Source organism: Elaeis guineensis, chromosome 3, assembly GCF_000442705.2.
Source record: "Elaeis guineensis isolate ETL-2024a chromosome 3, EG11, whole genome shotgun sequence".
NCBI lineage: Eukaryota > Viridiplantae > Streptophyta > Magnoliopsida > Arecales > Arecaceae > Elaeis > Elaeis guineensis.
Window position 1 is genome coordinate 119,603,277 of NC_025995.2, and position 144,179 is coordinate 119,747,455.

The window sequence follows — 144,179 nt, forward strand, 5'->3', positions numbered from 1 at the left end:
GATATCACATCAAATGATTCTAAGAATATGTTATTGATGTATATTTATGATGAGGCCCATACATCATAAAAACTAAAAATAAAAACTGAGATATTAAACATGTGTTCTGTCTTGGTTTCTGTATTTCTGTCAAAAGAAAAAAAAAAAAACCGACAACCGTGCCAAACAAGGCCTAAATTATTCCCTGATATTTAGTACATCACAGAGGTAAGGTAGAGAAACGACATGCAGAAAAAACAGGACACGATCTGCTTGGTGGACCAAGGAGCCTCCTTTCTTCCGCGTGGTCTTCCACTCGCTCTTCCACCACATGACAACTCAGCCATCATTCAAGGAAAAGAAAAGTCTGCACTTGGACAATAATGGTCTTAAAATATGACGCTTAGTTTCTCCACTTACCTTTCAAGGGCGGATGCATCTACTACTTGGACTTGAAGATGCAAGCCAGACGAGCAGGGGAGCCAGGATTGAAGGGAAAATGCCAATGACCGGCAAATTAAGTTTGACCGCACAGAGTCCAACTATGAAATAATAATAGGACAAATAACTTGCTAGAATATAATCCTAGTGGTCATTATCTTCCAACCAGACGACTAGACCAGGTGACTAGTAGCAACGAGTCATACGTCCATGATAAGGCAATTAAAGCTTATTAAGGAGGGTAGTTACAGCCTCGTCCACTTATGAGGCAATTCTATCAGATAGTTATACCTGATTTTGCATAATTGGATCCTTATTGCACGTCCAACGATTATGGCATGGTTGCTCTTTTCAAGCAAGCAATGCCTCTATGCTCACAATCCTGTATACATGGGATGTGGGGGACCTCTAGGTACTTTTATTTCTGTTTGTATTCCACTCTACGTAGCACGCACTTTCAGATTTTCTACTGTTCTATCGTAGCTTCGCTTGATTTAGGTATCAAAGGGTTCTTTATTGGATCAATTCTGGTAACCTTTGGTGTTATTTCTTTTGTTCGCAGGTTGAATTTTCTTTTCCAAATTGACCTCCTAATCCAATCATCCTACGAGCTGGCCAACCACCATTCATCATTTCAACCAACTCATAAATCTCCTCCGGATCAACCCTCGGCAGGTTATCAGGTCGGACTTTGGTGGCAACACCTAGTATAAATAGGAATTGCAATGATCCCTCGGAAGTCTATTTCCTTCCAAGAGGTAATGGATAGTCAAAATTGTAGAGGCTAATTAGTAGAATTTGGGCAATAGTGTTACTTTATACAACCTTTTCCGAAACGCGCAAGCTGATTCGTGCCTGGGCAAATAGAAGGGCCCCATCTCAAGCAAAGCGTAGGGGAGTAGGTCAGTGGGGAATTCTTGGAAAAGTGGGCCTGTTAAGGTTACGATTTTTGTTAAGAATGTTAGTATAATAACAATTATGTTGTGCGGTCACTAAGGTTAATGATGGACAAATCATTTGATCTCTTCTAAAATACGGTCCTCTTAGAGTTTAGATGCTATGCAATGTGTATCACATATCACATATGACATGATGTAAGATTGATGATATGGTGAAGCTCATAACGTGAGCAGTGAGCGTCACAAGAACCGGCAAAGTAGCGAGTAGGGACAGAAGAACACCATCTCTGACATGTACGATTGGGGAAGTCAGCCAAGGTACAGAGTTTTTTTGGGCTTGGAGGGGTGGTATAGCAAGATGCAATATTAGGACTCGCCCATACAAGTTGGGCCTTTGGGCCCCAGATCTTGGATTGGGCCTGCTAAACGAATGGAGAAGAAGCACCTTTTTTTTTTTTTTTCCTGATAAATCAGAAGAATTCATACACAACAGATATGAACACAATCCAAAAAATTAGAAAGAAGAATGTCCCAAAATGACATCGACAAAAGAGATACATCAGTCCATCTATCTTCCAGAGTGATTAGCTTTGTACAAAACTCATGATCGAATCGGTAGTGGAATTTGCCTTCTGATAGACATGCATGATGTCTACGAAGGCGCACCCCACTAACAGGCTCCGGATGTTCCGGACCAATGGATTGGAGGCAGCACATGTTTCAGACTTCGGATAGGGAAGCCAAGTACCCTGCGTGACATGGCTTATCCCGAACATGCTAAGCTTGTAGCATTTAGGTGAAATAGCATCCTGAAGGAATCCAACAAGAGAATCACATCCATATTCTTGGCAAGCAGCGTCCCGAGAACCACTGATCTTCTTTTGAGGAAAGCCACGGACTTCTGGTCAAGCAATCCTGCAACAAGGTACACTCGCTAAACAAGTGCCTTTGTTACTAGATAACTTTTTGAGACCTTAGTCACTAGTATTTTCCATGGTAAGTGGTCACATATACAGGTCGTTTCATGAACTTTTTTTTTTTTTTCCTGATGACATTTCATGAACTATAAGAATGTTGCCCCTTTTTCCTAAAAAAAAAAAAAAAGAAACTTTTATGAATTATTTGTTTGTGAAATTACTTCCACATTTTTTTGTGGCAGAGCCATGCGGACTATGCGGAAAGTTCTAATGAAGGAAAGAACAAACTGAGTAATAGGACATTATCTGCAGCAGGGACCAACAGGCCTCCTCAATCCACTGGCTCTTCCACCGTATTGGAAAGTCAAGCCATTGTTTAAGGAGATATGACCTGCATTTGGATAATAATAGTCGAAGGTTATGACGTTTAGCTTCACCTTACGTCTACTTTTTGTATGAATTATTTCCCTGGAGATGTAGCGAGAGCTTGGGGAGCCAGATTTGAAAAAAAAGATGCCAATGACCAGGAAATTAACTTATTCAAATTCGAGCAAATTGATAAGGGTTAAAAAGTCTACAAAGCATGATACACGTAGGAAGCCTGCATCGATATCATACTGTAACACTTCTCTGATCCAAAGCGTCCTCAACTCAGAATTCAGATCTTCATAGGCAAGGCAGTATGACCTATTTTTTCTCAAGCTTCACTGTGAGGTTTCAAGCGGGTAAGCAGTAATCTATATGCATGCAGACATGCATGATTCTAAAACTTCACAGTGATCGGAATGGATACTTGCACGATGAAAGAACCAATGCAAATCGAAGAGCTTGCGACATATCGATCCAAGAGAAATCTCAGTCTTATGAATCAAGACCATGTTTATCAATGTTTGGTTCACTTGGTTAGATGATGAAATAGCACAGTGTCTCAGACAAAACAATCAAAAATTGAAAGTGGAAAATGCAAATCAGCATGTCATATCCACTTTATAATGGCAATAGCAAGCCAAAACCCTACCATGCCCAACTATAAATTTTTGGGCATTCTCAAATATATTAGGTCGAGATGGAATGCTGAAGAAGAAATACATGGAAAACGTCAGAACAATAATCATCCAGGCACTGGTAAAAGCAGTCAGAGCTGGTCATATCAACAGTAGTTTCTAAACAAAAGAAGTACAATGCATAGCAATCTCACCTCGAGCCAGACAGATTCCCTACACCCCAATTAGTGGTTTAGTATCCTCCACTAACCTGAAGATATGGACATGCAACTCGAGGTGGGGTTGCCAAGTGCAAAGGTAGTCCACCCTGCGGATATTTTGTTTTCATGCTTAGAACATAGACTACCACCCAAGCCTTCCCATCTGGGTCCCAGAGGACCAAGCTCGTTCTTTAGTGGAGAAATGTGCTCCCACGAAGAATTACAAGGTATCTGTATTCAGGTAAATTCAATCAATGATTGGAAGGGAAAAATTTTTGACCATTTATTGCTTATATAAATCAGATATTGGAACATAAAACTATGCAAGAACTTCAGAATGAGAAATTTGGCCTAGGGATGACAATTTTCCTGAAGAATGAAAGATCGAAATCAAATGCATACAATACTTAGAAGTTAAAATCATCAAAGCTTCTTCCTAATGCATAGGCTTCCTGATGCATATGCCACCTTAAATCAGATGCATGGCCCTTTGGAGAGCTGGCTGTGAGCATGTTAAAATATATAGATTTAGTCCAATAATATTCCACAGCATGAAGCTTGTAGTGCCCAGAGTGTTTAGATGCCCTGTTATGGCTCTACAAGGATAGCAGTCCAGAGCACCTACATCGGATGCAGAATTTTTGGTGGCTGAAAGATATATTGGTCTAATTAGATGGAGTCGAACTGCATGATACCATATTAGAAGTGCACATGGTGAACTGGAGATCGATTGAAAAGGAGAGGACTGGTATTGGAATCCTTCGTGTTCCAGAAAATCATCAAATCTTCTTCCATCTGCCTTTTTTTCTCAACTATACCAGAAACTATGGCAGTTAATTTCCAAATGGAAATTTGATGCCCCAATCATTATCATAATGGCACAAAGAAGTACCCAAATTTCTCTTACGTGATACAAAATGTTTTGTTGTACTATATCACCGGCAAGAACTGTAATGAGTGCACTCTATTCTCAGAAAAAGACTAATACATAAATTATCCTCTAATTTTATTGCATAAGACCATAAGAGATATAGATAAAGGAAATATAATACATTGAGTACCTTAGATATTGTTTTTTTACCAAATAGGATGTAACAATACATCAGACATTGAAATACAGTGAAATATTACTGTTGGATCTCATGGTCAGAATGTCCATAGTTTGCAATTTAGGCCAATGACTGTAAAAGTTAATGCATTGAACTCACTAATGTAAATGACTGGCACACGTTGGTTGCTGCCATGTGTAAATAAAATAAGAAAAGTGGGAGTGGAAGGCATAAGCCACCTCCTTTGCTTTTTGTCTTTCTTCTTCTGTCTCAGGTCATTGTCTTGACAACCAGCCCTTGGCGCATATAGCCTTTGAACCAAGCATACCAATTTGAACATCATCGTTTTCAGCCTTGATTTTAATGTGCTCACATGGTTTAAGAGATGATAGATATTTTCCTGCATTTTATGAACAATGACCATCAAAACATGTGAAAAATATGAAACAAACTAGGCACAATCAAAGCTCATATGTATAGTTTTCAATCATATCAAACTAATGTAGGAAGAATACTATTTTCTTTAAAAGAAAATAGCTGCACCAAAAAAAAAAAAAAAAGAAGAAGAAGAAACTTGTTTCTACTCCACGACAATGAGGGAAACTCTTTCACACGAGCTTAGCTGGTGATGCTTACTCAATCCCATGGTCTGAAGCAACTAAGTTATACTTCTTCGGGTGCAGCCACAGGACCATCAAAGACCAAAAGACTGTAAAGATGTTCTTCCGCTAATTTCACAGCCAAATGGCCAGTTATGCGTTTTATGACTTTTTCTCAACATTTTTAATGATTTGGGGCTGATACGACAAACTTGTCCTTCACTCTAGCAGTTCACTACTAGTGGATGTTATAGCAATTTTCATGGAAATTTTATCATTGAAATGATGGAAAGTAGTCCAAGCTATCTACTGTCGATGCATATTGCACTAGAAGGAAGGTCTAAACAAATATTTCTCAAATTTCAGAAGGTTTCACGTGGTCCAGTCTTTAGGTCATTCAGTTTCTCAAAACTTATATGAGCGTTTCTGATTCATGTTTCATGTATGTAAAATTAGGTCAGATAATGAAATAATGATTCTAAATATACTATCTGCAAATGAAAATTTAAGAAGTAAAAACTTCATCTTCTATTGCCTTATATTGATGTTAGTTCGATGCAAATCACTCCAATATCTGCTATCATAACATTGTAAATAAAATTATAAAAAGCACGATACTCCTACAGTTGCATGTTCTAAAATAAAAGCGCCACTCGATCATAGCTTCCAGTATGTCTGATGCATTCGCAAATTATTTGCATCAGCAAGATAACAATGCAAATCAGAAAGCAAGAGCACATTTACTATACATTTTTTAGTTGTTCAATCAAAAGTTGAAAGTGGAAAATGCAAATCAGCATGTATGTATCCACTCTATAATGGCAATAGCAAGCCAAAATCCTACCATGCCGAACTATAAATTTTTGGGCATTCTCAAATATATTAGGTCAAGATGGAATGCTGAAGAAGAAATACATCCAAAATGTCAGAACAGTAATCATCCAGGCACTGACATAAGCAGTCAGAGCTGGTCATATCCCTACACCTCAATTAGTGGTTTAGTATCCTCCACTAACCTGAAGATATGGACATGCAACTCATGAATAGGTCCTACTAGCTCCAATGCACAAGTCCCCATCCTTAACGTGGGGTTGCCAAGTGCAAAGGTAGTCCACCCTGCAGATATTTTGTTTTCATGCTTAGAACATAGACTACCACCCAAGCTTCCCATCTGTGTCCTGGAGGACCAAGTTCGTTCTTCCCTGGAGAAATGTGCCCCCATGAAGAATTACAAAGTATCTGCATTCAGGTAAATTCAATCAATGATTGGAAGGGAAAATTTTTTGGACCAGTTATTGCTTCTATAAATCAGATATAAGAATTACAAAGTATCTGCATTCAGGTAAATTCAATCAATGATTGGAAGGGAAAAATTTTTGGACCAGTTATTGCTTCTATAAATCAGATATTGGAACATAAAACTATGTAAGAACTTCAGAATGAGAAATTTGGCCAAGGGATGACAATTTTCCTGAAGAATGAAGGATCAAAATCAAATGCATACAGTACTTAGAAGTTAAATAATCGAAGCTTCTTCCTAATGCATAGGCTACTTTAAGTCAGATGCATGGCCCTTTGGAGAGCTGGCTGTTAGCATGTTAAAGTATATAAATTTAGTCCAATAATATTCCACGGCGTGAAGCTTGTAGTGCCAAGAGTGTTTAGATGCGCTGTTATGGCTCTACAAGGATAGCAGTCCAGAGTATCTATGACAAATACAGAAGTTTTGGTGGCTGAAAGATGTATTGGTCAAATTAGATGGAGTCTCACTGTGTGCAATATCATATTAGAAGTGCACGTGGTGAACTGGAGATCAATTTAAAAGAGGGACCGATATTAGAATCTTTCATGTTCCAGAAAATCATTATCGTAATGTCAAATTATGGCAGTTAATTTCCAAATGGAAAATTGATGCCCCGGTACATTATCATAATAGCACAAAGAAGTACCCAAATTTCTCTTACGTGATACAAATGTTTTGTTGCACGCTATCGTCAGCATTAACTGTAACACTCTATTCTCAGAAAAAGACTAATGCATAAATTATCTTCTAATTTTATTACAAAAGGTCATAAGAGAAATAGCTAAATTAAATATAATACATTGAGTTCCTTAGATATTGTTCTTTACCAAATAATATGCAACAATATATTATACATTGAAATACAGTGAAATATTACTGTTGGATCTTGTAATCAGAATGTCCATAGTTTGAATTTAGGCCAACAACTGAAAAAGTTAATGCTTCTAACTCACCCGTGTAAATGACTTGTATGCGTTGGTTGTCGCCATGATTAAATAAAATAAGAAAACTAGGAGCTGAATGCATAAGCCACCTCCTTTGCTTTTTGTCCTTCTTCTTCTATCACAGGTCGTCATCTTGACAAGTAGCCCTTGGTGCATTTAGCCTTTGAAGCTTAAACCAAGCATACCGCTTGGGACATTATCATCTTCAGCCTTGATTTTAATGTACTCACATGGTTTAAGAGATGATAGACATATGAATAATAACAATCAAAACACGTGAAGTAAGAACATGAAACAAATTAGGCACAATCAAAGCTCATACACAATTTTCAATCATATAAAACTACTATTTTCTTTAAAATGGAAACTTTTTTTGACGCAAACATGAGCTTAGATGGTAATAGTTACTTGATCCCATGTCTGAAGCAACTAAATTATGCTTCTTCAGGTGTAGTCACAGGACTATCAAGGACTGAAAGACTGTAAAGATGTTCTCCCACTAATTTCACAGTCAAATGTCCAGTTATGCATTTTATGACTTTTTCTCAGCATTTTTGATGATTTAGGGCTAATATGGGAAACTTGTCCCTCTCTCTAGCTAGCAGTTCCTTACTAGTGGATGTTGTAGTAAACCTCGTTAAATGTTGAAATCTCATGAAAATTTTATCATTGAAATAATGAAGAGTAGTCCAAGCTATCTACTGTCGATGCATATTGCACTTGAAGGAAGGGTCTAAAGAAATATTTCTCAAATTTCAGAAGGTTTCACATGGCCCAGTCTTCAGGTCATTCAATTTCTAAAACTTAGAAGGTTTTGATTCATATTTCATGCATGTAAGATTAGGTCAGCTAACGACAATAGTGATTCTAAATGTAATATCCGCTAATGAAAACTTAAGAAATAAAAACTTCATTTTGCATTGCCTTATATTGATGCTAGTTTGATACAAATCACTCCAGTATCCGATGTCATTTTAGATCATTTTATCGATATAACATTGTAAATAAAATTATAAAAAGCACAATACTCCTATAGTTGCATGTTCTAAAATAAAAGCCGCACTCGATCATAGCTTCCAGTATGTCCAATGCATTCACAATTATTTGCATCAGCAAGATAACAATGCAAATCAGAAAGCAAGAGCACATATACCTACATTTTTTTGTTGTTCGATCCTGAAGAGGTTTAAACAAAGGAATACACGTACATAATCAACAACTACTTACTTTTAGCTATATTAGAGTAAGAATCTTTTCTCTGCTCAGTGCATGAACATTATCTGTGAAAAGCTCCTCCAACTCACGTTTAATTTTGGCAAGCTGTGCATGGAAACCATCATCCAAATAATGCTTCACTGGTCCACCTGATTTCTTCTATCCTTCAAAAGCTTGGATTCTTCACAGGTTTTAATGAAAGCTCATCCTCTTTCTCACATGCAGTTTATCAAAGATTAGAACATTGAATGCATATTTCCAGCATATCAAAACAGTAGGAATTCATGTTTCTTCAAAGAGTAGTCTTTCACAAAGTTTGGCCATCCACTGACAGGAATGTGCCTTGGATAGATTTGCTTAATCTGACATGCCAGCTGCTTACATTGAGTCGACCATGAAGATGACTCTGTTCGATGCTTCATTCGATATATGCTTCATAATTTTGGTGGAATTTTCTGTAAATGAAAAATTGAAAGAAAACATTTAGCACGATTTCTTACATCCAGATGATTTACAACTAAGTACTGCATAATTTTTGACCAACAGGTTTACTTTGTTCAGAGCGCTAGCATCAATCAGGCTGGATATCCAGACAAAATCAATGCACTATAGTGCAACGAAAAGAGACCACTAAATGACAAGAATATAAATGCACCTTAAAACTTCTATTCTCAGCATTACAAAGTCTGAAGTATATAGTTGAGCAGGTGTTCCTAAATTCTTTTTTGTAAACAAAAATGATGGTGGGTTATTGCCAATAATTTCAAAAGATAATGTGAGAACCGCCTAAGTCAAACACTTAGAAAACACCTCCCAAGGTTTGAAGAGGTGTCCCTCAGTAAATCACTCAAGAAAATTTTGCAACGTGTCTGCTTAATGAGTTCTTTTCCAAAACAAACTAATATACATACAGGGGATGGGCATGTGCAATGTGAGGGGAATGCAAGCATGTTTATGATCGGGTAAACCATTTACAGCTTTGATCCCTATCTGACAACTATTAGCTGGCTGACATCTATCATCGCTCCCTTGAGCAAGAGCTAAATTCATTGAAAGGTGATTTCATTAAAGAACGAAGTGGAGGCTTAGGGAGCACAGATGAAATCTCAGAGCATTTTGCACTGTAACAGCATGAGCGTTAACGCAAGCGTTGTTCCCATAATTTTGGCCAAAATATATGTTTATTTTCCTATCCTTTCTTCAAGAATGTCTGTCCTTCGAGACAGAATGTCTCTGAGCCCATCAAAATTTTTTGGCATTTACATCATACTACACAAAATAATTTGAAATATGATATTTTTGTTATAAAAATTATATTGGTTGATTTCATAATAAATAAGGCTAAATGTAGATAAAAAATTGGTTATAAAGATCGAATACTTAGTTATGTATAACATGTATATAAAAAATTATCTTCACTAATATAAGAACATATTTTATATGAATAATAATATAATAGTTAGCTAAATAAGTAAATTTCGAGATATTTAATTTATTTTAATACAAACAAATCAAAGTTTATAGAAACTTCTTTGCATTCATTTCTTCAGTGCCCTGTTCCAAGTAATGCGGAAGCAAAGTGGCACAAATATTTCTTTCCCTTCCACGTCCAGACATGACCATCCCAAAATTAGCGAAAGAAAGAAAGAAGAGAAGAAACAAACTTGCCAGCTGCCGAGCGAAGTCTCCCAAGAGGACTACGAAGAAATGAGGTTGTGTCTCTGTCACACCATTCTCCGAAGAACACTCTGAGTCTTACCCCAAGATTTCGTTTCCAATGGAGATTGGAGGCGATCTCGTTGCCGAGCCTTGAGATTAAAACGGCATTAGTTTGCAAGTGAAGAAGAGCTCAAAATGGTGGCAGCAAAGAGACGCCAAGGTTCTGCTTCTGAGATTTCTTCTGTTCTTTTCTGCTGCCGCCGCCGCTCTGCGCCGTCCGTGCGGTCTTTCTTTCCGCGAAAGGTGGCGAAAGCCTGGAGACGGGGGCCAACCGGCTTGCCGAGTAGAAAAGGCCGTGGTTCACGGAAGCAGCACCGTTATGGCAACTAATCGGCATTTGGTGACGCTCCTCAAACGAGGGAAAGAAAACTTTTGTTTTCTTCCATTTTTCACTCCTCTCAATTTGACTTGTCGGCTGTCTCTAGCAAAAAAAAAAAAAAATTCTTAAAATATATCTCCCTGCGACAGCTTGTTTGTAAATCAGCAAAATAAGTATTTAAGTTCAAACAAAAAGAATAAAAAAAAAAAAAAGGCAATACAATATAATCATTTTTATTACTCAATAGTTCATCAATTTGATCTTTCATGCTATTATACAAGAAATTGTTTGCTGAAAGCAATTATAGGAAGAGATAATTACATGCATACAATTTTAAGAAGTGCAAGGAACGAAGAATTAATGCTCAGATTTATAGTGATGGGAAATAGGAAGCATTTTTATTGTCCCACTCTTGATAATATTTAAGCCTCGATTCAGTGGTAACACAATTGTTAGATTAAAGTTATGTCAATATAATATATAAAATATAGTAGTTACCCAAATTTTTTTACACTTCTTTCAAGCTACCTTTCTAATATGTCTTTTTGTAGGTATAACGGGTAGTTTTCAAGTAAAATTCCATTCTTATAGTAATAATTTAGAAAAAAAAATATTTGAAATACAGTAATATGGCAACAATTCAGTAAGTCAAATAGAAATTTAAAATAAAAAATTATCTATTTATCCATCTTTCTTGATAGTTATATAAGCTGTTTTTTAGCTTTTTTTTTTTTTTTTTTGTTCTGTATAAATTTTTAGACATGATACTTCAAGGATCTTTTTGTCCCGTTGCTTAAAACGCATTTGATTTATAAGCCTTCATAAGAGTAAGTGATTAAATTTTCATTAGAAAAGAAAACGAAACAGATGCTTGCCTACGTATTTGTCACTTCAATATCGTAATTTGTTTGGTCTTTTCAATGTGCACCCAGCCTTTATTCGTTCACCCGTCTTACCATTTTATCACCAAAGAAAAACCACTCATCTCACTGTTTTTATCCAATCGGCCGCAGAAAATGCTTATGCGGGCCCAAATCTGCCATCCACATCAATATCCGACAACCACAGTAACTCATGTGATCGGATAAGATACACTTGTGCTAAACGTGGACGGCAGTCGGTGGATCCCGCATAGAGACCTTTATCCGGTCCAGCTTTGGAGAAGCGGTTTCTAGGCCATTTTCTGCGGGTCCCACCGTGGTCGGTTCGGAATTTCCGAAAGGATCTCCCATTAGCTTTGCTGCCAAGGAAGCAAAACGAAGGCACAGAAGAATACGAAGGGGAGAGAGAGAACGAGAGAGAGATGAGGAACCCGTCGTCAAGTTCAGGTCCGGGATCTTCGTCGTCCTTGGCGTCGCCGCCGATGATGAAGCAGCGGCAGAAAGGGGCGCCGACGCCGTGCTGCAGCAAGATGGGGCTGAAGCGGGGGCCGTGGACGCCGGAGGAGGACGAGGTGCTGGCCAACTTCGTCCGGAAGGAAGGGGAGGGGCGGTGGCGGACGCTGCCGAAGCGCGCCGGCCTCCTCCGCTGCGGGAAGAGCTGCCGCCTCCGGTGGATGAACTACCTCCGCCCCTCCATCAAGCGCGGTCCCATCGCCCCCGACGAGGAGGACCTCATCCTCCGCCTCCACCGCCTCCTCGGCAACCGGTTCAAACTCTCTCCTAACGCCTACCCCCTTCTCTCTCTCTCTCTCTCTCTCTCTCTCTCTCTCTCTAACTCTCTCTAACTTTCCATCTAAATCTAGGTTCGGGTGCAGCTTTTTCTAGGGTTCTCTGTGTAGATCTCATCATCTTATGTGCCTAAAAGTTTTGTTTCTTTGTATCTTGGCATGAGAGCAGGTGGTCTTTGATAGCGGGGAGGATCCCCGGGCGAACCGACAACGAGATCAAGAACTACTGGAACACCCACCTCAGCAAGAAGCTCATCAGCCAAGGCATCGATCCCCGTACTCACAAGCCTTTGATCTCCTCTTCCTCGACTACCGGTCCTGATCCCCCCCTACCGCAGGGTCCCAAGATCCAGCCGCCTGCAACAATGCCGTACCTCAACCCCAACCGTGGTGCAAACCCTAGCTTCCCCATGCCTTCCGTTCTCCAGCAAACGAGTGGCGATCAAGGAGCCCTGGCATTCACGACGACCAAGATGGTTTCTTCGGCGGGCTGAGTCTGGAACGAGATGATGGATGGCACACCTCCGAGGGCTTTGCTGCATTGGATTTGCAGGGAAGCCGAGGAGGAGTTGACAGTGGAGAAGATGGAGGCATCGACTGCTGCACCGACGATATCTTCTCCTCGTTCCTCGACTCTCTCATCAATGATGAGATTGTCCTGCAGAACCAGCAACAGAATGTTGATTACAACGACAACGAGAATAACAGCAAGGACGGCCAGATTCAGTCAACCGATCCTGTTACGTCTTCTGAACCAGGCTTTGGCCTTGGAACCTTATGGGAATCTACCTTCACATCTTCAGTTAGTCTGGATGAGGAGATTCATGGACGGTTTGTAGATCATGCAGGCAAGTAGTTCCGAATGATAAACTCTTCTGTTATATGATCATATTTTATCGTATAGGTTGGTGTGCAATTCTACGTATCCTTGTTGTCATGTATTTTATGAACGTCGTGTTTGATTATTTCGTAAGGAAATGGAGTTCTGTCTGTACGAGTACATTTGTTCAGTGGACTTTGTAATGGTTTGATGGGATCTTTATTCTATATTCTTCACAACTATGATTCCATGTCCAAAAAGTTTTGCTCCTGATATTTCTCAGTTAATGCTGTTCATCCGCGCAGGGCAGCGGTTGCCTAGCTTACTTCTCCATCCTGCATGATCATTTGCTGCCCTTTGTTGATATATATTCCAAGGAAAACTTATCATGTAATAATATTTATGTTCTACATTTGTGAGGTAGTCGTTTGTTCTATTTTCAGTTATATCCACTAAACATAGTTTCTGAAAAAAAGAGAATGCCATGGTTTTTGCACCTTCACCACGAACCTATGCTATGTAGAAACACTGGACCTTTTAATGGAGTAATGAGCAAACTGAGTCTTTATAGTTTAGCTTCAACAATCTCATATTATATGGTGGAGAGAATCAGACCACAGAAGTGAGCTAAGATTTATTTCTGCTGAACAAATGTAATGTGAAATATAGAACTTGCAAGTTATCCTATGTGAACTGATGCTGCGTGCTGAATTACAAACTCAAAGCAAGGAACTATATATATTCATGGTTTAATATGCATGTAGGTGTTAGAAATAAAGTATGCCCACTGAAGCAGACAATTATTTAAAGTCTATGCATCAAAGCACTTTGATTCCTCGTCAGAGACTCTAAATCCTATGATGGTTGGGGCAGTGTTTACAAAAAGATCAGCATGTTTATCTATCGGCCAACTTTATAAGCTCAATCTATGGTTTTGCTATCATATAGGAACGGATGATCTGAGAATTAGGAGAACCCGGAGCATATTATGAAGACTATATTCATGAGATGGAGGTGAAAATTTATGATGAAACATATCACCATAGAGAGAGGATAATAAATCAACGACGAACTAGATAAAATTGTTAGAAGGAATATACGAACTAGTACTTGTATGACAGAATTTGATGCAGAGGCATCGTCAGATAGAATGAAAAATATATGATAGACATGTAAGGTTACATTGCATTATTTCTTCCACATGATGGACTCCTTGGATCCACTATTGGTTTCTTCTTTACAAGAGAAGAAAAAAGGCAATGGAGAGTTTTTGATCCAAAAGAGAAGTAGAGGCAGTAACAAGACGTATCTAATTAGTACGCTTATACATTTTTCTGCTAATTATAGCCACCATTATGAAAGCATACGTCTCTAGAGTAACTCAATGATATGCCTGTCATTCAAGACATTTAGTATTTTATAACATGATTAGACACTAAACTCCACTTATCTTGATTCTTCACTAACCATGACTTCATAAACCCTATAAAGCCTTATGATGTATGGCTAAGTCTCTAAGCTGCGTTAACACCATGCAAGACTCAATTGCCACAGACATACACGAGAGGTCATTGATCACTATGTGAGCTGCAAGATATGAAGTAATTGACAATTACCTGGAGCAAGGTTCTTATTTTACCTAATAAACTAATGCTTTTATATCCACAAGTAACTAATTTACTATATCTACTGGTATGTGCATGCGACAACCATTAAATTTTGGATCTACCTATTGACAACTGGTGTCTAATTATTGCACTACCAATATCATATCTAAACATAAGTTACCTTACTGTTAGAATAAATATTCACAGAAGATATATAGCATCCAAGCCGTTCTGGTGTTCTTGGTTCGTAAATGGTAAGAGCCTAAAGACACTTGAACGAATAACATCATGAATAACATAAGTTACCTTACTTGACGTTCTAGTTGTTTCGCAAGAAAAAGATAACGACGACAAGCAATAATATTTCTGTGATTCTTAAGCTAAGTACATTCCTATCTGGTTTTAAATGTCATTTTCCTAAAATAATGAAATTAGTTGTAAAGCGTGCTTCTGATGCAATAATTGGTTGAATATAGAACTAGTAAAAATAAGTTTCTATTTTCAGAGGATTGATATTTATTGGTGATACATAGGCATAATAGGTTATCGCCTTGGTTAATTTTCTGAAGAAATTAGCTAAAGTAACATGGTTTCCTGCTATCTCACCCTCGAGAGAAACTTCTATTTTGGACCAACCCGTTAGTCAATCACCGCAAAGTTTAGGTAATTTGATCGAAAACAAACAACTCCTAGCTCAAAGCAATTAATAAACCTTAATCTTGGTTGCCATCCTTCTCCACTTGAAAGAGGTCCAAAGTTCAAATCTTAGTGCTGATCCTTGCCGAAGGGTCCAACAATTGAAACCCACTTCAATTTAGAAGAGTAACGAGAAGATTCCATTGAGGTATTCTAGGATTTTCAAGTAATTTTGGGTATCGTACTGATGGAATATGATTTTGAATAGTATGTAAGTAGTAGAAAATAGATAATTTAGATTCCTAAGCTACTAGAGCCAAAATGTTTTTGAGTTAGATGTAAACATAGTCAAATGGTAATCAAATTATCTACTTTTTTTTTGAAAAAAAAAAAAAAAAAAGTGAGCTCAACAATCAGATGATAAATCCAATAACATCTTATATGCATAGATCTATTCAATAAGAGTATACTATACTAAGCATGCTACTATCATTATCATATGTGAGCTAGGTAAAAAGAATCACCTATAAAATAATCAAACCAACTAATTGTAAGAAAAATCATGTTCAACTTAGGGGAAAAGAAAACAAAATCAAAATAACTACAAATTGTGGGCCATCCAGTTATGAATTTAATTTGCTCCGCTGAAATTACTGCTTCAGTTAGATAGAGATGTTAAGATATGTTGCAGTCAAAGGTCGGATAGCTAGGTCGATCTCTGCTTCCGCATGCGTGAGGTATTATCCGTTTCGGTTTTGATCGTCTTTAAGCTTCAGTAGATTCTAGCTTTAGTAGACCTTGGCCATTTAGAGCCTCACAGTTTTATCTTTAAAAGATACCCCATGAGAGACAGAAGGTCCTATTCCATAAAAGCCAGAGTTTTTTTTGACTCATAACTGATGTAGATTGAAGGTGCTCTCCTCCACAACAGTAGCCCCCCTAGTCAAAGAGACTATGTATGCATGGGGCAAGCTCTTTTTTTAGTACCATTTTATTATAATTAGGAGTCGGATGGCTGGATCGGTCTCCGCTCCCACATTCGCAACGTATTGTCTCCTTCGGCTCTGGTCATTTTTGAGTTTCAGTGGGCCTCAGTCATTTGGAGCCTCACAATTTTGCCTTTTAAAAGAGATCTTACGAGGAAGAGAAGATCTCATTCTATATAACTCAGAGTTTCTCTTGACTCACAATCGATATAGGTTTAAAGGTGTTCTCCACTTGCAACAGGATGAAAAATTTCAAAAGACACATAGTGTTGGAAGTTAATTTTAGAATTTTCAAGCAAGAATCCATATTTAACTCAATTTCTTTAATAACTTGGCTTGATCATTGTCTAAGTCCAACCCACGTGAGCTTGCATTAATGGTGTTTATGAAGCTATACGCATAGCGTGGATGCTTTTGGGCCTAATTTAGGTTAGAGATTTTGGATGCAATTGCAACATATTGCATTTCCTTTCGGGAGCTAAATGTCAATATACATATAAAAAGAAATGACCCTGGAATACATGTAACACAAAGCCAGATCCTTGTGATCATAGCATGAAGAATATTTTGCTATTTTAGAATGTTCTTAGAGTGTTTTTTGAAGCTAAATGTTCTTAGAGTGTTACTAATTACTCCATGCAATACCTTGGACCAAAATCTATTGGCATCATTCAGGATGACACATCAAGCAAATTAATAAAGCCAGTTTTAGGATGGTGAAATATATATGATGGCCAACTCATTGGTCCTCTCCTCCTGGCGTGGATAGGTCTTATGATATGGAGACCTACCATGAAGACTGGTTGGTGAGACTAATTATTGCTCATTTTTCCTTCAATCATGGCAGGCCATTTTTGTTATGTTGAGAATCAAATTGGCGTGAATTGGGACGGGCTTGATAAAATTGTGATACACCCTAATAATAAGATCTCTTGCATTTTAGGTGTATCTGTTTGTAAAATAAAATATGACTAAAATTAAATAAAAAAGAAGCTGTGTAATTGGAGGGAAATCAGAAGCAAAGAAAGGCAAACAATGATTTGTTACCATTTGGGAGCGTAGAAGTTGCCCAACTTAAGAATATTTTATCCATTAATCGCTTTGTTTGGGGACATCTTTACACTATTCATAGCTCAATTGGTGGTGGGCCGAGTTCGAGACTGTTTGGTTTGGTCTGACCGGACGCTGGGGCATGGACAAAAGTCGTTGATGTGATGGGAAATACTTTTTGAACCAAGAATGGACCTAACCCTTCAGACCTTATAGAGGACAATCTTGAGAAATTACTTTGAAAAAAAACAAATAATAATGTGAGGAAGCAAACAAATAGCAGACCTAACTAAATCGGGCCGCATCGAAGTTTTTTCATGAAGTTGATGAGGCAACTGAACTTATTGCCGCAAGTCATTTTTCACCTACAAATTTGTAGCCCAAAATTACATGGTGTTAGGATTCTCTTCAATCTCGATTTGGAGTAAATATTTATTATCACGTCAAATTTGTAACAAACCAATTAAAATTTGAAAATCGGTGAGTTATATGAAGTATCATCATGAAGATTGGTAATATACACGACAATCGATAAAATGCAAATATTTTTGTTGACTTGTTACAAGTTTGATATGGTATCACCATTACAATCAATATTTACCCATTAATTTGGACCAAAGAGGACTTGTATTCTTATCAAAGTGGTCCAGGATTGGCTCACGCTTAGATGACCCCACTGGTGGCACATGAGACATTGCACTAATTGTGGATAGGTGAGATTGATAGACATGCCCATCATATATCTAATTAATGCCCATTAAGTTTGCAAGGTAGTTAAGTTTAATTAAGAGCACAACATATCTGTAGATTGTTAACGTGGGGCTAACTCAAAATCAAAAAGCTGTTCATTTCTTAAAAATACTTTTTGGTAAACAAAAATGGCGTTGAGATGGAGACATGGCCCATCTACCCATTTCTTGTCCATTTGCTAGCTTGTCGACCGTTGGGTTACAAGCAAAGCGAGCTTATTTATGGTGGTTTATTAGCCAAAACTCGTTTGCTTTATCAGACAATGCCACATGCCATGCAAAACTAACTCTTTTAGATACTTTCTTGGTCCACAAAGAAATAAAGGCGTTTTCTTATGCAAGTTCACATTGGCGGTAGATCATTGGAAGCCCTTTCAAAATCCAAAATTTCCCAACGGCTTAATTTCCACTGGACACAAAAATTACGTAGGAACATGGCTACTTCATCACATGACTTGATGGCCTCAAATTGTTTGGAAATCGTGGTTGGAGAAGTAAACAAAGAACGTTTGTTGTTGACTTGGACAAACAAGTCGTGCAATGCTCGTGTACGCAAGCATGAATAGCATATGCGTAGGTGGTCATTTGAGTGACAAATATTAATAATTTTACAAGAAACTATGACTACTGAACGAGAATAACAATTCTCATAGGTTGTAAATGTCGACCGACCTATCTCTAAGTATGCAACAAATAATGCTATGCAATTTATATTTGGAGAAATTATTGGTTAGACTAGTCCACTTATTAGCTGTGGACCAATCCAACCATGAAGCGACATGTGCATATCTAAAAAAATGAAATGGAGGGGAAGGATACGATATTAGCTTGTAGCTTTATGATTGGATCGGTCTATCGTCGAGTCGATGAAGCTGATCCAACCACTAATCTCGCATGCATTTGTGGTTAGGTTGAAGAAAATTATGACGAGCAAAGCCAACTTGGCTTCCTTTGAATAAATTAAAGCATCCAAAATATGCCCATAGCGGAATTAGAACAAATAGATCTCATGAAATATTTTGTGTTGGCATGTCTAGTTAGAAAATTGTAACTCTAGTGTGAACGTATGCTGTGCTGCTTGCAACGAATTTAATATTCTACATCACCTTTTCGAAAAATATGAAAAAACAAACTCACATTATCTCATTGTGATCATCTGAAATTTAATGTGGCGCATAATTTCAAAGCTATTATCATACCTTTCAATTTTTGCAATGTTTCATTGTGCATTACCACAGATGGCCTGGCTCCAAAATCTCTTCCCATCCCTAATGCTGCGCAATTAATGTCTGGCATGAGCACATATTCAACATACACTTGATCAATTAATGCCGACAAGAAAGTACATACAGAAGAGTAGATGAAGAACAAAAGCAGGCGAAGAACAGAGAGGCGGCAGATTCAGATAAAAATGCTGTCCATGATAGGTTGAGATACCACAAATCACCTTAATTTCTGCTTAGATCCATGAGTTTTGCTGTGCATAATAGCGAATTACAGCTATAACACTGGTACTACCCTCTCGTAGTAATTTCCAAACATGTGATCGGATAATTCGGGGTATAGCCTAAGCTCGAGGCAGCATCAAAATACTTCCTTCAAGTTCTCATCCATGGCATCAAAAAGAACAGGTGCTCTGAATGTCTCAAGGTAACAAGCTGCGTTTATCCTTGTCACCTATTAATTCAGACATGACTTGCGAACAGCACGAACATTGATAGACCTGCAGTAGATTATTTCTTCATCAATGAAGTAAAACTCACAGTTGTTCTTCTATAAACTCTATTTACTCACATCTAATTAAGCTTTGCAGATGCCATCTCAAGAACATGTATGTATAGATAGAGAGAGAGAGATCACACAAACATATATGCATGGTATCGTTAATGACAGTCGTAGCCAATGCATGCAACTCACCCGATAACGCCACCGATTGCTACTCGACGCTTCAACTACCACCATCTCTACTACAACACCCTGGTCTCCTAAAGATGAGGCGAGCTTCTGTTGGTGGAGGGAAACAAGTGAAAGAAAAGAAGGGGGAGGAGGCCATAGATTTGTACGGTGTGATGTGCACGTGAATTGGCATTCTGCACGTGAGAGGAAATTCCTGTGGGATATCAGCTGACCGGGAGGTAAGAAAATTAAATTGGCGAGGGAAGGACGTGTGGCGTCCGTCGTTGCACGGTTGGTTGTTGGCCGTGCGTTTGGACCGGCCGGTAGCTCGAGGAAGCCATTTCACTTGCTGACTTTTGGAAAGGGAGCTCCCATCTGCAAACCAAACATTCCAACCCAAGGTTCCCATGGTGCAGCAAGTAAACCAACCTTTCTTCGGCTATCCTGACCGCATAGGGAAGGCAACCATCGCGCATATGGGTCGAGTAGGCTATTACCCATATTTGCCTTGCATTTGTTTCGGGATAGAATGGGACGGATCAGATGGAGTCAGACAGTACGAGTTGGACGGATGCAGACAAATAAAGCTGCAAAAATCAAATCTTTTTGCATACAAATCAAATCAAATCAAATTTTTTTATCTCAAGGTGTGGTTTGTGAAGAATTATATACATTCAGACCATGTTCAGCATGTGTTTTACAATTACTCTCATCTGCTTTGAATCCGCTGTAGATCAGGATCCGATGGAGCAAATTAAGTATATTGCCCACCCTACGACTCTAGGACCTAGCTTCCATGTGAACTAAGGCCGTGACAAAATCTTAAACTGCGCTAGACTGGTACGGCAATGACTTGGGCTGACCCAATAAACAACTGGGTTGACTTTTTTGTTTGGTTTTCCTTTTTGGAGTCTGCGCTAAAGAATGGATTAACCTTCGAATTCACTAATGGGTCGTGCAAACATCGCTTCGAGACCTATGTTGTCTGATGAATGAGAGAGTTTGGAGTGCTTTGAGAGTTGTCTGGGGCACTAGTGCACTATCCAACGGACGGTTTCATAAAAGAAGATCAATTATTCTTCCGGCGAAAGATGCAATTCAAGCCGTTTCTTACTAAGATTGTGATCTATAAGTGCTTTTTAAAAGGCCCTGGTCCGCCCATTTTAATTATTGGGAACTAGGATCATAATGATTTGAGATGCTTCATCATGTATTATCACACATGACATGATGGTCTCTTCTGAGTTTCCTTTTGATATAACCTCTGATTGTTTTCGTTGTTTTGAGTGTTTTGTTTCGTATATAAATTCTCCCCTATAGTCTTCCATGTACATAGCTAGACTTTTCTTATCTTTAATTAAAATTGCATGTGAGTAACGTGGTTGAAGCTCATTGGTCTCCTATTCTCTCTCTTTCTCTCTTAAATAATAATTAAAAAAAAAAGCTGCAAAATCAATTTTTTTGCACACAAATAATTTTTATTTTATCTCGAGGTGAGGTTTGTGAAGAATTATATATATTCGAATTAGGTTCAGCGCGTGTTTTATAATTATCCTCATCTGTTTTGATTATGTTGCAGATCAAGTATTCGATGGTGTAGAATATATTGCCATCCCTACGACTGCAGGGCTAAAGAATGTTTTTTGTTCACTCATACGACTGGGTTTATTTGATGGAGTTGTACCTTTCGCACGAAAGAATGGTTCACCTTCGAATTCACCGATGACATTTGCTGGTTGATAAATGAGAGAGTTTGGGGTGGTTTTAGGACTGTGTGCGGCACAATATCGAATAGATGACGTCGTGGAAGAAGCCAAAGATTCTTTCATGCAAACGATATAACCCAAAACCTTTCAGTGCCTTCAAAAGGCCCAAGCCCAGGCATTTTAATTGTTGGGAAGTAGGATCATGATGATTTGAGATACATGATCGTGCCTCATCATGTTTTATCACACATGATGGTCTTCTTTCTTCGTGTTTTCGATCATGCTTCTTTTCTTCCCATGTTTTGGATGATAAGCATGTTTTGCTGTCCATTTCGTTTTATCTTATCATGTATAAACTTGCTAATTTTTAATATGCTACGGCTAGTTTTTGAAATTAGGTTCCGAAAAATAAGAGAAGCTACTCTTGATACCAGATATGTGGTTTATTTTATATATAAAAAAATTATATAAATACCTCTTAAACTTTAGCTCAATTTTATTTATATCTCTATGTATTTTAAAAAATATCAAACTAATCCTTTTAGTTATCGATATATTTCAATGCGTTCCAATCGTTTATCTTCATTAATGAAATAATGTCACGTAATCATTACATGATACTGTTATTATATAAAATAATGAAAATATCCTTATATCCACCTCTCCTCTCCTCTCTAGGAGCGGTAATTAGATCAGATCGGATTAGATGTGGATTCAGTCAATGCGGATCGGATCAAAAAATCGTCAATTTGATCCGATCTGTTTATTAGATAGGTCAAAAATTCATATCTGAATCCGTTTGTTTATTAAATAAGTAATCCGACTCGATCCGCTTAATCCATTTATTACATAGATCAAGTTAGGTTAAATAGGTTGAATAGGTTAAATATATTTTTAAAAGGTTAAATGGGTTAAACTTGTTAGATTAAATGGATTAGAAATAGGTTAAACAAGTTAAATAGGTTAATAGATTAAATAGATTAAATGAATTATCTGATTTAACCCAATCTGAATATTAAATAGATTAAATAAGATCAATATCTAAAATTCAAATCCGATTCAAATATTAAACGGATTAAATGATTGATCTATCTATGATCCAAATTCATTTAGTATAAACTCAAACTTGTTTATGGTAGATCGAATACAGATCGAATTGATAGGTCAGATGATATTTTGCTGGCCTTACTCCTCTTCGATTGATCTCCTTATTCTCCATTGCCAGTATTCCTCTTTCTCTCTCCTCCTTCCCTCTCCTCCCCTTTATCCTAACTCATTTCTTTTTCTTCATGGTAGTTCTCTCCACCTCCATCCATCCCTTACCGACGACCCATTTTGGCTTCCTCTTTTTTCTTCTCATCTTCTTCTTCATCTAAACTTGCCCATGAGCCTTTCTCCTCTATGGTGACTTTCTCCACCTCTAATCATTCTTTGTTAGTGATCTATGTGCCCCCTCCTTCCCTTTCCTCCTTTTCCCTCCATCCTTTCCTTCTTATCCACTTCTTCTCCTCATCCTCTTTCTCCTTCAAGCTACCCATGAGTCATCCCCTCTCTTTTTTCCTCTTTCTCCTCATCCTACTCTTCCAAGCCGCCCGCAAGCCATCTCCTCTTCCCTCCGAGCTACCCACGAGCCATCCCTTCTCTCTTCCTCTCCATCCATTTTTTCTTCTCATCATCTTCTTCTTTCAAGCCGTTTGTGAGCCATTCCTTCTCTCCTGATCTTCTCCCTTCCTTCTCATCCTCCTCTTCCAAACTATTCATAAGTCATCTCCTCCGTGGCCTCCTCTCCATCTTTCTCACCCCCTTCTCTTCCTCCTCCAATTCTATGTGAGGCCTTCAATACCGTCCTCTCTTTCCATGTTGATTTCTACGATCCTATCCTCCTCTTTCATGATAGCTCCTTCCATCTTTATCACTTCTTCATGATGATCCCTTTCATTTGAGTGAGAGGTATTTCTATCTATTAACAGAAAAAGCTAATACCATATATCAGTAAATAAATAACTAAATTATATTGAGATATATCGATAGTTAAAAAAAATAATTTAATATTTATTAAAATATAAATAATATAAATAATATTAAAATAAAATTAAAAAGATATTTTTTAAATTTTTTTATTAAATAAACATAGCTGCGATGCAATGAATAACAAACTCATGTGCTACTGCTCTGGACCAAGAGTTTGCGTCAGGATGGAAGCACGTGCACGGCACGGTCTGCATGGCATGATTCGATTGCCATATCCTGTAGTACAGTTTGGATGAGTGGGAATCATGCACGTAAGATATAAGCGCTTGTTGCGTCACTTTGAATGTCATCTAGCCCAATAGCTTAGAACTTTAGATCTACTAGTCATTGTTCTACCTGCAAATGTACCATACCGAACAATGAAAGCTCATAAGTCGTGAGCAATTGCAGCAATAAATTGTGTGACAACGCTGGCAATTATTGGAGATTTATCTCTACCATATGAGACCAAAATAAATTTTCAGCCAAGCGATCTACTTTCCTATATTAGGTTATATGTCACTAAAACACTTTGTTAGTAGGAAATTTGTCAAATTATTTATATCTATTTTTTTCTTTCTTTCTTTTCTTTTCTTTTTTTATTTTGATAGAAATCTATTTATTTCTTTCTGTTTGTTAAATTTGGAGTTGTGATCTAATTTGATCTCATCCAAACATAGGTTAATCGGATTTGGGTCCTACCGTATTTAGTTATTTATTTATTTATTTTGATAGGATAGATTTCAGATTTTTGGATAAACTTTTAATTGGATTTGGGATGGTTCGGATATCCCACCCATTGCCATTTCCTATTCCTTAGATGCTCCCTACTCAATTGACCGGGGCAATGAAATGCTCAATCACAGCCGTCCATCAACTGATCCTTCCTTTTAGAGTTAGATAAGTAAAAAAGTGCATTGTCCAGACCATTAGCTTTAATCACTAACTAGCTTAGAACCTGTATGACGCAAGGCATGTACTTATTTTTTGAAATAATAATTTGAAAATAAATACATAATTATTTCCTCTTAATCATTAATCAATAATACATACATCTACATACCTAGCATACACAATTACATAAACCTTACACATATTTTTTATTTAATAAAAATATTATTTTAAAATATTATTTTTATTTATTATATTTTATTATTATATAATATTTTTATTTATATATATATTAAATTTTGTAATAGTACTTTTTTTATAATATTTTATTATAAAATAAAGTTAAGGTATTACACAATATTATTTTTATATATTATATTTTATTTTAAAAAAATATTTTTTTTTCCTTTCTCCTTTCTTCCCTGCGGCTCCACCGTCTCTCTCTCTGCTTGTAAAATAATTAAAAAAAATCATTATATAATAAATTCTTCATCAAGGGCTAAATCGTAAAACAACCTCAAACCAAATCCAACCAACTCAATGTGGTCTGATCAAATCAATTATTAACAGGCTGATAGATTAATGGATCTGAATTTCTAAAATTTGAAAATTCAAATCCACCCCCTTTTAAAGCAAATCGGTCAACTAAATTTTAGATTTTGGATATGAACCCAAAATCCCAAACCCATTAGACCCTTCTCCTCCTCCATTCTTTCTTTTTCGATCACCACCCAAAATCCTCATGGCTGCCGATCGAAAGTTTATTATATAAAAAAATATATATATATATATATTGAGTTTTATACTTTTTTATAATATTTTATTATAAAATATAGTTAAAGTATTATACAATATTTTTTTATATATTTTATTTTATTTTAATTTTTTTTTCTTTCTTCTTGCTTCCCTGAGGCTCCATCGCCTCCCTCTCTGCTCACAAAATATTAGAAAAAGACATTATATAATAAATTTTTTATTAGGGATTAAATTGTAAAATAATCCCAAACTAAATCAAACAAACTCAATGTGGTCTGATCAAGTCAATTATTAATGGGCGATGGATAATGGATTCAGATTTCTAAAATTTGAAAATCCGAATCCACCCCTTTTAAAGCAAATGGGTCAACTGGATTTTGAAATTCGGATATGAACCTAAAACCCCAAACCCATTAGGCCCTTCTCATCCTTCCTTTTTTCTTTTCTGATCACCACCCAAAACCCCTATGGCCGCTAATCAAACCTCGATTAACCTCCGCCAGTGGGTCATCGGATCTTCCCAACCACCGACGGCCTTTTCTTGATCGTTGGTGTCCCGATGACTGTCGGTCTTAAGGGAGGTCAGTTGAAGAAGACCGTATGAAACATCATTTCGCTCTACCGCATCTCGATCAGTAGCCGTCGAAACACACAATTGGTGGAACACCACCCTCTTACCGAGGCTCTCAACTAATTTTCCAGTGGATATGCTTGCGATCTATCGATCGTTAGGAGATCGATGGAGGAAGGTGTTAAACTGTAGCTCCTTTTTCCAAAAATACGATCCATGGCCGACGGAAAAAGCTTGGATCGACGGACCGGCCATCACTCCGAGGCTCCAGTATATATTTTTCGACGATCAAGAGGGAGGACCACCAGTTTACCTAGATCTGACGGGTTCTTCCTCTCATCTTTTTCATTTTTTATTTTTTTTATTATTTAAGATGGAATGGTTGCCGGTGTGGAAGCTCACTGTCGGAGAGCCTTGGGTGACTGTCGGATGCAGGTTGAGGTCTTCATCCATGAATTCTCCCTCCCATCGATGACGTTCTTGACCTCTATGACCATTTTGTGTCCTTTTCGATCCGAGCCTCCAAATTTTCTTCTCCTCTTAACGTGGTTTTCTGGACACATGGTATCAAAAGGCCTAACCACATGCCTAACCAATGCGGTTTGCTCTGTTTTAATATGTATATATATATTAGCTTAGAATCCCGTGCGATGCACGACATGATCTTGTGATAATTAACCACCTTGATCCCATAAAATTTCTTCATAAATTCATAATTTTTTATTATTTTTATTTCTAATCATTTTTTAAATCTTTCTATCTCTCATTCTCTTTCTCTTTCAATCCTCTCCTCGCACACCCCCCAACTCTTTCAATAGTAAAGTTGACAATATCGACCGTTGGCCACCATTACTATTAATTACTGTAGTATCTTCGAGCTCGAGATGAAGCAAAAATATAGCAATATAATGATAAATGATAGTTTTGTGAGATACCGATCAGAATCTTGATGAGTATACCTCTAATTAATAAGTTGTGAGAGATTTAAATTTTAAAAATTAAAAAAAAATTAATATTAAAATTTTAGAAATCTAAACTATAAAATTATTTTTTAAAAAAAATTAAAATCTAAACTTTAAATTTTGTTTCCATCTCTTCTTTTACTGCTTTAATCCTCTCTCTAAGATTTCTTCTTTTACTGCTTGATCATCTCCCTAAGATTGATGTATCCAATCTACAGAATGCCAGATGATCAATATCTATTCTTTGATTATAGTTTAGATCTCCAAAATTTTAATATTAATTTTTTTTATTTTTAAAATTTAAATCTCTCACAACTCATTAATTGAAGGTGTACTTATCAAGATTCTGATCGGTATCTCACAAAACTATCATTTATCATTATATTGCTATATTTTTGCTCCATCTCGAGCTCGAAGATGCTGCAGCCATTGATGGTAGTGATGACCGACGGTCGATATGCCAATTTTACTATTGAAAGAGTGGAGGGTGTTGAAAAGAAGATTGAAAGAGAAGAGAATGAGAGATAGAAATATTCTTAAAAAAAAAATAACAATAAAGATCCTTTATTATTGTGAACTTTATTGTTGAGGCTTCTTGATTTTTTTTTTTAAATTTAAATTTATCTAGACTTGATAGTTAAATAAGGAATCCAAAAACAATAATTGAGATTTAAAAGATATTATTTAAAAAATATAAGCCAAGAGCCAAAATATACATATATTTGGTAATTCCGTGATCCATTTTGTTTCTATGCAATCCATTGGCTCCTCGTCATTTTCTTTCTCATCAATTTCACTTTCTTTCTGCAAAATTTCCGGCATCAGGGGTGACAACCATAATAATTTAAACAGAAGAAGCTGTTGGAGAACAATGCTTCTTGAATATTGTAAAAGGTAAGAGAGAAGTAAAATAAAATCCTTAAAGCTTCTAGGCATGACAACCATATGAAAATAGGCATTATAGCAACATGAAAACAGTAAACTCAAACTCAACCTGGATATAAATTTAATCTCATAAACAGATCCCCATTTACACCCTTAGCCCCTTTCTAATTTTGGTGGCCCTGGCCATTTTGATCATCGAAGGGGGAAAGCATATTGATCCTTTATAGCCATCATATAACGACAGCAAACAGAGAGGTGAAAGTGGAGAATTGTTACACCAGCCAAAGCTTCAATTTCTTTTGCAGCACAGTCCATCAAATCCACTTTATCAGTCCCAGCATCCGCAGCAACTTCATTAGAAATCTCCTCTACTTCGGCAGATAAATCTTCTTTAGGCATATCCTCCTGCATTTCATCGAACAGTTGGAGCAATTAAATTATCCAAGCTAAGTAGATGATAAAAGTAATTAAACCATCAAAAATAGGAATAACAGTGACAGACTAACAGTAATTTTTTTTTTTAACAACCCAAATGCTATGCGGAAATCAAATTTAGGAAAATCGATCACCAAAATGGAGACTTTGCCTCAAGAAAGCTTGCGGGAGATTGAACAACCGCTTCACAACATATAAAATTCGAATGAACAAAACCTGAAAGTCAAACAGTGGAGAGGAAAAAAAATTACTTGTGGATTGGCAGCTTTCGCCAAGGACTGGCCCAGAGACTTGTCCGAATCGAGAACGATGCTTGGCAGTCTGTTGATGTCCCAACCAAGCACTCTGCACACAGCCCTGGCAAATGCTCAGTGCGCTTCCCTCCTCTTCGTCTTCGAGATCAAGTTTGAGTGCTGGATGAGCCCAACGCAGTCTCCGATCCTCTTCCATTTCTTCTCTCCGATCGCCCGACAAACCAAGCATCTGAAGTCTCCCTTCCCCCAGTTCTTCTCATAATACTCCCTCAACTCCCCATCGCCCTCAGAAAGCTCCAAGAAGAACTTGAAATCTCCCTCCCCGGCCTCTTCTTTCTCGGCCGTGGAGTCCTCATCCTCCTCTTCCCCGTCGTCGGAGTCGTCCTTCTTGGCGAAGAAGTCCTTGCAGGCCTTCAGGACCCTCTGCTGCGCCCGATGCGCCGCGGCCCTCGCCTGCTCCTCGGCGGAGGATGGAGGCCGGGTCTAGGGGCACACGGCTCTCTCCCCTTGCTTCTAAACGCCCACGTGTCAAACGGAGACTTCTCCATCGAGAGACTTCTCCTTGCAGACCATCGAGCGAGAGAGAGGAGTTGAGACAGGAGCAGAGGCGGCGAGGAGAGAAGGATCGAACTGAAACGATGGAATCCTAGCCCTTTTTTTTTTTTTTTTTTTTCACGCGTGGCGGATGGAGGGACATGTATTTTATAGCCAAAGAGGCCCTGTATTACTGCCACGTGGTGGATGGAAGAGGAGAGGTCTCCGTTTTTTTATATATATATTAGATATATTAGATTAGATATTTAACCAACGCGGTTTGCTCAATTTTAATATATATATATATATATATATATAATATATATATATATATATATATGTATATGTATATGATTACTTCGTTTGCAAAACAATCTTGAGGGTAGAAGACCCGGATAAGTTAGCTGACGTCCGACCAAAATCCTTGTTCAGGGAGAGAGCGGGGTGAGTGAGAGATGGGGCGTCCGGTTTTGGAGGCGGGCGCTCCCTCGGGTTCGAAGACGGCAGCCCTAAATTGCATCAGTCTCGCCGATCAGGACATCAAGAAATCCGTTTCTCTTCTCAAACAGGTCTTCTTTCGATCCTCTTTGGTTTTATCTCTCCTTTCCAATGAGAGATATCGAAGGCGAGATTTCTTTCTTTTTTATTTGTTTCGATTTCCAGTGGTTCGTGAGTCAATTTCATGTACCGCGCGCTCCTCTCTTGACTTTTTTATTGATCAAGAAAAAGACTATTTATTTTCCTTTTTCTTTATATTTTTCTGGAGGGGTAAGGTCTGTAAAAATCAATCTTTTGCCGATATTTTTCCTTCGTCATTGATTATTTTTTCCCAGTTCTTCGTTTCTTGGTGGTGATTCCGTGTCTTTTCCCTGCTGGATATTACAAGATGCTTAAAAAATTGGAGATTATTTCTAAAAAGTCTTTTTTTTTAATTTCTTTACAAAGAAACTCCGCATTTCTTCTAGTGGTATTCTAGATTCCTTTTATATTTTTGTTCATAAAAGATTCTTTTTTTAAAGCTTTCATTATCATTTTCTTGAGAGGCAGAGTTGATACCACATCTATGTTCTACTGTTTCTTTCTTGATTATGTATTATTCGTTGATAATTTCCTGTATTTTTTCAAGATTTTCGTTTCTTGACAGTGGTTCTCTAATTTTTTTTTCCCTTCTCAATTATCTGAGGAAACTTACGGAAGTTGGGGATAATTTCTTTAAAAATTATTTTTTTAAAAAACTTAAAAAGATTTTCTTGCTCCAACTTAGAGACCGACAGTTAAGAATCTGTGTTGAGTCAGCTACAAAACTGATGCGATCGTGATGTTGTCGTTAGGACATCATGATTATCAATCAAATTCTGATTTCAATAAAAATTAAAAATACGTAGAAAGTAGTGAGTCGCATCGAATCCACAGAGAAGGCAGGATTTTGATTTGAAATCTTTGATTTTGCAAAAAGAAAATAAAATTTTGAAGAAAGTAATTTAAGTCGGAAAATAAAAATTAAAAGTACGAAAAATAAATCGGTTACTAAGATCTACTAACTAGATTCTAGTATCTATTTGCAATAAAAATAAATAATAAGAATTTAAAAAGTATAAAATAAATCGGATACTAAGATCTACTAATTAGATCCTAGCATTACTTACGAAAAATAAAAGATAGAAATTTAAAGTGTAAGAAAATAAATTTTGTATTAATTGAAATTGAAATTCAAGTACAAAGAATTTAAAAAGAACAATAAAATAAAAAAAATAAAACTGTAACAAAGATCTGAAGTTGATCAGTCCAGCCTCGTCGGGAAGATGGTTGATGACCTCTCCGTCTTCCGTCGTACTCCGTAGAGTGAATTGGCTTCTCTCCTTCTTTTTTTTGGGTCCCTAAATCTATCTATTTTTTTTCTATTTTTTTCTACACTTTTTACTTAATTTTTCTGCTCCTAAAGCTTATTTTCGGACCTCCTATTTATAGATGAATTTTTCATAATTTTTTGGTAGGAAAAGGAGTACTAAAATCCTTAGAAATCATTTTAATCTCCTAGGAATATTCCTGGCCGTCGGATCTGGATTGGACCGCTCAGATCAGCCCAAAAATCAGCCTTTTACTCCTTATCAGGGTCGGATTCGATTCTGACCGTCCGATCTGGGTTCGGATTGGTTCTGGGCCGTCGGATCGTGCCATATATCTTCTCTTATAAACCGGCAACAAACATGAACCGTCGGATCTGGGTCGAGATGGATGTCAGCCGTTGGATCGCGCAAAAGAGGCTTTCACTGCCCGTAGACCGTGCCTGTGGACCGCGTATTATTTTTGGTGGACCACGTCCTGGCTCTGTGAACTGATCGACTGGTCCACCATGCACCGGAGGCTATTTTTAGATTTTTTTAAGGTATTTTGGCTCCGTTTTTGCTCCGATTTTCACCTGAAAAATTGAAAAAAATATGCATTAAATTTTCAAAAATTTTTCTTCATTTTGGTGCTTAAATTGCTCAATTAAATTAACATCTTATTTTTCATAAGTATGCTCTAATTTTATTTTTTTTCAAAATTATTTATTTTTACAAAAAAATTTAATTTATTCATAAAATTAGATTTTTAAGAAGATGTAAGCACCATAAATTATCAAAAATACCTACAATAAATGTAAAAATATATCATTTATCACACCCTCCAACTTGAACTTTGCTCATCCTCGAGTAAAAAAAAAATTTAGAATTAAGTACCGTTTAACTTATAGTTTCAAATTTCACCAAATAATTTTCAAAAAGGGCTATTGATATTCAGTAGAGTGTGAGTGAGGTATGTCATTGGGACATTAATACTAATCAATGTGAGAGTTAAACTAAGAATACTAAACTTTTTTCTGAATTTTTTCAAATTATTTCTACCTTTGTCTCCAAATCATTCACCTTCATATGGACAAGTATATTGTTACTTCTGTTCTTCATTTATTGAATTTTTTTTTTAATATTATACCGCTATTGAATGTCTTAACCCCTTAAGCTTTCTGTTTGACCTATGTAGCGAGTTTTCAATCAATGACTCCCAAATTAGATGGCTTTAAGGCACTAGGTATAGAATACCCCTCGGACCTACTTGCTCGAATCAAACAGGCTACGAGTTAAAACTAGCTTTACAATAAAGCTTCTTTGTCCTTCATATCTTTTGACGTGAAACTCAATGCTTGTTTAGGCAAAGAGGTCCGGTTACTCAGCATGAAGTATTTGAATTTTTTTTTTTTTAATATATGAAGAAACGTATAGTTACTTTACACAAGCCCATAAGAAGTTAACTCTTCTTTGATGTTGGTAGAAAAATTTAGAAATGCTCAAAGAAAACTGTTTAAGTTCTAAACTTAACTCTTTATTGAGTTTTCTTAATACTTGATCCCTCAATATCTTATAAACTCTCTGGTCTGTGCATCAATTTTCTTTTTAAAATGCTTGGTTTAACTTGATTCTTAAGTATAATCGGATGCTTAAATACTAAATACTAACTTGAGAATTTTAAAAATTTAAAAATTTTTATTATTTTTTTCCAACTTAATCGACATTGTCCTCAATGGAGTAGGAAAAATAAAGGGTGCATGCAAAGAGAAAGAAAAGGAGAGATGTCACCTGATCCAGAAATCTTTTCAAAATTGGTTCTCCCCCCAACTTAGTCAAGATTATCTTCAGATCCCTACAAAAGACACTAAGTAAGACTTGATTGACCTAAACAAAATACAAAAGATAGCAAAAAGTACAAAATTGAAAATTGAAAACTGGGTTGCCTTTCAGGAAGCGCTAAGTTTACCGTCTTCAGTCAGACCATGTTGATTCTCTCACCTATCCCGTATCGAATACCGGATTGACAAATTCCAATGATTTTGGATTGCCAATCTCAGAAAAATGGTCTAAAATAAATTTTAATATTTTATTATCAATTTTTAGAAAGTAGTTCACATCTCCGTTCTTAATTTTAGAAAGATAGTTCACAAACTATTCACAGACCCTTGTTTATCGAGAATTTCTCCTATTTGTTCTTCTAAAATGCTCATGAATTGAGTTTTTAGGTTAAGAGTTGAGTTTGAAGTAAGGGGTTCTGAAAGGGTGTCTTTTGATTTTAAACATGTGTTCTCAAGTGTGATCAAAGATAAATTTAATTCTGAAGGAGATGGTGATTCTAAAGTGGAAGAACTGGCTTCTAAGGCTGAAAAAAATGGGACTCTTGATGGATATATCTTGGGTAACTCATCCACTCTCTTCTTTTCTTCACTTAGATCAGCATCAGTACTGGGCTCAGGTTCTTCTATTGGACTAGTCTCAGTACTAATCTTCTCTTCAAAATTTATATTTTGGCTAGCATAAGTACTAACCTCACTCACCTGGATTTGATATGGGTCTTTAAGAATCCTATCACTTTTAAGCTCAAAGATTATTTTGTCATTTTCAAATTGAAGATTCTTAGGTGGGACATTGGATTGTTGACTAGGTCCAGGTGGTTGGTGGATGGTTTGGTTATTTTCAAAATTCGAAATTAATTCGTTTGACAATTGACCTAGTTCTCTCCTCATGGTAGATTCAGTTAATTGATCTATTTGTGCTTCTAGCTTAGCGAGGGATTGCTATTGGGTCATGATCATTTGTTGAAGTTGGCTAAATCTATCGTCGGCTAGATTGGTCTATTGAAGAGGTGGGTATGACGGCTGATTGTAATAGGATAGCTGAGTAGGCTGACCTCTATTATAAGTATAATTTTGGTATTGGGGCCTATTCTGAAAGTTTTGCACAGAAAAAATTTGGGTCTGAGCTGAGTCTGTTGGGGTCTCCAAGAAAAATTAAGATGGTTCCTCCAATCTTGGTTATATGTATTTAAGAATGGGTCATTGACAGGATAGGAATAACCTTGAGTAGTTTGAACTTGTTCTTGGATGAAAGGTGGAAACTGTGCAGCTGTAGGATATTCACTAACATGATGGGCTGGGCTAGCACAGATAGAACAAATCTTCTGATAATTAGAAGGTTATGTATATTGCATAGGAGATTGTAGATCTAAGGCTAGGCATTTATCTATAAGAAGGTCGACTTTATCTAATTTTTGGACTAGCAGGTTCAAATCGACCTCAGGACTAGAGTCAGAATATTTGATCTCATAGAATGATGAGAACATCGATGGATCAGAGGTGGAAGGAATAAAATATTCCTTCATCTGTCTAGGTGGTTCTTAGAATTTTTAGCCATTTGATTTTCATGTTTAGCATTGATCAGTTGTTCAATTTCAGGATTAGGTGTAACTACGTCAGAAAAAATTATACCGTGCATGTATTAGTGCAAATCCTAATATATGTGTTGTTAAATTTTTTTTTTTTTTTAAGAAGGAGGAGAAAAAGAAGAGAAAAGAAAGAAAGAGAAAAGTTCTAAAGGTGAGATCCTTAAGAAAAATCTTAGACCTAAAGACGAAAGATAAGAAGAATTAGTTGTGGTTAAGTGTTAATTGCAATCAAGTTAGCAAGCAATTAAATCTAGACACCTATGGGTTTCTTAGACCTAACAGTTTGATATAGAGTGGCTTAGCCTAAATACAAATTGGGTTTGTTCTCACTTCCTTTAACTAGCCAGATAAGAGGTGGGGTCGTGGGGGTCCCCCCGTTGCTTGCCCTAGACACCAATTGAATTGGTCAGGTAAGCTAACGGAACCAATTAAATAACCACGAATCCACTTAGGCTGAGCCTTTGTAGCCTCTAGCCTTAGACACTAGTTTCAAGGGTGAGTTCGAACTTACTTTGCATTTGACTTCACCACCATACTCAAACTGAACTCAATTGATCCTAAGGGTCAACGTCTACTTGATTTTAGTTAGGTTTGGGTTAATGCGGGATGCTGGTTAGTTATTTTTGGGCTAAGAAAGGGTGATGAGATCCCCACCTTATCTTATTATGGATATTGTCCTTAAATTGATTTGAGATGAATATGCACAATCAATTTCAAACAAGGGGTTCTATGCAACTAAATTAGATGCATGAAACTAATGAAACTTGAAAGCTTATCTTGTCTTCAGTGATCACCAAAAGAAAATCTAAGATGATGAATGCTTCTAACAATTAAGTTTCTACTCTTATCATGCAATTTTTATTAAGTTTATGTGGATGAATTTTAGGTTAATTTAAAAAAAATAGTAATTAATACTAAAAAATAGTTAGGATTAGGGTTAGGATTGATCTCACCCAGCAAAATTTGAAGCTTTCTAGCTTTTTTTTTTTGAATTTTTGATTTTTTTTTGCACAAAGATAAAAAAATAAAAAAAATTAGTAAGTTAAATTGATAAGAAAATCAAAGAAATCAAATATTAAAATTGTTGCCTTCCCCGATAACGGCGCCAAAAATTGATACGATCGCGATGTTGTCGTTAGGACACCGTGATTATCAATCAAATTCCGACTTCAATAAAAATTAAAAACACATAGAAAGTAGTGAGCTGAGTCGAATCCACAGAGAAGGCAGGATTTTGATTTGAAATATTTGATTTTGCAAAAAGAAAATAAAATTTTGGAGAAAGCAATTTAAGTCGGAAAACAAAAATTAAAAGTGCGAAAAATAAATCGGGTATTAAGATCTACTAATTAGATCCTAGCATCTACTTGCAATAAAAATAAATAACAAGAGTTTAAAAAGTATAAAATAAATCGGATACTAAGATCTACTAACTAGATCCTAGCATCTACTTGCGAAAAATAAAAGACAGAAATTTAAAGTGCAAGAAAATAAATTTTGCATTAATTGAAATTGAAATTCAAGTACAAAAAATTTAAAAAGAATCATAAAATAAAAAAAAATAAAACTATAACAAAGATCTGAAGTTGATTAGTCCAGCCTCGTCGGGAAGATGGTTGATGACCTCTCCGTCTTCCGTCGTACTCCGTAGAGCGAACTGGCTTCTCTCCTTCTTTTCCTTAGGTCCCTAAATCTATCTAATTTTTTTTTTATTTTTTTCTATACTTTCTACTCAATTTTTTTGCTCCTAAAGCTTATTCCCGGACTCCCTATTTATAGATAAATTTTTCATAATTTTTTGGTAGGAAAAGGAGTCCTAAAACACTTAGAAATCGTTTTAATCTTCTAGGAATATTCCTGACCATCGGATCTGGATTGGATCTCTCAGGTCAGTCCAAAAATCAGCCTTTTACTCCTTAGCAGGGTCGGATTCGATTCTGACCGTCCGATCTGGGTTCGGATTGGTTATAGGCTGTCGGATCGCGCCATATATCTTTTCTTATAAACCGGCAGCAAACATGGACCGTCGGATTTGGGTCGGGATGGATGTCAGCCGTTGGATCACACAAAAGAGGCTTCCACTGCCCGTAGACCACATCTGTGGATCGCGTATTATTTCTAATGGACCGCGCCCTGGCTCTGTGGACCGACCGACTGGTCCACCATGCACCGGAGGCTATTTTTAGATTTTTTTTAAGTATTTTGGCTTCGTTTTTGCTCCGATTTTCACCTGAAAATTGAAAAAAAAATATATTAAATTTTTCAAAAATTTTTCTTCATTTTGGTGCTTAAATTGCTCAATTAAATTAATATCTTATTTTTCATAAGTATGCTCTAATTTTATTTTTTTTTTCAAAATTATTTATTTTTACAAAAAAAATTAATTTATTCATAAAATTACGTTTTTAAGAAGATGTAAGCACCATAAATTATCAAAAATACCTACAATAAATATAAAAATATATCGTTTATCAAAAATGCAACCGATGTTAGAGTCGCTTAACTTTAAAAAGCAAAGCATAGTCTCATTTTAAAATCGGTTTTCCTATACAGGTTCTCCTTTATTCTTTCTTTGCTTCTTTTTCTCTTTTCTTTCCTATTTCTCATGAGAGCTAGCCAAGTCAAGAATTTTGTTCTCTCCTTTATTTGTTTTAATTTCATGTAATCTGCAATTTCATTCTAAGGTTCTATATGTTATGCCTTCCTCCAGTGCTACTTTACATTCTTTTCTTATTATTGCTTAAAAGAAGTTCTTTTTTTTTTTTAAATTATATTTCTTGTTTGTCTTTTCCTTGAAGACCAGGGTCCACAAAAATTCGATCTTTTACTGTTATTTTTCTTAAATATCTATTAGTTCTTGATTATCATTTTTCCTCTTTTTTCCTTCTTTCTTGCTGAAGATGTTTCTTTATCCCTATCAAAATAATACACCTCTTTTCTTGCCTTATTTCTGTTCAGTACAAGAAATTGACGATAATAGGAGATAATTTCTAAAAACTTCCGATCACTTATAATTTTCTTGGTCTCAACTAGACATGCTAGTTAATTTTGAATCTTTGGAGTCAACGACAAAGAAACATGGTCAACGTTGGAGTCACTTTAATTTCGGGTTGCTTGCGTAAGCTCTTTTTGTTGTTCTATGGTGACTTGCTTCTGATTGTACTGCTCCATAACCAACAAAATTCACCCCAACTGTTGAAGGAGGTTGATTTACTGAATTTTTATTTCTTGTTGATTCTTGGTAAGGGCTTCATTATCTATGATCGCAAGCCTTTCAGATTCTTTCTAAAAATTCACATCTATATTTTGCCGGCCTGGTGCATCTTTTTATTATTATTATTTTTTTCTGTAGATTGATCTTCTTCTTGGATATGATTTATGTTCGTATCATTGAAGTTGCCATCATAAAGAACTAATTCAAAAGTGGGATGTATGAAGCTGCTAAGGCTTAAAACAACTAGAGTTCAAAGGCTTGCTCTCTTTTTTCTAACTTGAAGCTTAAAAGGTAGAAGGATTTTGTTTAATGCGTAGAGGTAGAAAATTTTCAACTTTTGAACCAAGAAACCCCTTCCCTTCTGTTTGAAGACAGTCATAGGTTAACCGTTTCTGATCTGGAATAGACTGAAAGAGATTAACAAAGAATTGTAAGATATTAGAAAAGAAAAAAATCATAAGAATAGAGAAATAGATATTTAGAAGCTCAAAGAATAGGCAGAATTCAGAGAGTGTTGAAATAACATTTGCCAAGAAACACCAAGTACTCGTAAAAGCTAAGCATCTGGAAGCATTTTGGTGCATGTTCAGAAATCAAAAAGAAAAGTTTAAAAATAATCCTAGAAACACTTGCTAGAAAGATCAATTGTAAAAGCAAAAATATCTGGAAGCATCCAAATGAATGGGTTGATTTCAGAAAACATCTCAAGACATTTGCTGAAACATCTTCCAGAACACACGAATCATTCAGAAAAGCTGTCAAAATTTGACAAAAGCATGATATTTCTGTAGTCACTACAGAGCTGAAAAAAAGAAGCTTTTGATGAAAAGATTAACAATAATTGAAGAATATGTTTATACTTCAATGAATTTTGTTACCAGGTTACAGCAATAAGTTTATCTTGTTTTGCTTCTGTTTATACTTCTGCCTTTTTGTTGGCTAGCATCGGTTTGCATTAAAAGATATGGGTGATAATGGACCCTATCTGCCTTATTCATGTGCATATCTTGTGAAATTGATCCTTGCATAGACAGATGATGCATTTGACAAGGTTACCTAGGTTAAAAAAAAATCAGTGTACATATTGATGAAGCTGAAAAGATAGAAATGGGCATAATGCCATCAAAACTAGTCCTCAAACCAAAGTCTGATTCAAGTAGCAAACACCTTTTCCATATGTGATTTAACTTTTGTAGAACAACATTTACTTGGTTAAACATAGAAAGAAACTCGCAGAGAAGTCTCACGCAAGTAGGCCTCAAATCTGATTTGTTGTTACTTGAATTGGTAAAAGATTTTGTACATCAAGCGATCACCAACTGTCCTTTGGACCAAGTTCTGTATTCCATTTAATGTCATTATTTTATTTCTTTCTTTTCCTTCCTTTCAATAAATGGTGGTTGGGATACAGTTTGCTGGTCCTAAACTGCTTGCTTTCTTATGATTTGGCACTTCAGGCGTGCTCCTTAACTGCTTTCTTTCTTATGATTTGGCACTTCAGGCATGCCTAGATAGTGGATTTTTTTATGTGATCGACCATGGAATTAGCCAGGAGTTCATGGATGAAGTATTTGCCCAAAGTAAGAAATTTTTTGATCTACCCATGGATGAGAAAATGAAGCTCCTTCATAATGAGAAATATCGAGGTTATACACCCATTTTTGACGAGACCCTGGATCCAGATAATCAAGTCAAAGGTTGGCTTCTTGAAAGTTTTCTTTTCTGAAGCATTGCTTGTAGCTTTTAGGAGTAAGTCTTGCAAGTTCAGAACTTCAATATTTCTGGTGAATAAATAAATAAAACCATGATGTTGTGCTTTAGTTTCCATTAGCTCTTGATTGACTTTAGTTGTTTAGTAGGGGTTCCAAAGAGCAAGCATCTCAAGATAGTCTTATTAAGTAGTAAAATTTGAACAATTGATATTAAACATATGCACCAAGGTTTTAAATCCCATGGGGCAGGGGTCAGTCTCAAGTCCTGTACTCCCTCCTCTCCCCTCCTATTTCCTCGCCTTTCCTTTCCTTTCCTCTTTTTTCTTTTTTTCTTTTTGTTCTTTCCTTTGTTTTTCCTTACCTTCCTTTCTTTCCTTTTCCATCTTCTTTGTTTTGCTTATCCCTTCCTTTGCTTCTTGCTTTCTTTCCTTTTCCTTCTTCTTTTTCTTTCCTTTCTTCCTTATTTTCTTCCTTTCATTCTTTTTCTTCATCCTTCCTTTCTTTTTACCTCTTGCTTCTTCTTTTCTTTCACTAATCCTTTTCTTCATCTTTCCTTGCTTTCTTTCTTTCCTCTTTTCTTCTTCTTCTTTATCCGCATGGATGAGTTTTGGAGTTTTAATCTTGTCCCTGTCTTGTTTTCTCGTAGCAATGGGACGTGATAGTTAGGATGCCCCCTGTCCCACCAGGACTTGAAGCCTTAATATGCATACCTTTATTTCACGAACTTTTTAATGCAAGCATATTTCCATCATCGATCAATAAGTTCAGATATTAAGTTGTGGTTTTGTGTGTATATAAATTTGTAAAATATGAGAGCATCTTAAAGAACATTTTTAATTTAACTCAGACTGTACATGCTTATGTAACGATAATATTTCCTTTACAAATGTGGTTATAAAAATGCATGGGCTTATATGCAACCAAAATAATGTGGATATAGGTGTTGGTGTGCATTATTTGTTTTCACAGCTGAAATTTGAATTCCTTCTCTAAATCATTTTTCTTTCTTTAGTTGCTACTACTTTTTGTGTTGACATGTCATGAAGCATTGAGTTGCAGCTTACCATGTTTTGCTGTTCAGGAGACTACAAAGAAGGGTACTATATTGGTGTTGAAGTACCTGAAGATGATCCGCAAGCAGAAAAACCATTTTGTGGACCAAATTTGTGGCCTTCTGGTGGTAAATTATTGAAGCTATTTGCATCTTCTAGTCGTATTAACTTAAATTTTCTTTCACTCTTCGGTCTTATTGCATATCAGTAAAACAAACTATGGATGTTGGATTTTTAAGAATGTCACAGGGTAATTAACTCTACGGTCAAGCTTAGAACTTCTAGTGAGGCATTTGCTGGCACTTTTCTTATGTAAGAGCATATGTCAGCCACATTCTTACTTTGGAATGTGATCCTGACTGTTGTTTTACTTCAACTTTTTCACTGATAGTTATGTTGAAGCTTCCTGCTTTTCTTGCATCATCGCGGAAATCATGTTAGGATGTAATGAGGGAGTAATAAATGGTTTGATTAATCGGTTCATCTTCACAGGCAACATGCACTGTCCTGATTTCCTGTGGGTAAATGATGTAGACATGTAGGTTCATCAACATTGTCTATTTGTTCTTCTGAGTCCTACATACCTTTAGCATTTGTGGAGTATTTATGGATCTATATCAGATAAGTATTTTTTTATCTCTACTGGCAGTTTGTTTTCATAAGTATTTTAAACTAATTTTATTTTAGAGTGTTGTAATTGCATTATTAAATTGCATCAATTCTCTTTTTTTAAAAAGAAATAAATTTTACCTTCTGTCTTTTAAGATCTGTTACCTGGATGGAGGGAGACAATGGAGCAGTATCAGAGGGAAGCACTGTAAGTTTATTTTTTTCTTTACACGCAATTCAAAAATTAACATGCTTCTTAGGTGAAGAGCTTTCAAGGAGTTGATTTCTTTCTCTTTAAAACATAATAGCATAATTGTCATGTAAAAGGTACCTTATAGCTTAAGGTTTATATGATAATATCTACGTCCTCTTGAATTAAGATAGACTATAGTATAGTCTATAGTATAGTCTTTACGTGGATGACTTTTTCCCCCTTAAATTATTTTTCTTGTAGTCATTGTAGTATGTTGTCACATGTAGCTGTTGATCTATTGCATATTGTTTTACTTTTCGTTTCCATGTGCAAATTCACATATTGGCATGTCTTGCATGTATGTGGATTACACTGTCATGATGTGCATTGATATGTTACGTGTAGAAAGTTGTAGCCTATTGCAGTTGTATCTATTGTGCTGTTGCATGCTGATAGTGGTTTATTATTTTGCAATTGATTCAAGACTTGCTCTTCAAGTTTAATGTTACCAACACTTTACAATTGTCTACCGAGTTTGCCACAAAGATATGGATCACCTATCATGGGAGATTGGTGTGTAAGTGAAACTCTACCTTTTTGTGTTAGTGTTGAAACAAGAATTTTGTTGCATGTTTATCAGCATATGACAACCTGATCATTTATTGGCCACGAAAAGTTGACACAAAACCAGGACTTCTCCATTTTTCCATATCAGATTCTTGCAAGAGTTCTTAATTTGTTAATTAACCATTAGATATTGCCAATAGTAGCTATTTCACACCCCTCTTCGAACAGTAGCTGTTTCACACCCCTCTTCTTTGTCCTTAAAAAGCCTTGCTGAGTTTCTGGCTGCTTGTCTGTCATTTGGCCACAATTTGGAGTTAGGATAAAGTATATGCCAAGTTTGTAACTCTATTTAAGCTTCTGGTTGTTCTTCAAAGTCCAATTTTTCTTGGATCCAACCAAGGTTTAAGAAACTCGATTCTAGTTGCGCCTAATGAGCTTGAGTTTTGGTAGAGTTCACAGTTTTTGTGGTTTACTTGTAGAAGTTTCTATCGAAAATGATATAAATAATAAATATCAATCTAAACTAGAAAAATCAAAAATAAGAAACACAAGTAAACTAAGACGACAACATATTGAACATCATTTTAGAGTATATTGTCTTGTTTTTGACATCTGAATGGATCAGTGCGACAGTTTTGCATTCAGGCAATCAAATTTTTAAGTAACATTGTTAAAAAACTAAGAGGATAATATATCTTACATTTGATGATAATCTTACATAAGACCATCTAAACACCCTTGAGATATAAATTTTAAAAATTACAGAACATCTCAAAAGCAATATTTTCTTATCGATCTCTTTAGAATAATGAATGCTCCTCGATCTTCTCAAAGCCCGTAAATCTAAGTCTAGTATAGGAAAAATGCTTACAAAATAGAAATAAATGAGGAAATGACAAGCAATTAGCATGCATGGATGCATATATGTGTGTATGTATGCATGTGTGTCCGTCCTCCTGTTAGATGTATGATCTGAAAAGCTAATTGTTGGCTAATACATTGTATTAATTTCAGGATATATTTTTGTACTTGATTTATTGAAATTAATAAAATGGGCAATTATTTTCATTCTAGAGTAATGTGTCCAGAATCATCTAAGGAGTTAATGGTCCATGGCATATATTCTCAAGAATTGAGAATTTGAGACATGTGTCATTATAAATTAACTCCTGAATTGTTCCTGATGTTAAATTATTACGGAGATGGTGATTGATCCGTCAAAATCAGTGCATAGATCATTTCTTTTTCGGATAAATGAGTCTCGAGTCTACAATGTGGGGATATTAAAGCGAGAGTGCAAGTGGTTGTTAAAGAACAACAGTACTGAGCATGATCAAAAACGAGAAGTCACTTGGATGTCTACTCACTCGTCAGTGGCTATCTCGATGCTGTAGTTGTGTGAGTAGTTCTTTGATTTGCGGTGCCTCTGCTGCTCACAGTGGGGTTGCTGTAGTTTGACAACACATAAACATGGTCCCTAGCCATTCGGAGCCTTACGGTGTTCGTTGGCTGTAGTAGGTTCGCTGAGGAATAGGTGTGCACTTATAGGAGATCTATCGACTTTAGTAGTTGAGGAGTAGTCTTATACGACCTAAGAGACTGAGTCCTTAAGTCTGTGGCCACAACAGCGTGATAATGGAAAGGAGTTTTTATGAGATTCATGATTGGACTCAAACTAATTAAGTCTGGTATATGACGGATGCTTGGGGTTTGATGAATTTTCATGACTTGCATCCTGTCGGGACTCTTAATAGAAGAACTCGATCACATGGTAACTACATCTAGGGATTCATCTTTCTGTTCTGCTGGATTGCAACTACATGTTGCTAGACGTCACTGATGGATTGTGAGAACTCATCAGGATCATTTTCGGATCAAAGATCTTTGTTGGGTTGAGTTGGAATCGTTTCAGTCCATTGAAAGGAGTTTCGATGATACTGTGATGGAGATCGTGGTATGTCTCACTACCAGACCGAATAGAATCTGAGAGGTCACACATAAAAGGAGCATGACCTGATCAATAGCTTGGATCATAATCAAATTATCAATCGAATTGATGATTTGGATCAATTGTAAGAGTTACAAATTTAGTAATTGCTAATTATGTAAGGATTACATATTTAGTAACTGTTAATTGTTAGCATAAGGAATTTAATTGCAAGTGTTGCAATGCAATTGGGCCTGATTAAATTATGGATCAAATCTTAATTAATTTAAATCAGATTTAATTTAGTTGGGCTTGACTTAATTTAGGGCTAATTGGGTTTAATTATCCAAGTTGGACTTGGATTTCAATTTAATTAGATTAGGATTGACAGTCTTTTTAAATTTGATTCGAATCAGATTCGAATTCGATTCGAATTAAACCTAATTTGAAATCCAATCAAATTAGGAGCCAAATCCCTTTTTACTGGGCTTCTCTCTCCTAATTCATGTCAGAAAGAGGGCTTCACATGCCCCCTTTTCTCCCTTGCATGCATCAAGGGTGAAGATTGGCACCCCTCCTCTCTGGGTCTCTCTCTTCGTTTTTGGACTCTACTTTTTTTTTGAATTTGATTCAAATAAGAAAGAGAATCCTATCTTTATCTGGAAGTTGTGTTGGAGGTTATTTTGTGCGACAAAAATAAAAGAAGGCGTGAAGATGTGCATGAATTATTAGTGGGGCGTTCTTTGCTACATAACTTCTTCACGCCCCCTTCTCCCTTCCCTTCTTCCATCTCCATGCCCTACTTCTCCTTAGATCAAATCTAGAGAGAGAGATGAGAGAGCGAGAAAGAGAAAGAAAAAGGTGTTTCTCTTCTTCTTGTCATCCTGTTCAGATCCCGATAGATTAGCACAAAGGGTTCGTGCAACAGGATTCTTCTTCAAGTTCTAGAAGAAGTCCAGATCTAAGTCAAGGAGTGAGGCCTGCAAGGTGCTAGCACTCTGGTGGCCTTGGTGCTTCGATCAGGATGTCTCCGTGTGGATACCAGCAGAGGCCGAGCGCTTGCGCGGCTCCGATAAAAACCCCGAGCATCCGTCAGATCCGATCCGAGTAAGAAGAAAAGATAGCGATTAAGGTAATCGTTCTTCCTTATCTGATTTTATTTTCAGATCTAAAATATTTATTTCATAGCATGTTTAAAATGATTTATAGGTGATTTTAGGATTAGATCCAAGCATGCTTTAGATTAAAATAGTTTTAATCTTACTTTTCCGCTGCGTAGTTTCATGAGATGAAAAAAATCTACATGCTAATCACCTAGAACTCCAACAGTGGTATCAGAGCCATGGCTTTTTAACATGTATGAGATAAATTCAGATCTGATTTGTCTTTAGATCTAAAAGTTAGTTTCAGATTTAGATTATTTATGATTGATTTGCTGACTTAAATCTGACCAGAAACCTGATTTCATATATGTGATACATAGATCTGATTTTTTACTTGCATATGTGATATGTTAGTATAGATTAATGACCTAGTAGTCTAATACTCTTCAAGATCCATGGTAAAAGCCGTCCTGCCATAGAGGACTATGGTGGAAGGGGTGCCTGCATGAATCAAGAGGAAGAACTACGAAAAATTTATCGATTTTGGAAACTGTTTACAAAACAAGTTAACCAAAATATTAGATCTGAAATTAAGATGTTGAATGGGTTTTTGAAAAGTGTTTTCAAATAATTTTAATCATCTTTTTAGATCTAATTTTGCATATATGAGATATGTGCCATGTTAGTTTTAGATCTCAAAGTTATATATATATTTTATAGTTTTTAGATCTAAAACAATCATATATGTGATGTATGACATTAGGTTTAGATCTAAAATTATTTCGAGATCATAAGCCATTAATTCATGTACTTAAACATAATCTAAAAATTATTTTTAGAATTTGAGTTTTAAGTTACGCATGAGGGTATGGGTTGAAAATTAGATTTAGTGATTGAACTACAATTAAGATCTTTGATTAGATCATATTAGAACCCTTGTCGATTTGAGCAGTTGATCGAATCTAATCAATTTTTGATTAGGATTAGGTCAAAGGGGCTTAATATCGATTAGTTGGTTGTATCGATTTATATTTTGATGTGAATTGATTGACTCAAGATCTAATTTGGCTCAGTGGATCGAACCCGTGTAGCTAGGCTGACCTATTCAATTCTAATTGACCAATTGGTGTCTAAGGCAAGTCTCGACCGGTGGTTTTTAATTGGGAGCATGTTTATCTGATCATTTTGATGGTGTCTAAGGCAAGTATCGGCGGATCTTCCCATCGATCTTACTTATCTGGCCAACTTGATTGATTAAGTTTTGAATAAGGTTGCTTAGTCATTCGTGTTCACCCATGCTGACCAGGATTGTCAGACATGAGATTGTGCTGATTTGAACCTGATCAGTCAGACATGAGATGTGCTGATCTGAACCAGATCAATCATTTACATGAGATGTATGTGACTATGTTAAAAAGACCTAAATCAAAATCTCCCTACAAATATCAAGTCCTAGCTCTTCAATCGTTGTAGGAATGTGGGCGTCCTATTGATGTTGATTGTTCTCGACTGGTTACAATGGTTCAGGTGCACTAGAAAGACGCAACCACCCTATTAACATGAGATGTTGCTAGTTAATGATGGGGTTGGGCCCAATAATCGAGCACGGTGAGGGATCCAATGATGGCTTTGCTTATGCATTGAACGGTGGATCTGACTTAACTAAGGATTAAGCCAATAAATGGGCACGTTGAGGCTTCATGACTTAGAGATCAATCGCTGCAACATGCTTGAGAAGCATTGGACAATAGTTGTCCACTCATCGGTATAGCGTGGTCCCATAATCAGGCGCAGTGAGGTGCACGCATATTGATGGGACCGCAGTACCCATTACGAATCCTAGTCGCGTGGGGGTTTCTGCATTTCCACGGGGGAGTGAGATCCATGAGAACAGTGGGAGTCTAATTTATTTCTTAAAGTTTCTAGAATAAATAGTGATTAAGTACAAACATCTAATTAGAATCTTCTTTTTCTTCAGTTCATAACTCAGCTTCAAACTCTTTAGCCCAAATTGTAGGGTTTAACCGATTGATCGAGATGAACTACAAAAGATTGGCTTAGAAACTTCAGAATAGTTTTGAACTCACCAAAAGATTAGGGTCTGTTCTAGATCAGGATTCTCCTGTGTTACCAAACCGTCCAATCGTTGAAATATTCAGCGCTTGATAAATAGATGGATGACGGCAATTAGATTAGGTGCTATATCTTGGCCTCAAGGCCCAGCAGGAGGACATTAAGACTTTAGAGCTATGATAACTCACCCGCAAGAGTTGTATGGTGAGCAGAGCCAGATTGCGCTTGGGCAGTCCGTCCATGATCATTGTTTGTCAATGATTAAGGACTTAAAAGAGCTTGAGAAGTTCGAGATTACCATGCATAAGGAGCTGCATATGCATTTGATGCAGCAGGCCCTTAGTAGTTCATTTGGTCAGTTTATTATAAACTACCATATGAACAAGATTGATAGCACATTACAGAAATTGTTGAACTGTTGGTGATCGCTTAGGGGATCTTGAAAAGATCAAAGGGCTATGCTATAGAATGGTATCTGGTTTCAAGAGAGTCTGTTGGAACAAGAGGTCTACGGGAGAATGAGCCAAAGAAGGATTTTCTCAAGAGGAAGGCGCCAGGCAAGGAAAAGTGTTTCACTGTAGTGCTGATGGCCACTTGGAGAGGAATTGTCCTTTTATTTGGATAGCCTAAAGAACAAGGATGACACATCTTGTGATGGTATGTCAGATCTGTTTGTTTGCATACTGATATATTCGAGCAAATAATGAGTGTCGTAGGATCTGAGAGATCTAGATATGAGATAAACTATAAATATAGGTGGTACCTAAAGTTAGGTCATTTTGGAGAAGACAGGCAAGGAAAAGTATTTCCACTGCAGTGCTGACGGCCACTCGGAGAGAAATTGTCCTTCTACCTGGATAGCCTAAAGAAAAAGGATGACACACCTTGTGAAGGTATGTTAGATCTTTTTGTTTGCATACTAATATATTCGAGCAAATAGTGAGTGTCGTAAGATCTGAGAGATCTAGATATAAGATAAATCATAAGTATAGGTGGTACTTAAGATTAGGTCATTTTGGAGAGGATAGGATATGCAAACTGAAAAATGGATTGTCTCCTAGGCTCAGTGAATTTTGAGTCATATCCAGTTTGTGGATTCTGTCTTCAAGAAAAATTGACCAAATTATCCTTTGTGGGACATGGGGAGAGGACCACTGACATACTTGCTCTGGAATACACTGATGTGTGTGGTTCATTTGATATGCAGATCGGGGATGGTAATTTTTACTCCATTACTTTTACTGATGATTATTCACGGTATGGGATACAAGTCTGAAGCATTTGAAAAGTTCAAAAAATTTAGATATGAAGTAGAAAATAAACTCAAAAATCTTTTAAGGTTTTTCGATTGGATTGAGGAGGTGAATATCTTAGTGAAAATTTCAAAATTATCTCATGCAAATGGCATAGTCACACATTGGACTCCTTCAGGTACTAATTGGGTATGGGTATAGGAGGAATTGGATCCTATTAGATATGGTCTGTTCCATGATGAGGTTCACTCACTAATCCTTATTTTTTTAAGACATACTTTAATCTATTGAATGGGGTTGTCAGTCCATGTCGAAAGACAACAGGCAAACAAGTTAGAGGCTAGGTCTATAAAGGCTCGCTTTATAAGATATCCTAAAGAGTTGTTAGGGTATTAATTATACTTCTCAGCGGATCACAATGTGATTGTGATCCATCATACCACGTTCTTGGAAAATAGTTTATTCAAGATGGTGATAGTGAGAGAATTAAGCTTGAAGAGAGTCTCTGAAAAGCAACGAGCTGAAGATCTGACTGAATCCATTCAATCTGAGCCAGTTAGTGTAGGATCTTTTCGATCTCATAGATCGAGTAGGATTTTCTATCCGCTTGAAAGATACTTAGGGTATTTTGACAAAGGAAGTAGAGAAAATGTTCTTCGTGGAAAATAAGGAATATGGAGATGATCTCAAAACCTATAATGAGGTGATGTTAGACATTGATTTTGAGAAATGAATGAAAACAATAAAGTCAAAGGTTAACTTGATGTATTCCAGCCAAGTCTGACTTTAGTAGATCCACCAAAAGGTATGGTACTTATTGGATGCTTAAGGATCTACAAAAGGAAGATAGGTTTGGATGGATAGGTAGAGACCTATAAGCGAGGCTTATGGTAAAAAATTATAGTCAACATGAAAGCATTGACTATTAAGAGATTTTTTTGCCTGTAGCCATGCTAAATCCATCCGAACACTGCTTGATTTTGCAGCATACTATGATTATAAATCTGGTAATGGATGTGAAAACTCTCTCAGAATTGATATCTTAAGAAAGATATCTATATGGGGCAGCCTTTTGGATTTCACATCCAGTGATGGAGATCACAAGATAAGCAAGCAGTAATAGACTGAAACAAGTATCTCGAAGTTGGAATATTCGATGTGATCAAATTATTTGATTTCATCAAGAACGAAAAGAGCCATGTGTTTATAAGAGGATCAATAGGAGGATGAAATTCTCCTGATTGGGAAAGATGTTTCCATAATAACTTCCAATTAAAATACGGTTGTCTAAAGAATTCTCCATGAAAAATCTTGGAAAGTATCCTATATGATCTGAAAGGATGCTAGGCTTTTTACATAAAAAGTATATAAAGAAGGTGCCGAAGAGGTTCAACTTGAAAACTTTAAAAAGAAATTTTTACCCCTTTGTCAAGGCATGTATCTCTCCAAGAAGATGTGTCCAAATACATCTGAGGAGATTTAGCTTATGAGCTGGATCCCTTATGTTTTGGCTATAGGGAGCCTCATGAATGCCATGCTATGTACTCGACTTGATATAATTCTGCTGTGAGTGTCACGAGCAGATATTAGTCGAATCAAGGTGTACGACACTTGATAGCTATGAAGAATATTTTTAAGTACTCGAGAAGCACTAAGGATTTATTTTTGATTTTTTGGAGGGTTTGAGTTGCGGGGTTTAAGGATATACAAACTCAGATTTTACGTCTGACACTGATGGTAGAGAGCCTACATCAGGATGTGTACAATGTGAGAATTGATAGATTGGAAGAGTTTTGAATAACCAATCATTGCAGGTCCTATGGAAGCTGAGTTAGTCACCATTTTCAAAGGTGCTAGGTAAGATCTTCTGATCCAAGTAACCATGTTGCAATTTGATGTTATGAGATATCATTGCGACAATATCGGCATCATAGTCCTTAGCTAATGGAGTCTAGGTCTCATCAGAATACCAAGCACATGGAAAGGTGACTTCAGATAATATGCGACTATCTCAATATGAAAGATGTCAAGGTGAAGAGAGTAGACCCTACGGATAATGTGGTGGACCCACTGACTAAGCCATTTAGCCAGCAAAAGTTTGAAGTCCATCTTGAGAAGATGGGACTTGGATACATAGTCAATTGGCTTTAGGTCAAGTGAGAAATTGTTAGATGTATAATTTGGAAAGTCAATTGTTGGCTGACATATTGTATTAATTTTGGAATATATTTTTGTACTTGATTTGTTGAAATTAATATAATGGACAATTATTTTCATTCTAGAGTAATGTGTTCTAGAATCATCCAAAGAGTTAATGGTTAAGGGTATATATTTTCAAGAGTTGAGAATTTGAGACATATGTCATTATAGATTAATTTTTGAATTATTTCTGATCGTTGAATCATCATGGGGGCGGTGATTGATCCGTCAAAATCGATGCATGGATCGCTTTCCTTTCAGATAGACGAATCTCAAGTCTACAGTGTGGGGGCACTGGAGTGAGAGTACAAATTATTGTTAGAGAATAACGGTACTGAGCGTGATGAAGAATGAGAAGTCATTTGGATGTCTACTCACTTGTCAGTGACTATCTCGATGCTGTAGTTGTGTGAGTAGTTTTTTGATCTGCGGTGCCTTGACTGCTCACAGTAGGATTGCTATAGTTTGACAATACATAAACATAATCCTTAGCCATTCGGGATTTTGCGGTGTTTGTTGGCTGTAGTAGGTTCCTTGTAGGAGTAGGTGCGCACTTATAAGAGATCTATCGGTCTTAGTAGTTGAGTAATCCTATGCAATCTAAAAGACTGAGTCCTTAAGTTTGTGGCCACAGTAGCGTGATAATGGAAAGAAGTTTCTATGGGATTTATGATTGGACTCAAGCTAATTAAGTTTTACATATGACGGATGTTTAAGGTTTGACGAGTTTCCATGATCTGCATCCTGTCGGAACTTTCGATAGAAGAACTCGATCACACGGTAACTACACCTAAGGATTTATCTTTTTGTTCTACTGGATTGTCACTACATACTGTTAGACGTCACTGGTGGATTGTGAGAACTCATTAAGATCGTTTTCGGATCAACGATCCTTGTTGAGTTGAGTTGGAATCGTTCCAGCCCATCGAAAGGAGTTTCGATGATACTATGATGCAGATTATGGTCTGTCTCATGATCAGACAGAATAGAACATGAGGGGTCACATACAAAAGGAGCACGACCTGATCAATAGTTTAGATCATAATCAAATCATCAATCGGATTGATGATTTGGATCAATTTATAAGAGTTACAAATTTAGTAATTGCTAATTATGTAAGGGTTACATATTTAGTAACTACTAATTGTTAGCATAAGGGATTTAATTGCAAGTATTGCAATGTAATTGGGCCTGATTAAATTATGGATCAAGATCTAATTAATTTAAATCAGATTTAATTTAATTGAATTTGACTTAATTTAAGGCTAATTGGGTTTAATTATCCAAGTTGGACTTGGATTTCAATCCTAATTAAATGAGGATTGACAGTCTTTTCGAATTTGATTCGAATCAGGTTCGAATTTGATTTGAATTAAATCCAATTTGAAATCCAATCAAACTAGGAAGTCAAACCCATTTTTACTGGGCTTCTCTCTCCTAATTCACACCAAAAAGAGGAGGGGGGCACGTGAAGATGAGCCCCCTTTTCTCCCTTGCGTGCGTCAAGGGTGAAGGGGCGCCAACTATATTGGCGCCCCGTCTCTCTGGGTCTTTCTCTCCCTTTTTGGACTTTACTTTTTTTTTTTTGAATTTGATTCAAATAAGAAAGAGAATCCTATCTTTATCTGGAAGGTGTGTTGGAGGTTATTTTGTGCGACAAAAATAAAAGAAGGCGTGAAGATGTGCATGAATTATTAGTGGGGCGTTCTTTGCCGCATAACTTCTTCACGCCCCCTTCTTTCTTCCCTTCTTTCATCTCCATGCCCTACTTCTTCTTAGATCAGATCTAGAGAGAGAGATGAGAGAGCGAGAAAGAGAAGAAAAAGGTGTTTCTCTTCTTCTTGGCATCCTGTTCAGATCCCGATAGATCAGCACAAAGGGTTCGTGCAACAGGATTCTTCTTCGAGTTCTAGAAGAAGAAGTCCAGATCTAAGTCAAGGAGCGAGGCCTGCAAGGTGCTAGTACTCCGGTAGCCTTGGTGCTTCGATCAGGATGTCTCCGTGTGGATACTAGCAGAGGCCGAGCGCTTGCGCGGCTCCGATAAAAACCCCGAGCATCCGTCAGATCCGATCCGAGTAAGAAGAAAGGATAGCGATTAAGGTAATCGTTCTTCCTTATCTGATTTTATTTTCAGATCTAAAATATTTATTTCATAGCATGTTTAAAATGATTTATAGGTGATTTTAGGATTAGATCCAAGCATGCTTTAGATTAAAATAGTTTTAATCTTACCTGTCCGTTGTGTAGTTTCATGAGATGAAAAAAATCTGCATGCTAATCACCTAGAATTCCAACAGTTAGCAAAATGCTTACAAAATGGAAAGAAATGAGAAAATGACAAGCAATTAGCATGCATGGATGCATATATGTGTGTATGTATGCATGTGTGTCCGTCCTCCATCCATCCATCCACTCGGCCGCCCATCTGTACTTACACGTAAGTGTCAACCAAAACTCTGAAATCTGATATGATTGAATTTTTGTTAGTTTTGGCTATGTATGTTGAATTTGGTCTTAAAGTTTATGTCGGTCAAAACTGTGAAACCAGTGGCCAAAACTAAGAAACATGGTCCCAGTTTTGTATCAGTGGCAAGGCAAAATCAAAAGAGTTTCGGTTGATATTTTGATCATGGATCCCAGCCAAAATCTGCCACTAGAGCCTCCCTCCCCAACATGGGAAAAAATAGGTTGAGGTAAGACAAACACACACTCAAACATATTTTATTTTTCACACCCAATTCATGGAACTGAAACTTTGAGTTTCCATTTTGGTGTTTTGGGTGAAACTTCAAATCATGGATCCCGGCCAAAATCTGCCACTATGTGAACATGCTGCCATCCCCCAAAGCAAAGAAGGGAGAAACGCACACACAAAAATGCATTTTGATTTTTTCCACCAACTCCCACCTTCTATAGGGCTTTGACAAGAACTTGTATTTGTTTATATATTACATATTTTTAATATCAGCCTGACTTGAATATATTGGAAGATCTCTAACCTCCCTCATTTTGGACTTACTAAATTCTTGTTGCCTTTCAAGTTATTTATGTGTGCATTTTTAGGTCCTTCCAAGTCTTCATTTCTGATACTCATTTGATTGCTGTTAACTGCCATGCTTGCACCCTTATTATGGTGTCTCTCTTGTCTTCCTTGTCTAATCTCTGTGAATTGATATATGGTGCAGTATGTTATGCTTTACTCCAGTCTTATCAAACATGACCTCTGGACCACTTTATGGCTCTTTTCTAGTAATGCTACTCCCAAACTTTAGGATGGTCGGCTTCATCTTCATCCCATCCTCATTTAAACTTCTGAGTTGTCCCAAATTGGTTCTTGTTCATTTATTCAATAGTCTTACAGAGGCATCCTTTTCAGCTGCATTTTTTGATACTCTGGACAGCCTGAAGGATATTGTTTCATTTCTCTTAATTATAGTCTTCTCAAGTTAGTTTGAAGGCATTTGCCTCGTGATTGTTAGTCTGCTCAGCAATTTGAGCATGATTTGAGAGCATTATACTTTGATGTCTGATTACCACTGCAAGCTCAGGATATGGCCCTTTTTATTAGGTATAATACTAGTGCCATTACTCTGAATTTGGTTTACTTTACAGGACAACTCTTTTGCTGAGTGTGTTCTACCTCATTTTTTGTTTGCCATTCGCTAGCTCTTATATAGGATATTAGTTTTGGACCATACTATTTTTTGGGAGCAGCCTCTAAAAGTAAACTATTTTTTCATGTTAGAGCTATACTATGATATTCAAGCAGCCACAGAGTAGATTATATGACTTTGCCACCTTTTATTTGGACACAGTTAACTAGTCCCTCTCGCTCTGTCTTCCAAATCAAAGTGTAACTGAAATTGTTCAAAACTGACTTCTACTGACAACAAACACTTTCAAGGTGGCAGCTGTGCCTGTTGCCCTTCATGACATTTTATTTTCTGATTTTGTGGGATACATGCTAGATTTGTATGATAATCCCATTTTCCAACCCCCTCTCCCCCTCCCCCTCCCCCCCCACAACAACCCCAACCAAAACCACCACCACCAAAAAAAAAAAAAAAAGGTGACCATCTGTCCATTTATGACACTTTTCAAGATCTTTTTTTGCAACTCCTGAGCCTAATCAGTTTGCTACAAAGAAGTTATTCCCAGCTAGATATTTTGAGGCACCAGTTTCTTGATGTTTCTTGTGCTCAACATTATGGGATGTAAAGGGTTTTGCATATTTCTTTGATTGCACATGTAAATGCTTTGTAATTTATCATAAATCTTCTTAGCAAATTTGCAGAAATTCCAAATGTTTATTATGTAGCTTATCTGAATTATTTGGTGTTGGTTGGGTGGCTTGAGGGAAAAAAAAAGCATGTATATTATTTCTCATCTTATCTTCACCTGTTCTTTCAAGCTTTCAGGAGGGTGAGCAAAGCAGTGGCTAGGATCATAGCTCTTGCACTTGACCTAGATGCTGACTTCTTTGATAAGCGAGAAATGCTTGGAGAGCCCATTGCAACTTTGAGGCTTTTATATTATGAAGGTGCAAGACTAGTTACAAACCATGCTTTTCAGTAGTATGTCAATAACTTTTTTTGGTTATGCTTGCTGTTATGGATGCCTTTTCGAAACACCAGGTAATATTTCAACTCCGGCAAAGGGAATATATGGAGCTGGAGCCCATTCTGATTATGGCCTGCTTACACTATTGGCAACAGATGATGTAGCAGGCCTGCAAGTAAGAAGTTGAAATTTACATCTGATTTCCAGTAGAATTGCCTTGCTGGCTCTTACATTCCACTCATTAAAGTAAATGTGCATTTTTTCAACTTTTTACAGATATGCAAAGACAAAGATGCTCAACCGCAAATATGGGAATTTGTAGCACCATTAAGAGGGTTGGTTTTATAGCAAGCTGTTCGCTCCATTACCCTTCTGTAACACTAATCCGTGATTGTTCCCATTTTATATGTGTTTGCCGTGCTTGTTCCCATTTTATATGTGTTCGCCGTGCTTGTTACTTTGATTCAAACATCTGAAAAAAATGAATGAATTATTTTTTGTCTCCATTTGATAATTAAATCTAGGGATTTGATGTTAAGTAATATTAATACTTAGTGTCACATGTTATATGTTTTTGGTATCACCCCACCTAGCAACAAGAATCAGCCAGGTATATTAGCATTTGTCTAGTACAGTTGTTTTGAGCCTGACAGCCTATTGTGCAATGCTCTTCATTGCTTTTGTATAAATTATTCTAATTAGAATTGTGCTTTTAATTCTTAGTGGAAACTGGCTTACTAGTTCTTTTTTATGTTCTAATTATTGATATTAAAGTACAGCATAATAACCTGAGAGGATTCTTCAGCCAAGGGAGTGCTAGAAAAGAATATGAAGATTAATTGAAAGAAAGAGAGAGAGGACGTAGGAAGAGCATAGGATAATAAAGGGGAGAAGAGGCCGCTAGTTATACCAGTACATGTGGCTCAGTTATTTAATTTGGGTGGTTGCTAATTGGAAACAAAGGATATAATCCCCTTATTAACTGGCTACCTTTCCTTGTCTACATGGATAAATGTGGTATTGGGCTTTTATTCACAGCCCATATATGTTACATGTTTAAAACACATCATATTACGACAAATTTGGAACCATGACTGCTGTATTGTGCACTAGAATCTCAAGATTTTCTCCATACGCTAGTGCATATAGGTCTCCTATACTCAGCCTGGAATAGATGGATTGATGTTCCGACTGCGCAAGAAGCTTGCTGTTGATGCCTGCTATTTTATTGTCTATGTTCACTTTAAATACAGCTATTTGGTATAATCCTACCTCTATGATAAAGTTGTAATCCAGCTATATATGCTTAGTTTTAGTTGTGGAACCTATGATTGCTTGTTATGAGAACTGCTGGTTATTTCAAAACATATTTACTCATGCACTGGTAGAGCACATTTCTGCAAAAAAACACTTTCAACCTTATCCACTTGAACATGATCTCAACCATGCTCAGCATCTTAAGCATATCATGCAACAACCCATGGTTTCTTTCTTATCCACATAATTTTGTTTAAAATGGTATAAGGTGTAATACATAGCAGTTGACCTCTTACTTAAACTTAAAACCAGGTCAGTAAGGATGAATTCTTTATGTTTAACCATCCTTTGTGCTTGTAATTAGAACTCCTTAACAATAAGTGGGGTTTTACAATAACATAGACCACAAAATGCTGCATCCTGAGGACTTGGGCCGGTGACTGGAGATTGTCTAAAAAGGCTAATTATATTCGCAACTAAGGTACCATCTAGTTAGGTGATATTTAATAGCTTGCTAGTCTTCAGAAATTTTTGAATCAAGTAAGTTCCCTTGATCCAGAAAAGTTTAGTATTTGATCAATATGAGTGTCCACAGCTATATCTTGCATATTTTCTTCTCTTTAATGTTGGATGGCAAATTCTCTTTTTGGCAAACTAATCTTTTTGTCTTATCTTGCTACATCAGTTCCATGGAAGTGGCCCAACAGATCCAAGTTCTTTGTTTATATATGTTTCTGGAAGACACTTTTCAAATTTCCCATCCCTATACACTGCCTTTAGGAAGTAAAAATAGTGTCATCAGCATAGATTGGATCCATAATTTTGAACCCTCTACACCACCTGTAAGAAATATTGCATGGTACACATGACTTACCTTTGAGCTGTGGGCCATGAAAAACCAAGATGAGATACTCTTTCATGCTCCAGGGTGCAACCTTTGGTCTGCATATTTTGCATTCTGCCCCAGCAACAAAAGGCTGTGCCTCGATATATGTTTCTTGTAAAGCAACAAGGACATGGATATTTTTTAACCAGCAACTTCCACAATGGCCCGGCTCTCGTTGACATTTAAGATGATGGTTACTATTAGAGAATTAAGCTTTGCAACTGTAGAAAGTATTTTTGAAGTAATTGCTCTAAAATAGCTTTGTAATTCAAGAGTTTGTGAAAACCAATGATGATGCATACTTCCAGGAGAGAAATGTCTGACATTTAATGGAAAACATTTTTCTTTAAGCTTTCCACCCAATTTTTAGTGTCCAAATATACTTGATGCATTTGATAACAAAAGTGTACCAAGATCAGAAGCAAAATTACCTGAAAAAGGGAATAAATATAATCCAGTCTTGTATGGTAGGGTTTAAATCTCAGCATTTGATCAAATGCTAGAAGTTCTGAACTTTGACAGGAGACAACTGAAAATGGTTTACTGTATCGCTAATATGTCATTTATGCTTGAGATAATTGAACAGATCTATTTTTTATTTTCTTACAAATATTAAATTTTGAAGGTATTTAAAATATTATTTATCCTTGTAACTTTGAATTAAGAAAGGCTATTCTCTATTTTGACAACGTCTGAGTTTTTTTTGTTGGCTTTACTTTCCAGAGCATTCATAGTCAATCTTGGTGACATGCTTGAACGCTGGAGTAATTGCATTTTCAGGTATTCTTCTGCATTAGCAATATGTGATATCAAGACATTAAATTGCCTTCAATATTCCATCGACACTCTGGTAGAGATACATCGGTAATTGTGACAGTGGAGTGTCAAATTTCATCTTAAGTTTCATTTGTTTTACAAGAATATATTAAGATATTTTTCATTCATGACCTTCACAGAATTAAAGTTTCAATGCAGTGAGCTGTATTGTTGTTCTCAAAATTGGATATCCAACACGGTCAATTTGTTTTGAGCTAATTATATTCTGCTTATTTGAAGAGAGGTTTTGAGTGCTACTTGACTATAAGCTTTTCAGTGGTAATTATATTCTGCTTATTCTGGTTTGAAATTTTTCATAGATTTTTTAGAGTTGATTCAAATATTATTTTCACTAGTGATTGTTTATCTGCTAATTACTGGGGTGAAACCTTCAGTAGATGAAAGCATATACTTGTTAGATTGTTGTACAAAGTATGGTGTCATAGGTTACATTGCATGCATGCTAATTATGTTACTTGCATTCTTCCATTATCATGTTTTGGTCTGTGCATGTAGTGTATTATGATTTGTACGTGGATTTTACACATGAACCATGTAGCAGGTTCTCCTACCCATGGGTCACTATGCCTGCCAATTGGCCTTCAAGGTATCATTGCGGGCCCCTCTCTTGTCCAATACTGCAAACTCTGCTTTGGAGTTAATGTGAGGTTGAGGATATATCATAATATGTTTACAAACATTGGTGGTTTATGCTTTGATCTAGAGCCAGGCACATGTAGATGAAACATAAGGTTTTTTGATTGGTTGGTGAACCTGTGAAATATATGTATGTAAATATTGGCACTCCGAAACAAATGCACTTTTTGTTGTTTTTTCCCAGTTCAATCAGCAATGACCAATGAGGCCCTGTAGAATATTTGAGACAGAAGGTAACTGAAACAAGAGGGTGAGGCTTGGTGCAATGGCAAGGTTGCTCCATTGCGATTTGAAGGTTATGGGTCAAGATATAGAAACAGCCTCTCCACATGCGGGATTATGGCTGTGCATATTTGACCTTCTTAGATCCTGTAATGGTGGGAGCCTCATGCAATGTGTTGCCTTTTTTTAGGTAACTGAAACAAGATTTCCATTTTCATATCAGGGACTTGGCTATTATCAGTTATTGCCAATCCATTGGTCTTGTCCTAACATTTGCAAGCTAGGGTTATTCTTTGGCATTTCTTGCACTTACATGAACACAATTAAACACTTATATGTTTGGTATGTTTATATGCTTAATTCCTTTAGTTGTTGTAACTAGTATATAATGATATCCTTTTTCCATCTTATTTGCTCAGTCCTTCACAACTTAAAAAACTATGTTCAATAGCCAATGATATTGTGATGGAAAGACGCCTTGATGGTGTGGAAAATCAAACTACTGCTTGATGACTAATTTTTCTATGAATTATTTGATATTAGAATTATGCTTATTTAATAAGTTCTTATATAGTAAGGACATATTTAGTATATCTCTAAACTTAGTATATCTCTAAACATGGTGGGTACTTCTTTCTTTATGTACTTGTTTCTCATCTATTTAAAGAGATAGGATCTCATTAATGAATAGAATTCTTTTTGAGCTTTTCTTTTCAACATGGGATCGAAGCCATGTTGCTACACCCTCTCCACAACCCTAGCCCTTTGCCGCTTCTCCTTCCACAATAGGCCGCAGAAGCCCTAGCTGCAATAGCTCTTCTATAGCAGTCCTCGCCGCAGCAGCCCACGTCACAGCTCCTCGTCAGCAACCTTCAAAGCCCTAGCTGCACCAAGGTTCCAACTCTCTTCTCAAAAATCCTATCCATCTCCTCTTTTCATAGCATATTAAACCGTCGCTACTGCTACTTTCTGTCTCTTTGTCAACGTTCTTCATCGTCCTTTTCCTCCATTGTTAGAGATTTCTGATGATGGTTGCCTCTGGTTCATGCTGGAACCCTAGCTGCTGCTAAGGATTTAGGATTCTTGTCCTTGTTGGATTCTTACTGCAATCTTGAAATCAATCTGTTCATGTTATAGCAGTCCATCCTTTGCCATCTTGGAGGTCTGATTAATACTTCTACTTGCTGTTTGCTGAAATCTGCTTGTGATTCTACAAAATTGGCTGAGGGACCTTCAGTACATCCTGAGGAGCAATTTGTTCTTGGACAAATCAACGTAGGTTTCTTTTCTATGCCATGCAAAAAGTCTTTTGGCTGTTTTTTTGGCTATCTACTAATCATGGAAGCAGTACACTATCCATGATTTCTCTGATTGTCGTGTAAAGGTATCCTTCCTTCCCTTTTATATGTTTAGCTGTCTGATTATTTTTGTTCTCCTCTCTGGCTGCTATGGCATCCTTAAATCACGACAACAAACAACTCTCGACACCTCTAACTCCCAATTTTGATGCTGCGACAGGGAATCTAACGATGACTACGATAGAGGTCAAAGGCACTAACTACCTTTTGGGACTCAATCATTCAAACTGTTTATTGGTGCCCAACGAAAGATGTGACACTTGGCCGAAGATCCTCTAAATTTCAAAGATCTTATCGATGACGATTGGCTGGCTAGTGACTGTTGTGTTATGTCATGGTTGTTGAATAGCATGGAAAAAAAGGTTAGTGCTAGTGTCATGTTCCTGAAGATGGCTAAACAAATCTGGAACACCCTCAAAGAGATGATGTGATGAACAAGACCATCATAACACCATTCACTTCATCATTTGAGCAGTTAGCTGATATTTTGACTAAGTCTCTGTTTTTTGGTATTTTCAACTCTATGTGTAACAAGCTGGCATGTTTGATATATATGCTCCAGTTTGAGGGAGAGTATTAGAATTATGCTTATTTAATAAGTCCTTATATAGGAAGGACATATTTAGTATGTCTCTAAACTTAGTATATCTCTTAACATGGTATGTACTTTTTTCCTTATATACTTGCTTCTCATCTATTCAAAGAGATGGGATCTCATTAATGAATAGAATTCCTTTTGAGCTTTTCCTTTCAACATTTGACATCTCCATATTTCACAAATAAGTTCTTAATAATTCAAAACTCTTTTTGGAAAGAAATGGAGATCCATAACTAGAGTCACATGCAGTTTCTGTTTCCTTGCACTTTATCAAATACCAGTAGTAGTCCTAGTTTGCAAGTCCAAGGTGGAAGCTGTGCTGTGCCTGGAAGAAAATGAAAATGTTATGGCCTTGAGCAAAGCAAAGCATATTTATTGTAATTGTTCGGTGCATCAGAAAGTCAAATGTGTTGGAAAAATTGGCATAGGTCTTTGTTTTAATTAAATTAAAATAGCACTTTTATTTAATTGTGAAGGAGAGAACCATAAGCCAGTTTCACATGGAAGGATTCAAATTTAAGAAGATGACATCAGACATTCAATTCTCATCACTCTTCATAAATCGTGATTTGGGGGGCATATGAAAGGAAATTGAATCAGCATGAAATCCAAGTGAACTGATGCTAGGGATCACTAGTAATCACATCAAATGGAAATTACGGGGACCAGTATGACATTTTAATTGAACAATTTCATAGTCTCTTGGAATGTAATGGTACATACTTTATGGGTGCTACTTCCATGCAGGGAAGTTCAATCTTGTCACATTATGCATCATTGCCAAGGTTTTGAGCTTTTATTGTCCAGATCATCGTGAGCTTATTACCTATCTAATTCTGTTGGTTCCATCTGTTAGATGTATGTCCTAGAAGTCAATATGGCTAACACATTGTAATAAAGCTATGACATAATTTTGTACTTAATATATTGATTTGATTAATAAAAGAGTAAGTTTATTTTTCATTCAAGTATGATGTGTCCTTGAATCGTCCATGGAATTAACATTTCGATACATATTCTTAAAGTATTGAGAATTAGAGACATTTAATTCCTAAATGCTTTTGATCATAGTATCATCATGAGGATGGTGATCGATCCGGATGGACCGACGCACAGATCGCTTCCTTGGAGTAGATGAGTCTCTGGTCTATAGTATAGAGATATTGAGCGACGAGTGCGGGTAGTTGTTAGAGAATAACTAGTACTGAGCGTGACCATATGAGAGATCATTTGGATTTCTACTCGATCGTCAGTGATTGTCTTGATGTTGTAGTTGTGTAAATGGTCCTTTGACCTGCGATAGTATGACTGTTCGCAGTGAGGCTGTTGAAGTTTGACTGATACATAAACATGATCTCAATGAGTCTTTGTAGTGGATGTTGGCGACAGTTGGTCTACTGTAGTAGGGTGCGCATCAAGATGGGATCTATCGACTTTGATAGAAAGTAGTCCTATGTGATTTGAGAGGATAAGTCCGAGAGTCTGTAGTCACAGCAGTATGATTGATGGAAAAGAGTTTTCATAAGGATCATAATTGGACTTGAGCTGATCGAATTTATCATATGACTGATGATAAGGATTGATGATTTATCCATGATCTGCTATCTAGTCGGAACTCACGATAGAGGGACCGAATTACACATTAACTACACCTTGAGATTCGTTTTTTATTCTATTGGGTTGCCACTACATACTGCTAGGTGTCACTGGTGGATTGTGAGAGCTCACTTGGATTACTCAGGATCGACAATTTTTAATGAGTTAGAGTGAAATTGTTTCGACCCTTTGAAAAGAGTTTCAACGATACAATAATAGAGATCAATATATATCTCACTATCAGATAGAATTGAACCTATGGGGTCACACAACAAAGGAATTAGATTTGGAATAAACAATTAGACTTATAGAGTCTCAATTGGGTTTGGAAAAATCTTCTTGGGTTCAGGATAACCTTGCTAGCACATGGATGGATCCAATTTTTTTTTTACGTTTGAATTTCTTATTTGATAAGATTAATTCAAATGAAATTTTCTGCTAACAATCTAAATGAATTAGATTCATTGGGCTCCAATTGTTGGGTGTCTAAGATTTTGGATCAAATGAATTAAGGGTTCAAGTCTTTAATTAATTTTCTTGATAGTTTTCATGGGGCGTCACTTGATTTGATCAAGTTGGGCATGCCCACCTATTAGATTGCGTGTGGATCCAGTATGGGGCGTCCCATGGGTGCAAAGTGGAGTATATTTTTGTGGGTGCAAAGGCTCCAGTAGTTGGTGCTTAATGGATTTCCTAAAAGAAGTCAAATAAATAAAGGTATAAGAAAACCTAATGCAAGTAGGACTTGTATTAAGTAATTGTTTGGTTTTGAATATGATTCAAACCTTATGTCTATTTAAAGGGGCCTCTTCTAAGGTTCCTAGACACTTCAACCAGCAGCCCCACGCCCTCTTAAGAGAGCCCCACACCCCCTTTTTTCTTCTCTCTCTCTTCTCCCTTGGAGATCCAACGCCCACACCTAGGGCGTCCTTCATCTTCCACGCCCAAAAGAGTTTGGGTGTCCCTCTTATTTGCTGGTTTCTACTCCCTAGTTGCTTCACAATCTAGCGAAGAAAAGCAAGAGAAGAGAAAAAGATCAAGGAAAGGATTAAAGAGTTGATCACAATCCAGGCTTCGTTCAGATTCGTAGGCTGATTTTTTGAAGAAGAAAAATCAATATTAAGAGGGCTATTCCAGACTGATCCTGAGTGGATACCCATAGAGGTCGGACACTTGTACGGCTAAGAGAGAGCTCTTCTCTTCCAGATCCAGATTTGAAGAAAGAAATTATGAAACAGGTATATGATTCGATCACGTATTCAATTTCAGCATATGTTCAATTTCAGCATATGAAGTAGATCCTTGTGATTTGTGTTTTATGCATGAATGATATAGATTAAAAGGAGTTTTATCTTCTATTTCGCTGTCATGTTTAGAAAAAAAAATTGAAACATACATGCATGTCCTGACATAGAAATTTCAACTGTGGTATCAGAGCCATGGGTTTCATATGCATGAAATTGACATACATGTTTTGAAAAGAGTTTCAAAATTTGATTTTTTCTTGATATATGTGATGTATAGATGAATATTTTGAATCTGAAATTTATTTTAGGTTTAATTATAAAACATATAGTTGATATGTGAAAGCATGCATAGATCTGAATTTTGTTCTAGAACGGTTTCTAGTTCATAATTATGTGATATGTAGATGCATGTATAAATCTGAAATTTTATTTGACCTAATTCATGATTCATATATGAGATATATGATTGCATATTTAGATCACAAAATTATTTTTAATTTGATTCATGATTTGTATATGAGATATAAGATATCATGTATTGATCTAAATTTTTGCTTAGATCTTAATTTTACATACATATATGAGATATATGTTTGTGTTAGATGTGTGCTCTAAATGTCAGATTGGCTGACACATTCCTGTACAAATCTAAGGGCAAATTTGTAATTTTGATTACAAATCAATAAATGGGTTATCCTTCTATCACATTGTGTACATTGTGTCTGTGATACATCCTTTGAGTTAGTAGGAATGTCAATTCATATTTTCAAGAGTTGAAAATTTAAGGCATGAATTTACATAACTAACTCATAAACAGTTCCTGACCATAGGATCATCACGAGGATGGTGATCGATCTGGAAGGTTGGTGTACGATCGCTTTCTTAGGGTAGATGTGTCTTGAGTCTACGGTGTGGAGACACCGAAGTGAGAGTACAATATTCGTTGAGAACGAGAGTACTGAGCGTGACCATATCAAGCAGTCATAAGGAAGTCTACCTTCTCGTCAATGACTAGCTCGATGCTGTAGTTGTGTCTAGTTCTTTGACTTGAGGTGCATCGACAGTTCACCTTGAGTGTGTTATAGTTTGACTACACCATAACTCGGTCTCCTAGCCATTCGGAACCCTGAGGTGTATGTTGGCTGTAGCATATTCATTGTAGGAACTAGATCGCCCAAGATGGGATCTATCAATCTCGGTAGATGAGAGTAATCTTATGATGATCGAAAGATCGAGTCTTTAAGCCCATGGCCATGGCAGAGTGAAATAATGGAAAAAAAATTTTCATTGGGGTTTCACATCGGATTCGGATCGATCGATTAATTCATATGACTGATGTTGGATTTGACGAGTTCACCTTAACCCTAATTCAGTCGAGACTCATGATAGAGGAACTCAATCACACAGGTAGCTGCACCGAGAGGTTCGTCTTCAGTTCTGATGGGTTGCCATAATATACTGCTAGGTGTCGCTGATGGATTTTGAGAGCAATTAGAATGATCTTGATGATCGATCATTCTAATTGTATGAATCAGAAGAGTTCTGGTCCATCGAAAGGAGTTTCGATGATGTCGATGATGAGATCACGATATGTCTTATTACCATACAGAATTGAACCTAACTGGGTCACACTAACAAGGGTTAGGACTGGATGTCATCAATTGGGTTAGCCCAATTGATTTGGATTAGATCCAATTAGGTTCAAGGAAATCATGCTAGCACTCGATTGAGCCTTTCTCGTGTAATCTTTTCTATCTCGACTGAGCCAAATGTGAGAAGATTTTCTTAGTCTAAATGAAGCTTGTCCAGCTCAAAGAAGTTGTCTTAATTCATGAGATAAATTTAAGACAACACCTACTAATTCCTATCACCTGCCATTTTATTTTAGGACATCTGTCAAATATTGACATATGGGTCTTAAACTGAAGGTCACTTGACAAGAGCTCATTGGAGGATTTTTGTGGAGTGTCCACATGCCAAATCCACATTAAATTGGGCGCCATAATCAGATTATGGCGTGAGCCCAATTGGATTAAGTGGGTGCCCCAAGTGGATAAGGATGGAGTCTTGATCAATATGGACTCTTGGGCGCCACCTCCCTTGTGCTTATCCAAAGATGGTGCCAACATAGGAGAGAGAGTGGGGGTTCTTATCTGATGTGATCAGATGACATCACTCCAATCAGAATTTTTCTGGATTTATCGAAATTTTCTGATTGGTCGAATGATGTGGCACTGCGCAGCGTAGCAGGGTCTATATAAACCCTGTTTGCGCTTAGGATTTTAAGATTCTGCTCCCTACACAGCAAAAGCCAGCCACCCCTCTTCTCCACGTCCTCCCTGGTGTTCTCTCTCCCTCTTCACGTCCAAGGAGTTGGACGTTCATCTGGTGAAGGATCAAGGCGTGGTGATGCCTTGAACAGGAAGGCTACAGGACTTCTTCGACAGGCTGCTGCTCCAACTTCAGGAAGATTTTGAAGATCTTCCTAATCAGATTTAGTTCTGATTTTTGGAGCAGAGATTCGCGAGGAGAAGACGATCCAGATCCTGCCCGAGTGGATACTGGTAGATGCCAGGCGATTGCGTGGCTAAATCAGAACCTCAGGTTTGCTGCGATCATCTACAGGGTAATCAGATTACCCTTGAGGTATTTCATGTTTTTCATGTTTTTAGATTTATTTTAGAATTAATATCAGATAATAAAATTAGATCTAGAGATTTAGATCTGAAATAAATGTAGGATAATTTTTTTTAAAATTTTCCGCCCTAGATTTGATGAAATGTGGAAGATCCTACAAGAAAAAAGATGGTTTTCCCTTCAATTGGTATCAGAGCTAGGTTCATGGCTCAGTTTCAGATCTAATTTAGATCTGATTTTAATTTTAATCTATCTGATATTAAAGGATTTCAGATGTCACATCAGATGTGATAGGATCTGAAATCAAAATATTTAAAATTAAATCTAAGAAGATCTAACATGCATGAGATGCATGACTAGACTAGGAATAGTTTGATCTATGAATAGTTTGTAAGTTTATGTTTTAATGAGATTAAAATATAATTTAGATCTAATTTATTCTCTGATTTTGATGATATAAATATTATATATTCAGATTAAAAATCGAAAATAAAAATTTGGATAATACATAAGATTGATCTGTTGCATGTCTAGATTAGTTATAGAATTGTTCTAGTAACTGTCTAGAATAAATTTTATGTTGAATAGTTCAATTTAAATTTTATTTTTCAGATGTTACATGTGATGTATTAAATCTGAAAGCATGTTAATTAGATCAATTTTTGATACATGAGATGTATGCAAAGTATGTAATAGTTAGATTTTAAATTGTATATGTGATATGTAAATTTAGATCTAACTAGTTTTGTAGTTAAATTTATATTTCTGATTAAGATGTTCCTCATGGCCGTCCGGTCATAAGAACAAAGTAGGGTTTAAAGGCCCTCTCCTCCCATTCAATGGGTGTTCTTATGACGTGTAGGGGTGCTGCATGTTCATCCTTAATCAGAAATCAAACTTACTTTTCTGCAAAACTCTAGATTCTGAAACCTAGGATTTATTTTACATGTTTTGTTTATGAACCCAAGACTTAATTAATGAATTAAGCTTATGAAATTAAATTAGGTCTAAAATTGAGAATTTCAGATCTAAGTCATTTTCATAAAATTGGGTTTCGGGCTTGGGTAGCTCAATTAGGTCTAGCGGTTGATCAAATCGAATCAACAGTTGGTTAGATGGGATCATGAAAGCTAATAATTGACCAGCCTAATAGGATTATGTCTGGGTCAAGGTCGAATCACATTTAGATGTGACTCGATCAAGTTAAGACCTAATTTGGCTCAATGGTTAGAGCCTGGATTGTAGGCTAATCCAATTAGTTATGGTTCGATAATTTGGTGTCTAAGGTAAGTTGGGCAGATGCGACCGACTGATTTTTAAATGAGAGCTACTCGAATCGAATGCGTTCTTGTCGAGTTAATGGCATATCCCTCCCACCAGTCTCACTTGGCCATATGTGTCGACTCAGTTCTGATTTGAGGTGGCTAACAATTTGAGCTAACCCATGCCACTAGGTTAGTCATAATTGTTATGACTATGTCAAGTCAAGTTTAATGAGACCTAAATCAAATCTCCTAAGAAAATATTAAGTCTAGATCTTCCACCATTGTGGATGTGCGGGCCCTTCCCAGGGTTGATTGTTCTCGGCTGGATACAGTGGCTCAGTTGCACCGGGAAGATGCAATCATGTCCATTAGGCATTGGATACTACAAATTAGAGGGGGTTGGGCTCAATATTCCGGATACGGTGAGGGACCCAATCAGGAATCTAGTTCGTGCAAATGGTGGGTCTGATGTAACTAAGATTGGAGCAATATCCCGGGCACGGTGAGCTTCATGAATTAGAGACCAAGTTTTGGGTGCACCATGATTAGAGAATCATTGGACAAGAGTTGTCCACTCATCGGTTGACCCATCACCAATAACTGTTAGGTGAGGTGGTGAGCCAATGGTGAGACTGCACCACCCACTAGAAATCACTGATCACGAAGATTTTCACATCTCTATCAAGGGAGTGTAGGGATCTGAGAAAATAGTGGGAGCCTAATTTGTTTAAAAAATGAAACCTCTAAACAAATTGGTTAAGTCTAATTACAAAAACTAACTAGAAACTGTTGACTCTCTACAAGAAACATGTCTGCCTCAAACCCTTTAACCAAAATACTAGACACCCACAGATTGACTGGACCCAATTGTAAGGACTGGTTGAGGAACTACAGAATTGTTCTGGGTTCGAAAAATTGACTCATGTCTTGGACCAGGACCCACCTGCCATGCCAGCACGTCCGACTGCTGAACAGAGAGCGTCTTTGGAAATGTGGACGGATGATGATAACAAAGCAAGGTACTACATGTTGGGTGCAATGTCTGATGACTTGCAGCGCCAACATGAGAACATTTTGACTACCCGCCAAATGTTGGCTCACCTACAAGAGTTGTTTGATGAACAAAGTCGCGCAGCCAAGTATCAAGTCTGTCAAAGACTTTTTAAGGCTAAAATGCATGATGGGCAGTCAGTCCAAGATCATTGTTTGACAATAATCAAGGACCTTGAGGAACTTGAGAAGCTGGTATCATCTTAGACAAGGATTTTCAGATTGATGTGATCCTTCAGTCCTTGTTCGATGCATATGGTCAGTTCATCATGAACTTCCATATACATAAGATGCAGTGTACTTTGGCCGAGTTAATGAATATGCTGGTTACGGCTGAGCTTTCTATGAAGGGTTCAAAAGGTTCAGTTCTTACTGTGGAGCGGACTTCTTCCAAGAGAGTCTTTTGGAAAAAAAAAGAAGTCTGCGAAGAAGCAGAAAGTGGATGGGAAGAAAAAGAAGACAGAACCGAAGAAGAAGGCTGCTGAAAAGGGAAAATGTTTCCACTGCCAATCAGACGGCCATTGGAAGCAGAACTGTCCTCAGTACCTGGCCACCCTGAAGAACAAGAAGGATGGTCTTTTTGGAGGTATGCTCATTTTAGAATCTAATCTTACGGTTTCTTCTGCATCCAGTTGGGTGCTTGACTCTGGTTCTAGTGCTCATTTGTGCACTTCTATGCAGGGTTTTGAGGAGAGCAGGAAGTTGAGGGATGGGGAGATGATCCTACGCATCGGAAACGGAGCAAGAGTTACTGTTGTAGCCGTGGGAACCTACCCTCTGCGATTACCGTTAGGATTAGATTTATTTCTTAGAGACTGTTATTATGTACCTGCAGCAACAGGAATTTGATTTCTGTTTCATGTTTAGCACAAGAAGGCTATGTGATTAGCTTTCATAAGGATCATTGTAACATATTTTATGAAAATAATAAAGTTGCAGATGGTTTTCTTATTAATGGTCTCTATCAGCTACATATTGATATATCTGTATTTAATATCGAGCAAAATGTGAATGCCATTGGAATTAAAAGGCCTAGAGATAGTCTAAATGATAGGTATTTGTGGTACCTAAGACTAGGTCATATAGCGGAAGATAGGATTTACAAATTGGAGAAATCCGGGCTATTGAGTCTGTTGACTTTCGAGTCATATCCAGTTTGTGAATCATGCCTTCAAGCAAAATGACCAAGCTCCCTTTTGTAGGACATGGGGAAAGGGCCACAGACCTACTTGCTTTAGTACATACGGATGTGTGCAGCCATTTGATGTGCCGGCTAGAGGCAACTATGTCTACTTCATTACCTTTACCGATGATATGTCTAGTACGGGTATGTGTTTCTAATGAAACACAAGTCTGAAGCTTTTGAAAAATTCAAAAAATTCAGGCATGAGGTAGAAAAACAAACAGGAAAGCCCATTAAGGTTCTTCGATCAGATCGAGGAGATGAATACCTTAGTCGGGAGTTTCTAGACTATCTTAAGGACAATAGCATAGTCTCTCAATGGACTCCATCTGGAACACCACAACTCAACGGGGTTTCAGAACGGAGAAATTGGACCTTATTAGATATGGTCCGTTTCATGATGAGCTTCACAGACCTCTCTGAGTTTCTTTGGGGATATTGTCTCATGACAGCAATATATGTATTGAATAGGGTTCCATCTAAAACCGTTCCTACCACACCATATGAGATATGGTATGGTAAGAAGCCAAGTCTGAATCATCTCAGAATTTGGGGTTGTCCGGCTCATGTCAAGAGACAACAGGCGGACAAGTTAGAGTTCAGGTCTTTTAGAGCTCGATTCATAGGATATCCTAAAGAGTCATTAGGATACTATTTCTATATTCCGGAAGACCACAATGTGATTGTGAGTCGAAATGCTATTTTTTTTGAAAAAGTTTATTCAAGATGGTGGCATCGGAAGAATAATCAAGTTCAAGGAGAATGTCTCCCAAGAGCAACGAGCTAAAGAACCTGAGGAACCAAATCAATCAGAACCAGTCCTAACACAACCTCTTCCACCTCGTAGATCGACTAGGGTTTCCCATCCTCCTGAAAGGTATTTAGGTACCATACAAGAGGATATAGAGAAAATGTTCCTCACGAAAAATGGGGCTCATGGTGATGATCCAAGACCTATGACGAGGTGATATCAGATATCGACTTTGAGAAATGGTTAGAGACAATGAGATCAAAAATTGACTCGATGCACTCAAACCAAGTCTAGACCTTGGTAGATCCATCTGAAGGTATTGTACCTATTGGGTGTAAATGGATCTTCAAGATAAAGATAGGTGCAGATGGGAATGTAGAGACATTCAAGGCTAGGCTCGTAGCGAAAGGTTATAGTCAGCGCGAAGGCATTGACTATCAGGATACCTTCTCGTCCGTAGCCATGCTAAAATCCATCCGCATATTGCTTGCTGTTGCAGCCTATTTCGATTATGAAATATGGCAGATGGATGTGAAAACAGCGTTCTTAAATGAACATCTTGAGGAAGATATCTATATGGAACAGCCGCTTGGTTTCACATCCAGTGATGATGATCATAAGATCTGCAAGCTGCAAAAATTTATATATGGAATTAAGCAAGCATCTCGGAGCTGGAATATTCGTTTCAATGATGTCATCAAAACGTTTGGTTTCATCAAGAACGAGGAGGAACCATGTGTGTTCAAAAAGGTCAGTGAGAGCGCAGTTGTCTTCCTTGTATTGTACGTAGATGACATCCTCCTAATTGGGAATGACATTTTCATGTTGACCTCAGTCAAAGTATGGTTGTCTAAGGAGTTTTCTATGAAAGATCTAGGAGAGGCATCCTTTATATTGGGTATCAAGGTCTATAGAAATAGACCAAATAGGATGCTGGGACTTTCACAGAAGATGTACATAGAGGTGTTAAAAAGGTTTAGCATGGAAAACTCCAAAAGAGGTTTAGTACCTTTTAGACATGGCATTCATCTCTCTAAGAAGATGTGCCCTAGCACACCTGAGGAGATTGAACGTATGAGCAAGATCCCTTATGCTTCTGTAATAGGGAGTCTCATGTATGCCATGCTACGTACACGACCTGATATAGCCCATGCTGTGAGTGTCACAAGCAGATATCAGTCGAATCCAAGCGAAGAGCACTGGACTTCTGTGAAATGTATTCTTAAGTACTTGAGAAGGACTAAGGATATGTTTCTAGTCTTTGGGAATGGAGAACTCCAGATTCAGGGATATACAGACTCAGACTTTATGTCTGATATAGATGATCGAAAGTCGACATCTGGAAGTCTGTTCATTTGCAATGGTGGTGCAGTTAGCTGGAAGAGTTCCAAGCAGACGGTGATTGCTGATTCCACCATGGAGGTAGAGTATATTGCTGCATCGGAAGCTGCAAAGGAGGCGTTCTGGTACAAGAAGTTTGCCGCGGAGCTTGGAATGATGTCATCGGATGCCATCCCTCTTTACTGCGACAATAATGGCGCCATAGCCCTAGCTAAGGAGCCAAGGTCTCACCAGAAGTCCAAGCACATCGAGCGGTGATTCCATCTGATCCGTGATTACCTCGAAAAAGATTATGTCGAGGTTAAGAGAGTCGACTCCACAGACAATATGGCAGACCCGCTGACAAAGCCATTAGGCCAGCAAAAAATCGAAGCCCACCTTGAGAAGATGTGACTTAGATATGTAGTCAATTGGCATTAGGTCAAGTGGGAGTTTGTTAGATATGTGCCCTAGATGCCAGATTGGCTGACATATTCCTGTACAAATTTAAGGGCAAATTTGTAATTTTGACTATAAATCAATAAATGGGTTATTCTTCTATCACATTGTGTACATTGTGTCTGTGATACATCCTTTGAGTTAGTAAGAATGTCAATTCATATTTTCAAGAGTTGAAAATTTAAGGCATGAATTTACATAACTAACTCATAAACAGCTCCTGACCATAGGATCATCACGAGGATGGTGATCGATCTGGAAGGTTGGTGTACGATCGCTTTCTTAGGATAGATGTGTCTTGAGTCTACGGTATGGAGACACCGAAGCGAGAGTACAGGTATTCGTTGAGAACGAGAGTACTGAGCGTGATCATATCAAGCAGTCATAAGAAAGTCTACCTTCTCGTCAATGACTAGCTCGATGCTACAGTTGTGTGCCTAGTTCTTTGATATGAGGTGCATCGACAGTTCACCTTGAGTGTGTTATAGTTTGACTACACCATAACTCGGTCTCCTAGCCATTTGAAACCCTGAGGTATATATTGGCTATAGCATATTCATTGTAGGAACTAGGTCGCACCAAGATGGGATCTATCAACCTCGGTAGATGAGAGTAGTCCTATGATGATCGAAAGATCGAGTCCTTAAGCCCATGGCCATGGCACAGTGAAATAATGGAAAAGAATTTTCATTGGGGTTTCACATCGGACTCGGATCGATCGATTAATTCATATGACTGATGTTGGGTTTGACGAGTTCACCTTAATCCTAATTCAGTCGGGACTCATGATAGAGGAACTCAATCACACAGGTAGCTGCACCGAGAGGTTCGTCTTCAGTTCTGATGGGTTGCCACCATATACTGCTAGGTGTCATTGATGGATTTTGAGAGCAATTAGAATGATCTTGATGATCGATCATTCTAATTGTATGAATCAGAAGAGTTCTGGTCCATCGAAAGGAGTTTTGATGATGTCGATGATGAGATCATGAAATATCTCATTACCATACAGAATTGAACCTAACTGGATCACACTAACAAGGGTTAGGATCTGGATGTCATCAATTGGGTTAGCCCAATTGATTTGGATTAGATCCAATTAGGTTCAAGAAATCGTGCTAGCACTCGATTGAGCCTAACTTTCTCCTCGTGTAATCTTTTCTATCTCGACTGAGCTAAATGTGATTTGACTCACCCAGAGAACCTTGAGAAGGTTTCTCTCAGTCTAAATGAAGCTTGTCTAGCTCAGAGAAGTTTGTCTTAATTCATGAGATGAATTTAAGACAACACCTGCTAATTTCTGTCACCTGCCATTTTCATTTAGGACATCTGTCAAATGTTGACATATGGGTCTTAAACTGAAGGCCACTTGACAAGAGCTCATTGGAGGATTTGTGGAGTGCCCACATGCCAAATCCACATTAAATTGGGTGCCATAATCAGATTATGGCGTGAGCCCAATTGGATTAGGTGGGCACCCCAAGTGGATAAGGATGGAGAGTCTTGATCAACATGGACTCTTGGGCGCCACCTCTCTTGTGCTTATCCAAAGATGGCGCCAACATAGGAGAGAGAGTGGGAGTTTTTATCTGATGTGATCAGATGACATCACTCCAATCAAAATTTTTTGGATTTATTGAAATTTTTGATTGGTCGAATGATGTGGCACTGCGCAGCGCAGAGGGTCTATATAAACCCTGTCTGCGCCTAGGGTTTTAAGATTCTGCTCCCTATCCAGCAAAAGCCAGCCACCCCTACTCTTCTCCACATCCTCCCTGGTGCTCTCTCTCTCCTCTTCACGTCCAAGGAGTTGGATGTCCATCTGGTGAAGGATCAAGGCGTGGTGACGCCTTGAACAGGAAGGCTGCAGGACTTCTTCGACAGACTGCTGCTCCAACTTCAGGAAGACTTTTGAAGATCTTCCTAATAGATTTAGTTCTGATTTTTGGAGCAGAGATTTGCGAGAAGACGATCCAGATCCTGCCCGAGTGGATACTGGTAGAGGCCAGGCGATTGCGTGACTAAATCAGAACCTCAGGTTTGCTGCGATCATCTACAGGGTAATCAGATTACCCTTGAGGTATTTTATGTTTCCTCATGTTTTTAGATTTATTTTAGAATTAATATCAGATAATAAAATTAGATCTAGAGATTTAGATCTGAAATAAATGTAGGATAATTTTTTTAAAATTATTCCGTCCCAGATTTGATGAAATCTGGAAGATCCTATAAGGAAAAAGACGGTTTTTCCTTCAGTTTGTATGTTAAATCTGAAAATTATTTTTATGATTTAAAATTTATCTTTTATACAAAGAATTTAAATCTGAAATTTAGTTTTGAAATCTAAAATTTGTGTTTATGCATGAGAGTTTTGGTTATGAAAATAAAAAATTAAGTCATGTAATTAGATTACATTTAGGATTTTTGATTTGAACATTATGGGTTTAATTCGATTAAGTAATTGATCATACAATTAAGTAATATGTTCATACAATTATTGTTGATCAAATCGATTGAATCTCATATATAGAATCGATTAATCTAAAGACCTAATTTGGCTCAATAGCTTGAGTCTGATTCACTTGAGTTAACTTATTTGGACTAATTGACTTATTGATGTCTGAGGTAAGTAATTGAGAGGTGGTTATTTAATTGGTTCCGTTAGCTGATCTGGTCAATTTATTGATATCTAAGGAAAGCAACAGGGGGATCCCCATCGATCTTGTCTTACCTGGTCAATTTGAAAGATTAAGTCTTAAATAAGATTGCTTGGCATTTTGGTTTAGCCCATGCGAATAAGATGTCATATGATGACTGATTAGATGAGACCGAAACCTAAACCTCTCCACAAATATTTAGTCCATAGGTCTTCCACCATTGTAGATATGCGGGCGTGTTATTGGTGTTGATTGTTCTCAGCTGGTTACTATGGTTCAATTGCACCGAAAACACGCAACCACTCTATTAGTAAAAAGTTGCTCCAGGGTAAGGATGGGGTTGGGCCCAATAATTGTTAGGTGAGAGATCCAATGACGGCCTTACACCTGCTTGTGAACGGTGGGTTGGGCTTAACTAAGGAGTGTGGTCAATAACTGTTAGGTGAGCCCACATGACTTAGAGACTAAGTTGCTGCAATCTGCTTAGAGAAGCATCTGGGCAAAGAGTTGTCCACGTATCGGTGTGCATGTATCAATAACTGTTAGGTGAGGTACATGGCATCGATGGGACCGCAGCACCCATTAGAAATTTTTTATCGCGTTAGGGTTTTCGTTTTCCACCCGGGGGAGTGAGGGATACGAAAAATTAGTGGGAGTCATTGTTTGCGTCTTAAAGTTCTTAGAAGCAAATATAACTTTAAAGTACAAAAGTCTAATTTGAATCTCTACTCTCACAGTTAAACAATGTCAGCCTCAAACTCTCTAGTCCGTATTCTTGAGTCCAATCGTTTGATTGGAACAAATTATAAAGACTGATTAAGAAACTTCAAGATTGTTCTGACCTCAGAAAAATTAGATCATGTACTCGATCAGGAACCCATAGTGTTACCAAACCGTCCTACTGCTTAGCAAAGAGCTACTTATGAAAAGTGGACGGATGAAGACAGTTGGATCAAGTGTTATGTACTGGCATCTATGTCAAATGAGTTGCAGAGCCAGTATGAGCATATGCCCACTGCCAGGGCTACGATCACTCACCTACAAGAATTGTATGGTGAGCAGAGCCATACAGTGCACTTTGAAGTATTCAAGAGACTCTTCAATTTGAAGATGCATGGAGGGCAGTCAGTTCATGAGCACTGTATGACAGTGATTAAGGACATTGAGGAGCTTGGAAAGTTCAGGCTTGATATGCAAAAGAAATTGCAGATGGATTTGATCCTTCAATCCCTTACGAATTCGTATAGTCAATTTATTGTAAATTTTATATGAACAAACTCGATTGCACTATATCCGAACTGGTCAACATGTTGGTCATTACAGAAGGAATCTTGAAGAGTTCAAGGGATACTGTTTTCGCTGTGGAGCGGATTTCTTCCAAGAGAAAGTCTAGTTGGAAGAAGACTAAATCGCTAAGAAGCAGAAGAAAGAGAGCAGGCCAAAGAATGACGTTCCAAAGAAGGCTGAAGCAAAGGAAAAGTATTTTCACTATGATGCTGAAGGCCACTGAAAAAGGAACTGTCCACTCTATCTGGAGAGCCTAAGGATCAAGAAGGATGATAAACCTTCAGAAGGTATGCTTATAATTGAATCTAACCTTACGATTTCTTCTACTTCTAGTTGGGTATTAGACTTTGGTTCGAGTGCTCATATATGTATCTCAATGCAGGGTCTAATAGAAAGTAAAAGGTTGAGGAAAGATGACATGATCTTTCGGATCGGCAATAGAGTAAAAGTTACTACAGAAGTCGTTGGCACTTATCCTTTCGATTACTGTCGGATTTTAGATTAGATTTAAAAGACTGTTATTTTGTTTCTGTAGCTAGTCGGAATTTGATTTTCGTGTCTGTGCTAGCAAAGGAAGGTTTTGAATTTAATTTCAATAAAGACTTTTATTTTATTTATTTACGAAATAAATTGGCTACACAAGGTCTTTTAATTAACAGTCTATATCACTTGCATGTTGATGCGAATGTGAATTTGAACGAGCAAATAGTGAGTGCCATAGGTCAAAAGAGATCCAGAGATAAAATTAACCAGAAATACTTGTGGCATCATAGACTAGATCATATTGGAGAGGACAAGATAAACAAACTGGAAAAGGATAGGATCCTTGGCTCTCTTCATCCAGAGTCGTATCCAGCTTGTGAATCCTGTCTTCGAGAAAAAATGATCAAGTTACCCTTTGTAGGATATGGAGAAAGGATCATTAAGTTGTCCTGATACACATCGATGTGTGTGGGCCATTTGATATACAGGTCAGGGGTGGTTATAACTACTTCATTATCTTTATCGATGATCTGTCTAGGTATGGGTATGTGTATTTGATGAAATACAAGTCTGAAGCTTTTGAAAAGTTTAAAGAATTCAGAAATAAAGTAGAAAAACAAACAGGCAAGTCCATTAAGGTTCTTCGATCTGATCGAGGAAGTGAATACCTTAGTCGAAAATTTTTAGGATATCTCAAAGACAACGGCATAGTCTCTCAATGGACTCCTCCCGGAACATCTCAGCTCAATGAGATATTCGAAAGGATGAATAGGACCCTATTAGATATGGTCAGGTCCATGATGAGCTTTACTGATCTACCTTTATATCTTTGGGGACATGCCTTATTAACTATCATTCACTTGTTGAATAGGGTTCTATCAAAATCTGTTCCTATCACACCGTATGAGATATGGTATGATAAGAAGTCGAGTCTAGGTTATCTTAAGACTTGGAGATGTTCGGCCTATGTCAAGAGACAATAGCTGATAAATTGAAGGATAGATCTGTAATAGCTCGTTTTATAGGGTATCCAAAAGAATCAATGGGATACTATTACTTTCTATAAGATACAATGTGATTGTGAGTCGGAACGTCATGTTCTTAGAAAAATAATTTATTCAGGATGGTGACAGTGGGAGGTCAGTTGAGCTCGAAGAGAAGGTCTCTGAAGAGCAAAGAGCTATAGATTCTCAGGAATCCATTATTCATGAGCTAGTAGTTGACGTTCCTCCACCACCTCATAGATCTAGTAGGATCTTCCGATCTCCTGAAAGGTACATGGGTATGCTTACAGAGGAAGTAAAAAAATATTCCTTATGGGAGATAAGGGTCATGGTGATGATCCTAATATCTTTGACGAGGCGATGTCTGACATCGATTTCGAAAAATGATTAGATGCAATGAAGTCAGAAATTGACTCGATGCACTCGAATCAAGTATGGATCTTAGTAGATCCACCTGAGGGTATAGTATTCATTGGGTATAAATAGATCTACAAAAAAAAAAAGGTGCCGATGGTAAGGTAGAGACCTATAAAGTTAGGTTTATGGTAAAAAGTTATTGTCATCACGAGGGTATTGACTATCAAGAAATCTTCTCGCTATAGCCATGCTGAAATTCATCCGCACTCTGCTTGCTATTGCAGCTTATTATGATTATGAAATCTAGCAGATGGATGTGAAAACTGCTTTCCTGAATGGATATCTTGAGGAAGATCTATATGAAGCAGCTTTTGGATTTCACATTTGATGATGGTGATCACAGAGTCTGCAAGCTGCAAAGGTCCATATACGAATTAAAGCAAGCTTCTCAAGTTGGAATCATCGTTTTGATGATGCGATCAAATCATTTGATTTCATTAAGAATGAAGAAAAACTGTGTATATAAAAGAGTGAGTGGGAGCGCAATAACATTCTTCGTATTATACGTGGATGATTCTCATTGAAATGATATTTCTATGTTGACCACGGTCAAAAGATGGTTGTCCAAGAAATTCTCCATGAAAGATCTAAGGGAAGCATTCTATATTTTTGAAATAAAGGTCTATAGGGATAGATCTAAAAGGATGCTGGCTTGTCACAAAAGCTGTACATAGAGAAAGTGTTGAAGAGGTTCAGCATGGAAAATTCTAAAAGAGGACTTTTATCTCTTAGGCATGGTATTAATCTTTTCAAAATGATGTCTCTGACCACATCTGAGGAAGTTCAGCGTATGAGTAGGATTCCTTATACCTCAGCCATAGGGAGCCTCATGTATGCCATGCTGTGTACTCGAATGATATTGCTCTTGCTGTGAGTGTCACGAGCAGATATCAGTCGAATTCAGATGAAGAGCACTGGATAGCTGTGAAGAACATCCTTAAGTACTTAAGAAGAACTAAGAATTTGTTATTGATCTTTGGAGGAGGTTCTGAGTTGCGAGTTGAGGGGTATACTGATTCAGACTTCATATTTGATCCTGATGATAGAAAGTCTACGTCAGGATGTGTTCGTTTGCAATGGTGGCGCAGCCAGCTGAAAGAGTTTCAAGCAATCCATCATAGCGGATTCGATCACAGAAGCTGAATATGTCGCTGCTTTGGATGCTGCAAAGGAAGGCTTCTGGTTCAAAAAATTTATCACAGAACTTGGGGTTATGACATCGAATGCCATGCCACTTTACTGCGACAACAATGGAGCCATAGCACTTGCTAAGGAGCCGAGATCTTATCAGAAATGAAAGCACATCGAACGGCGGTATCATATCATACACGACTATCTCGAAAAGAAATATATTGAGATGCGAAGAGTAGATTCCACGGACAACGTGGTAGACTCGCTGACAGAGCAATTGAGCCAGTCAAAAATGAAAGTCCACCTTGAGAGGATGGAACTTAGATTAGTGGTCAATTGGCTTTAGTGCAAGTAGGAGATTGTTAGATGTATGTCCTAGAAGTCAATTTGGCTGACGCATTGTAATAAAGCTAGGATACAATTTTGTACTTAATATATTAATTTGATCAATTAAAGGGCAAATTCATTTTTTATTCAAGTGTGATGTATCCTTGAATCATCTATGGAATTAACATTTCGATATATATTCTCAAAGTGTTGAGAATTATAGATATGTATTTAATTCCTAAATGCTCCCGATCATAGTATCATCATGAGGACGATGATCGATCCGGATGGACTGGTGCACAGATCGCTTCCTTCAGGATAGATGAGTCTTTGGTCTACAGTGTAGAGACACTGAGCGATGAATGAGGGTAGTTGTTAGAGAACTAGTACTGAGCGTGACTATATGAGAGATCACTTGAATTTCTACTCGATCGTCAGTGATTGTCTCGATGCTGTAGTCGTGTGAATGATCCTTTGACTTGCGATGGTATGATTGCTCACAGTGAGGCTGTTGGAGTTTGACTGACATATAAACATAGTCTCAATGAGCCTTTGTAGTAGATGTTGACGACAGTTGGTCCACTGTAAGAGTAAGATGCGCATCAAGATGGGATCTATCGATCTTGATAGAAAAGAGCAGTCTTATATGATTTGAGAGGTAAGTCCGAGAGTCTGTAGCCACAGCAGTGTGATTGATGGAAAAGAGTTTCTATAAGAATCACAATTGGACTTAAGCTGATCGAATTTATCATATGACTGATGATGAGGTTTGATGATTTATCCATGACTTGCTATCTAGTCGGAACTCACGATAGAGGGACCGAATTACACGTTAACTACACCTTGAGGTTCGTTTTCAGTTCTACTGAATTGTCACTACATACTGCTAGGTGTCACTGGTGGATTGTGAGAGCTCACTAGGATTGCTCAGGATCGACAATCCTTGATGAGTTAGAGTGAAATTGTTTCGACCCATTGAAAAGAGTTTCAATGATATAATGATAGAGATGATTATATATCTCACTACCAGATGGAATTGAATCTATGGGGTCACACAACAAAGGGATTAGATCTGGAATAAGCAATTGGACTTATGAAGTCTCAATTAGATTTGGAGAAATCCTATTAGGTTCAGAATAATCTTGCTAGCACATGGATGGATCCAATTTTCTCTTTACGTTTGAATTTCTTATTTGATAAGATTAATTCAAACTAAATTATCTGCTAATAAGCTAAATGAATTAGATTCATTGGGCTTCAATTGTTGGGTGTCTAAGTTTTTGGATCAAATGAATTAAAGGTTCAAGTCCTTAATTAATTTTCTTGATAGTTTTCATTGGGCGCCACTTGATTTGAATAAGTTGGGCATGTCCACCCACCCAAAAGTTCTAATAGTTGGCACCTAGTAGATTTTCTAAAGGAACTCAAATAACTAAAGGTATAAAGAAACCTAATACAAGTAGGACTTGTATTAAGTGGTTGTTTGGCTTTGAATAGAATTCAAATCTTATGCCTATTTAAAGGGGCCTCCCCTATGGTCCCTGGATACTTTAACCAGCAACCCCACACCCCCTTAGGAGAGCCCCACGCCCCTTTTTCTCTTCTCCCTCTCTTCTCCCTTAGAGATCCAATGCCCACACCTTGGGCGTCCTTCATCTTCCACGCCCAAAAGAGTTTGGGCGTCCCTCTTGTTTGCTAGTTTCTACTCCCTGGTTGCTTCATAATCTAGGGAAGAAAAGTAAGAGAAGAAGAGAAGAAGAAAGATCAAGGAAATGATCAAAGAGTTGATCGTGATCTAGGCTTCGTTCAAATTCGCAGGCTGATTTTTCTTGGAGAAGAAAAATCAATATTAAGAGGGCTGTTCAAGGCTGATCCTGAGTGGATACCCATAGAGGCCGGGCACTTGCGCGGCTAAGAGAGCTTTTTTCTTTCAAATCCAAATTTGAAGAAAGGAATTGCGAAACAGGTATGTGATTCGATCACATATTCAATTTCAGTATATGTTCAATTTTAGCATATGAAGTAGGTCCTTGTGGTTTGTGTTTTATGCATGCATGATATAGATTAAAAGGAGTTTTAATCTTCTATTCTGCTGTCATGTTTAGAAAAAAAATTTTGAAACATACATGCATGCCCTAATATAGAAATTCCAACACCATCATGGGGTCAAAAGTAATGCTTTCCTGCTAAAGTTCCTCAATCCAGAAAGGTATTTTACATTGGGCGCAGATTTTTTTTTTTTTTAAAGAAACAACAATCCACAAGTGTCCCAGTACACTGAATTTTCAGACATCCAACTTGTTAACTTGTGATACTGTGTCATTAATTACACAAATGCTTCCCTTTTTTTTTTTTTCCCTTTTAGCATGATGCTTATTTTGTATAGTTTTATATTAGGTTTATGTGCTGCATAGGGCTGTGTATAATTTAGTCAATTTGAATTAGGATTTTCAAATTTCGATTTCACTAAAATCTCCAAAATACTTCTCTTATGTACAAAATCTTTTTATTAATCTTTTGACTAAGATACAAGTATTGGTGACCATGCCCTATACTTTTAAAGATCATCTAGTTGGTATGCTTGGACAAATTCTTGCCAATAGCTGATTACTGTCTTTTACCTGTATCCTTTAAAGGTAACCTGTAAACCATCTCCTACAATAACATGTGCATCTTATGGTCAAAACTTTCTGTGCTCTAGTTTTTTCAGGAGTTCTGTAAAGAGGAGGTTATCTGTCAATAAAAGTGTCAATTTTTTGTATTCTACCATGTCTAAACATGACCTGAAGTGAGAAAAGTCTTACCGAATATTAATGAAGCACTTTAAACAAATAAAGTAAAAATGATAAAAATTGTCCCAGAATGGCTACATGCCTTTGCACGGTAGAAGCTTCCAAAACATCCCTGCCTCAGTGCAGTTTCCTTGTAGTGATTGAATTATTGAAGCTCTGAGCCTCTGATATGATGTCTAAATTAAAAAACTATATACAGCAATTTTAAGAGGAATTAACAATACTAGTTGTCAGTTGTGAAATGGATGCTATGGCTGATGGCTACTAGTTTGCTATGCATTCTCTGGAATATTTTATCTGTTTGACAAAATAATGCTCGTAGTTTTATCTTTGAAATTTTAATATCAAGCTTTAATGTTCATTGCAAATAAACGATCTATGAAAATGCATCCTGCATGCATGAACCAAAATAAGTGCATGCATTTATGCATGTATGCATCGATGCATATATTTGTGGTACATACTGATTTCTGGTCACAAATAACACCCCCCTCCCTCCCAAAAAAAAAAAAGGAAATTGAAAAGTCATGGGAATCTTTTGTTTTCATGCCAGGTCCACATTGCACAGAGTCATGCTGAACGGACAAGATCGCTATTCTGTAAGGCTTATTGTCTCACTTAACCAAATTCTGTAACATTGATGTTAATTTTAATATTTCAATCTTTCATCTTCAGTGCCACATCACTCCAGCCAAGTAGATCATCAAATCTCACTTTCTGCAGAGTTGCCTCTACAATATTTATTTGTCCCATGTATACATCTGGAATGCCTGATTAATAATATGATGCATTACAATCAGGTCATAAATTTGCCAAATCATACAATACAAAGTAAAGTCAAACTAGATAGCATAATCCTCCTGAAATTTTCCATTATGACACTGCTTATCAAATCCTGTAATTCATTTTAGATTTTGGATATGGTTTTTGTGTATTTATGGAGCAATGTATTATGTACTGGGAACTTTCATGAAAGGCTGCAATTCCATTTTAAATTGAGCTAATAATGTTTTAAGGAGATTTTTGCTTGCTATTTTTCATTATTGTCCAGACTGGAGCTGTATTTTGTGGAAATCTTAGGGCCTGTTTGGTATTGCACTTGTTTTCTATTTTTGCTTTCAGAAACCCACGAAGAAAAATGGACTATATTGCACAACATGTGCGATTAAACTTTTTTATTTTTTCAAAAGTTTGTAAATCTTTAGATTTTGTAGAAGCAAAGATTTATTGCTTTCAAAGTTCTGTGCATTGCTATCTTCAACATCAATCTCCTTACAAGATTTCACTAATTTGTATAGAAACAAAAACAGCAACAAGGCCAAACGGGACCATAGCTTGCTATTTAACCTGTCATCACAGAGCTCTCTTGAATCTCTACATAAACATAAACTATTTTGTTGGTTACAACTTATGTCCTGTCCAAACAGAGAGGAACTTCATTAATGATTTCCTGATGCCTGCCAGTACTTGAATACATTTTACATATGAGCACTATGCAATCGATAATGCATTCAAGTACCATATAACACAGAGCATGCTTAGCTATCAAATTAGCACTAAGAAATAAGCTTAGCTGCCACCTATGCACATGGAATTTGGTTCGCACCGGTTTCATGGTTTCACTACTTCTGAATTTGATTTATCAAGATTGAGGATGCACGATTGTGCCCTTGTTGGAGCAGGTTGCCTATTTTGTGGAGCCAAATCCTGAATGTCTGGTGGAGTGCCTGCCGTCCTGCCATTCTGAAGCAAACCCTCCCAAGTAAGTTTCACCATACCAACTACACCATTGAAGAATTTTAGTAGCTGACTGGTAAGATCCTGAATTTGATGTTATACGGTATCTTTTGACCGGTAAAACAACCGACAGTAAGTCAATTTTCGTTGAATGTAAAAGATGTTCTCTGATTACTTGTGGATGCTTTTATATTTTGTTTTTTTCTTATTAGAAACAGGAAAGCAGTTTATGGAGTTATAAATTTATTTTATGCCTGTATTATTGGTTAATGATGTTTTCTTTTTATGATCAGGTTCCCTCCGGTAACCTGTGGTGCATACATGGTTAAACGATACAAGGAGACACATGCTGATCTGAGCACATACAAGGAGCACGAAACCTCAAAGCAGACGGATGGGTTTGTTTGCAATAGTCCATAGTACCTCAATGAGCGCTTGTATGCTTCTTCGATCAACTCCTCACAAGGCATAGTCATGTAGTTGGTGTATGGTATAAAAAACAGTAAGTTATTGCGAATAATATTTGAGGGATATATAGGAGTGGTGTACGATTGTGTTTCTAGTGGAGCATACGAGTCTTATTTGTGGGAGTGGCTGGGACATACATGTAAGAAACTAGAATAGTGTGTTGTAGCAACTCCGTTCAAGTAGGTTATCACAGAACGTAATGCAGATGATATTTGGAGACATTGGGTGGAGTCATAAGGTGCCTTATTTGGAGAAGATGATATTTATTGTAATTTTGGTTTGAACAACTATCCTGGAGCTCTTTCTCCCTTCCCCCTTTTTGCCTTTGGGAGGGTTATACCTACAGGTGTCACATATTGACTTGATTTGATAACGTAAGCCAATCATATTTGGGTTAGGTTCAGGTCAAGGATTTCTATAAATAGGGTTGTGTATAGGTCAAATTTTCTAATTTGAACTTTAAATGGGTCAGGTATGGTCTGAGTTTCGACCCGCCTAGGTAACGAGAATAGGATTTTAGTCGGGGGGTGGGGGGAGGATAATCTAGGTCAATTCTACTAAAACAAAAAAAAGTCTAGCTCAAGTTGTCATGATTTAGAGTTGATGGTTTTCTATTTTTATTTATTTATTTATTATTATTATTATTATTATTGGGGTGGGGGGGGGGGGATGGAGGGGGAGGCCATGTTTACCTAACATAAATAATGACTTTTTTACTTATTATAAAAATTAGCTCGTAATTATTATAAAAATTAGATGGATTTTGTTATGGTATTTTTTTATAATATTTTATTATACAGGACATTATAGGTATTATATATTATGATTTTATATATTTTATTTTTTAAAAATAATATTTTATTATTTTTTTAATTTCTTCATTGCTTCTTCACCGGTTCTTCTTTCTTTGCTTCTTCGCGCCCACCTCTATTTTTTGGCACCATTGCAGCTACTCCGAATGATCCTCCATCTGTTGGCTCCTTTCCAGCCCCTTGTCCACGGCTCTATCTCTCTCCATCGGCGATTTTTTCGCATCTTGTGCCCATTCGCGGCTCGATCGTCCCCATTTCCACTCGTAGTCCCCTTCCCTCTGCCCACAGCGCCTGTTGGCCCATCGAGCACCCTCCCACAGCCTTTGGTGTCCCCCCGTCTCCATCCCCTTTAATGCATGCCCATGTTCCCCCATCCCATCTTTCCTTCGGCACCCATGAGTCGTCCGCCCTCTGCGTGCCCATGGGTCCTTCGCCCACGATCAAGCCCCCCACCTGGTGCCTGCGGCTTGTTTGCGCCACCACCTCCTGCAAGTCGCCTGCCCTCCCACCTATTTGTGGTCATCCCTCGCAGCCATCTGTGTTGTCAACCCTCCCACCCACCTAGGGTCACCCCTGTGCCCCCCTCTCCTTGTGGCCACCCCCTATCAACCCCCTCCTTATAGGCACCTGCGGGTCGTTTGCACCCTTGCTCGCCCCCCATTCCCACCCACAGGTCGCCTGCACCACACCCCATCCCACCCGACTAGCTCCCCTACCCCTTGTGGGTCATCCACCACCACGCCCCCCCACCCCCCCCCCCCCAACCGCTTGCCTACGGTTACCCCCTGTAGCCACCCACGGGTCATTTGCCCCCTCGTCGGTCATCCACCTTGTCATCCATCACCACCCGCGGCTCTTCTGCCCTCTTGCATGCTCACAGGTCCCCCCACGGTTGTCCCTCTGCTGGTGCCCGCCTACAGTCAACCCCTGCACCCTCAGTCGATGTCGCCCCCGCTATGTGGCTCTTCCATCCTCTCGCATGCCCACGGGTTCTTCGCCCGCTGTCACCCTTTTGCTGGTCGGAGAAGACCTTTTGGGGGAAAAAAGTTTAATTTAATTATAAGAGCTGCTGTCATCAATTTAATATTAAAATATTTTTAATCTTTGAAATATTTATCGTACCAGTCATGCACAGGAGCACTTTAGTTGGTTAAAATCTGAGTGGTCCATGTTTAATCTAATGGTCAGAAATACATAAGAACTGAAATATCTTTTAGAGCTCTACGATATTTATTTGTCCCATGTATACATGTGGAATGTATGATTAATAATATGATGCATTACAATCAGGTCATAAATTTGCCAAATCATACAATACAAAGTAATGTCAAAATAGATCGCACAATTCACCTGAAATTATCTATTATGACACTGCTTGTCAATCCAATGATTCATTTTAGATTTTGGATATGGTTTTTGCCTATTTATGGAGCATTGTATTATGCGGAAGCTTTCATGAAAGGCTCCAATTACATTTTAAATTGAGATAATTACGTTTTAAGGAGATTTTTGCTTGCTATTTTTCATCATTGCCCAGACTGGAGCTGTATTTTGTGGAAATCTTAGGGTCTGTTTTGTTTTCGAAAATCCAAGAAGAAAAATGGACTATATTGCACAACATGTGCGATGAAACTTTTTTATTATTTCAAAAGTTCATAAAATTTTTAGATTCCATAGAAACAAAGATTTATTGTTTTCAAAGTTCCACGCAAATGCTATCTTCAACGTCAATCTCCATACGATATTTCAGTAATTTGCATAGAAACAAAAACAGCAACAGGCCAAAGCAGACGTTAGCTTGCTATTTATCCTTTCATCACAGAGCTCTGTTGAATCTTTGTAAACTATATCGTTGGTTACAACTTATGTCCTGTCAAAACAAAAAAGAAGCATCATTAAATGTCAGCTGTCTGCCTCATGCCTTCCAATACTTGAATGCGTTTTAACATATGAGCACCACACAATGGATGATGCATTCAAGTACCATATAACATGAAGAGTCATGCTTAGCTATCAAATTAGCACTAAGAAATAAGCTTAGCTGTCACCCATGCTCATGGACTTTGGTTCACACCGGTTTCAAGGTATCACTACTTTGTAACAAGATGGAGGATGCAGGACTTTGTCCTTGTTGGAGCAGATTGCCTATTTTGTGGGGCCAAGTCATAAATGTCTGGGGGAGTGCCTGCCATCCTGCCATTCTGAAGCAAACCCTCCTAAGTAAGTTTCACCGTACCAACTATACCATTGGAGAATTTTAGTTGCTGAATGACAAGATCCTGACCGGTAAAACAAACACACACCAAGTCAACTTGTGTTGAATATAAGAGGGGTTCTCTGATTAACTGTGGATGTTTTTTTTATTTTTGTTTTTTTTTTAATTAGAAACAAGAAAGCAGTTTTCAGAGTTATATAAATTTATTTTATGCGTGTATTATTGGTTACTGTTGTTTTTTAATCAGGTTCCCTCCGATAACTTATAGTACGTACTTGCTTAAACTATTAGATGATACGCATGCTAATTTAAGCACATACAAGAAGCATGAAACCTGAAAACAGACGGCTGGATTTGTTTGCAAGAGTCTATAGTACTTCAATGAGCGCTTGCATGCTTTTTTCCATCAACGCCTCACAAGGCATCATCATGTAAGTTTGGTGTGTATGGTATACAAAACAGAAGTTATTGCAGATAATATTTGAGGGGTATATCTATACAGGAGTGGTGTACAACTGTGTTTCTGGAGGAACTTAAGTCTTATTGGTAAAGTAGCTGGGACATACATGTAAGCCACTTGAATGGTGTGTTGTAATAACTCGGTTAAGTTATAACGTAATGCAGATGATATTGGAGACAGGTTGGAGTCATAAGCTGCCAGACTGCATATATGTAAGCAATAATTCTGATTATTTATTGTAAGTTTGGTTGGAACAAATACCCTAGAGCCCTCTCTCTTCCACCTTTTTTCTTTGGGGAGGGTTATGCCTAGAGGTGGCAAATATTGACTTGATTTGACAAGCTGAGCCAATTTTATTTGGGTCAGGTTTGGGTTAAGGATACCTGTAGTTAGAGTTCGGTGTAGGTCATATTTTCTGACTTGAACTTTAAATGGGTCAGGTATGGTCTAATTTTCGTCCCGCTTGGGTCATAACAAGTGTTTTATTTGGGTTGAAATAATCTAGGTAAGTTGTTATAATCTTGAATAAAGGTTTTTGTGGTGGGTGTTTTACTTAATAGTCAATAGTGATGATTGTTTTAATTATTTTGGAAGTTACATCGTAATTATTATAAAAATTAGATTTAATAGGATAGCTTAGGCCTATTAGGAATTTAGTTTTCCAAAATGGATTAAGGCAAAATGGAATATATATATATATATATATATAAGCGTGAGTTGATTTCGTGCATGTCAACATGTAAGTTCTCGAGAAATTTGTTATGCACTACGGATGGTGTAGAAAATCCGACGTGAAGCGTACTACTTTACGTGATTGGTCCTCGTAGCCACTACTTTTCAATACATATTTAATACCTGCAATTTTATTTTTTCGTTTCAAAATTTTGAATGGCGAAAATATCCCTATTTTTTTTTAAAAATTATGATATCTTATATCCATATTATGACATCCGTGCAAAAAGTCATAATTTTGACGCATGCTACAAGATGTCATAATTTTTTTCAAAGGACAGGAGTATTTTTTCGATATTCAAAATTTTCAAACAAAAAAAATGAAACTGCAGGTATTAAATGTGCATTGAAAAATGATTGGACAAAAATATCCCTTCTATATTAGGATATCCTGGGCATATGATGACATCATAGGCTATATTATGACATTCTATATGCAGAAAGTTATAATTTGACATAGAATGTCATAATATACCACGGGATATCATAATTTCCTAAGCCATATTATGACATTCTGCATGTAGTAAGCCATATTATGTTATAGGATGTTATAATTTTTTTTTCAAAAGACAGATATTTTCATCATATAAAATTTAGAAGGTTATAATTTTTTTTTCGAAAGATAGATATTTTCATAATATAAAATTTTGAAACGAAAAAGTAAAACTAAAGACATTAAATATGTACTGAAAAGTAATGGCTACATGCGCTCCACATCTTGTTTTCTACGTCGCCCGCGGTGTACAAAAAAAATTCTTTGTAGGTTCCCTGTCTAGGAGAGTGCGGCAATGTCGTCACAATGTCGTCAGGTTCCCTGCTGTGCAGCCCAAAATCCCTGAATTGCTGTCAGGTTCGCTTCTGCCCAAAATCCCTGAATTGCCATCAGGTTCGCATCTGCCCTGATAATTCTATTAGCTAAACCCTCTGAAACAACCGATACACTCTCCTACTCTTATGTATTTCATTACATCTGAATCAGATGGATGCCATGTTTTTCCCAGGTAAAACGTTCAATATTCTAAAGCAAAGGAAGTTGGACCCTTTGGTGAAGCTCTGAGCAGAAGTATCTGTGTCTGCTTCCTATATGCTGCTTCCTAAGCGTATAATATCAAGACAGCTCCTGTGCACTTGATATCATGCCTGTTAGAATGCATAGGACCATCATTATATTGGTCACTACCTATTCAGTCAAACTGGTGAGATTTTGGCTTTATGGACAATAAGGATAAAAAGCCATCAGTATGATGGCAAGAGGCATTTCCATGTGTTCAAAACCAGCAGTACAACATTATTAACCATAGCCCAATGATCAAGGGGCTCAAACATTAGAAACAACAACAGCTACAGTGACATCCAAGTATAACCTAAAAATATGACTGTCACAAAATTGATGGATGTTAGCCTCTGCCAATTCATCGGTAACTGCGGTAGTTGGGGCTGTACATGCAGCTTTCTGCATATTTCACCAGGTTTTCTGGGCGAGGGAGATGACTAGCCAAACCTACAAATGAGAGGTGTTATATATTAAAAAAAAGGCTAAGCTTAGTATAATTCCCATGCAATACCAGCTAGAATAAAGAACTTACCAAGTTCATAGGCTTTAGCAGCTACATTGGCAGCAATTTTAGCTGATATCTTTCTTATATTTGTGAAGGGAGGATAGATCAGTCCTTTATCAAAATTTTCCTGAGTCACCTGTTGGGCTAAAGCTTCGGCTGTTCCAAAAGACGCCAGAACTTAGAAAACGAAAAACTAAACTGATTTCTTACATTAATTTGATATGAGTTTCCCAACTTTAATCCTTCATCTGCCACGGTGTTTAGATGATTTACTGAGATCTATTAATTTGATATGAGTTTCCCAATGCTTTCAAGCTAAGCTAATAGACACAGTTTTGAAGACCTAAGGATACATACAGGAGCTATAATTTCTTTTTTACTTACAGGCTGCAAGAAGCATGTCATCATGCACACGAATGGCTCCAGAGATCACCAAACCAAGGCCAAATCCTGGAAATATGTATGCGTTGTTTGCCTGGAAGAATGTAAACATATATGTCAGTTTTCAGTCACTACTATGTCAACTCAGGCCCTAACAGTCACCTCAAAAGGTAAAACTGGGTTCAAACCTGGCCAGGCACAAAAATTTTCCCCGCATATTCGACAGGATCAAATGGACTTCCACTAGCAAATATTGCACGACCCTGCAAATTTAAGAAAAGTTTTGAGAAGGCCTTTTTTTTCCCAAACAAATCACACAGAAATGCTGGACATGGTGGCATTTTGATTGATGAAGTGAACTAACAATATGACTTTCACCTTACTCCAAGTGTATGCTTCCTCAGCAGTGCATTCCGATTGTGATGTTGGATTTGACAGGGCAAGAATGATAGGTCTCTGCACATTGTAAAGACACATGATTAGTTTCATCCTTGTAATCTGATGATTAGGAGAATCTGATGTAAAAGTTTAATATGCATTATAACTACCGCAACACACCTCATTGAAGGAAGACATAGCTTCAACTACATCTTTTGTGAAAGTTCTACCCACTCCAGATGTTCCTATCAGAACAGTTGGCTTGATGGCCTATGAGTACAGAAAATGAATTAGGGAAATCGCAATGAAAGGACTGATAACATAAAAAGAATGGATATTTTATTAGGATTTAGAAAATATTGATGAAAACCAAAAAAATCTTGAGGAGAAAAGGTTTTAACCTTGATGATAAGCATACAGCATATGTTAGCATCCCGAATTATCACATATTTATATGGATAAAGTAGAGGAAGACACTCAAAAGTCAGTAGGCCACAGGAAACATTATGCTACCATTATGGAAGTTCGCATAATTATGGTCTGTTCAACACTATCAGAAATTGCAACATTATGATGATTAAAAGATAAGGTTCAACCAGTACTTTAATGAGCATTATAGCAGCACAACTGGGATCCTAATAGGTAGAAACAAACATTACGAAACAGCACAAAGTAGAGCAGTGATGATTCAGCTTCATGTTTAGAAGGCTTCAGACCTGGACAGCACCTAGGAGATTGCTAATGGGTTCATGCTCATGTGCCCAGGGTTTCTTAAAGTGTTGAAGAGATGTCTTCCGGGAGCTAACTATCAATCCCTGCAACACATAAAATACAATTACATAATAATTTGTTGTAATGAAATCAATGGAAGAATCAACACATGAGCCAGAGAACTTTAAGTGAAAAATTCTCTTTGTTTAGTTCTCCACCTTAGAGTCCACAAGCCAAATCTTCTTACGACACTCTTCAATTGGAGCATTGGTCTGAAATGGTGATAGGAAATACAATCAATTCACAGTCTAATTGAATCACAAAAAGAAACAAGGAAACAATCTATAAAGATCTGTTGGAAGCTTGTCAGATTTAAGTTCACTACCTGTCTTGACATCTCAAGAGCAATGAGCTCCGCAATACCAGTACCAGCCTGCAAAAAAGCAGAATTAACATCCTTTCGAAGAAAGGCATTACTAGTGGAGGAAGAACAGGTGAATTCTTCCCTGATATCGGCTGAAAATTGATAAAATAGATTATCGTCCCACAAGAACCATTTAAGATTGTCTTGGTTTCTATTTTGACTGCCATGGTTGGTCTGTATATAACATTTATAGTATTATTTGTTTTTCTCTTTAAAAATCAGACTTGTTTTGGGTAATCACTTTAAATATCAGGTATTGGGATTTGATAATATAACCAAAATTGAATTGTTTTCCTTGAGTGTCTAGACCTCATTTTTCCTGCACCATGCTTATTGGAAAGCTAACCATAAAACAGCTAAAATGTATAGTTTTCAAAATTTGAATCTCTGTGCTGCACAGAGTTGATAGCTAAAGAATGCAGTTTCTCTTTTTGTTGACTATGCAAGTACAGATGCACATGCATGCACACACACACTCATTGTACATTGCACTTTGCATACAGTCTTTTCCGAACATAGGAAAGTAAGCATGGCCAACATAACCTACAAACAGAGGCATAATCTTTCATCTCATGCACCATAAACAATGCAAATGCAGTGTATAACATGTCAAAAGTTTAACAGCTGTAGATATTATATTAGTTACAGGAATGATTTGTAAACTATCAATAAAACAATAAGAGAAAGATATAAAAGGGAAGAGCAAATTATAATCTAAATCGATGGGCATGTACAAGAATATTTAAAATAAATCATCACCATCAAGCATCATTGGCGCACGTGAGAGCATACAATCATTAAAAGAGGTTATAAAACAATACAAAGCGAAAGGCATACCTAGACAATCATTTCATCTCTACTCAGTACTAATCTAAAGTAGATGTACATGTATCAGATAGTGGAACAGGAGTTGACATTAGCTGATGATGCAGATACACAACACTCAAACCATAAGTTTTATCTACATATGCTGCTGACTGAGTTTCTTTGTGGAAATGGGGCTATATTTATAAAGGAGAAAAGGATTATATGGGTTTCTAGCATTCTGGGAAAAACTAATAATAATCATAGATAAGAAATTACTAGGGATCCTTAATGAGGTCAACTCGGAAAATCAAATGCAGCTAACACTCAGGCATGAGTGCAGAGTTGGACTGCCAGACACTGTATGTGTGTGCATGCAAGCAAAGACATGCATGCATGAATGAGAAAAATGATTGAGTTCAGCACCAACAATTTCTTTACAATGTTGCCCTGAAATGCATGCCGCAATAAACAACTACATTGATGCCTAAAAATTATCAAGAAACTTATCAGTACTTATTAAATTTATTGATTTAAATATTAGTTTTTCCACATGGTTATTGATTTATGAATATCTAGGAATAAGGAAATGGAGTCATGGAAAATCTTGACATAATGTCTAGCATTGTATCTCCTGACATATTAGTTCAAAAGGATTGTAGGACAGTCAATAGGAAGAAGAAAAAATGCAGCTGCAAGGCTTAGGATCAACTAACTGGCCTTTTTCTTCAGACTCAGGAAAAAAAAAATTTTCTGTACTCCTCTGAAATCTCTGTTGAACCTTTTAAGCTCTGTAAGATATTTTCATTTCTCTACAAATCAACGCACATGTACTTTATATTCATAAAGATGAGGCCAAAATAGATTTCTTTCTTTCTTTTTTTTTTTTCGGGGCGGGGGGGGGGGGGGGGGGGGGGTTGGGGTGGTGGAGGGTGGATGGGGGTGTTAACTATCTTCATGAATCATGCCAAGCATGACGATGTCACCTTGCTTTCCTTCTGCTGCACACGCCACCGCCACACCCCCCCCCCCCCACACCAAACAGTCAACAACATAAACAAGTAATTTAATAAATAAATAAATAAATAAACTAGCCTGAGGTGAACACTAACATCCAGATAGGTTCAAACATTCATTATTTAAGCCTTCTGCTTTATCCCCACTGCAAGATCTCCTGTTAAAATTATTGTACTCAAAATCACAAATGCTTTGTTTTAACCAGTTATGGTGCCTGCTCTTGGAAGAAATCCAATCAAATTGCAAAAATATTGATTATCCACTAAAATTCAGCATTTCATACTAGTAGTGAGTCAAAAGGAGATGTAAAACCCACTAAAGCAAGGAAGGGGTAATTCACCTCTCCAGCACCAAGGAACAAATAAGTATGCTCTGCCAAAGTTCCACCAACCAAATTCAATGCTGCAACAAGTCCAGCAAGGACGACAGAAGCTGTTCCCTGCAGTGGTCATAAAGTGCTTAAGCCGGGGATAGCAGTCTGCTGCAGCCTGATGCTAATAAATAATGGATTCCACAAAGAAAAACAACAAATCATCGCATATGCTGTAATGAAGAAAGCTCCAAACTTTTGACCTGGATGTCATCATTAAATACAAGATGGGTCTTGCTGTACTTCGCGAGCAAGTCAAATGCATTATGATTTGCAAAGTCTTCAAACTGCCAAAAGAAAAGTAAAATAAATTCCACAATTAAATGTAGAATATAGCAGATAGACCTCACTCATATATGACAGCTCAAGGCATTCAGTATCATTTCTTCTCTCTGTGATTTACCTGAATAAGGACTTTCTCCCCATAGTTCTGCTTGACTGCACACATGAATTCATGTAGAAGGTCGGCATATTCCTAATTCATCACATACATCCCATAGTTTGCGCATAAGATATTTAGTTTAGCTACACCATGTCAGCGAGTGTATTCTCAGGGAGGGGAGGAAGGGGGGAGGTTTTACTTGGCCATTAGCTCGCCTTTGCCTTAGCCCAATGTAGAACTCATCTTTCAGCAACTGCTCATTGTTTGTCCCCACATCGATCGTGATTGGTAAGCACTGCAAATTGAATGTAAATCATTGAACATCCAACTCTTTGAAAAGAAAGAAAGTGACACAATATAAACCCCAGTTTACTGCTTATATCATCTTCTATGAAATACGAGCGGCTGAAATAAGACAACAGAATTTGTAACTGGAAAATGGCAAGTGAAATGAAATACTTACAGCAGATGGACGAAGTCCTCCGAGGGCGGTATATAAAGAAAGCTTTCCTACAGGGATTCCCATGCCCTGTGAAAATTTAGAAGAGTAGTTCGCAGTTACATCAGTAAAGAATCAACAAAGAGATGCATGGAAATCACTAGGCATGGCAAAAATTTCACCTGACAGCCAAGGTCCCCAAGCCCCAAAATGCGCTCGCCATCAGTGACCACAATAACCTGAATGTTCCTCTCAGGCCAGTTCCTCAGCACCTCAAGAATTTTTCCCCTGCAACATCCAATAACTCCTCAGTCCAAACCACGAAAGATTATTCTAGTTTTAAAACAATGCAACAAATCATAGAACATACTTTTCTTTCAAGCTGATATATAAACCCTGTGGACGCCTGAAAATGCTCCCATACTTCTGGCAAGCCTCGCCAACTGTCGGTGTATAGACAACGGGAAGCAGCTCCTCAACATTGTCAATCAGAAGCTTATAGAAAAGCCTTTCGTTTCTCTCCTGAAAAACAAATAAATCAAGACTCAAATACTGACATGGTACCTGCTGCCTCTAAAATTATATTGCTTACACAACAGATCAAATGAAACAAATCCTTAAACTGAAGGAAAGGTCATTGAAAAATTGTTGCAGAACCAATTACCTGAAGATCCATCATTGCCATGTAACGTTGCAGAGGTACCTTGTACTGACGAAGATTGTGCATCAGCTTCTTTTCCTGGCGAAGGACGACAAGCGAAATAGATAAACACACAGGACTCTTTCACAAAATTGACGCAGAGCAACTAGAAAGCAGAGGAACAGACCAACCTGAAGCTCTTGAGACACAACCACTGGAGGCAAGAGGCCTCGCAAATAGTGGGAATCCCTCTCCTTTCCAGTGAAAGCGAGCCCTTTGTTGTGGCGTGGATCCCTCAGCAAGGAATAACCACTAAGAAACAAGAAAAAAGAAATCAAATCAATCGAACAAGAAGAAAGAATATGTCGGGTATAAGGAAAGAATCCATCACTAATTTTGAAAATTCCAAGTTCTATCAAAGATTATGCAGTGATCGTTGAGGAATATGGTAATGGAAAAGAGAACTCTTAACATAAATCAAATCATTGTTGGAAATACTAGATAATTTTTATATGTTCCATGAATGTTGATGGACAACGGACATGGTGCTTCATTTTGCAAGAAATGCTACCAGGAATTAATTTTTTGATAGGAACTTCAAAATATTGACAGAATAATTATAAAATCATTTGCCGAGCTGTAAAATAGATGAAATATAAAACAGAGCGGAACTTGGAGGAACAGGGAACGAGAAAGCAATACCCACCCCACCAAATTATTTTCATACGTAGAAAACTCTTGATGGGATGTCTGCCGAACGATATTGAACTTTACGAGCAAGAAATCAAGAAAGGCCGCGCGAAGAAAATTACAATATAAATTAAAAAAAGAAAAGAAAAAGAAAGCAGATCGGTCGTCAATTCTATTACAGTATATAATATAAAAAATATACAATAACGAGACAGGACTGGAGTTTAAAAGCTAGTTAAAACGGCCAACCCATAGAACCATCCTGGATCTCCACATGTCGACGTATTATATCATTTTAAAAAAAAAAAATAAAAGACGGCTCCTTACATAAACTGGGAGCATCAGGAGAGGAAAGAACTTTAGAAAGAAAAGAAAAGGTAGAACCAAGAAATGATCAAAATCCAAGTATCAATCCAGCAAAGCAAAAAAATCCATCGATGCGCGAAATCAAATAACAGCATTCCTCGGATCGCATCAGCTAATGCCCAGAGATGCAAAAGAGATTCTAATTTGGGGAAGAGAAATGAACAATTATATCAAGATTTGTTCAAGGAAAGGCAAAAAAAAAATTCATCCAATGGAATACAAGAAGACCGAGACGATGGAATCAAGAAGACGGGAGAGGAAAAATCGGATCTAAAACCTGGCGACGGAGACGGTCCAGGGGGTGACAAGCTGGTCCTCGGAGGCTCGATCCTCGCCGTAGGTGTCCTCGACCCCGCCACCGACGGTGCTCTTGGGGTCCATCAGCACCTCCACCTCCTCGTGCGCGCTCTCCATCGCCATCCCTCTTCCGTTCCCCTCTCCTATTCTCCTGCTACCACACCGCACCACCACCGGCCTCCCCGCCGCCGCTCCTCTCCACTGCGAAGCACGCGACCTGGTGCCGTCCCCTCGGCACTTCTGCTCTCCAAAGAGAGGAAATGACGAAGGACGAGAGAAGAGAACACAAGGAGAAAGCTCAACACAAACGCACCCCACCAGAGAGAGTCTCATATATATATATATACACACACACACATAATTACGAATTGAGTTGCTAATATTTGTATAAGGAGTTATAACAGCAACGCGGAAGGAAAGAAAAATCTTTTCTTCGTTCTCTTTTTACTTCTCTCCCAGCGTCGAAGCCGGTAAAGACCAACAAACGAAATGCGTACACTAGGAAATCGAAAGAGAAAAATAAGGGAACTGGGTGTGAAACAATGAAAAAGATCCGGATCCTTTGAACGACCCGTTGAGATTTCGTCTGATTTAATTGAATTTTAATGTCATCATTCATTTATATATTTTTTTATTAGTATCTGTGCATTATATTACCAGAAAGCAGCATCTGTTGAGCGAGAGCATGGCGGGGAGAACGGGGAGCTGGAGCTCGGAATTTAGAACATGAGAAGAGAGAGAGAGAGAAGGGAGGGGTGGGCGGGGGAGAGAGACTTTTGGGACGAGGGAGTTCGTTTTTAGAGAGAGAGGGAGGCGGATAAAACAAGGGAGAAGGCGATTTGAAGCAGCATACCGGAAACGTGCGGGATCATCATCACCGGGAAGAATGACTAGTGGCACCGATTTTTTAAACACCCAATCGTACCCGTTCGCTGAGATGTGGGCTCCGCCCCGGCGGACGGCCAAGGTTGTTGTTCTTTACGTAAAGTAAGTTCTTTGGTGTTATTATTACGCGCGGAGAAACATAAGCTTTTATATGTTAGACGTCAGATCTAATCACAACCGTCGGATACACCTGCCCTCTCTGTATCACGTTTGGGACCGCACCGTCTGGTCCTCCTCCTTGCACGCGAGGAGCGTGCTGGAACCACGAGTGCCTCTGGTTTTGGACTTCGACAGCCGCGTGCACGCGGCGATCGGTAGTGGCAATGGCATTTTGCAATGTAATAATAAAGTAATACCGAAAGCACCTCATTCCCAAAGAGTAGCGTTGTGGGGGAGCACCTGCCCAACTACCCTTCGAGTTGGAGAGCAGGGTGTCGCGGTGGGTGTTTGAAAACGGTGGCAATCAAGAGCCGTCCAGTATGGAAGGGAAGGACCTATGCTGGTGGCCCCAGTTACCAGTACCGCATGAATGCTGAACCCAGAGGACCACCTGTCGCTATCTCATTGCATCTCCGTGTTTAATGTTTTGATCTGATTAATTAACTGTGATTATTGCTGGGTGGTGGAAATTAATGTTTTCTTTTTTGTTTTCAAAAACTAATTTTTCTTGCTCGATTCTATCACGTTGACGGTCTAAAATTACTGCAGTACTCAAAGATAAATTTAAATGATAAAGTAGTATTTTGATAGCCAAATTAAACTAGCTCTTTTCTGGCATCACATGGCTGACAATTCACACACCGCACGTGGCCCGCTAGTCCAGTGGGAGATCTTTATGGTAATAAATAGTTTTAATTGACAAGAAAGAAAACTAATCACGTTTTTAGTCAATCTTTTCTTGTCGTGAGTGATGACCGACTAACAAGAGTCTGGAAGCAACCTGGAAGCACCTAACACTGGTGGCGTGTAAAGGTTTGTGCGATCCTTGGGCGGAGTCCCGGGTTCGGTCGCACCCACCCAACGGAAAGGAAACGTCAAAAGGCGCGTCATGAGTGCAATGTATGAATAGTCGGACGCTGGTTTTCAAATTAGGGCACGCCGGTTGTTGTGCTCGGTCCAATAGGCGAGAGGCGGTGATCGTACCGTAGATTTGCTTTTTAGATTTTGTCTCCCTTGAAACAACGCGGCGTTTCAGACTCGGGGGAAGGAATCATGTTAGGTGTGGGTGGATCCGAGGCTCATGCCTGTCTTGCCACCAACCCACAAAAAAATAGTCTGACCGCCCCGTAGATGAGAACCTCTGGTTTGGTTCAACCATGGAAGTATTCCAGCTATCATAAAAAAAATGGGGAAGTGTTCCAGCATTATTTTTCTGGATTAATGGAATTGTAGGAACTCCATTTCGTTGAGTACTAAATCTGTTGAGATTGGTTGTTTGTGGATTAAAAGTTCTTATGTATGGTATGTAAAGATAAGAGCTTTTGTTACTTCAAATTATTCAGTTAAATATTCAAGGAAATTTGACGCTAGTATGTGACATGATTAGGGTCGACAAATATATTTTTCTGCTTCACTTGGGCTAGTTAATGTTAAAATTGGTGTAAATGTATGAAAAAATGTGTGATGAAATATGCAATAATTTCACGAAGATCTTTTTCTTTTGGTACAAGATCTAGTGGGTCATGTCTAGTTCTCATTGGATTGAAGATATGGTTGCGGACCCACACTGCCTTCGCTTGGTAATTTTGCAGGTTCACGGATTAAGGTGCCAATAAACTTCTAAGTACTGCAATTATGGAAGGCGTGGGATGCTTTGGATTAATGTTGGACGTATCATAAGCTGAGAATATATACCTTCATCAAAAATTGATTTATAAATCTCCAGATAAATCTTGGTGATGGTTCAACATATACGGTAATGAAATAGACTTGAAGAGACGTCGCTAGGCCACATCTATCTTTCAATTGAGGCCATTTAGTTCTTCCTGTCAGGGTTTTGTGTAAAGAAAAAATAGGAACCGTTTCAATTGTCTAACACCAGCAAGAGAAGATGGACCATCTCAGATTCTCGTTGAAAAAGGTAAAAACTTTAAGCCTATCAGCCATTTATTTGTGTCTTATCCGGTGACTTCTCACCCGTTCATAAAAATATAATTCTATCAGCAGGAGAATAGAATAACTATCTTTTAATATGTGTGTTAATATGGTAATTTTGGAGGATATATGAAAATCAAATTTAATTAATTTAATCCCATGCACATACTGATTTAATTAGAAATTAAAATTATCAAATTATTTTTTTTTTTTTTGTAAGTAAGTGCTGGACATTAATACAGAGTAAAGGTCTGATATATAAAGCATTGTACAACAAAAAAAAAAAGCCTGTACCCGAGGAACAAATATGGTACAAGCAGAAAGTAAAAAGATACAAAAAGCTGGTATTGTAACAAATAAGTTCCATTTTGTTCCATCGCATGGTAGGGTAGAAAATGTAGAAAAGTAAATGTAGTTGAAAACTACACAAGTCTGAACACGGAGCACGCTTGTCTTTTGAATGAGATATTGGATAAGAGGGGCAGCCTTGCAGATGCACCCAACCTGTTTTGAACCAGAGTAATGAAGATGAAAATTGTCACCCAATACCAAGGAGTCTGTATTGCACCCACCCATGTGAATTGGATTAACCTAGACAAGATAAAATGGCAAGCATATAAACATAGCATCATTAGGCTACCCAGCTGAAGTTGCTGCGAAAACATGTCTAGCCAGCCAAGGTATAAAAACTGCATAGATGGGAGAAGCATAGCAGCATGATAAATCCCGGTAAGAGTGGTAGATTGAATTTGAGTAGCAATACTGGGCAGAGGATTTCGGACTCATATGGACGGATCCATCTCCATCCCAACAAGAGGTATTGTTTGTTTTGACGCTCAAACATACCGCAGTTTATACATCAGGCCCTTGAACCCAGCTGGTATGTCTTCGATTGTCGAGCATCACAGCTTTATCCCTAGGCTTGAGGCCCAAATATGGTTTTATCCCTGAACTTAGGGCTAAAAGACGTCTCGTGAGGTTCTAAATGATCAAGATCCATTGGAGCCTAAAGGTCCACTGAAACCTAAAAATGATTATGAGTCAAAACGGATAATACCTCACGTATGTAGAGGCAACCGGCATAAGCCAAATATCTGAGCCCATTCGACCCTTTGACCCATAACCACAACAAGTATCAACAACATGTAGAGAATGCTAAATGAAATCACCACCAAAAACATTATCAGCCAAATGGTCCGCAACATTTTTTATTTTATGATAGACGTGGGAGACCTTAAAATATTGAGAATTCAGCAGCCAATATCTCAAATCTTGGAGCAAGAGAATGTGGGAATTCTTGGGATTATTAGTATTATGCAACCATGAATTACTTAATCACTTTCAGTCCAAACCTTGGTAGCATGAAAATCATGTACAATTGCATAGACACCCAATCAGACGGCAATGAGCTTAACAAAGGGAACTAAAACTGTGCAAAAGTTTACCACCAGCTCTCCCTAGTTACGCAAGCTGCAGTTGCTTTATATGATAAAACAGATGCATCAAAATTAATCTTAAGTGTGCTAGAAGGAGGAGATAGCTATGTTTTCAGGTTATTAGGAAGAGGAGTAGAAGAACAAGAGCTACCGCAGTACCTAGACAGCACACTTGAATTAGAGCTAGCAAAAATAATAGCTGAAATAGTGAGAATATAAGCTCTGTGAACATCAATGTGGACAGTGAGGCAAACCAAATTGCCTTTTATACAGGCCCCTACTTGGATGGATGGCCGTCTAGTCAAGTGTACTTTAAAATAAATAAATAAATATATTGCTAAAGACAAATCTCATTTTGCTCTATTTAAAATGTTTTTGAGAAAGAATTTCTTCATATCTTTCTGTCGTTCTTTTCCAAGTTGAAAAAGAAAAAAGAAAAACACTGAGTATCATTTCTACTTTTTTTTGAAAAAAAAAAGAACCAAAAAGTAATCTCTATTTTATCTCCAATTTTTTTGTAATAAAAAATATTTATTTTTTTAAATAACAAAACCATCGTACCTAAGATAGTGAGAGGCTAGATTACGAGCTTGAGATATGAGAAGCCAAGCCACGATGGAAGACAAAGCATAAAATCGAGCAAACACCAAGAGGGTAGCCACCACTCTTGAGGGAATGAATGAAAGGATCTACACTAAGGTCGAATGGACGAACAATAGACAGAGACGAACACCAGGAATAAATAAATGCATGTTGAGAACAAATGAATGGACCAACGATGGTGGAAGATGGATATTGTTGGGGAATATCCACCGACCGACCGACCGATGGTCAGAGCGACCGACCGACCGACTTACGGCCGGAGGGACCGACCGACCGATTGACAGTCGGACCGACCGACTGACGCCATCACCGGCCAATCATCGGCTTACGACCAACTGAGGATATGTCGGGCGCACCCTTTCCGACCGACTGAACCGGGAGGTCTGTTGGCCGACTCACATAAAACTCGCCGACCAACGGAGGAGCCCGACGCCACTCAGCTGGCTACCGACCTAGGGTCGGTCGACTCCTCTGATCGTCGTGCAACCGCCAGACCTCGTCAGTTCTGACAGCGGCATGCGGCGCTGCCACCTAGGGGCATTGTCCCGCCTAGGACTTTGTCAACCATAGTGATTTGACAGCCACACGGCGACATGACACTTTCACAGCGACTCTGACAACCTACAGTGAGTTGACAGTTTCTCACTTGTTTGCGCCATTAATGACGGCGCCATACCGTGCTCCACTATATAAATCGGGGAAGGCAACAGTGCAAGGGATCCGCTCCCCCCACTTCTCGACTCCCAAAACCACAGGCTCGCTCCTCTCCTCCTCTCTCCCTCTCTCTCGATCGAGCTCTCTGTCTTCATTTCACTATTGCCCAGTCACCTCTCTGACTTGACCGTCGGAGGGTCCCCGCCGGAGCCGCCTTCGGTCAGTGTGGACTTCTCGTTTTTGCAGGTGCACGTTCCCCGGCGATCGGACGACGAGACGATTGGCCGCAACAGATTGGCGCGCCAGGTAGGGGACAAATGACAAAGACAAGAGCCCAACGATCGAGGATTATCGGATCGGCAAGGCGCTCTTCCCGTCGGGAAGAGGCCTCCCTGCCACCGCCGGCGGCGGAGCCCAGCTCTCCACACCCCGCGGCGACCACGGAGGCGCAGATCGCGGCCATTGTACGGCAGATGACCGTACTGACGGACGCAGTCAAGAGCCTCCAGCAACAACCAGCGGCCCGTCGATGCCCTCCAGGAGCAGCCGCCGACGACCGCGCCGATCCCTGTTGCCTCCGCGCGAGCGCCCTCAACAGCGCTCCCGCGGAGAAGAGGAGGAGCGGCCCTGGCGTGATGACCGGCGGTCCCAGCAACCCTCTCTTTCCCCGCTGGAACGGGCAAGGAAGGAGAAACGACCGCGCACGCCATCGGCCTCCCTTTCGGAATCTTCCAGAGACTCCACTCCCGGGGTCTCCCAGCATCGACGAGCGAACGACTACGAGCGCCGGTTCGAGGAAATCGACCGCCGCTCGCGTAGTTGCAAATGGACGGCCAGAAGTCTTCGAACGACGTCGACTTCCAGACCGCCCAACCTCTCTCCCGACTGGTCCTCGACGAACCGATTCCCAATCGGTTCAAGATGCCGCATGTGGAGCCTTACGACGGCTCCACCGACCCGATCGACCACCTTGAGAGCTACAAAGCTCTCATGACGATCCAAGGGGCAACCGACGCTCTTTTTTGCATCGGCTTTCCCACTACTCTCCGCAAGGCTGCCAGGGCCTGGTACTCTGATCTCCGATCAGGAAGTATCCACTCCTTCGGGCAGCTCGAGCACTCGTTTGTGGCCCATTTCAGCACCAGCCGGAAGCCGCCGCGAACGTCGGACAGCCTTTTCTCCCTCAAGCAGGGGGAAAACGAGATGCTCCGACACTTCGTGGCAGATTCAACGCGGCCACGCTTGAGGTCCGGGACCTCAACGAAGACATGGCTATCTCAGCCATGAAGCGGGGCCTGAGGGCGTCCCGATTCACCTACTCTCTGGACAAGACCCTCCCCCGGACATATGCCGAGCTACTGGAGCGCGCATACAAGTATATGCGCGCAGACGAAGGAGCATCCGACCGACGTTTGGCCGAGCCTAGAGGCCCAAAGGAGAAGCGGAGGAAGGGTCGGGAACCCGTCGAACCAAGCAGGCCCCCGACCGATAGTCAGGTCTCGCCACCCCGACGAATCCAAAAGTCACCCCGGCAACAGACTCCGAGGCCGGCACGCCCCAGGTATGACTCCTACACTCCTCTCTCCGCTCCTCGTGCACAGATTTTAATGGAGATCGAGGGGGAAGAATACCTACGACGGCCTCCGCCTTTGAAGGCAAAAGGCCTCGACCGTCGGAAGTACTGCCGATTTCACCGAGGCCACGGCCACAACACCGAGCAGTGCATCCAGCTAAAGGATGAGATCGAAGCTCTCATCCGTCGGGGGTATCTCGGTAAATTTCGGAAGGGTCCGCCGACCCAACCAGTTGCCGATCGACGACCCCAGCCGACTGAAGAAGCGGCGACCAATCAGCCGACGGCCGGAGTCATCAACATGATCTCCAAGCGGCTGGGCCCGGAGACGTCTACGGGGGGGAGCCGACGAAAAAGCCACACCCGGACGACGTAATCACCTTTACGGAGGACGACGTTCGGGGCATCCAAACTCCCCACGACGATGCTGTTGTTGTGTCGGCAACAATAGCAAATTATGATGTAAAATAATTTTTGTTGATAATGGAAGTTCAACGAATGTTTTGTTTTACTCGACCTTCTCCCGGATGCAACTGTCGATCGACCGACTTAAGAAGATCTCCATGCCCCTGATCGGCTTTGCCGGAGACGCTGTCACGACAGAGGGAGAAATTATCCTGCCCGTGACGGCCGGCACTGAACCACGGCAAAGCACGGTCCACTTAACTTTCGCGGTCGTCCAAGTTCCTTCGGCCTACAACGCTATCCTTGGACGACCCGAACTGAACGCCCTCAGAGCGATCGTCTCGACGTACCATCTCTTCGTTCGGTTCCCAACCAAAAACGGGGTCGGGGAGATGCACGGGGATCAACAGCTCGCACGACGATGCTTCCAAATCTCCGCTCAAAACGACGAGTCGAAGGGCTCCCTGACAATCGACAAGCTGGACCAACGGGAGGAGGAAGAACGAGGTTCACCGGCCGAGCAGCTCGAGGCGATACCGATAGGAGAAAATCCTGACAGGAAGGTTTGGGTCGGGTCTCAACTGCCCGATCCAGAACGACGCCGACTGACGGAGCTGCTGACGGCTAATGCCGACATATTTGCTTGGTCGACAGCAGATATGTCGGGCATCCCCCCGGAAACCATAACCCACCGACTCAACATCGACCCAACGATGAGGCCGGTGAGGCAGAAGAAAAGGTCCTTCGCTCCAGAGAGGCAGAGGACCATCGACGAAGAAGTGGACAAGCTACTCGAAGCGGGCTTCATCCGAGAATCCACGTATCCCGATTGGCTCGCCGATGTTGTCATGGTCAAAAAAGCCAACGGAAAGTGGAGGATCTGCATCGACTACACCGACCTCAACCGAGCCTGACCAAAAGATAGCTTCCCACTTCCCAAGATCGACCAGCTAGTGGACGCGACGTCCAGATTTCGACTGCTCAGCTTCATGGATGCCTTCGTCGGATACAACCAGATCCGGATGGCGCCTGAAGACGAGGAGCATACCGCGTTCGTGACCCCCAAGGGCCTCTACTGTTATCGGGTGATGCCCTTCGGACTGAAGAACGCCGGCGCCACCTACCAGCGACTTGTCAATAAGGTCTTCAAAGACCAGATCGGGCGCAACATGAAGGTGTACGTGGACGACATGCTGGTGAAGAGCGCGCAGATCCCGGACCATGTTCAGGATCTCGAGGAAACCTTCCGCACCCTTCGACGACACCGAATGAAGCTCAACCCGACCAAGTGCGCTTTTGGGGTGACCTCAGGGAAGTTCCTCGGATTTCTCGTTTCTCAGAGAGGGATTGAGCCAACCCTGAGAAAATAAAGGCAATCCTCGACATGCGTCATCCGAACACCAAGAAGGAGGTCCAACAGCTGAACGAAAAAATCGTCGCTCTTAGCCGATTCATTTCTCGATCAGCTGAAAGGTGCCTCCCGTTTTTCAAAACTTTGCGCCACGCAAATAATTTTTCTTGATCAGATGAGTGCCAACAGGCCTTCGAAGACCTGAAGAAGTACTTGACTTCCCCGCCGCTGCTCGTAAAGCCGCAGGTCGGGAAACCTTGTATCTCTACTTGGCCACATCTTTTGAGGCGATCGGTTCGGTGCTCGTCCGAGAGAACGAGTGCCGAACCCATCAGCCTATCTACTACACCAGCAAGGTGCTCCACGACGCCGAGGCCAGATATTCGGAGACGAAAAGATGATTTTCGCCCTGACCGTCTCGGCGCAACGACTCCGTCCATACTTCCAGGCCCACGCCATAGTGGTGCTCACCAACCAGCCCCTGAGGGCGATATTGCGCCGACCCGATACATCTGGACGACTCGCGAAGTGGGCGATGAAGCTCAGCGAGTTCGACATTCAGTACCGACCAAGGCCTGCCCTGAAAGCTCAGGTCTTGGCCGACTTCATCGCCGAATGCCCGACAACCAACCAAGGGTCGGGAGCTGAAGACCCGGGATGAGATGCGGTCTCTGAGCCAGACCCGATCTCCACCTGGGTACTCCACATCGACGGAGCCTCAAACGCTCAGGGAAGCGGGGCCGGGCTCCTGCTCACGAATTCGGATGGGGTGGTCACCGAGTATGCCCTCCGGTTCGACTTCAAGGCCTCCAACAACCAAGCCGAATACGAGGCACTCCTCGCTGGCTTAAGGATGGCGAAAGAGCTGGGCGTCAACAGCCTCCGAGCGTTCTCCGACTCTCAGCTGATCGTGGGGCAGGTCAAAGGCGAATTCGAGGCGCGAGATCCGACCATGGTCAAATACGTTCAGAAAGTGAAGGACCTCGTGGCACGCCTCAGGTATTTTGAAATTTCCCACATCCCTAGACGGAGAACGCCCGTGCCGACGCACTTTCCAGACTGGCAACTTCGGCTTACGACTCCTTGGGTCGGACGTTCGTGGAGAACCTCGAGCAGCCGAGCATCGATCGGGTCGAAGAAGTACAGCAGCTAACCGCCGAACCAAGTTGGATGGACCCGATCGTTCGGTATCTGACCGACGGGATCGGTCCCGAGGACCCCGCGGAGGCCAAGCGACTTCGATGGTCGGCCTCTCAATATGTAATCATGGATGACCGACTCTACAAGAGGTCGTTCTCCCTTCCCCTGCTTAGGTGCTTGGGACCGACCGACGCCGACTACGCTCTCCGAGAGGTTCACGAAGGAATTTGCGGGAATCACTTGGGGGGCAAGTCCCTGGCCTACAAAGTCCTGCGACAAGGTTATTACTGGCCTACCATGAAGAAGGACGCGGTCGAGTTGGTCCGGAGGTGCGAGCCATGTCAAAAGTACGCCAACATTCAACACCAACCGGCCAGCCAAATTGCTCCCATTGTCGCTCCATGGCCCTTCGCCCAGTGGGGGGTCGATATTCTCGGTCCTTTTCCTCCGGCATCGGGTCAGAGGAAGTTCATCGTCGTCGCCATCGACTACTTCACAAATGGGTGGAGGCTGAGCCCCTGGCGCAGATTACCGAGCGGAAGATGGAGGACTTTATCCAGAAATCCGTCATCTTCAGGTTCGGATTGCCGCACACCATCATCACCGACAACGGACGATAATTCGACAACCAGGACTTCAGAGACTTCTGCGCCAGGTTCCATATCAAGCACCGACTGACTTCAGTCGGGCACCCACAGTCCAACGGTGAGGTCGAGGTGACCAACCGAACCTTGCTCCACGGACTCAAGGCCCGACTAAACGAAGCCAAAGGCCTCTGGGTCGACGAGCTAGGCTCCGTTCTGTGGGCTTACCGAACGACCCCCCGTGTCCCAACCGAGGAGTCGCCTTTCAGCCTGGCCTACGGGACGGAGGCAATGATCCCGCTCGAGATTGGACTGCCATCTTCAAGGGTCGAGCAGTATCAAGAGCCGGGCAACTCCGAATGTCGGAGGGCCGACCTAGATCTCCTTCTCGAACTGCGGGATGAGGCTCAAATTCGCATGGCTTCGTACCGATAGAGGGTCGCTCGGTATTACAACGCCAAGGTCAGACCGAAGCTCTTCAGGCCTGGCGACTTGATCTTGAGGAAGGCAGAAGTGTCGAAGCCCCTGGACCAAGGGAAGTTGGCTCCAAACTGGGAAGAACCCTACAAGGTAACAGACACTTATGGTCCGAGAGCCTACCGACTGGAGACCCTTGAGGGAAAACCCATTCCCCGAACTTGGAACGCCGACAACTTGAAGTTGTACTATCCATGAACTTTGTAATTCGATAGCCGGAATATAAATTCAGTTTGAAATCTCGGAGTTTTAACTCTTCGACTAATGATCGGCGCTCACCAGGGCCAAGCCCCGACATACCAACGCGGACTTAGTATCCACCTGGAGCCAACGACCTTATCGACGGTAACGCATCGGACCCTTACAAGGACCGATGCACCCTTATGAACGGGAGTTAACGCTCCTTCTACGGTCGGACTTTCGGGCCAAACCATCGGCTAGCAAGCCGATCGGGCCCCGACCAAAGAGAGGCAAAATGCCTATGAGACTGACGTCGCGACTCCCGACCAGGCTACGGCCGGTCGAAGGATATTCGGCTTACCACCGTCTATCGTACAACGCGACCTTAGTCGCATCTATTACCTACCGACCGAGCCACGGTCGGACGGACGATATTCGGCTTACCACCATATATCGAAAGACACAGCATGAATACCCGACGCCAGAGCATCGGGATCCGACTTGTTGTCGTTCCCCCGACAATGCGCCGGACGACATTCGACTGAACGCGTCAGCGGAGGCCCGACTACCGAACCTTTGCCAGGTTCGGTCGGCTCCCGACTCAACAGACGCGCCCGACTGACAACTCTGACTATCAGAAGCCGATCCAAAGTCGGGACTTACCCCACCTTGGTAGCGGCACGAGTTGCCGAACGTCCTACCGACTTATGTGAGTTAGCGACTTACACAAGCTAGTGACTCACTAAGGCATTCAACCATACATTTGAAAGAAGTAGACAAAGGGAAAGCGGAAGAAGTTTTCATTCAAAGTTTTCATTCAAAGAAAGTGTACAAAGTCGGGTCGAAGCCCGATTACAAGTATTTCAAAAGCAGAAAAAGCAAAAGAAAGTCGGTAAGGCCCGATCACCCATCTGAGTCGATCTCCTCGACCGACGGAAGATCGGGATGACTGGTGTGTCGGCCACGATCGGAGCTGGGTCGACGGCTGAAGCTGGTCCTTCGGTCGGCGGGGGACTGGCAGTCGGCGCCGCTTCCTGTGGGACGGCTTCCTCCGCAGCAACGATGCCTCTCGATGGCTGGTCGGCCATCTCCTCAGTGGCTTCCTCCTCGGCCCCCGGTGGGACGATGCTGCTGAGGCCCAGTTCTGGGTACAAGGCCCGGACCGCATCCCGACCGTCCTCGTACCCCACCCGGTACGAGGCGAAGCCCGACTCGAGCATCTCCTCCCGATACTGGTCGGAGGCCCGGAAGTCTTCAACCGCCCGGTCGGCCAACTCCTTCGCCGACCTTGCCTCTTCTTCCGCCCGGCCGAGCGACTCCTTCGCCGACTCCGCCTCCGCCTTTGCTATGTCGGTGTCGGCTTGGGCGATCGAAAGCTCCTCCTCAGCCTTGGCAAGCTTCTCCAGGCTGACCCGAAGCTGCTCGCACTCGCCTTGGAGTTCGGCGGCGACGCCGTCCCGCTCGTGCCGCAGATGACGCACGGCCCGGCCCTTGTGTCTGGCCTCCTTCTTGGCCGACCTTAGCTCGGACCCGAGCTGGGAGACCTCGTCTACCAACTTGGCCTCCCGGTCGGCCGACTGCTGTAGATGGTCGACCAACATTGCCTTCTCGACCGCTTCCGCCGCCGACCTCTCCTTCCAAGCAGCCCGGACGTTACCGAACCTCCGGTATCCGGCCTCGAGCTCCGACATTGTGTAGATTAGCTGCCGTTGCAAGTGCTTCGTCAGGATCGCATAATGAGAAAAATCTCTAAGGAAATAGAAGGTGATGCAAAGCTTACCTCGACCATGGTTGGATAGAACTTGGACAGCATCTCAGTCACTTGCCGAGACCTCAGCGACTCCACGTCGGTCGGGAGGAGGATCCCCTGGCACAACCTCCTCGCCAGGTTGTGGTCGGCCAACGCCGAGCCCCTTCGGGGAACTGTGCGCTGGGCGGCACAGAGCGGCTCCCCGACCTCGTTTCGTCTGCGGGGTCCATCGGGGCTTTCCCTCGATCGGCTACCCCGACCGACGGAACCGACAGCGAGGGGATGCTTGAAGTGGAACCAGCACCCCCCGCTGCGGCCACAGACGCCGCCGGATGATGTTCGGTTTTCCGAAGACATCCGGCTCCACCACCTCCGGTGATGCCACCGACGTTCCTTCGGCCGCTTCCTCCACCGACCTCTCCTCCGAACGCGCTGCCTGAGCCGCGAGCGCAATGACGGGCTTCGATTGGTCGGTCACCGATGCTTCGACGATCGGCGTCGCTGGGACAGGCCTCTTCGGAGGACGCGAAGGACCGGCCCCCGACGCTGGCCTCTTCCTTGTCGCGAATTGCCGAATCTCAGCATCTATCGGCCGCATTCTCGGAGGTGTCCCTGCGATACCGACAAAGGTGTTAATTAAAGAACCGGACTAAGGGTCGGATGAAAAGGAGACCGGGAGATCGGGCGATACCTAGTCGGGGGACCAAGCTCAAGCCGGCGTCATAGAGAGCTTGTTCGGTAACAAGCTCCCTCTGCTTCGGGACCGACATATCTTTTAGTCGGTGGAAGTCCTCCCGGTCGTCCGCCTCCACCCGGCTGTTGTCATTGGCTTCAGTTCGGGGCACGCCCCAGTGAGAGGGAAAGCCCCAAGAGGATGGAGAAGAAACAAAGAAAAACTGATTCTTCCACCCATGGATGGACGATGGAAGACCAGTGATAAAGGAAAGGCCCTTTCGGGGGTTGAAGAGCCACCACCCTCGGGCTTTAGGGTGGGGTCGGAGCACAAAGAAGGCCCGGAAGAGAGAAATGCGAGGGTTGGTCGGCAAGAGCTGACACAACAGCGCAAAACTGATTATGAGACGGATGGAGTTCGGCGCTAGTTGCGCCGGACAGAGTCCGTAATAGTTCAAAAGATTCCGGACGAACTCCGAATCGGGAGCCGAAGACCCGTGCGAAGGTCCTCGACGTACAGCACCAACTGGCCAGGCGGAGGGCTGTTAACCCGACCGCCGGCCCCTGGGGTGGATAGTTGAAACTGCTCCGAGATGCAATAATGCTCCTGAAGCCGATCAACATTCGGCCCCGAAAGCGAGGAAACCTCAACTTTCGGAGTCGACCGGGAGTCGTCAGTCGGATTTCCCGACCGAGCTCCCCGAGTCGGATTCCCGGCCATTATGCCGGAACCGAACAAAGAAGAAGGAGAAGCGAAGAGAAGAAGGAGAAGCGAAGAGAAGAGGAAGAGGAGGACGAAGGAGAGACCACGAACCGAAGGAACTCTTCTGGAAGCAAGAAAGCTCTGCCCGCGACGACTAAGAAATCGCCCGGACAGAGTTTCGGCAGCAAAATGGCAATAGTGAGGTTTTGGGTCCGGATGGCCCTATATATATAGGGCCGTCCGACGGTCGAGATGACTCCGTGCCGACCGAGGCTCCATGGATGTGCGACACGTGGCGGTCTCCGGGTGGCCTGAGGATTCGACGCGCCCCATCCCGGGACGGCCGCACCGCCCATATTAAATGCGGGGGGCACCGGCCAACCACCTTCGACACGCGGCACGTGGGGACGCGGTTCCGCATTTATGCGCCCGCACCGATTCGCGTTCTCGATGGGAGCCTGACAGTGCCCCATGCTCCCACGATCGGCGTCGGATATCCGATCGTCTGACATCGTATCGTCCGGTGCCCGATCTCCTGACACCGACGTAACGTCTGACGACACAAGACGCGACTCTGACACCTGACGCCGATGTGACATCTGACACTGACTAGACGTCCAAATCGCTTGGCATTTATGAGACGCTTGACATCGGATCAACCCGCGGTACGGTCGGAATCTGGCATGCAACGAATCCACTCCTGTTCGCCCAGGGTTGCTGCCAAATAAAAGCATCGGCCAGCTCACCGTCCGACTCAGGAGTGGAGGGGGCAACTGTTGGGGAATACCCACCGACCGACCGACCGATGGCTGGAGGGACCGACCGACCGACTTACGGCCGGAGGGACCGACCGACCGATTGACAGTCGGACCGACCGACTGACACCATCATCGGCCAATCATCGGCTTACGACCAACTGAGGATATGTCAGGCGCACCCTTCCCGACTGACTGAACCGGGAGGTCTGTTGGCCGACTCACATAAAACTCGCCGACCAACGGAGGAGCCCGACGCCACTCAGCTGGCTACGACCTAGGGTCGGTCGACTCCTCTGATCGCCGTGCAACCGCCAGACCTCGTCAGTTTTGACAGCGGCATGCGGCGCTGCCACCTAGGGGCATTGTCCCGCCTAGACTTTGTCAACCCTAGTGATTTGACAGCCACACGACGACATGACACTTTCACAGTGACTCTGACAACCTACAGTGAGTTGACAGTTCCTCACTTGTCTGCGCCATTAATGACGGCGCCATACCGTGCTCCACTATATAAATCGGGGAAGGCAACAGTGCAAGGGATCCGCTCCCCCCACTTCTCGACTCCCAAAACCACAGGCTCGCTCCTCTCCCCCTCTCTCCCTCTCTCTCGATCGAGCTCTCTATCTTCATTTCACTGTTGTCCAGTCACCTCTCTGACTTGACCGTCGGAGGGTCCCCGCGGAGCCGCCTCCGGTCAGTGTGGACTTCTCGTTTTTGCAGGTGCACGTTCCCCGACAATCGGACGATGAGGCGATTGGCCGCAACAGATATCAAGAATAAATAAACAAATAAATGGACGCTGAATTGCTCGCAGAAAGGCGCTCTATCTTTGCCATTCTCCACCTGCCAGATTGAAACCTCCACCAGCATCACACCAAGCAATAGAGGTTTGGCCCCACATCTGACTCCACATGTCAAAGCTTCGGCATTCTCTATCGATGCTCAATCTTCTTCGACATATGTAGATCTCTAGACATGGGTAGAGAAGGAAGAGGTGGTGGGACCGAAAAAAAATGATAGTGAGATAGTGAAGGAAGTCATCAAAGACATGAGTGGTGAGTGGAAGGAGAAAGTCATCAAAATCATCAATCAGGGCCACTCGAAGTAACACATTTCCGATTAAGAGATTTATGTTTATTTTTTATATATGGATGTTTGCGTACCGATTTTATTAACAAGATAAAAAAATCATAAATTAGAGGAAAAAAAAAGAGAAAGCAAGGTTTACAGCAAAATACCATTTTTTTTTTTTAATGCGATACATCAAAGTACCTTCAAAATCAAAGAAGATAAAGAGGAAAACATCTATTCTATTATTATTATTATTAGTAAGTACTGTTTATTTTAATTTAAGGTTTCGTCCAATGTTTTTTTTATTTTTTTATTTATTTGGAGAATTTTTTAAAAACAACAAGCCACCTGGGTCATCAAACTAGTAAGTTTGGTGAGTTTAAGCAGGTGGAACCATAGTCTATGCCCTGTTTGATCCAACTAGGTGAACTGAATCCCAGTCCAAGCTACCAGGTTTTTTGTTCAATTGGCCAATTAGGTTCAGTACTAGCAACTATGCTTAGATATTAGTAACATCAAATTCCTAAATCCTTTATATATAGATTTGACACCATGGTGATTAATACCAATGGTTGCAGCCAAAAAAAAGATTATAATAGATAGAGACTTTTTTTTGTCTTTTGAGATTGATGTTTATTTACTCAAACAATGAGAGTTACTTTTGAACTTGCCACTCAAAGCTCAATCTACAAAATTATTCTATTTAGAGGACTATTGAAAGCACAAATAATGGCATTCCCGTGCACGCATAAACGAAATTTATAAGACCGTGACTGATGGCCACCATAGTCATCATTTTTAGCCAGAGATTGGTTAGATTTTAGAGCTCTTTCACAACCGTCCGATCATGTTTTGCGATGTGCATTTTATGCATGGCCGATTACGTATCGGAAAGACGTACGGAACAAAAGCCACGATGATATTTACCCTCCACCTAGCCCTAGGCTTGGCTCGAGGACCAATTACACTAACGACAAGAGGGGGCTTACAATGTTCCAGCTGTAAAGAAATTGTTCCCACGGTACCTTCTTCAAGAGTTAACTCATTTACACATTGTAATATTTTTTTTATCTGCTTCCTATATAATAATTATTAGAAAAAGCTATGACTATTTTCCTATCTATTATCATAATTGTTATAACACCTCATACTTTCATAACAAAGAAAAATTCGATATTGGTTTCAAATCTGGTCGAGAAAGGCACAGACGCCAGGCTGATGTTTTGTTAAGCCAGCAAGTAATATCATGTTGGAATTGATTGAGGAAAGAGTAAAAGGAGGAGATAATTTATAATAAATTATTAACATGCTCCAAGGAAAACGATCATAATAAAATATGTGGCAATACAAGGGTACATAAAGCTGACTTGATAGTTACCCCCAATATTAAAAAAGAAAAAAAAAATTGATAGGCTTGAGTCAGAAATGATTTCACAAGTCCTTTTTGACAGGGTCAAGTCAAGTCACATGGCACATCAGTGAAGGAAGGATTGATGAATGGATGGGATTCTCCCACATGGATTCAAGGTCCAGTCCGGACCACGTTACCTGAAATATTTTGGACCGCGAATCGCCAGATCTAAACTCTTGGCGGAAAACCCAAGGCAAAGGCCTTTACATATTGACCGAAGCCTCACGCGACCAATTGTAGCCCAAACTGCGTAGTGGTTGTCGGTGTAGGCTGTGACTCAGGGCGAGAACACGATCCCCGTGCTGGAGTCTCTGGTAATTTAATCGTAATCCTGAAAGGAAAAGTCCGCGACCTGCTTTATTTTATTCATGGCGTCAAATTAGCTGAAGATTGGAATGGTTCAATTAATTTGTAATTGACTAACTCTATTCGATTCATATTGGAATCTCCAGAAAAGCGGTCATATTGTTCAAACTGCTGAAATCTTTCATTGTCTCTATGGCTTGACCTTCTTGTCTAAATGTGGTGTCCTTTTTTTTCTATTTCGGCGCAAAAAATTAAATTATAATTAAAAGTTTGACAAAATCTTTGAGGCATACCAAGTTTATTATAGTCTTTTTCTTAAAAAAAAAAAATCTCTGAATTTCTTCCCAACCAAATTTGCCGACATAAAGCAAGAGCTACCTGGTCCCCAGCTCTATGAAAAGATGAAAGAATTTTCTTCAGATGCCAAGAAATCCACGATGCTCGAATTGAGGTTGGTCATCTGGTCCAATTGAGGCACCTTTTCATACATGGCCATCCTTTAGCGAGTGGGCAATTACGAAATAGGAGATGAGCCTTTTCCTAAGGGTCTCCGCATAAAGAACAGCCAAGGCTCGTAGACCATATTTTTCCAGCTAAGAAACATGAGTGCGGATCCTTTATTTCAGGGCAAGCGACGTGAACAATTTTACTTTCCCCAAAATATTTGCCTTCCGTAAAATTCTGTAACAAGGGCAAAGGAGTCCTCCATTAGGAGTAGAATAACCTAACATGGAATTCTCTCGAGGTCGAGAATTGCCACACCAGTAGTATATTTGCAATTTTAGAAAGCTTTCCTAATTCGTTGTTTTCCTTCTTTGTCAAATGCCTTGCTAATTTAATCTTCCAAACTTTTTTTTCCCTCCAACCCCATTTAGAAGCCATGGAGAAGTTCTTTTTCACGTCCCTTTCTTCAACCTTGTAAAAGAGAGTAAAAATTAGAGGTGGTAATTGGATCAGATCAGATTGAATACGATTTATTTATTAAACAGATCAAATTAGGTTAAACTGGTTAAACAGATTAAACAAGCTAAATAGATCGGATTAAACAAACTAAATAGATCGGATTAAATAGATCAGAAATAAGTTAAGTAGATTTTAAATAGGTTAAATAGATATAGTTAAATGGGTTAGAAAAATGTTAAGTTTTAAATAGATTAAACATGTTCAATAGATTAAATAGATTATCTGACATTTGATATGAATATTAAATAGGTTAAGCGAGTCAAATAAATTAAATATCTAAAATTTAAATTCAATTTAAATATTAAATATATTAAACAGGTTGACCTGTTTATAACCAAAGCCTATTTAGTCTAAATCTAAACCTATTTATGAAGGATCAAATATGGATCGACTTGGTAGGTCGGATCATATTTTACCAGTTCTAGTAAAAATATATCTTACCAAGCCATGGTTCTTCTGGGTTTTGTCCAACTTGTATATTGTATGAATCTAAAATGGACGAAGATCCTTTGTATTGTCACACCAAAAGGGAGGCATCTTATGAATTGAGCATCTCACATCCCCTCTATTTTCTTTTGTAATGTGCTAACTGGATCAAGTCTTTTCATTGTAGCTATTGATCCGATCTTAGTCATTTTAATGACCATTTAGTCAATGGTAAGCTAGGGGTGTTTGTTTTACAATCGGAATCAAAATCGAAATGAAAATCAAAATAGATCAGAATCGAAATCATAATCAGAATAACCAAATCCCTCACAACATTTGGTTTGTGAGTTGTAACCAAAATTGAAATAAAAATTTAAATTGTTATGGGTAAAGATTAAGTTGCATGTACATTGGGCCATTCTAATATTTTCATTTTACATCAAAATTAGAATCGGCATGAAACTCCTCTTAACTATATTGTTAGAATGGAAGTCATCTATTCTCATTTCAATTTCATACCCTAACTCCTCTCAACCAAATGCCTCATAAATTCCTTGATCCCCAACCCTCCTCTTTTTTCATCCTTACACGCATTCGATTGATTGACTACTAGACAATTAAATCCATTAACCTTGTCACCCCTTTTCCACAAAGACACCCTGGGCGATATATCTATTCTTTTCTTCCTCCATGCAGGTAAGTGATAAACCAACAATATATTCTCTTTCCTTCATCATTGCAAATAAGAAACTCTAATTAATCCTGTCAAATATTTATTCGAAATCAAATTTGCATAACACTCATTGCGATCCTATTTCGTGACAATAAGCAAATACTTTCCGCATCATAAAAAAGCTCTCAATTATCAATCTTCCATTCACAAATGCATATGGACTCCACTCAGCAATTAGTCCACACAAAAATTTTGATAATCTGCTGGAGAAGACTTTCATGATAATTTTATAAAGGCTATTAAGTAAACTTATTAGCCTCAGATCACTTTGGGGTAGCGTACCTTCTTTCTTGAGGATTAAGGAGATGGGGAAAGTTGAGTTTTGGGATTTCCAGAGTGTCTTTGTGAAATTCCTCAAACAGCGCCAGCAAATCGTCCTTTAAAAGATCTTAGTACCTTTGGAAGAAAATGAGACAGAAACCAACTCAACTCAAATCAAAATTTATCCAACTAAACATCAATCATATCAAACCAAGCTCATTGGTTGAGGCATGTGGCATGCCTAAAGCATAACCACATACACAAGAAAGACTAACCCATTGTAGACCTAAATTTAAGTTAATCTACGCCTAACCCATCCATGGCACACATCATATTCAGTATAATTTTTATTTTTCACAAAGTTCTCGAGTCCCAATCTGAATATCCACATTTTTTTTCCCTTCATTTTTGCTACTCTTTTCCTTCTACTTTTCTTTTCCTATGTTTTTCTCATCCGATCGAATCTGGATAACTAAGTTGAGCGCATGTTCATAAATGATCAGATCATATTCAAATTCCTCCTTTAATATTTATTAATTTCAATTTGTTTAAAATTATGTATGCATGCATGCTCGTTCATTTGTTTGATCCACTATTCATCAAATCTCAGTCCTGCACACACGCATACAAAAAAAAGGAGGAGGAGGAGGAGGAGGAGGAGGAGGAGGAAGAAAAGAAAAGAAAAAGAAAAAGAAAAAAAAAAAAAAGAAAAAGAAAAATACTATTAGTGAGAGCACAGGCCGGAAAGGGAACGATACAACTTTGGTGCTTATAGCGCGCGGCGAGTGATATCAGGCCTTGTCGTGGTTACGGTAATCAGTCTTTCTTGGAGGCATACCATTCGTGGTTTCCCATTTCTCGTAGAGGATCAGAGGCCTCCTCTCCCCAAGTTACCAACCACGTTTCGATGTTACGTGGGAGACGTGGAGGAAGACCATGATCAAGCTGGGATCGGCGCTCAACACAAAAAAAAATTTCTAAGAGGCTGGTCAACGAGATAGGGCTGTCAAAATAAATTTAATCCACGGAATCGATTCGATCCAACTCTGTAAATAAGATGGACTGGGCTATCATATGAATAGTTCAAATAATAACTGGGCCTGTTTGGTCTATCCCATATCAGTCCAAAGGCTAATATAGGTTGGATCGAACTAGTCCGGATGAGCCATAAGATTTTTTTTAAAAAAAAATTTAAAAAAATCTTATTCATTTTTAATCTTTTACTTTTGAGCTCCGCTGCTCTACATCGTCGGCTGCTGCCGCAGACCAGCAAGATGACCGTCTTTGCCAGTTCCTTTTCCTTTGCCTCCCAGCTCTATAGATCTTCCCTCCTCCTCCTCCTCCTCATCACCAGTGCCGCCGCCTCCGATATCCGAGTCCGATCACGAATTAAGATACACCGGTCCTCTCCTCCTTTCTGTTGACAGTCGTCTCTCCATCCAACTTTCAGACGATCCCCTTCTTTTCCTTCGGGTCTCTCTTCTCTTTCGTCGATGGACATCCCTCCATCCAACTTCCGGACGAACCCCCTCATTCTCCTCCTCCTCCTCGTCGGCGCTGCCACCTCCAAGTCAAATCCGACCGTAGCTCCTTTTCTTCCTCGGACTCTCTCGGTCTCTCCACTCTTTGAATTAGATCCGCGCTGCCTCTCTTCGGGCTCTCTTGGTCTCTCTCCACTCTCTAGGCTCGATCGCTTGAGGTGCCGCCTCTTCCAAATCAAATCCGATCGCGGCTTCTTCTCCTCGGGCTCTCTCGATCTCTCCACTCTCTGAGTCAGATCTGCATCACCTTCGGCCTCTCTTCAAGCTCTTTTGGTCTCTCTCCACTTTTTAGGCTCGCTCGCTCGAGGCTCTTTCTATTTCGGACTCTCTGTCTCTCTTTTTTTCACTTTTCACTCTTTAGTCATTTGAAGTTCAAGATCCATGGACTGATCCGATCCGATCCATGGCCTTTAAAAGGCTGGGTTGGGCCAGCTATATTATGTCCTATTTTTTAGTTGGATCTAATGCAGTCCATCAAATTTTAGATCTTTATGGATTGAGTCGGACCAATTTGACAGTATTAGAACGAGATGAGGGCCCTCGGTTGATACTGAATCTGCTCATGAAAAGCACCGATGAATGCTAACCCACACTGAGATGATCTTGGATGGAGCTATGCTAACCCCTCAATCAGGCTACTGCCATCGTGTGTCCTCCGTGGAAGTCGGATGGCAAATAAACTACTGGCAAAAAACATGTAGTGGTTCACGTAACTTTTTTTTTTTCCTCCTATATAAAAGCCATGACAAATCTAAAATTAACAGATGCATGGTACAAAAATAGCCGCATATTGGGAAATATTTAAATATTTAAAAAAATATATCATATTTGTTTTTTTTGGAAAATCAGCTTATTTTAAAGCAGTATAAAGATAATTATGCCCAACGAACTAAAATGAAGGGGTTTTGGTAACGTGCCCCCTAAAAATATTTTATTATAAAATATATTTAAAAAATTACTATATCATCAGTTTTATATTATTATTATTATTATTATTTAAATAATATTTCATTATTTTTAAATTTTTTTCATATTTTTTACTAGCTATCTACCTCTTTGCCACTGGCTTCCCTGTCGCTGTACGCATCTCTCCTTGCTTCTCCTCCACTCATCTCTTCGTCACATGGATCTGTTGCTCATCTCCCTACCACCGCACACTACCCTCCTTCCTCCTTCATCTATCTCTTCTTAGCTTGCCTCCTTGACGCCTCCTTCTCCCTCTTGTTAGGATTTGACGCCTCGAGATTCAGCCCACATTGAGCCCATAGTGAGGTTCGCGGTGAAAAATAGAGTCCAACGAGACCAAGATCACCTGAAACGGAGCTCGGATGGAGGAGATACGAACTTTTGAAGTTGGCACGAGATTCGAGGCAGCAGAGGACCGCCGACGATCGGCGGCGGGCGGCAGCGGCGCGCGGGATGCGCGACCCAGGCCCGCGCGGGACGCACGACCCACGCGGGCGGGCGACCCAGGCGGGTGCGCGGGCCCGCGCGTGGGCGGCCCAGGCGGGCGCGCGGGCCCGCGCGCGGGAGCGAGCCGGCCTAGGCCCAGCGGCCTGATGGTCCTTTGCCCTGGTCCACCGTGGACCGGACAGTCGATGGCTAGGCCTGTAGACCGCGCGGGCATTTCCCACGCGTTTTGCGCGGTCCACGGCACTATTCAGTGGATCGGTTGCGATCGGAGGGCGTGGGTTGATCTGTTTTTTGATCCGACGGTTCAGAACTTGATTTGGGATGATTAAGGACTCTTAAACCTAATCTAATTAGGTTTTAACCCTTTAAAAAGGCCTGTGGACGAACAGTAAAGCAGAGGTTCGGGTTTTCTCGCCGTACAGAGCCGTACGAACCCGATTGAAAAGAGAGAGAGGTGGAAGCGCTGAGAGAGAAGGAGAAGGAGGCTCCTGGACAGCGGTCGTCAGGTACTTCAGGAGTTCAGGGGGTCTTCCAATAGAGAGAGAGCTTTTGTGAGGGGAACTTCTAGTGAGAAAGAATTGGGTGTACAAGAGTTGAGGGTGAGTCTCCTCTTGTAATTTTTTTTTTCATAGTGAAGTTTGCATGCCCCGTGGAGGCGAGTCCTTTTGTGGCTGATCCACGTATTTTGATTGTTTTTCTTTTTATTTTGTTTCTTCTTTCTTTCTGCTGCATCGCGTGGTACTGAAAGGATCTTGAAAGGTGATGTCCTGACCAGACATCCACCTAACACCTCTTTTGCCCATCTCTCTATTACTGTATCCTACCTCTTTTTTCTTCTTCTTCTTTCATCTATCTCTCTATTGCTCAAGCTTGCTGTTATATTTATCTCCTTTTTTCATCCTCCTCTGTCGACCATTGATAGCAATGGAGGCAGAAAAGGAGTGGTATTCTATTAGGAATAGAGGGTGGGGGCGCAACTTCCAAAATGTTCTTGAACTTTTAATTATTTACAACATTGCCCTTTTTTTTTTTCTTTCGGGATGGTATATATAATTTGAATTATTTATCATACCAACCGACTAGTTAAAATTAGTTGCTGATAGGTAAATCGGTGCCATCCATCTCGAAACAGACGGTCAGAGGAAATGACTAAAAAGAACTTTAGAATGCTATAGTAAAAACCCTAAATGAAGTTGTATATATTATCTCATGCACGTGCGTGCGTATCCATAAAAAGAAATTAAAAAAAGAAACAGCTAATGCATATGTAAAAATGCTTACAGTCGTGAAGATAAGGCCATCCACGTAACATGTTTCAACAATATCCCGGTTGGATAGTTTCTAAATAAAGAAATAATTGCAGCATGCCTTCGCAACAAATATGAAAACGAAGTGCTTTTTTACTTTTGGTGAAAATTCTCATTCGATTTTGTTGGGTAATCGATCAAGTACTGCGATGTAGTGTATTTTATTATATGCACCCCATCCAAGGTTAGATATCTTTCCCCAAGCAGGCCAACCCAGGAAATCAGTGTTACAACTGGGCTGGGCCCGACTTGCAATATGCCTGCTTTACCAAATGGGCCCTGGATGATTAAACTCTAAGCAAGGCCTGATCAGTCTATCAAGCCACGTCCAGTGACAGGGGTTGCATCTTTCATGCAAAAGAAAGATTCCCTTGCTTCGCGAAATTCGACCGTTGGATCGGCCAATGGTAGCTTCGCAATCTGTGCAGGTGACAAATGACTAGTTCCGAATGCTTTGAGCGTTGCGCAATAAACGATCTGACGGTCTACGTCGCGAAAGAAGATTAATCGTTTCTCCTCCTAAAAGATGCAACCCGAACCCCACGTCCAGTCGGGCGGGCGATCAACAGCCCGGTCAATCAGAGCCATCACGCATTATACGGACGGCCTTGATCGAGAGACCGAACCACGCGAGTCCCACCTGATACGCACCCATATAAGCGCCGCTTGACATTCTGGGGTGAGGGTTTTTATGCAAGTGGCGGGGTTGTTGTTCTCTCTCTCTTTTCCTTGGCGTCTGCTTGCTATCCCTCCTCCAGGAGGGAGGGAGAGTGTGAGAGAGAGAGAGAGAGAGAATGGCGGATTCGAAAGCGGTCACGATCAGAACCAGGAAATTTATGACCAATAGGCTTCTCTCCAGGAAGCAATTCGTAAGTTCATGAATCCCAGTTATTTTTTTTGATTTTTTTCTCAATCTGTTCGAGTAAAACAAAATATATATCTTTCGCTTTTAGGTCATTGATGTCCTTCACCCGGGGAGGGCGAACGTTTGTAAGGTATTAAAGATTCTATTTATCTCTTCTTTTTCTTAGATTTTTTTTTTTTTAAAATTTAGATGCGTTAATTTGTTTGTCATCATCTTGTTTAGAGGCTTTTTTTTTTTTTTGTTTGTTTTATTGGTCTTGTTGGAATTGGTGTATGAAGGCGGAATTGAAGGAGAAACTGGCTAGTCTGTACGAGGTGAAGGATCCGAACGCGATCTTTGTGTTCAAGTTCCGGACGCACTTCGGAGGAGGCAAATCTACTGGCTTCGGCCTCATCTATGACAACGTCGAGGCTGCCAAGAAGTACGAGCCCAAGTACCGGCTTATCAGGGTATGCCACCATCTCCTGCCCTCCCAGCGTACTTTGGATTTCTTGATTTCTTAGTTTGGTTATTTTTTTTTAAATTAATTTTTTAGGATACCTAGGATCTGAACTGAGTCATTTTTGATCTAGCTTTGACTGTTATTATTTATTTATTTATTTGCTGTGATAATTTTTTCTTTGTCTAATGTGGCAGGAGTTCTAATTTTTGTATTATTCTTTATCATGACAATATTTCCCTCATAGTTTTATATACTCTTTTTGAATCTACTAATCTGTACCTTGAGAAAATAGGTTATACAAAGTGATCAGCTTTGAGAGGATCTCTTGTCCATTAATTAGAGTTTTTCTATATGTTTCTCTTTAATAGCCGTGACTTCTTGTTGTCACCTTCATTGGCTGGTCGCCTTATGGGTCTGTTCTTTTGAGGGTAAGAGATTTACCTAGAAATCTATATTTTTTTGGATAAATATATTTTAGGTAACATTTAGATAGAAAAATAATTTATTCACTATCTTTTATGTATTGAAAAATAGCTTGAAAATCTGTTATTCATATTATTTTGTATTATTATTTTTCTGGATAAGTTGCTAAGATTTATTCATATTTTTCATAATACCCTTTATTATATAAATATTATTATATATAATAGTATAATACAATATAATATATTATAATATAATTATTATAATATATTATATAAATATTATATTATATTATATTATATTATATTATTATAAGGTTAAGGGTATATTAGGAATGAATTAAAGAGGTTATTTTTTCGATTGATGGAAAAATGATTAAGATACCCCCTAGGTGGGTAAATTTTTTTTCCATTTTATGGATAAATACTGCCCATAGAAAAGTAATTTACCCATCTTGAAAAATATAATAATATGGGTAAGTTGGTCGATGGGAAAGATGACCAACTTTCCCATGATATTTGCCTACAAAAGAACAGGCCCTATATTGGAACGTAGATCGATAGGGCAAAATGTGAAGCTTTGATCTGAATTTGCATATGTTTCCTTTGATTTTCCAAAATCTAAATATTAATCATTCTTTGGTGAATTGCTCGACTTCTAATACACCTAATCTAACATCCTGTGTAATCTTTATTGGATAACGTCCTTGAGCTTTTAGATATGTACTGGGCCCTAGCCTATGATGGAGTGGACAAGAATGGCGAACAAGGGTTCCCACTAGGATTTCCCTTTTCTCTGATTGCAGCAAATACTCAAACAGCTTTCGCCTTCCTCAGTGCTTTGCCAAGGTGCCGGCATGTGATTGGTGCATGAGCTCCATCACTCCATCACCTGATAGACACCTCAACTAAATTCCCGATAAGCCTCTTTTAAACAGCTTACCACCACTAGATACGAACTTCTTAAATAAAAAATATCGGCATGTGTTAGTCCTTGACTGTTAATCTTTAATTTCCTTACCATCTCGCTGCACTTTCTTCATCATCCTTCTGTGTGTGACATCTGATATCATAAATTTGTTGTGTCCTATTATCATGAAATCATAGGTTAGGGATGTTGTAAACATCTAAGTTTTCTTGTTAGTTTGAAATATGAGTATTTTTTTTTCCCTTATTATCACATAGTTGTTTAGTGAATCAGGGGGTTCTATCAATAGAACTTTAAGAAAGATCTCTAGGACACATACTTCCTGAAATCTCTAAGTTTCCTTTGACCTTTTCTGTTCATTTCTCAGATTCTAGGTTTTACTTAAAGATTGCCATGTGATAATGCTGCCCATTCATCAGTTTCTGGCCATCCCATTTTACTGTCCCATTTCAAGTTCTGGTACTGACATCTCATCACCTCAAGGCTATACCGAATTTATGTCAGGGGTGCTAATTTTTGATTTAAAACTGTTGAGATCCTGCTCAGTTTTGACTGTCATGCTCTCAGCTGGATGTTGGTTGAGTGGGGCATGGTTCAAGGGTTCTAACCTGTTGCACTGTACACTTTTAAATATATTATTTTCATATATGTGCATGCATGTGTGTGTCTGTGTATATTAGCTGATCTCATCCCTTCTGATCTAGCTGAGCAGCCCCAAATCTCCCGTTCTTTCTCCTCTTTCTTCATCTCTTCTTTTCTATTTTTCCTTCTTGATTTGGATCCATAGTTTGTTGTATATCTCTTGAAGAATTGGTCCATTGCCTATTTCTATATTTGCCAGTTTTATGGGCTTCATTGCTTGTTGTGCTGCTGCCTTCTGCACCCCTTTCCTCATCTTCTCTTCCTTCTTTTCTTCCAGTCTCTCAAGTTAGGGTTGGCTTGATCCAGTCAGCCTACTAGTGGCTTTAGGTCAGAGAAGTCTGACTTGCAAGCACGATAGGCTGCATTAGTTACAACTTGACTTGTACCTGATATGACCCATTGTCATCAGAGGTTTCTTTTGTATGACAGAGAATAATAGTAGTCCTAGTTTGTCAAAGAGCCATCTTAAAACCAGATATTAAATATGAATGTAGCTAAATACACCAAAACTGAATATTAGTAGGTTCCATCATTTCGAATCACCATGAACCTTATTTCTCAATGTTTACTTGCATGATTGACTCTTGCTTCTATGAGCCTGCAAACATTAAAACTGGTCAAGTTCGTTCCTTACAACATGCACAAAGTCTGCTCAATGTTGGATTATCACATCAGTTTGTACAAAATGCAAACTTCTAATTCCTTGTCATCAGATTTTTCTCAGTATAGTTTGGTCAACTTCACTCCTAGCTTTAGTAATTTTGAACTTTGTACTTTGGTTAATAGTGCTACTTTCCCATTTTACTTAAAAAAACTGCTTTTCTGTTTTGCTTGGAGTCTTCACAGATGTTTGTCTGGAAAATAGAACTGCTAGCATGCCTTAAAAAGTTGAAGTCATTTCCCCGTTGCAGGAAGCTTGTTTAAGCAACCAGAGATATAGGAAAGTTTAGCAATCTGTTTAGCAATATCAGCTAGCAGAATATGTTATTTGTAATAAAATTTAAATCTTGGTGAAAAGTTCATAAATGAAATGTTGATCATTGACATGAACATCCTTCTACTGTAATGTTGGCTTTCTTTATATCTTGATAAATGACATTAGCAAAGTGCAACTCTTTGAACATTATTTTGGAATATCAAAATCTTTACCTCAACCTTAGAGAACTTTGAAAATCTGCTGTTAGACCCACTACAAAATGGTTTATTCAATTGATTGATTGCACGGCTAGCAGATGTGCCTAAAACCAGTTAGGAAGAAACAACGAACTGTGAAATTAAATTATCTGATATTGGTTTAGCTGGACCATTTTCACCTTCCCATGTTCTTTACAGTTAATTTGAGCCTACTCACATTCTTTAACCATGGGTGGGTTTTTGCCTGTTTTCTCAAGTAAAATAATCATCATAATATGCTTATATGCTGATATCACACAAGTTTGATTCTTGTTTAGGGTCACATCAGTCTCTTGGTATTGATATGGATCATTGTTTTTTACAGAATGGGCTTGCCACAAAGGTTGAAAAGTCAAGGAAGCAGATGAAGGAAAGGAAGAATAGGGCAAAAAAGATTCGTGGCGTGAAGAAGGTATTTAAATCAATTCTTTTTGTTTTTTCCTGAAAAACATAGTTTAATTTTTGCTTTCTAAGGTAAACCAATATTGGCGGCAAATTGTTTTTGCATCCCCAATGGACATTCCAAGTGGGCTTCCATTCAGAATTTTGATATCTTGTCAATTTTTTCTTTTTCTTTTTTTTTTTTTTGACTTTTAGAAAAAAAAACTCTGTTGCTTCACCAATCTTTGCAACAAAGTAATGGGTGAATCACTTTGATCAAACATGGAGGAAATTCCTCCCATTGAATCTGGAACCTCCTCCAGATGCATAAAGTTGATCCGCTGGTCTATATGACAGTTTTCTTTATATTTCACCAGTTCTTCCCTGCTAACCCGACCAAATTATTCTGTGTATGTCCAGACAAAGGCTGGGGACGCTGCCAAGGCTGGGAAGAAAAGATGAATCAAGGCAACACATTTTTCTATCTTTATACATATATATTTTTTCAATTTTGGCATAGGCTGGGTTATTGGACATAGAGATTCATCTTTGCTTTATTTTGTTTCATATCGGTAGGATGACTTTGTATTGCTGGTTTTGAATTTTACTAAAGAGATTTTCGGATATCCGCTACTCCCATAGACATTATCCGTATCCTATGAATGTTGTTATCCTACTCTGCAATTTCACTTCTTTTAGGTCCTTGTCTGCTTTTCATATATTATGCCGCATTCTGGTATGGTAGGAAAATGTTCGGGGTGGTTTTCTTTCTTTCTTTCTTTTTTTTATTTTTTATTTTTTCCTTTTTGTTTGGTGTTGGTTGTTTGTTGGGGGTGGGGGAGGGGGGGGTTGTCTATGATATTTTAAAATTACCCACTTGTTGAGGTGATAGTTTGGAAAAAATTTGAACCAAACTGCTAAAAGCATTAGACGGATTTTTTAAAAAAAAACCATTAGGTGTAATAAGTTTGGTTTTATCATCTGTCACAAAGTAGCTCAATTTAAATATTAAGATTTGTTGAAAAATAAAGTATGCTCTTTGCACTTGATGGGTTTGTAAATGTGCGTTCTATAGTTTGTTTCTTGAGCAAATTAGTTGCTTGGCTTGATATTTTGAGTGATAACTTGCCTGGCTTGTTGTCCAAGCCAGTTTGTGATGAGGGGAAATCAGATCATCATGGAGATTGTAGAAGATAATCATAATGGTTATGAAAGTAGATAGCAGTTGGGACTTAGCAGGGGTTAAGACGCAAGGTGTAGGGTGGTTGAATGCAAATTCCAAGTTATGAGGGTTGTGGAAGTTGTATCATGTAATATTTCCCATGCATTGAGTGTTGTGCTACCGAAGAAATAAGGAAAGGCCGTACTATTTGGAAACGAAGGCACCAGACTATGGAGACACCGAACAAGGCCCTGGCTGGGTGCTTAGGTCTTAGTAAAAGATTTTTTTTGTTTTTTGCCTTTTCTTTTCTTTTCTTTTTGGTGCGTGTGTGTAAATGTTAATGGCATTTTGTTTTATGGATATCAATATGGATGGCCGGGGGTTGCAACATGGCTTCCTCGTTTCATTCTTAATTCATTGCTTAGAGTGATTTATCCGTTTGATTGTTCGGAAAAACTACAATTTTTATTATAATACAATTTGCCTCAAATAAAGGTCGATAAGCTATCCTTCCTTCGATGCGTTGAGCATTTCTCATGCAAAAGTGCGACAATCTTGTGAGTTAGTTTTACGCCGTGAAGTGTCCTAGGGGTTTTATGGTGGTAAAGGAAATAATCGTTACTCCTCAATCTTGTAAGACTTTAATCAAATATTTTTTTTTTTGTAGTCCTTGAATCAAACAAGGATTACAACTGTCTGTTCGATATCTTTATTATTATTGTTGATGCAGAATTCTATCGAAGTCGGAGAAGTTGGAGCTGGGATGATCGCGGCCGCCGTCGGGATCTGCAAAGAAAGTCTAAATTGGAGTTGGGGGTGTTCCGACAAGATCCTCCGACGCTCAAGTCAGTATTTTGCTTCAACAGAAATGGAGTGCTCGAGCGAAAATTTTGGCAGAGTTTCGAGATAGAGTTACCAACTTGAGAAGAACGTGTCTGGGGATTCCTTATTTATAGACGGAGGGTGTAACTAACTGACAGTGACGTCTATAACCATCTGGTAGTGGACCGCTCAGAGCTGCGTGGAGTTTGTTACGGAGAGTAGTGGCGTCAGGAGTCGTTCCGGGCCACGTGGAGCTCGTTGCGGAGAGTGGAGTGGTGTCCGTTGTCGGGACTTGCCAGAGAGTGGTGGAGCTGCATGAAATCCGTTGCAGGGAGTGGAGCAGGAAGGTGGCTCTTGTCACGACTCGTCAGAGAGTGGTGGAGCTGCATGGAATCCGTTGCAGAGAGTGGAGCAGGAGGACGGCTCTTGTCGCAACTCGTCAGAGAGTGGTGGAGCTGCATGGAATCCGTTGCAGGGAGTGGAGCAGGAGGGCGGCTCTTGTCGTGACTTGTCAGAGAGCTCTAATCCATCGGCTGGAGCTCGGCTGGGACATCTGATGGAGCGGAATGGCTCTCTATTGTTGGTCTGGGAGAAGCTCGGATGTCCCCGAAGCTGCTGACGAGTCTATTATTGTCGGGTGGCTTAGGCGCTGATACTACGGGTGGGAGTCACCTGCTGCAGAAGCTCGGATAGAAACTTTTCGTTGGTGAAGCCCGGTAGAAATTTGATTGTTGGAGAAGTCCGTTTGGGATTCGCCCGATGTGGAAACTCGCCTAAAGATGATCCGTTGGGGAAGTTCGGTTTTATGAAGGATCTGGTGGAGGGTCGGCCGGTGATGGACTTCGGATGGCGTTGGAGAGGTTCGGCAGACATCGGAGGTGATCGATCGTTGTAGGAATCCAGCTGCCGGAGCCCGATCGTCGTAGAAGCTCATTCAATATCCAACTGCTATAGAAGTTCGGTCGAAGTCTGGTACTTGTAGAAGGCTGAAAGGAGACCGCTTATTGTGGAAGCTCGGTCGAAGGTCAGTTGTCGTGGGATCCGACTACGAAGAAGCTCGGCTGAAGTCTACTTGTAATGAAAGTTCGGAAGGAATATGTTTATAGCGAAGGCTCGGATGGGATTTGCTTACAGTAGGGATCCGAGTTAGGCCGTCCGCTGTAAGGGTTCGGAGTAGACTGCTCGCAGCAGGAGTTCGGGGCAGACCACTCGTAGTGGAAGTTCGGAGTAGGCCGCTCGCGGTAAAAGTTCGGCTATCGCAGGAGCTCGGCTGGAATCCTAAAGGAGATCGACCGCCGTAGAAACGTGGAAAGAGCCTGGTTACTGTAGAAATCTCGTTGTTGGGGAAGCTCGGATGCTGACGAAGCCCAGAAGAAGTTCGGGGGTAGTCGATTGCTGTAGAAGGACGGCTAACAGCGAAGCTCAGAGGGCCTTTGGGGTGGCCCGATGGGTGAACACTAAGGCCCATCGTCGAAGAAGTCCGAACGGTCGAGGGAGTTCGGAGAGGCATCACGTACAAGGTCGGGAGTCGGAGGAGCCCCGAAGGATCAGTCTTCTACAGACTTCGGTCGGGGGGCACTTCATACCCAACACCAGTCCCCCTACTTTCGAGTTCGGATTTCGAACAAAGGAAGTACAGAGAATTTCTCACGGCCGAAGCTGCTCTCCTTGATTTCCGTACTCAGCGATCGTCAGATATTTTGACGCTCGGTACGCTGGTACTGGAGCCTTTTCGGAAAAGGTTACTTTTTTTTGGGATTTTCGCTGGGGCGTGGCTCTAGGTACGACGCAATAATTATTTTGTCAGCTACCAACCATTTTCAACAGCCTGTCAAAGTGAGTGGGACACGCGGCAGGTACAGGCCGGTCAGAGGAGATCCGTGATCATAACTGCTCCAGGTCTTGTTGCCTATTTAAACACGTCTTCCCCCTAGGGGTTTCACCCTACCTGAGAGAGTCCTTCGGTCCCTTTTTCTTCTTCGAGAGCTCCAGCCTCCTCTAGCGTCCTTCTCGACCTTAGGCATCCTTCGGGTCTCCCATCATCCTTGCTGTCCTCCTGCACTCCCCAGGCCAACCTAGGTTAGTCCTGGAACTTCTCGCTGTTTTTCTGTTTTTTTTTGTGCCCTGTTCGTTTAACTTCCTCAAGGGCCTGTTCGCTATTTTTCTGATTTTTTCGAGATTTTGTAGCTTTCGTTCGATCCAAAATATCTTTCGATATCTCCTCTTCTAGTAGTTCTAGGAGTTCGTCAGCTCCAGTTCCCTATAGTACTGGTACCGTAGACGAATCCGTAGCTAGGACTGAACCTTGTTCGGCCTTTGCGCCAGAGACCATCCTTGGCTTTTTGACTCCGGATGAACTTTCACTGATAAGGATTCAGTATGGAGTTCCTCCGGAGTACGAGCTGGAGCTTCCCGGGCTATCTGACCGGGCTAGCGCCCCTCCTCCCGGTTGCTTCTGTCTGTACCAGGAGGCCTTCCGTGTCGGACTTCGGCTCCCGCTGTCGTCCTTTGTTGTTGCTCTCTTTCGTTTTCTGAACATTTCTCTAGCTTCCATTGTGCCGAACTCTTTTAGATTTTTGATAGAATTTCTTTCCCTTTGTAGTTTAGTCGAAGTTCGACCGACTATTTCTTTGTTTAGGAGCTTCTACACCTTCAAACGCCATCTCTCGACAAGGGATTGGTGGTACTTCTCCCTCCAGTTCGGTAGAAAGGGATTGCTGAAAGGTGCCCCCTCTTCCATCCATAACTGGAAGGAGAGGTTCTTCTACATCCGATGCCCCACCTTAGAGCTAGGGTTACCCCCTTGGAGTTCTCTGAGAGATTCCGCCCGTTGGGCCTCCAGCCTGGAAAGGGACGACCTTGAGGCCTCAAAAAAGCTCGAGGCCTATCGAGCCCCCCTCTTCTTCGAACTTCTGAGGGAGCAACTTTTGTTCAACATCGGTCTGAGCTCCTTTAATCCTGTCGGTATCGATTCATCATTTCATTCATTCATTTTTCATTTTTTTTTCACCTCTGAGCCGTGTTGATTTCCTTTTATCGCAGACATGGACGTAAGCGTGGCTCGGAGGCTAGCTCAGGGTCTCAAGACCTACAAGAGGAAAGATGCCTCGACTTCGGGGTCGGTGAAGAGAGCTAGGACAGAAGGGACAAGCTCGGCCACACCTGCCCCGGTGGCCGTCGCCGTCGAAGTGCCTTCCGACGTCGAACCCGCAATTCCCTGAGCCCTTTCAAGGAGCCCCCCGGCCGAGGATCCCACTCCTGAGGTTCGTCTCGAGAGGATACCTGGGGTCGAAGGGTGGAAGAGGAAGAAGACCCTGACTCGGAGGAGCCGTAGTCGCAAGATCGCCGTTGAGGGGGCCAGCGGCTCCGAGGAGGACCTGGGGGACAATCTCTTCAACAATAGGGACTTAATAAAGAGGCTGGTCGAAGGGTGCATTCTGCCCGAGGTCGTTGAAAGGATCATCCTCGTCGATCCCGAGCTGCGGGTCTGGGACTCCCTGGGATCCTTCCTCGAAGTAGGTTAACTCATCTTTTTTCCTCCTTGCCTCTTTATTCGACTTAATCTTCAGCCTCTGTATTGACTCCCCGACCTTTCATGCAGATCGGACACCAGCTGGTCGCCAACGTCGAGGTGGTGAAGATCGCTAAGAGGGAGGCAGCTCGGACGGAGGAGGGCCGCCTAGCTGGGGTCGCTCGCCTCGAGGAGAAGATCGCCGAGGTCCTCAGTCTCCAGGAGACGCTGGAAAAGGAGGGACAGACCTCATCCGATCTGAGGACTGCCTTGGAGGAGGAGAGAGGGAAGGCTGAGGCCGAAATCTTCAGACTGAAGGTGTAGGTTTTCGAGCTGAAGGTGCAGGTTTTCGAGCTGAAAGCGCGGATTCCATCCCTGACTTCGGAGGCAGGGGCCCGAGCGATGGAGGAGTTTAAAGCCTCCTCCGAGATGGAGGATCTAAAGATCCAGTTCGATCAGGATGCCTTCATCAAGGGTTTCGAACTCTGCCAAGAGAAGGTAGCTGGAAGATTTTTCGAATTGGATCTCGGCTTCCTGAACGAGGCATCCGACGATGAGGTCGGACCGTCCGAAGTCGCCACCGATCCTCTTCCAACCGGGACCTCATCGACTGTCGTGGTCGCCGCTGACGATCTTTCGGGGATGCCGACCCCCTCTACTTCTACCCCAGAGGTCCGGAACCTCTAGCTTTGTATTTCTCCTTTGTGGTGATATATATATTTCTTTTGTTCTCTTGTACTTGAAACTTATTTGATCAATGAAGCTGGATTCGTCTTTACGGAGGGTCCCTCTCCCTTTTCGTATTCTTTTCCTTCTTTTGGTCTTCTTGCATTGATTTGAGTCGTGGCGCTCTTGTCTTCCAACGACAGTATCCTGCCGAAGCTCTTCCCTTGCCGGAGGGTATTCTCATGAAGTCGATGATACGAGACCTCCAAAGGAAAGTTCGTCGGTTGACAGGAAAATCTAAGAAGTTGGAAGACGAACTCCACCGGCTGAGGAAGAGCCACTCGAAAGTTACTGCGGAGGCTATTCGCCTTCAAGACCTCCACAAAAAGGGGCTCATAGAATTCACCCGGAAGAAGGCCGACTTCGTGACGGAGCTCGAGGAACTCTTGAAGCATGCCAGCGACCGAGCTTGGGCTCAGACTTCCAAGATCAGCTCTCTCGAGGTCGAGCTGGTGGCTGTACGGGAGAAGATCGACCAGCTGGAAGGGAGCTCGTCCTGGCTCACAGTCCAAGCCGATCGCGATCGAGACTGGTCGAAGAAGTTCTCCGACCTTCAGAAGTAGCTGCAGGATGCTGAGGTGAACTATAACGCCTACCAAGTCGGCTGGAGTGGGCAGGTAGAGGACTACCGAAGGAAGCTCCAGACGGTGACCGACGAAGTAGCCCACCTTCGGAGGCAGTTGTCCGGGAGAGTCCAGCCTGCCTCTGCACGAGGCTCCGATGAGCCTACTCCTTGAGGGAGACTATGGCGGAATTGTCTGTGGCCCTTGGGCGGGGAGAGGCCGAACTGCAGCGGCTGAAGATTCAGCTAGTCCACGAGCAGCAGGCGGTCAAGGATGCCGAGGCAGAGTTCGAGGTCCTGAGGAGGAGGCTTCGAGAGTCAGAGGACGAGCGCCGGTGGTTCCACCGGATGTTCCAGGATATGCTGCTGAAAAAGAGGGAACTAGAAGAGGAAGTCGAAGATTTAAGGCAATCTATAGCAAGGGTCGGAACCGAGAGCTCGAAGTCGGAAGAAACTGGGCTTCCTTAGAGCCTCTTCTTCTTTCTTTTTCTTCTTCTTTTTTTTTTAGCCTTTAAGGCTTTGTAATGCATACTTCACCAATGAAATGTGAATGAAATCGTTTATTACCTCGCCCATTCTGGTATTGAATGGTTCTTTACTAAACTCCATTTGTCTTTCATCTTGTTTGACGTCGACATAGTTTGTAATCCCTTGCTGATTCTTGCGTTAATTCATCGTTCACCGAACTTCTTCTGTCTTCCATTTTGTTCGTTGCCGACGTAGTTTGAAGGTTTCTGGTTGCCGCCGTATCAATTTGTCCTTAGGGACTAGAGATTTTCGGCAAGGGTTTTCTCTCTCGTCGGGACGAGGTCCCTTGTGCCTTTGATGTGGTTCGTTTTTTGTCTATCGTCGGTGTAGTTCGTCGCCTTTTCTTTTCGTTTCCCCTTTTCTTCTGTGTTTGAGTGAGGGTCTTCCCTTCGCTCTTGACGGGGCCGTGAGAGTGTGGAGGAGCCATTGAGGAAGCTTTCCTCCTTGTCGATCAACTGAGTCTTTGTTTGCATCGGGACGAGGTCCTCCCCTCGTTCCCGACAGTCGGTTTCAGCTCGTGTCAGGACGAGGTTCTCCTCCTGTTCCTGACAAGGCTATAAGGGTACATAAGGGCCGTGGTGAGGGCCTCTCTCTCCATCCGATTTTTACAAAATCGGGCTTTCGACTTTACTCGTGTTAGGACAAGGTTCTCCTCCTGTTCCTAACAAGGCTGTGGGGGCACATAAGGGCCGTTGTAAGGGCCTCTCTCCCCATCCGATCTTTAGAAAATCGGGCCTTCGACTTTGCTCATGTTAGGACGAGGTTCTCTTTATGTTCCTAACAAGGCTGTGGGGGCACATAAGGGCCGTTGTGAGGGCCTCTCCCCCCATCCGGTCTTTACGAAATCGGGCCTTCGACTTTGCTCATGTTAGGACGAGGTTCTCCTTCTGTTCCTAACAAGGCTGTGGGGGCACATAAGAGCCGTTGTAAGGGCCTCTCCCCCATTCGATCTTTAGAAAATCGGGCCTTCGACTTTGCTCATGTTAGGACGAGGTTCTTCTCATGTTCCTAACAAGGCTGTGGGGGCACATAAGGGCCGTTGTGAGGGCCTCTCCCCCCATCCGATCTTTAAAAAATCGGGCCTTCGACTTTGCTCATGTTAGGATGAGGTTCTCCTCCTGTTCCTAACAAGGCTGTGGGGGCACATAAGGGCCGTTGTGAGGACCTCTCCCTCCATCCGGTCTTTAGGAAATCGGACCTTCGACTTTGCTTATGTTAGGACGAGGTTCTCCTCCTGTTCCTAACACGCTTAGTTTCGTTTGTATGGGGGAGTTATCTCCCATCGTTATAAGCTCATACCAAAAGAAAGAATGCACAAATATGAAGAGAATTTTCATTCAGGGCAAAGTTGTTGGTAATACATTCGTAGATTTTTCAAACTCTATAACCGTGGAAGGTCTGCTCCTCGTCGGGATCCCCCCGAGATGGAGTTGATAATCCCAATTGGAGGCCGATCTTCTGGCTGCTCCTCCCTCCTTGGTGGTTCCGACTGCGGCAGGGTCCTAGGCCGATCTTCTCTTCCTTCAGGTCGGTGTCGAATGAATCTGTCGAGTCGATCTCGTCTGGTGAGCTCCTCGATCTCATCTCGGAGCTGAATATATTCCTCCATATCGTGGCCGTGGTTACGATGATAGAGGCAGAATTTGTTCGGGTTGCATTTTTCGGGGTGCGAGCGCATCCTCTCCGATCTTGGGAGCTGCTCTCTGACCTCCATCAGCACTTGAGTTTTTGATGCGTTGAGAGGGGCGTAGCTGTGGAATCTCTCGGGAGGAGAACCTCGTCGAACTCGACAGTCCGGGCTTCTCTGTTTACGAGCTCGGGGAGGAGTCCGAGCGCACCCATGCCCGAGAGGAGTTCGAGGGCGTGGCCGAGCTTCACTCGGCTCTTTTCCGATTGCGGGTTTGCTCGAGTCTCCCGCCTGCCGCTCTCTCGCGGTCTCCTCGTCCTTCATCTTGAAGGCTTCTTCCGCTCGGGCATATCCTTCGGCCCGAGCCAGCAAATCGGCGAAATTCCTGGGGTACTTCTTTTCCAAGGAAAACAGGAGGTCGTTCTTCTAGAGGCCGCCCTTCAGAGCGGCCATCGCGATTGATTGGTCCAAGTTTCGGACCTCCAACGTAGCGACGTTGAAACGGTTGACATAAGCCCGGACGGATTCCCTCTCCCTTTGCTTGATGTTGATGAGGGACTCCGAACCTCTCCGGGGACGCCGGCTGCTAACAAAATGAGCCGCGAACTGGTGGCTCATCTGATCAAAGGAAAAGATGGTACCCGACTTCAATGCCGAGTACCAGTTCCTTGCTGCTCCCTTCAGGGTGGATGAAAAAGCTCGGCACAGAATGGCGTCTGACGCGCCATGGAGCAGCATCATTGTCCGGAAGGCTTCCAGATGGTCAATCAGGTTCGAGATCCCGTCATAGCTTTCGAATTGGGGGAGCTTGAAGTTTGCCGGGATCGATTCCTGCATGATCATTTGAGAAAAAGGAGGGTCAGTACAGATGTCCTCACCATAAGCAGGGGGAGCGTGGCGGAGTTCTTCAATCCACCGGTTCATCTCCTAGAGCCTTCGATCCAGGAAGTCCTCGCGATTGCGGGTCTCGAGGGTCTTCGGACGGAATAGAGGTAGAGATCCTTCGGGAATAGAATCGTGATCGGACTGAGGGCTCTCCACCCTCGGATTCGTCTTTCCGGGAAAGACGGGGCGACTGGCCCAAGTGGCCCGCCCTACCATCGGATTTTGGAATTCCGACAATGTTCTCTCCAACCGCACCAATGCCTGCGGCTGTTGTTGCTGTTGCATGGCCTGCACCGCTTCAGTGAGGCCCTTGACCTGCTGAACCAGCAGGTCGAATTGCTTCACTCCGATCGCCGTTACCGGAGGAGGAGGAGGGACCTGAAAAACTGGAGGTGAGGTCGGAGCTTGAGATCTGACCGCGGAGGCCGTGGATCGCCTGGTGGGTGCTCTGCGGGGAGGCATTAGGTAAGGGTCTAGTAGAAGAAGGAGAAGAGAATGTCGGAAAAGATGATCGGAATCAGTCCCGTTGAGCACTCCTTTAAGAACAAGGGTACTGCAAAGACACACAACCCTTCCTCTAGCACCAATTCTGTTGATGCAGAATTTCGTCGAAGTCGGAGAAGCTGGAGCTGGGATGACCGCGGCCGCCGTCGGGACCTGCAAAGAAAGTCTAAACCGGAGTTGGGGGTGCTCCGGCAAGACCCTCTGACGCTCAAGTCAGTATTCTGCTTCAACAGAAATGGAGTGCTCGAGCGAAAATTTTGGCAGAATTTCGAGATAGAGTTACCAGCTTAGAGAAGAACGTGTCTAGGGGTTCCTTATTTATAGATGGAGGGTGTAACTGACTGACAGCGATGTCTGTAACCATCTGGTAGTGGACCGCTCAGAGCTGCGTGGAGTTTGTTATGGAGAGTAGTGGCGTCAAGGGTCGTTCAGGGCCACGTGGAGCTCGTTGCAGAGAGTGGAGTGGTGTCCGTTGTCGGGACTTGCTAGAGAGTGGTGGAGCTGCATGAAATCTGTTGCAGGGAGTGGAGTAGGAGGGCGGCTCTTGTCGCGACTTGTCAGAGAGTGGTGGAGCTGCATGGAATCCGTTGCAGGGAGTGGAGCAAGAGGGCGGCTCTTGTCGCGACTCGTCAGAGAGTGGTGGAGCTGCATGGAATCCGTTGCAGGGAGTGGAGCAGGAGGACGGCTCTTATCGTGACTTGTCAGAGAGCTCTGATCCATCGGCTGGAGCTCGGCTGGGACATCTGATGGAGCGGAATGGCTCTCTATTGTTGGTCTGGGAGAAACTCGGATGTCCCCGAAGCTGCTGACGAGTCTACTGTTGTCAGGTGGCTTAGGCGCTGATACTACGGGTGAGAGTCACCTGCTGCAGAAGCTCGGATAGAAACTTTCCGTTGGCGAAGTCCGATAGGAATCCGATTGTTGGAGAAGTCCGTCTGAGATTCGTCCGATGTGGAAGCTCGCCTAAAGATGATCCGTTGGGGAAGTTCGATTTTATGAAGGATCTGGTGGAGGGTCGGCCGGTGATGGACTTCGGATAGCATTGGGGAGGTTCGGCAGACATTGGAGGTGATCGGTCGTTGTAGGAATCCAGCTGCTGGAGCCCGATCGTCGTAGAAGCTCATCCAATATCCAACCGCTATAGAAGTTCGGTCGAAGTCTGGTTCTTGTAGAAGGCTGAAAGGAGATCGCTTATTGTGGAAGCTCGGTCAAAGGTCAGTTGTCGTGGGATCCGACTACGAAGAAGCTCGGCTGAAGTCTACCTGTAATAAAAATTCAGAAGGAATATGTTTACAGCGGAGGCTCGGATGGGATTTGTTTACAGAAGGGATCCGAGGTAGGCCGTCCGCTATAAGGGTTCGGAGTAGACTGCTCGCAGCAGGAGTTCGGAGCAGACCACTCGTAATGAAAGTTCGGAGTAGGCCGCTCGCAGTAGAAGTTCGGTTATCGCAGGAGCTCGGCTGGAATCCTAAAGGCGGTCGACCGCCGTAGAAACGTGGAAAGAGCCTGGTTACTGTAGAAATCTCGTTGTCGGGGAAGCTCGGATGCTGACGAAGCCCGGAAGAAATTCGGGGGTAGTCGATTGCTGTAGAAGGACGGCTAACAGCGAAGCTCAGAGGGCCTTTGGGACGGCCCGATGGGTGAACACTGAGGCCCATCGTCGAAGAAGTCCGGACGGTCGAGGGAGTTCGGAGAGGCGTCAGGTACAAGATTGGGAGCCGGAGGAGCCCCGAAGGATCAGTCCTCTGCAGATTCGGCCAGGGGGTATTTCATACCCAACAATTATTATTATGATTATTATTATATGTTTTTGATACTACCCTTATGATTATTATTATATGTTTCTGATACTACCCTTTAGCTAAATTACATGCTGCACTTGTATGTTTTTTCAATAAAAGATTAATGCATTTAGATGCAACAACGAAAAGGATTATATGCGCGACGATTTTGATAGGAGTACCAGAACTGAATTTTGTATCAAGAAAAAACACGCATTCCCATCCGAAAAAATAAATAAATAAATGCCGTCCATCTTTTGTTCTTGGTCTATCATCAATAAACACAACTGCCTTGAGCCTAAAGTCCATCTTGGTTGGGTATGCTTAGCGCACAACCAAGCTAGGGTCTTTTGGCGGCAGTTTTCGTGCATGTCCACCTTCTTTGACTTGGACGGGCTTGGTCCAAGCTGGCCCGACTGGGCGCCGCCTCACAGCCTCCCGCCTTCAAAGAGTTTCACCTTCAAGATTGATACAACCAGGCTCATCCTCGAGTTTCCAAGTGGCCTCCCCTCCTGGGATCTCAAAACTAAAAACAAAAATCATATAGGGCGGGAGATTCTTTTTTATACTATATTTTTTCTTTCTCCCGGATCAAAGTCAAATAGAGATAGAGCTCCCCGACTAACAGGATCCATCAATCCCATAAGTTAAAAAAAAAAAAAAAAAACCTTCATGCATCAAAAAAGAATGTGTACAAAGAGAAATCGTTTGTATTCTTTCTTCTTCCTCAAGTCTTCCTCATGCTCGAATCTGTTTCTTCTCTTATAAACATAAAAGCATCAGTCTCTTTTGTACATACTTACAGATGAATAGATATATAGTCTTTGGAATATGATGTTCATCAGTACATAATAAATGACCACTTGATACACATTTAGTAAAATTTCATCCGATGTCACAATATACATCTTTAAGTAAATCGATATATAATTTTTAGAATGTATCGTCAATCAGTACATAGTACATGATCAAATGATATATATTTGACAACTTATGGATATATACGATACATAATTTATAGAATATGATGCTCATCAATACACAGTATACATGATCAAATGATACACACTTGATGACTTACTAATATGCATTATAAATATTTTTGATATACAACCAGTAGCAACTGAATACATACTTATAGTAAATTGAAACACAATTTACTAAATATGATGTTCATTCATATGCAGTATATGACTAGTTGATACACACCTAGTAAAATATTTATCCAATGTTCCAATACACATCTCTAGATATATCGATATATATTGTTTCTAAAATGTGATACTTACAAATACACAATACATAGCCAAATAATACATATTTGATGGCTTACTAATATGATACTATAAGCTTTTTTGATGTACATCCAGTAACGATCTAAGACATACCAACAAGTAAGTCAATATATAGTTTTTCGAATATGATAGTTACTAGTACATAATAAATGATCAGTTGATACACACCTAGTAAAATATTTATTCGATATCATAAAACATATTTATAGATAAATTAATATATAGTTTTCAGAATATGATGGTCACCAATACATACTACATGATCCAATAATACATCATAGATGACTTATTGATATATACTGTAAGTTTCTTTGATATCGATAAATTTGAGGATATATGATGACTTATTTATTATTAGAAAAAGGATCGATCCTTTCACGTTCGAAAGAAAAGAAAAGAATTCAAGGACGAGGAAGATTGGAGGAAGAAAAAAAGAATATGTACGATCTCTCTTTCTAAATATTCTTTCTTGGCGTACAAAGTTTTATCTTTTTATTTTTATTTTTATTTTTAATTTATGGGATTAACGAACTCCTTTGATAAGAAGAGTTTTATTTATATTTGACTTTTAGATTTTCTATTTAAGATGAGAGAAAGGAAAAATATGGCATAAAAAGTATCCCATCCTATATGATCCATTATGGTGCCTGCACCAGATGATTTTTGTTCCAAGACTTGGTCCTTTCTCTTTACAATCTGAACTAGATACTCATCGTATGATCCTCTCAAAACCGTGTTAGCTTAAATTCCACCACATGGCTAGAATCTAATACATACTTTCTCACATATAATCAATAACACATTATGCACTCCAAAAGGGCAGGTGGTAATGCTAATCAATTTGCCACAACAAGCTTGTTAGACTTTCTACCTTGCACTAGCAAAGCAGTCTTATACGATGTCTCTTTAAATTCCTCACAAAAAAAAAAAAAAAAAAAAAAAAGGATGGATAACTAGAATAGTTAATGATGGCTCGTGTGCAAATTCCAAGCCCAAACTTAGCCCCATAAAGTAGATGGTCCTCCATAACATTATGTAAATGCATGTCAAGAAACGGTGGGATAGAAATGGTTGAAACAACCCACGAAGTGGGTGGGTGCCTCACAACAAGAACGTTTAAGTGTTTATATGATTAGCCTTGGTTTTTTTTAGGAACAGGTTCCTCCTAAACCAGCGACCAAGCATATGCTTAATCTAAAGAGGATCAGGGCTGGCTAAGGATTTACAACATTTGCAAATTTAGAAGAGAAAAGGAAAGGAAGTAGTAGAAAGAGCAAGGAGCAGTGAATACGTAATCCTCTAAGAATCTCAAATTTTGCCTGTTTTGAAAATTAAGCTAATTGACACAAATTGTATGAGCCAAGAATCAACTTTCAAATATACCTTGCTTGGTGCTTCGACTTTTCTCGAAGTTGGAATCAATATCTATATAATAATAATAAAGTAATACATGAGTATTGAAAGTGGTATTCCATACTAACATATAAGATTATAGGATAATCTCCCGCGATACCACATATCAAATTTTTTTAATTATTTTTTTAAATAAAAAATATAAATATAAATAGTATGATAAAAAAATATTCATAATACTTCATGACGTATAAGATTATCGGATAATCTCTTGCGATACCAAGTTTTATTTTTTTATTTTATATTTTTTTATATAATAATAGTAAAACAATCCACAGACATTAGAAGTGATATTCCGTATTGACACGTAAGATTATAGGATAATCTCTCATAACACCATATGTCAAATTTTATTTTTTATTTTTTAATAAGAAATAAAAATACAAATAGCAGGATAAAAAAAATATTCTTAATACTATGTCGACACCTAAAATTATAGGATAATCTTCTGCAACACCACGTATCAAGTTTTATTTTTTTATTTTTTATTTTTAAATAAAAAATAAAAAAAATAAAAATAATATGATAAAAAAATAATATCAAATACAGCAACTTTCAGTGATTTGAGAGATCATTTTCTGAGAGTTTTAGAAGAACTTTCAGAAATTTTTTTGATCTCATCACGAGATTAATTGATAAAAATAATTTTTAATATATTATATTATTATTATTATCAATTAAATCTCTGTAAATACGGGAGTTCAATGTTAGTTTTTAGAGATGGCAATAAAGTTGAAGTACCGATTTCTCTCCAAACGTGGCAATGTGTGATGTTTAAAGAACATAAGGGATAACCGGAGGAACTGCGCCTCTCTTTCTATAAGAAACCATGTACTGCATTAAAATATGAGAAAGCTAGCGCCAAAAAGATCACCACGACTGAATGCACGGAGTTTCATAAATTAGACAATAACCAGAATCGAAAGCGTGGACTTTCATAAATTAGACAAGAGGTCTTGGGAACAACAATCAAGTAATTTAACCTTGGCCTTTATTGGGTTTCCAAAACAAAATGCCACCTGAAAAGTAAGATGAGACTCCAATAACTTTGTTATTAAAGCAACTAAAGACATGATAAACATTGCTACGAAGATTAGTTGCACGCAAGTATCTCTCTCTATCTCTCTAGATATATGTCTAGAGGTGACAATTTTTTTCAATTTGATGGATACTTGATCCAATCTGATTCGAATGAGATAGATTTTACCTAATCCAATTAAGAGACGAAACGGATATGAATTTTAAAAAAATATCCGAAGTAGATTCGGATCGGATACGGATAATAGTATGTCCCGATCTAAATCCATTCTTATAATATTTTTATTTAAATTTAAACCTCCCCTCTCTAGTTTATTTTAAACACTCCACCCCCCTTTTTGGTGACCCAGCCATCCTGACACTTAAGCGATGCTGTGCCACTGCAGCGATCTGACAGATCCCCACTCCCCCCCACCCGTAGTGGTGGCCCTGTGTCAGAATTCTAGCCATCATTTAAGTTTTTCTATTCGGCCACTCCAAGCCTCCCACCCATCTGAGATTCCTGAGGATTGAAAAAATAGAGGAAACACCAGCAAAGAACATAGGAAAAATCATCCAAAACAAAGAAAAAATGAAAAAAAATTAAAAGATAAGACCTTGTGTCACATAGATTGTTTTTTTTTTTCTTTTTTGCTTCTTTTTCTTTTCATTTCATTCTCTTTTTCAGAGATTTGTGGAGAAGGAGGGCAGCTGAGAGAGATTGGAGGGGTCTTTAGGTTCCAATTGGGGTTTTTTCTTGAGCATATGAGATTATGTGCGAGTTGTGACAGTGTGAGTTGGTCCATTGAGGTTTTGAGAGCTTAATCTTGATGGAAGCATGATATTTTATCAGGTTTGGGGATGGTCGGATGCGGCAGTGGGTGGTGGTAGGGGTAGCAATCGGATCAGATCGGGTATAAATGGATTGGGTCAGATACGGATCGACTCAAAAAATTTTGAACCTGGATCCGATCTGTTTATTTAAATAGATCAAGTTTTAAAATTCAAACCCAATCTATTTAATAAACAAATTATGCGACCCGATCTGTTTACTATCCATTTATAATTCATTAAAAAAATAAAATCCAACCGGACCAACCCAGACCCATTTAAAAGAAAAATAAAAAACTGATGTCCGAGAAGGTTTTACCCTGCTACATCTCTACCTGACCGCCTCCTCCAGCTCCGCACCTCCACTCAACCGCTGCGCTGTCAACCACCTCTAGCTCCATCGATCGTCTCTAGCCTTGCCCGATTGCTGCGTTGTCGACTGCCTCTAGCTCTGCCCGATCACCACGCTGTCGACCACCTCCAGCTCCGCCCGCAGCTTAATCAGAACCCCAGATGCATCCATAGAGCCCCTAACGCTATCGAACGAGCTGGCCTGAACCTTAATGCTATTGAAACCCTAACCCTAGATCCCTCCCCCACCCCCAGCGTCACTGCTGAAACCCTTACCTTAGATCCCTCCCCACCAGCGTTGCTAGTGGCGGCCGACCCTGACCTCATTGCCCTCCTCTCCGACGAGCTTCTCCTCCACATCATCGGTACCCTCCCAGACCCCCTCCATAGCCTTGCCTCCCTCATCTACATGTGATGGCTCTACCTTCTTAGTTGTCTCTATCGCTCTCTCACCTTCCTTGATTAGTCCTTCCTCCACCGCCACCGCCACCTCCCCCTCCAATTCTCCGCCTCCTTCGCCTCCCCTTCCTCCGTCGCTGCTGTCGGTGTCCTCATGTGTGGCCTGATGTTCGTGCCCCACATGGAGCCCCTCATCGACAATCCCTTGAAGGGGAC

The 144,179-nt window shown here is 40.1% G+C and overlaps 4 protein-coding genes, 1 long non-coding RNA gene and 1 pseudogene across 28 annotated transcripts; 3 read left to right on the plus strand and 3 right to left on the minus strand.

Moving 5' to 3' along the window:
* Positions 1-3,115: 3,115 nt before the first annotated feature.
* LOC105040533 (uncharacterized) lies at positions 3,116-20,204 on the minus strand. 20 transcript variants are annotated; one of them, XR_012140178.1, is made up of 9 exons: positions 20,023-20,202; positions 19,553-19,828; positions 19,305-19,394; positions 11,901-12,915; positions 10,219-10,690; positions 7,345-9,005; positions 6,105-6,327; positions 4,729-4,889; positions 3,116-3,671 (listed from the first exon to the last, which is right to left on the minus strand). It is a non-coding gene; the product is annotated as an uncharacterized lncRNA (long non-coding RNA). The 20 variants fall into 20 exon arrangements; XR_012140167.1 differs by having other exon boundaries at positions 4,649-4,889; XR_012140172.1 differs by lacking the exon at positions 3,116-3,671 and adding an exon at positions 17,642-17,721 and having other exon boundaries at positions 4,476-4,889; positions 19,305-19,379; positions 20,023-20,204.
* On the plus strand, positions 11,844-13,299 carry LOC105040532 (transcription repressor MYB5-like). Its single transcript, XM_073254653.1, is given in 3 exon segments — positions 11,844-12,235; positions 12,427-12,707; positions 12,710-13,299. Coding segments are annotated over 3 exon segments (1,029 nt in total). The 5' UTR covers positions 11,844-11,891; the 3' UTR covers positions 13,114-13,299.
* A 7,671-nt stretch (positions 20,205-27,875) lies between the features above and the next one.
* LOC105037545 (uncharacterized) lies at positions 27,876-29,044 on the minus strand (annotated as a pseudogene).
* A 318-nt stretch (positions 29,045-29,362) lies between these two features.
* LOC105040531 (kihadalactone A synthase LFS) lies at positions 29,363-87,804 on the plus strand. Of its 5 annotated transcripts, XR_012140179.1 has the most exons (12): positions 29,365-29,574; positions 38,971-39,166; positions 40,263-40,361; positions 40,999-41,050; positions 54,576-54,697; positions 54,792-54,892; positions 54,994-55,052; positions 57,584-57,640; positions 82,671-82,716; positions 83,800-83,879; positions 84,148-84,326; positions 87,777-87,804. XR_012140179.1 is itself a non-coding variant. In XM_073254656.1 (11 exons), exons 2-11 carry the CDS (start codon positions 39,101-39,103, stop codon positions 84,272-84,274), a joined length of 816 nt encoding a protein of 271 aa, XP_073110757.1. In that variant the 5' UTR covers positions 29,365-29,574; positions 38,971-39,100; the 3' UTR covers positions 84,275-84,609. The 5 variants fall into 5 exon arrangements, 3 of the variants coding, with proteins under 3 accessions (XP_073110756.1, XP_073110757.1, XP_073110755.1); XR_012140180.1 differs by lacking the exons at positions 84,148-84,326; positions 87,777-87,804 and adding an exon at positions 57,836-57,955; XM_073254656.1 differs by lacking the exon at positions 87,777-87,804 and having other exon boundaries at positions 54,569-54,697; positions 84,148-84,609.
* Positions 87,805-89,765: 1,961 nt separating this feature from the next.
* Positions 89,766-97,832, minus strand: LOC105040530 (NADP-dependent malic enzyme). Its single transcript, XM_010917092.4, has 20 exons — positions 97,657-97,832; positions 96,980-97,239; positions 95,838-95,958; positions 95,671-95,745; positions 95,377-95,528; positions 95,189-95,294; positions 95,031-95,096; positions 94,767-94,862; positions 94,589-94,660; positions 94,389-94,472; positions 94,156-94,254; positions 91,956-92,003; positions 91,789-91,842; positions 91,576-91,674; positions 91,040-91,129; positions 90,860-90,937; positions 90,670-90,744; positions 90,485-90,575; positions 90,128-90,256; positions 89,766-90,042 (listed from the first exon to the last, which is right to left on the minus strand). The coding sequence occupies exons 1-20, from the start codon at positions 97,684-97,686 to the stop codon at positions 89,954-89,956; spliced, it is 1,914 nt and encodes a 637-aa protein (XP_010915394.1). The 5' UTR covers positions 97,687-97,832; the 3' UTR covers positions 89,766-89,953.
* Positions 97,833-122,380: 24,548 nt separating this feature from the next.
* Positions 122,381-127,175, plus strand: LOC105040529 (small ribosomal subunit protein eS24z). Its single transcript, XM_010917091.4, has 5 exons — positions 122,381-122,565; positions 122,650-122,691; positions 122,840-123,010; positions 126,494-126,580; positions 126,970-127,175. The coding sequence occupies exons 1-5, from the start codon at positions 122,491-122,493 to the stop codon at positions 127,009-127,011; spliced, it is 417 nt and encodes a 138-aa protein (XP_010915393.1). The 5' UTR covers positions 122,381-122,490; the 3' UTR covers positions 127,012-127,175.
* The last annotated feature ends 17,004 nt before the right edge of the window (positions 127,176-144,179 follow it).

Bases quoted from the DNA above. Each gene is read 5' to 3' on its own strand.
- LOC105040531 (XM_073254654.1), top strand. From the start codon at position 29,461: ATGGGGCGTCCGGTTTTGGAGGCGGGCGCTCCCTCGGGTTCGAAGACG. The intron at 29,575-38,970 runs GTCTTCTTTCGA...TTGGCACTTCAG, and splicing joins CCGTTTCTCTTCTCAAACAG to GCATGCCTAGATAGTGGATT. The intron at 54,698-54,791 runs GTGCAAGACTAG...TCGAAACACCAG, and splicing joins GAGGCTTTTATATTATGAAG to GTAATATTTCAACTCCGGCA.
- LOC105040530 (XM_010917092.4), bottom strand. From the start codon at position 97,686: ATGCTCTCGCTCAACAGATGCTGCTTTCTG. The intron at 95,746-95,837 runs GTTGGTCTGTTC...GTCCTTCGCCAG, and splicing joins TTGTGTCTCAAGAGCTTCAG to GAAAAGAAGCTGATGCACAA. The intron at 95,097-95,188 runs GTGAAATTTTTG...AAATTTTCACAG, and splicing joins TTGGGGACCTTGGCTGTCAG to GGCATGGGAATCCCTGTAGG.
- LOC105040529 (XM_010917091.4), top strand. From the start codon at position 122,491: ATGGCGGATTCGAAAGCGGTCACGATCAGAACCAGGAAATTTATGACC. The intron at 122,566-122,649 runs GTAAGTTCATGA...TTTCGCTTTTAG, and splicing joins TTCTCTCCAGGAAGCAATTC to GTCATTGATGTCCTTCACCC. The intron at 123,011-126,493 runs GTATGCCACCAT...TGTTTTTTACAG, and splicing joins CCAAGTACCGGCTTATCAGG to AATGGGCTTGCCACAAAGGT.